General features: G+C 43.6%; 6 protein-coding genes across 18 annotated transcripts; 3 read left to right on the top strand and 3 right to left on the bottom strand.

The window, feature by feature from the left end:
• Nucleotides 1-6,186: 6,186 nt before the first annotated feature.
• On the bottom strand, nucleotides 6,187-11,195 carry LOC139569787 (glucose-6-phosphatase catalytic subunit 1-like). The gene is made up of 4 exons (XM_071391149.1): nucleotides 10,897-11,195; nucleotides 10,078-10,150; nucleotides 8,422-8,578; nucleotides 6,187-8,169 (listed from the first exon to the last, which is right to left on the bottom strand). The coding sequence occupies exons 1-4, from the start codon at nucleotides 11,193-11,195 to the stop codon at nucleotides 7,682-7,684; spliced, it is 1,017 nt and encodes a 338-aa protein (XP_071247250.1). The 3' UTR covers nucleotides 6,187-7,681.
• A 1,415-nt stretch (nucleotides 11,196-12,610) lies between these two features.
• Nucleotides 12,611-15,223, top strand: LOC139570218 (glucose-6-phosphatase catalytic subunit 1-like). Its single transcript, XM_071391901.1, has 5 exons — nucleotides 12,611-12,840; nucleotides 13,103-13,212; nucleotides 13,425-13,536; nucleotides 13,942-14,057; nucleotides 14,157-15,223. Exons 1-5 carry the CDS (start codon nucleotides 12,611-12,613, stop codon nucleotides 14,660-14,662), a joined length of 1,074 nt encoding a protein of 357 aa, XP_071248002.1. The 3' UTR covers nucleotides 14,663-15,223.
• A 149-nt stretch (nucleotides 15,224-15,372) lies between these two features.
• aarsd1 (alanyl-tRNA synthetase domain containing 1) lies at nucleotides 15,373-27,828 on the bottom strand. 4 transcript variants are annotated; one of them, XR_011674031.1, is made up of 13 exons: nucleotides 27,650-27,828; nucleotides 23,493-23,621; nucleotides 23,212-23,371; nucleotides 22,987-23,044; nucleotides 22,673-22,829; nucleotides 19,103-19,219; nucleotides 18,754-18,884; nucleotides 18,558-18,624; nucleotides 18,379-18,470; nucleotides 17,975-18,029; nucleotides 17,716-17,810; nucleotides 17,316-17,508; nucleotides 15,373-16,964 (listed from the first exon to the last, which is right to left on the bottom strand). XR_011674031.1 is itself a non-coding variant. In XM_071391899.1 (13 exons), exons 1-12 carry the CDS (start codon nucleotides 27,686-27,688, stop codon nucleotides 17,382-17,384), a joined length of 1,227 nt encoding a protein of 408 aa, XP_071248000.1. In that variant the 5' UTR covers nucleotides 27,689-27,828; the 3' UTR covers nucleotides 15,373-16,964; nucleotides 17,372-17,381. The 4 variants fall into 4 exon arrangements, 3 of the variants coding, with proteins under 3 accessions (XP_071248000.1, XP_071248001.1, XP_071247999.1); XM_071391899.1 differs by having other exon boundaries at nucleotides 17,372-17,508; XM_071391900.1 differs by adding an exon at nucleotides 27,078-27,248 and having other exon boundaries at nucleotides 15,373-17,508; nucleotides 27,650-27,825.
• Nucleotides 27,829-31,450: 3,622 nt separating this feature from the next.
• On the top strand, nucleotides 31,451-34,681 carry LOC139570219 (putative protein PTGES3L). 2 transcript variants are annotated; one of them, XM_071391902.1, is made up of 7 exons: nucleotides 31,451-31,625; nucleotides 31,876-31,989; nucleotides 32,231-32,297; nucleotides 32,462-32,563; nucleotides 32,891-32,980; nucleotides 33,073-33,135; nucleotides 33,280-34,681. In XM_071391902.1, exons 1-7 carry the CDS (start codon nucleotides 31,585-31,587, stop codon nucleotides 33,286-33,288), a joined length of 486 nt encoding a protein of 161 aa, XP_071248003.1. In that variant the 5' UTR covers nucleotides 31,451-31,584; the 3' UTR covers nucleotides 33,289-34,681. The 2 variants fall into 2 exon arrangements, with proteins under 2 accessions (XP_071248003.1, XP_071248004.1); XM_071391903.1 differs by having other exon boundaries at nucleotides 31,454-31,625; nucleotides 32,231-32,285.
• A 5,249-nt stretch (nucleotides 34,682-39,930) lies between these two features.
• LOC139570215 (formin-like protein 1) lies at nucleotides 39,931-84,429 on the top strand. 6 transcript variants are annotated; one of them, XM_071391895.1, is made up of 26 exons: nucleotides 39,931-40,845; nucleotides 65,481-65,564; nucleotides 67,132-67,215; nucleotides 67,436-67,509; nucleotides 68,329-68,412; nucleotides 68,951-69,076; nucleotides 70,951-71,059; nucleotides 71,363-71,439; nucleotides 71,621-71,714; nucleotides 75,320-75,394; nucleotides 75,980-76,090; nucleotides 76,492-76,641; nucleotides 76,990-77,091; nucleotides 77,214-77,466; nucleotides 77,590-77,868; nucleotides 77,978-78,102; nucleotides 78,456-78,658; nucleotides 79,788-80,022; nucleotides 80,182-80,250; nucleotides 80,394-80,474; nucleotides 81,096-81,389; nucleotides 81,603-81,704; nucleotides 81,905-82,015; nucleotides 82,143-82,260; nucleotides 82,670-82,772; nucleotides 83,005-84,429. In XM_071391895.1, the coding sequence occupies exons 1-25, from the start codon at nucleotides 40,687-40,689 to the stop codon at nucleotides 82,759-82,761; spliced, it is 3,291 nt and encodes a 1,096-aa protein (XP_071247996.1). In that variant the 5' UTR covers nucleotides 39,931-40,686; the 3' UTR covers nucleotides 82,762-82,772; nucleotides 83,005-84,429. The 6 variants fall into 6 exon arrangements, with proteins under 6 accessions (XP_071247996.1, XP_071247995.1, XP_071247993.1 ...); XM_071391894.1 differs by having other exon boundaries at nucleotides 82,670-82,780; XM_071391892.1 differs by lacking the exon at nucleotides 82,670-82,772 and having other exon boundaries at nucleotides 82,146-82,260.
• Nucleotides 84,430-94,192: 9,763 nt separating this feature from the next.
• LOC139570214 (SRC kinase signaling inhibitor 1-like) lies at nucleotides 94,193-141,406 on the bottom strand. 4 transcript variants are annotated; one of them, XM_071391887.1, is made up of 19 exons: nucleotides 141,301-141,406; nucleotides 139,378-139,697; nucleotides 130,075-130,101; nucleotides 121,429-121,630; nucleotides 120,841-120,970; nucleotides 120,378-120,549; nucleotides 111,253-112,223; nucleotides 111,020-111,109; nucleotides 110,766-110,806; nucleotides 110,558-110,581; nucleotides 109,371-109,531; nucleotides 108,404-108,579; nucleotides 108,100-108,230; nucleotides 107,142-107,289; nucleotides 106,566-106,890; nucleotides 106,043-106,358; nucleotides 105,814-105,950; nucleotides 104,605-104,760; nucleotides 94,193-97,971 (listed from the first exon to the last, which is right to left on the bottom strand). In XM_071391887.1, the coding sequence occupies exons 2-19, from the start codon at nucleotides 139,672-139,674 to the stop codon at nucleotides 97,813-97,815; spliced, it is 3,663 nt and encodes a 1,220-aa protein (XP_071247988.1). In that variant the 5' UTR covers nucleotides 139,675-139,697; nucleotides 141,301-141,406; the 3' UTR covers nucleotides 94,193-97,812. The 4 variants fall into 4 exon arrangements, with proteins under 4 accessions (XP_071247988.1, XP_071247990.1, XP_071247989.1 ...); XM_071391888.1 differs by having other exon boundaries at nucleotides 94,194-97,971; nucleotides 104,605-104,757; XM_071391889.1 differs by lacking the exon at nucleotides 110,558-110,581.
• Between the last annotated feature and the right edge of the window lie 2,479 nt (nucleotides 141,407-143,885).

Here is a 143,885-nt window from a genome sequence, read left to right as displayed (position 1 = left end):
ATCTCATATGTACATTCTGTATTCTATTCTACTGTATTTTAGTCAATGCCACTCCGACATTTCTCTAACTAATATTTATATATTTCTTAATTCCATTATTTTGCTTTTATATTTGTGTGTATTGTTGTGAATTAGTATATACTACTGCACTGTTGGAGCTAGGAGCACAAGCATTTCGCTACACCCGCAATAACATCTGCTAAATATGTGTATGTGACCAATAAAAAAATGATATTGAGACTGAAAAAAAAAGCTGCAATGCCATTGTCACCCGGTAGATGGAGCTAAATGGTACATGTAAGGCTGATGTTCAAGGAAGGTCAACAGCAGTCACAGTCACAGTCAATCACACATCTGATTCCACTGAACTGCATCTTGATCACTTAACATAATAAGCTATGCAACTGACACATCATTTTCAAGGAAGTAGCCTTGACGTTTTTGAACTTTTGTAGGCTTTTTGAAAGGTATTCAATGGACAAAAACGTCGCGCAATGGTCTTCAGCGCAAAAACCTAATAAAAGGCATTTATCTGGTAGAAGTAAATGAATCCACAAACAAATACAATTTCATATATATTAAATGACCGCATTTTCACGAATTTTATGATATCGTCATGAAGCTCATCAAAAGATTAGGGTACATGATACGGAAGTAAAGCGGAAAGGGCGGCTACTTTCAAAGGGTATGTTATGTTTCACAGACTGTATTTGATTGGAAAACGTCCCTTTGCATCAGCTCGTAGTACAAATGTGCCTCATTAGTTTACATGACAAACATGCATTTGCCAAGATGGGTTTTGCAGACAATACTGTTTTGATTTGTTTGAGATTAAGCAATTGTTCTTTATCACAAACGATTATGTTCATAGATGATAAATTACTGGTCTTAGTCATCCTATTTTAAAAGGGAAGTGCAGTCAAACTAGATTTTCCCGTGTTTTATATATATTTCCACACTATGTTGGAGTAATACTGTGAAATTGTGAAAGTTATGATAATACTCTTTTAGTGTAAGAGCTGTTTGAAAAGACCGCCTGAAATTTCAGTTGTTTGGCTGGGTGGGGTTTTTGGACTGCCTAGTGACATAACCAGGTGGTATTAGTTAATTGACCAATACCAAAGATAATTTGCCCTCCTCACTGCCAATCACAGCTAGTTTCAGATTACACATCCCTCCCATTAGGCTCCTCCAATTAGGGCCCTCTCTCAGACCACTCCCAAATAGTACTAGCAAAATTCTTGCTTGAGAAACTACATTTTACTAAGAAGCTACTTTTGTTTATTTTTGACCATTTTTATTGAAAACAATCACAGTAAGGTACTTAATAATTGACCAGAAATTATTTGATATTGAGCCAAAAAATGTCTGCATTGGACCTTTAACTCTATTTTGAACATCTACAGTATGTTGTAGTCTGTAGTGTGTGTGTTTCCCAACAGGTCCTATCCTGACGTAGTCTGTGGTGTGTGTCCACATGTTTTTGCGTAGGCTCAATGTGCAGACAGGGGCGACCTCTGAATGAGTTGGTGGTGGTGGAGCTGACACACCTTCAGTCACTCTCTGTCCATGCACTGGCAGAATGTAAGTCAGCCCTTCAGGAACACTCCCGCTCTCCTCACAGACTGGTGGCATTCCCTTCCACACATACACACACATGTTAGGTGAACTCAGGGTTGCAAAGGGAGGGAATGTTACCGGTAACTTAAAAAATGTAAGTAAACTACCAACATTTTGGAAACTTAAGGATTTTAGGTAATTTTTATAACATGCAAAATAGGCCTATAGAAAATAATAAAATAAGATGTTTTAAATATGAAAAATATAATGACAAAGCTGTAAAAAATATATACTCAATAGGTCAATAGTAAAAATAAAGAAAAACCCTTGAATGAGTAGGTGTGTCCAAACTTTTGACTCGTTCAGTATATATATATATATTATTTCATATCTACAGGAGTGCAAGTTTCACCATGGCACCGACCGTGCTGGTGCGTTGAAACATGATAATTATTAGAATATGGCAAGTATTAGTCAATTATTGCATTCTATTCATGCTGGCTTTCACGGGCTACCTAAGACATGAAACAGATAGGTGGGAGGGCATAGCCTACAGGCTGTCTGCAATTTCTTTATGCGTAATTTGCCAAAATGGGTAATGGAAACACTTCAACCAGAACATTTTTATCCGACACTAGGTATTTGCAACAATTTTTGTTGTTGTTGGTGTGACTTCATTATGTCCAGCTGTTTTGATCTACACAAGATAATTCAATGGAAGGGTAGAGCTGCCGCTTTCTAGGAGCGGGACTCTAACCCGGAAGCTTATAAGAAATCCCACTATGCCTTCCGACGAACCATCAAACAGGCAAAGCGTCAATACAGGACCAAGACTGATTCGTACTACACCGGCTCCGATACTCGTCGGATGTGGTAGGGCTTGCAAAATATTACAGACTACAAAGGGAAGCACAGCCAAGAGCTGCCCAGTGACACGAGCCTACCAGACGAGCTAAATAACTTCTATGCTCGCTTCGAGGCAAGTAACACTGAAACATGCATGAGAGCATCAGCTGTTCCGGATGACTGTGTGATCACGCTCTCCGCAGCCGATGTGAGTAAGACCTTTAAACAGGTCAACATTCACAAGGCCGCAGGGCCAGACGGATTACCCGGACACCAACTGGCAGGTGTCTTCGCTGACATTTTCAACCTCTCCCTGTCTGAGTCTGTAACACCAACATGTTGCACCCCTTCTGAAAAAACCTACACTCGATCCCTCTGATGTCAACAACTACAGACCAGTATCCCTTCTTTCTTTTCTCTCCAAAACTCTTGAACGTGCCGTCCTTGGCCAGCTCTCCTGCTATCTCTCTCAGAATGACCTTCTTGATCCAAATCAGTCAGGTTTCAAGACTAGTCATTCAACTGAGACTGCTCTTCTCTGTGTCACGGAGGCGCTCCGCACTGCTAAAGCTAACTCTCTCCTCTGCTCTCATCCTTCTAGACCTATCGGCTGCCTTTGATACTGTGAACCATCAGATCCTCCTCTCCACCCTCTCCGAGTTGGGCATCTCCGGCGCGGCCCACGCTTGGATTGCGTCCTACCTGACAGGTCGCTCCTACCAGGTGGCGTGGCGAGAATCTGTCTCCGCACCACGTGCTCTCACCACTGGTGTCCCCCAGGGCTCTGTTCTAGGCCCTCTCCTATTCTCGCTATACACCAAGTCACTTGGCTCTGTCATATCCTCACATGGTCTCTCCTATCATTGCTATGCAGACGACACACAATTAATCTTCTCCTTTCCCCCTTCTGATAACCAGGTGGCGAATCGCATCTCTGCATGTCTGACAGACATATCAGTGTGGATGACGGATCACCACCTCAAGCTGAACCTCGGCAAGACGGAGCTGCTCTTCCTCCCGGGGAAGGACTGCCCGTTCCATGATCTTGCCATCACGCTTGACAACTCCATTGTGTCCTCCTCCCAGAGCGCTAAGAACCTTGGCGTGATCCTGGACAACACCCTGTCGTTCTCAACCAACATCAAGGCGGTGACCCGTTCCTGTAGGTTCATGCTCTACAACATTCGCAGAGTACGACCCTGCCTCACACAGGAAGCGGCGCAGGTCCTAATCCAGGCACTTGTCATCTCCCGTCTGGATTACTGCAACTCGCTGTTGGCTGGGCTCCCTGCCTGTGCGATTAAACCCCTACAACTCATCCAGAACGCCGCAGCCCGTCTGGTGTTCAACCTTCCCAAGTTCTCTCACGTCACCCCGCTCCTCCGCTCTCTCCACTGGCTTCCAGTTGAAGCTCGCATCCGCTACAAGACCATGGTGCTTGCCTACGGAGCTGTGAGGGGAACGGCACCTCCGTACCTTCAGGCTCTGATCAGGCCCTACACCCAAACAAGGGCACTGCGTTCATCCACCTCTGGCCTGCTCGCCTCCCTACCTCTGAGGAAGTACAGCTCCAGCTCTGCCCAGTCAAAACTGTTCGCTGCTCTGGCACCCCAATGGTGGAACAAACTCCCCCACGACGCCAGGTCAGCGGAATCAATCACCACCTTCCGGGGACACCTGAAACCCCACCTCTTTAAGGAATACCTAGGATAGGATAAAGTAATCCTTCTAACCCCCCCCCCCTTAGAGTTAGATGCACTATTGTAAAGTGGTTGTTCCACTGGACATCATAAGGTGAATGCACCAACTTGTAAGTCGCTCTGGATAAGAGCGTCTGCTAAATGACTTAAATGTAAATGTAAAATGTTTCAAGTAGACCACCATAGTCCCTATGCCCAAGAACACTAAGGTAACCTGCCTAAATGACAACCAACCCGTAGCACTCACGTCTATAACCATGAAATGCATTGAAAGGCTGGTAATGGCTCACATCAACATCATTATCCCAGAAACCCTAGACCCACTCCAATTTGCATACCACACCAACAGATCCACAGATGTTGCAATCTCTATTGCACTCCACACTGCCCTTTCCAACCTGGTCAAAAGGAACACCTATGTGAGAATGCTATTCATTGACTACAACTCAGCGTTCAACACCATAGTGCCATCAAAGCTCATCACTAAGCCAAGGACCCTTGGACTAAACACATCCCTCTGCAACTGGATCCTGGACTTCCTGATGGGCCACCCCCAGGTGGTAAAGGTAGGTATAACACATCCGCTACGCTGCTCCTCAACACGGGGGCCCCTCATGGGTGTGTGCTCAGTCCCTGTTCACTCATGACTGCATGGCCGGGCACAACTCCAACACCATCATTAAGTTTGCTGATGATACAACAGTGGTAGGCCTGATCACCAACAACGATGAGACAGCCTATAGGGAGGAGGTCAGAGACCTGGACGGGTGGTGCAAGTACAACAACCTCTCCCTCAACGTGATCAAGACTAAGGAGATGATTGTGGACTACAGGAAAAGGAGGACTGAGCACGCCCCCATTCTCATCGACGGGCCTGTAGTGGAGCTGTTTGAAAGCTTCAAGATCCTTGACGTCCAACTCACCAACAAACTATTGTGGTCCACGCACACCAAGACAGTCGTGAAGAGGGCATGACAAATCCTATTCCCCCTCAGGAGACTGAAAAGATTTGGCATGGGTCCTCAGATCCTCAAAATGTTTTACAGCTGCACCATCGAGAGCATCCTGACGGGTTGCATCACTGCCTGGTATGGCAACTGCTCGGCCTCCGACCGCAAGTCACTACAGAGGGTAGTACGTACTTATACGTATTTTTTATTCTTTCGCCAAATAGCTTCAGCTGACTGGTGTGCGACTATGGTAAGTTGGTTTGACTTTGGATAGCCTATCTCCGGGCTAGAAATGGACCGTCAATCAATTGCACAATGCAAATAAGACAATATTTTCATGTTGCACACCTTTAGATTCCTTTATGAAATGCTTTCAATATTTGTATATGAATTTCGACAATTTATATTAAGTCATTGAAATGTTGAGCTATTGAAATGTTTACATATTGTCCCATGTACATTGTGCAATTTACCGATGGTCCCTAACTAGCCTCATAGGGATGTCCAAAGTAAACCAAAAATGTCTTGTGCAGCTGCACCCAGAATTGATAATTACTTGTGTGCTGCCAGCTGTGGTTATGTGGGCAGGATTGAAACAAACCCAACCTTCATTTACATTGTAAAACAGTCACGACCACAGTTGTGAAAAAAGTTAATAGTTGGAAGAGTTGCAGGGTTAATTGCAAATTATGTCATTGTTCATTAGATGCTTTTTTTCATTGATTAAGCAATTTTCTCTTCAACCATATGGTCTATCCACTATAAGGACAAGAAAATGTATATCTTATGTGTTATGTTATTCTAGTATACATTACCAACGTTTTTTTAATAGATTACCAACATTTCTGAAAATTATGGTAATTTACTGGGAGATTTGCAAATCGAGCTGTACTGTATAGATATACAATATCGTTTTATGAGGTGAGCATAGGAAGAAAACCCACGATGCATTTGGAGATAAGAGCTGAAAGAGGGAAACAACACGAGGTTGGATGGATGTACAATATTATGTCACCATAGGAAATATGCATGTCCGTCACAATACTTGGCAATGATAGGATGGATTGTCACTGACTTGATATCAGGGTCAAGTTAAGTAGACTATTGTACAGTGTGTTGATGTGACAATGTACAGTCAGGTATTTATTGATTATTGCTGGTATGTTTGATTGAAACAGTATACTTGGTAAGTGTCACTAACGCACAGATACACATAGTCATCGTTCTGTACACAAAAAGTGCTGCTCGTTGAACCTCCATGGCCAAAACTCCTAACGTCAGTGGGCATGAGGTAAAGAGTGTTGCTATGTATTGAGCTGAGGGTCGGTCGTCTAGTAGTAAATGTTTAATGTCCCTAGTAATAATTCATTAATCAGTTTTGTCATTTTGGGTCATTTTCTCTGAAAAACTAACTCAAAGTAAAAAAATATCTTTGTGTACACCAAGCAAAAGGGATTTTGCTCATTAATCACGGCATCCGTGTTCACAACATCATCTAGTAAATAAAATGCAAACACTTATTGTACATTATAGTACAACCAGTCTTGATCCTCACCGCTCAAGGTCCGGAGTCCAGAGCCTGATAATCACCCTTTGTCCTCTTGTTGTCATCGAAGGAGCCACACCAGCACAGTGTCATTCACTAACATCAAGTTGAACCCAAGAGACATAACCACCACAAAGAAATAGAGAAACTCCAGCATGAATGCTCTGAGGCAGTGGAATACCTTTTCACAAAGCTGAAGATAGCCTAGTCTTCTAGCATTGCTTACTGTAACAGAGGATTCAGCTCCTCAATGTCCTCCAAACTTTTCTACTGAATCACAAGTTTTCACTTGTCTCCCCATAAATTATATGTTGCTATACACAGGATTGCATATACTGTATGTAACATTTACATTTAATTAGGAACAAACAGAGCAATCTATTTGAAGAAACAGGTCGAGAGCTTGGCTATAAGGTCCTATCTGTATTTTTGTCAACATTTTGTTATTGACATAGCCTTGTTCTGTTCAATGTTCTCTAACTATATAGTACTCCAAATACCCCAATTCATGTTGTTAAGTTCAAAAGGATACAAGATAAAAAATTGCTGACACCATTCAAACCAATGAGGGTTCAAAACTTTAAAGCCAATTATCTTAGAATATTTTTTTGCAGATAGAACCTTATAGTCCCAAGCTCTTGAGGTGCTCTTGCTTCCCATACCCATTCCCACTCTCTGCTCATGAGCTTATTAGCAAGCCAATTAATTTGTCAAATCAAAACAGTTTCTGATAGTCCAACAGATTTACACACCTCCAGGTGACAACTACACTCAACTTCCACCATAGTCCTTGGTTTGTACAATAGTGTTGCCAAAGCAACTGAAATTATTTCAGTGTACATTTTTCTACCTCTGCACCCAATTTTTAAAAATAATGAAACAGTCCTTCTGAATTGTAAAATTGTTTTACTTTCGGTGGCCATTTTGTAAGATGGCTGCCATGTCCCCCATGGGCCAAATATGTCATGGCCTAATATCAAAATATTTTCAGGGTACATAAACCTACCTCTGTGCCAAATGTGGTGCTTTTATCACAAAGTGAACGATTGTTATGAAAATTTCAGCTTAGCCGCCCCACTTTAACCTGGGAAGATCCAGGAGAGTCCTCCGGGAACCAGAGCTGTGGGGATGAAGAGGGCAGCAGCACTCTTATTGACGGACAACATGTAGAACGTTGCCTGGTTCCTGGAGGAGAACATCAAGCCATCCAAGATCTGTAGCAGCAATAAGGAGACAGTGATACATCCCGCCCTGAAGGGGGTGCTGCTGTTCTTCTTGCTCTCGGTGTATCGGTGTAGAGGGGCGAGTGCACGGCCCAGGCCAAACAGGGTGCCCATGTTGCGCAGGAGGCTGGCGAAGGGAGTGGAGTCCATGTGGACCCATTCAGCCCTCACACACCACTTCTGGGCTTTCGCCAGGGTCCACAGCAGGTCCACGCCCAGAGCATTCAGCAGCACGTAGAAGCCCACAGCGAAGGAGAGCAGGAAGACGGTGGTGTAGAAGTACTTCTTCAGACTGGCTCTGTAGATCCACTGCACTCTGGAGAAGAACTCAGCCACCATGATACCTGCCATGGATAGAGACCAGGGAGATTGTCATCAAGCTACAAGATCATTGAAATAAGATACAATAACTTTTACACTACACTACTTGCTAAGCCTGGTTGCACATTTCACCAGAGTTCCTGGAAAGGACGACAACATGAAAAGAAAATAACCACGCCAGCGCAATAGCATTCAGGTTAGCAGGACCTGCTGGGTACAAGGGTACAAGTTTCTTCATCTTGAAATCTAGACATCTAGAGTCCTGGTTCTCTGACCCGTGATGACCCCACTGATGACGTGGTGGGGAAAGTGGGCAGCCATGTAGACTCTGGACATGCACACCAGCAGCTCCACTGTACACAGCAGCATCCACAGGCCCACCTGCAAGAACCTGGAGATGAACAAGACACAAGGCCCTGCTCCAAAACAACCCTAGACCGTACCTACCCCCTTTTGGAATTGAGGGCCACATCAGGATTTTGAAATTCAATGGAGGGCCGCACAGTTTTTTGTTGTTGTACTGATTTGTTTGTCCAAATCTATTTGAAGGCCAGAAAAAAAGGGGAGTTATTTGCAAATATATAGGTCCATGATAGTTTTTCCATACTTTCTATCTAGTTTTAAATGTTTAAGTATGGCCTGTAATGTTTAATTATAATCCCCCAGTAACAATTCGTTACTTGCTGAACATATCGAACTTTCAAATGTCTTTTCTGGGATGTCGAAATCAATTCCGAATGATTTGATAGCTTCACATCACATCATCCATTAAAAGTTAGATTAAAGAAAGAGGTTGATGCAGTGCATTTAGGCATTCCACTTTCCTCCGGTTTTTATTTAGCAAAGATGAAAATACATACTCACTCCGGACAGACACAAGCAAAAAACGCATGATATAAATGTTGCATCAGCCTAGGCTACACCTTAACATTAGAGATCTGGCATGCTGTATGGGATGAAAACGAGACACTTTTTCAGTCTAATCAACTGTAGGCTACTAATAAGAGCATATGCATACAGCCTATGTGCGCTGTCCACTTGGTCAGGGTAAACTAATTGGTAACGTTATGTATTTATAGTCCATTTGTGTGTCAGGAGAAAATGTTAAATGTGATCAAAGTTGGTTTATATTCAAAACTGGGTTGGCTAAGCTGTCAATACGTTTTCAATTCAAAAGGATAAACTGGAATGAATCAAGCAATAGTGATGACAGATGTGAGTACATTTTTTAGAAGGCCTACAGTTGCATAGAACTGTATGATGCAAACATTCATAAAGCAAGCTCAACCCTGTGAGTTCTATTGTCTATCAGTTGTTGTCTGTGTCTAGGTAGAGGAAATCCCCTTCCTAATCTAGTCTAAATATAATGAATATGAACAAGTTTAAAGTTGCTGCAGTTTGACAGGGTTTTCATCCACCTCAGGGCCAGGAGTTTTTTTTCTTCTTTTCTTTAAACCATGTGACTTGATTAGGAAAAACTGTTCCCATCATAGCCCATATAAAATATTTTTACAACTGATTAATCACTGTCATACCTTATAGGGTCCAGAGTTTTCCTGGTTAGGGTAACAGATAAGGAAAAACTCCAGGCCCCAGGGTGTAACAATTTCCCCCCTCTCTGGGACCTATGGTGCCACCAGTCTGCTTGCAGTTGTCAGTTATCGTCAGGTATGTGGATGATCAGGGCGTTATTCAGGAATGTTTCTTGGGCTATTTTGATGTGTCAAGTGGGCAAGATGTGAACTCTCTTTAACTTCAGGGAGAAACTTGTTCAAACCTTCGATGGCGCAGCTGTAATGGAATGTATCTGCTATTTGTATTTCGAGCTAAGTCCCCTCCCTCCTGTTCCCTGATTAAGCTGTGATGACCACTCCACTCCAGTACCATTGTCAACTCTGTCCTGACATGAACTGAAGCCACGTCTCATGTACCCGCTCATCTACTGGCACATTGAATGTTTCCTCTCCAAGCACAGTGAGTACCCCGATCAATTTTCTCTCATTACTGTATTTAGAGTCAATCACATACACAATCACATTATTACACATCAATGATTTTACTCCTTGCTTGGACTAACTCATTCTTCTTTTGTCTAACTGTGTAGTGTGTTGTGTTATTGTTTTTTGTCTTCCCAGACAAATCCTGTCCTGCACTGAAGTCAAGCCTCTGAACACCTCAACTCATGCCTCATACCCTCATTCAATCACTGCTGTGATCCCTTCCAAACACTGTGTAAGTAGCCCTCTCGTTCCCATCCCCTATAATATTGTACTATAAATGTCTTTATTAAATGCTTTAGGTTAAATAAATACTCTTGACAATTTTTGAAACACACTTTGATTTCTACGTGGGTCTCCCATTCTCCTCAATTTTTCACGTCACCAGCCTCCACTGGAATTCACTGTACACTTCCAACTGAATTCCTTTTCCAGATAAGATTATTCTCTATGTATTTACCCTGCTGAATGGGAATCAATACTAAAGTGCAAAGGTTGTTATGGCCCTATGATCATTCATTTATTACATACTAAGACAATAATGCTTCCACTTCCCAATACTACTATATTCTTGAGGTATGTTGAGTGATACGCATTGCTATACTCTGGCACACATTGGTCTATCTATGGCATTGCCGACCTGGTCCAGTTTCAAGACAACGCAAGTTCTCGTTCATGTGTATTTATTCCAAATTTGTAGTAAAAATCCATGACCTACAAAATGACAGAAACCTGATTTAACCCGTTCCTTACCACTTCAGGACCAGGTTGAGCCAGTCCCCAATGGCAGCCACCCAGATGAGTTTGACCCCCACGTCCCTGCGCAGATAGAACCAGCCTGGGAAGAAACAGAAGGTGGTATGCAGGTCTGCCACTGTAGAGGCTAAATCAGCCCTCATAATGCCCATACTTGGTCTGCAGATGGACAGCCACCTCCAACCCCAGCTGTGGAAAAGATCCATGACTGCAGTGTGGATCCAGATCAGCAACCCAGGGAAGGTGCACCAAAGCTGGTAGAGCTCTTCTGGAGCTCCAGGACTGTCTGTTCCCATCAGACTTTATTCAAGGTTAGGGCATTTGTTTGCCTTCAAGTGGACGTTGTAGACAGGCTCCCTGACCTTTAGCCTACACCCCAACATGGAGCTCCTGTTTCCCAAACCGGTAAACAGAAGTTCTCTGCTCTGGAGTGATAAGCTAGCCCCTGAAACAGGATGTCTGTGTGATAGTGGGTGAATGTTTTTCCACTCCAGGACTGTACGTCTCTTGGCAAAGATTGTAGCAAGAACACGTTAAGCAGGCCAATATAAATTGATTGACCTATTGATTGACCTTTTCATGTCATTACCACTTCAACCACATCCATCATTATCATGCGAAACGAATGGCACGAAATCAATCAAAAATGCACCGACCTTATGACCTGCTGTAATGATAAGTTAATTTACTATTTCTTTCCAATAAGCTAAAGCCTGAGGTAAGTCCTGGCTTGGGGGTTGTCTAATCAGACTTGTTTACAGCATGGTAAGTACCATATCCAAGACCTAGTTTTATTGGTCAGTTATCTTTTCAGCATCTCTGCAGTAAGTCCCACACTATTTAATGATTGATTCCCTTATGTAACTGACAGGTGGGCTAGCCACAGGACGCTGACCACAATTTTCACAAAATCATCAGAAATTCATTATATAACTGACAGATTATCTACAGGTCGTTGAAGAATGGGATGATTTTGCATATCGTCAACATTTATTTAGCCTTTCATAATATAAAATAAATGTCTTTATTTTGCATTCAAGCCTCAGTTTTGGATTTACTCCTTTTTTCGACAGTGTGCTGGTCTCAATCTCTTCCAGCCTTTCATATGATTTTTTTTTAAACTTCTTTTTTTAAATGTGTTTTTTGAAACTGGCCAAAAAGTGGGCTTAGTAAGTTGGTACACGTGACTCTTTTAGTTCCTATCTTATCCATTTCATGGTCTTACAATGACAACTTACTGTATTACAAGTAAAACATTGGATTTTGCATTTCAATAGAGAAAAGCAAAAGCAATATGGTTGTCCACACATCCCCCTGGTTGGCTTGTTTTGCCACAAACTATAGTGTAGGCTATTTGTTAGGTTTTAATGTGAATTCCACTGGTCAATCGTAAATTTTGCATTTTTGTCTCCATGCTGTTTCAGGGTGAGCGACACAGAGACACTGATTGACTTTTGTTTTTACCCCTCCTTTGTACTTGTTTGTATGGTCTCTCCTGTTAGTACTGTACAACCCTCCCAAACTCCCCTGTCCTGTTGTGTTTTATTACACATGTGCAAGGTTCAAAGATCAGGTTGTGCATGCCTTTGGGTGGTGGGTCCCTCTGGTATAAAAACAACCAGCAGACTCTTACATAGCTACAGTGCGCTCCTTCTGCAACACATCTCACATTGGCTTCCTAGACGGACAGTTCACTCGGGACAGTTGGAAAATGGAGGCAGTTACGGATGCCTTTCAGGGCTATGGGGTGAGCACCACTAATTACCTCCAGACCAACTATAAGGACTCCCAGGGTTTGTTCCTGTGGGTGTCCTGGGCTGCTGACCTCAGGAACACCTTCTTCATCTTCTTCCCCCTCTGGTTCCACCTGCGGGAGTCGGTGGGTATCAAACTCATCTGGGTGGCAGTGATCGGAGACTGGCTCAACCTGGTCTTCAAGTGGTGAGTCCAGCTGAGCTTATATACTGCTGTTATGTACGGTTTGAGTGTGTTATGAAGTCATTATATAGGTACCCTTCAAATAAATGCTTACTGGGATACCAATTTAGAACTTGATCAAATGTGTCCCTTCGACTACATCTGGACACATTGAAATGTAGGTGTGAATGTCTGTGTGTGTGCACTGTCCCTGTCAATTTAATAAAATAAAATGTGATAATTAAATTCCCTGCATCAGTCTAAGTGGCTTGTGCTTTCCTTCCAGGATTCTGTTTGGCGAGAGGCCGTATTGGTGGGTTCATGAAACACCTTACTACAGCAATACCACTGCACCTCACATTGAACAATACCCCATGACCTGTGAGACTGGCCCAGGTAAGAAGCATCACTTTACTTCCATTAATTTTTTCCCATAATGCCTTATATGAAATATATATGCTGCGATTCAGTGAATATAGCAAACACTTTATAATTTTCATGATGTTGATAATATTCATGTTTTAGAATCCTGTACCGTATTGTTGGGTTTTCATTTTACTTGAATAAAGTGCTATGACCATAGACTGAAGTATGCCTTTCTCTGGTAGGCAGTCCCTCTGGCCACGCTATGGGAGCCGCAAGCGTCTACTACACGCTGGTCACCTCCATCCTAGCCATCATGCTGACCAAGAAGAAGACGAGATCTTCCACCAAGGGCATGTAAGTTCCAGAGCATTCAACCCCTCCTTCTCTTGTCCTCAATTATCTTATCCTTGTTTACTATTTTTAGTTCAGTTCTTATCAATTTTCTCTGCTGCACCGTAGCTGATGATTTACCATGAAAACTAACTTTAGTTGTCGAAGGGAAGGGGATGTACCAGAGTGCATTCGAGTTGTTTTGTTGTGAAACCGTATCCAAATTGATATGGGAAATTGACAAAGAAAGCAACAGTCTATTTAAACTGATTACATGTGCAGTGGTAGAAGCCTACTCACCTGTAGTGTCACACACATTTAGTGGTATTTGAGGTTTCTTGTACACTATTGTAGCAGCCAGACAGATTTCAAAACGCCTATAGAAGTATTTGCTGACGGTTCCTCGCCCTCTCCCCCTTGTCTGGGCAGGTATCTGCGGGGCACTCTGTGGGCATTCTTCTGGGCAGTCCAGGTGTGTGTCTGTCTCTCCAGAGTCTTCATTGCTGCCCACTTCCCCCACCAAGTCGTCTGTGGAGTCATCACAGGTCAGTATAAAGCCCTTATAACAACCCCCATAACTATGACACAAGATGTGCAGATTGTTCAACTACACGATGCTAATATGACGTCTATTTGATTTCCAGGTATGGCTGTGGCCGAGGCCTTCAACAGAACCCAGTGGATCTACGGAGCCAGTCTGAAGAAGTACTTCTACACCACCGTCTTCCTGCTCTCCTTCGCTGTGGGCTTCTACGTGCTGCTGAAGGCTCTGGGCGTGGACCTGCTGTGGACCCTGGCGAAAGCCCAGAAGTGGTGTGTGAGGGCTGAATGGGTCCACATGGACTCCACTCCCTTCGCCAGCCTCCTGCGCAACATGGGCACCCTGTTTGGCCTGGGCCTGGGCGTGCACTCGCCCCTCTACACCGAGAGCAAGAAGAACAGCAGCACCCCCTTCAGGGTGGGATGTATCATTACCTCGCTGCTCCTGCTGCACCTCTTTGACTCCTTCAAGCCCCCCACACACACCGCCGCCCTCTTCTACCTTCTGTCTTTCTGTAAGAGTGCCACTGTCCCCCTGGCAACCGTGAGCATCATCCCCTATTGCATGTCAGGAGCGTTGAGCAGCGTACAGAGCAAGAAGCATCTGTGAGGTCGTTGACATCTGACGCACTTGGACTTATGTATACGGAGCTCACTCCAGAATTGAACAGTGTTCACTGGTGCTTCAATCCTTATTCATTCCATATATTGACGTTCTTTCCAAATAGATGAACAATCTATTGTGGTCTTTGTCTACCATACATACGTTCATCCAGTCACTCACTGTAAAGGTCTTATTTTCCTATATACGCATAGTGTGGACACTGAAATGAAAGAACTATCCAGCCTATTACTCAGAGGCAATTAAGACACTGATTTAATTGTATAAAAAAATGATAATTTAGAAGTAGTTCAGTGCGAACTCAGGAGCCCAGAAAGTGAATATTTCCTTGCAGTTGCTTTGACTTTTTTTTAATTTTTTTTTTTTAAATGAGGTTAAAGCAAACTAAAGTCCAGGAGAACATGAGCCCAAAACTTTAGTGGCCTGCTTTACAGTGTGTTCTAAGAAAGTAATATATAACAATGTTCATATTTGTTTTGTAACTGTGTTTTTCCTGTTAAATATTTTTGGAAATTGTCAGATATTTATAATAAAAATCTTTCAAATACATCACTGACCATGTGCTATTTATCTAACACTACTAAACATACTGTTAGGTATCAGTTCAGACACATTCAACATTGTTTCCTATCATTAATGACACAAATAACTGATAAACCATAAGCAAGTCCACAAAAAATTAGAAAATGCAGCAGTGGTAAAATGACCAATTTTATTTAACTAGGCAAGTCAGTTAAGAACAAATTCTTATTTTCAATGACAGCCTAGGAACAGTGGGTTAACTGCCTTGATCAGGGGCAGAATAACAGATTTTTACCTTGTCAGCTTGGGGACTCGAGCTAGCAACCTTTCAGTTACTGGCCCAACACTAACCACTAGGCTACCCTGCTGCACAATCATGACATGGTTTTCAAACCCCAAAATCAGCAGCTAACAATATGAGCCAAACCAATTGTCATCAACCATACAGATCCTTCAGCAACAGAAAATGTGAAATACGTTTGTAGGGGTTGATACATTTTTTTTTTTTAAGAGCAAATCAATTCTGACAGGTTTAGAAGCCTTTGTAAAGCTCAAATACACTAAGTGTGCATTCCTGCAACAGGGTGATCAAATGAAGATCCTACATCTGTATATGGAACCCTGGACTTTGGCCTCACGCTCACTGATTACTGGTTCACACGTCACACAGCCGTCACTCCCTGCAAATACGTAGAACTGACAGCCTTGGCTGAACCATCAATATTTGACTGGCAAGTTAATTGACAAGGTCGGTCCTTCTTTTGGTTATGCAACTGCAGACCAAATGAAAATGACTGTCCAAATGTATATACTTTCCTTTGATTTATTGAAGGTGAAATATACAAAATAATTTTAAAAAATAGACTGATAAACACATTCAAAATTAATGCAATGTTAAATCATTAATTACATGGGTGTGCTTCCTTAGTCCAACATGTTAAACATGTTAATTTTGCCATTTTCCCTAACTTATATTCATGAATATATCTAGTATTCTTATTCATAATATATACAACTCCTTGATTTAGACTGTACACTGTGGTCATCTCTGAGGTCAGAAGTATCGTTACTTAGCAAAGCACAGGTAGACTTTTACTGAAATGAATCTGGTCCTGGATGCAGCTCTGCAGTTGTCACTAGCTGGCACTGCCAAAGTCATAAAATATGATTTTAACCTTAATGCCTAACCCTTGCCTTAAATTAAGACCATTTAGACAATTTTTGTTTTCATTAAATGATACGATATAGCCAAAAAAGTAAAAATGTACACCGAGTGTACAAAACATTAGGAACGCATGCTCTTCCCATGACAGACTGACCAGGTGAATCAAATACTGCAAAGTTGCCTAAGAGCTAGAAGCACGGCAGCCCCATCTGTCGGCGCCATTTTCAGGTGAACGCTATGATGCCTTATTGATTTCTCCTGTTAAATCCACTTCAATCAGTGTAGATGAAGAGCAGGAGACACGTTTAAGAAGTATTTTTCAGCCTTGAGACATGGATTGTGTATGTGTGCCATTCAGAGGGTGAATTGACAGGACAAAAGATTTAAGTGTCTTTGAACGGGGGATATGGTAGTAGGTCCCAATGCAGAGCCCCTTCAGTGGGCCAAGAACGGCAATGCTGCTGGGTTTTTCACACGCAACAGTTTCCTGTGTGCATCCACCACCCAAAGGACATCCAGACAACTTGACAACTGTGGGAAGCATTGGAGTCAACATGGGCAGGCATCTCTGTGAAACGCGTTCGACACCTTGTAGAGGCTATTCTGAGGGAAAAAGGGGGGGTGCAACTGAATATTAGGAAGGTATTCTACAGTTCCTTGATTTAGACTGTACACCGAGGTCAGAAGTATCATTACTTAGCAAAGCACAGGTTGGAATTTATTGTGATGTATTTGGCAGAGTTCTGCAGTGGTCACTAGCAGGCACAGCCACAAAGTCATCAAATCTGATTTTAAAACCTAACCACACTGCTAACCCGAACCTTAAATTAAGACCAAAATGCTCATTTTTGTTTTCATTAATTTTACAATATAGCCTATTTTGACTATGTGGCCTATCTAGCGGAATAAATGTCAACCTGCTAGCAAAGCTGGTCGAGAACGGCAGTGAGTCACCTATGTTGCGGTCATCATGTGCTTGAGTTTCTGGCGGGGGGGGGGTATATACACACCAGTCATCCATTACTGCTCGTTCTTGCATTGTTCCTGTATTAGGGTCTCCACCTCCCCTCGGCGTGCCATGCTGTTTACTTTGCCCTGGAAGCGCCCGTTCTTCCCAGCCCCTTTGCCCTGGAGCATCTCCAGCACTCTGCAATACAGACACAGCACCAAGTTGTTATACATTTCAGACAAAGTCTTTGTCTGAGTTTGAAATAATGACTATTTAGGGACATTGCCTAGTTTATTCTGCAGAATAAGAACCCACTTTACATTTAGTCGAAACACAAAACATCCAAGCGCCTGAACAGGAGCTAATCAAATGGATTTCCTAATGCCGAGCCCATTCAGTTCTTACCGTGGTCCCAGTTCAGACACTTTCCCACTGGGTCCTGCCAGCAGGAACAGCCCTGGTCCTTTCTCCTCTCCAACAGTCAGGAAAACCAAAGTCTCCTACGAGACAAAAAAAGCAGGAGGGATAATGGTATATTAGGTATTCATAACACAACACCTCTTAATTTCCAATGTAGTCAATGGTACAACGCTACTTACAGTAAACCTTAGATGCATTTCACTAAAGAATATTAGACACGGAACATAAAGAGTAATAATCTTACCTCAGTGCCTATTTCATTGGCTATGATACTCATGAACTCGTTGTCACCCTCCTTCCTAAACAGAGAAAAAATGATCTTGACTATTTTAATAAACTGATGAAAACTTTCAATGACAGATTATCAGCCAAGTCATATCATCTGTCCATCAAAAAATAGAAGTAAAGAAAAATATGTTTTTACTGTTACATACACTGGATAGGTGCAGTGAAATGACTTGTTATTGCAGTCAGCCATAGAAGCACAGCGACCCTGAAGCAAATGAGTGGCAAGTGCCTTGCTCCAGGGCACATCCACAGATTTTTCACCTTGTTGGCTAGGGTATTCGAACCAGCGAACTTTCGGTTACTGGCCCAATGCTCTAACTGCTAGGCTACCTGCCGTACTCTATGTGGAGAGACCCTCACTTGTGTAAGGTAAAGAAGTTGCCCCTCTCTGGGTTGCACTTGAAGTTCTGGGCTATTAGAACAGCCATGTCTCTCAGTAGGCCCAGGTTACTCTGTCAAATGAAAACAGTTTGTTTAATGATTAAATTGAAGGCAGAATAGGGGAATTTCAGAGCAACAGAAGGTTTTCAATAGCTCACTTTCTGTAGCCCCTTAACAGTCTTCTGGATCTTGTCCACTGTATCAACATGATCATCTGGTCCCGTTCTGTCAAACACAGTCCAATCAAGTGTTACAAACTTTATTTCTTAACATCGATTGCATTTTAAAATCACTATATATAATTTAGAGCACATTAGGTTCTTGCCACATTCACCATTGCCTCACAGAACTCACTTGAGGAGGGATACCAGTGAGCGTTCTGTGCTGTAGCTTTTCTCAGCATACTTCAGGACCCGGTTTCCCACTAGAAATAACAGATTAGTTTTGTTCTTCTTTCCTTTCTCAGTCCCCAGGAGTTTTATGACCTAAAACACAGATTCAAATCTGTCAAAAAGTGAGAGAAGCGTTACATCCATAAAGCCATATTAAGCCACATTAAAAATACAAGAGGTGAGCTACATAGCATCACATATTAAACCCATCAGCAAAGTAGGAGGGGAGGCGGTGTGGTTAGGACATAAACATAACCCCATACTGTAAAGGTGACAGTGTTTGACAGTTGTGTAAGGTCTGGAGGTTCCACCTGTAAGTGACTGAGGTTGGACACGTGGGTCCCACAGCACATGTTGACGTCAATGCCCTCGATGTCGATGATCCGGATAGGCCCCGCTGCGTCGTCCGGGAGACCGCGACTCCTCACCTAGTAGATATACAACACGACGACTTAAAATATACAGTAGTCATTTCGCACAGCTCATGGGTAAATACGTCACAAGGGAAGTCAACACAGCTTTGGCAAGACTGGAAACCTTGGGACAATCAGGCCTTTTATGTTAGGGTTGCCAGGCGGAAGGCACTCCTCAGTAAAAGGCACATGACAGCCCGCTTGGAGTTTGCCAAGAGGCACCTAAAGGACTCTGACCATGAGAAACAAGATTCTCTGGTCTGAAACCAAGGTTGAACTCTTAGGCCAGAATGCCAAGTGTCACGTCTGGAGGAAACCTGGCATCATCCCTACGGTGAAGCGTGGTGGCAGCATCATGCTGAGGGGATGTTTTTCAGAGGCAGGGACTGGGAGACTAGTCAGGGGTGAGGGAAAGATGAACGGAGCAAAGTACAGCGAGATCCTTAATGAAAACCTGCTCCAGAGCGCTCAGGACTGGGGGCGAAGATGCACCTTCCAACAGGACAGCGACCCTAAGCACACAGCCAAGACAATGCAGGAGTGGCTTGCTGATCGAACATCTCTAGAGAAACCTGAAAATAGCTGTGCAGTGACGCTCCCCATTCAACCTGACTGAGCTTGGGGAGAAAGTCCCCAAATAAAGGTGTGCCTGTAGTGTCATACCATGTAATCGCTGCCAAAGGTGCTTCAACAAAGTACTGAGTAAAGGGTCTGTGTTCTTTTTTTCTCTTTGTCATTATGGGGTAGTGTGTGTGGGGTGAGTGGGAAAAACTATTTCATCCATTTTAGAGTAAGACTAATGTAACAAAGTGGAAAGTCAAGGGGTCTGAATACTTTCTGAATGGACTGTACATTTTGCAGATTTAAACATGTAGTCCTAAGTCCTTTATTCATATCATAGGTTCTGGTCCTCTTTTTCTGTTACTTAGATTTTGTTCCACCACTTTTTGGGAAGAAGATCTATGGTAAAAACAAATACAGGTGCCTTAAACACGCTTAAGGCCCTTGGGAGAGGCATTGCTGTTTTTGTCTTGTTCTATGACAATATGAAAACCTCCATGGAAGGGGTATTTCACTAAATTTACAAACTTACCACATTTTATTGATAACTAGCAAGTATAGTTTACTTCTGGTGTCAGAGACCAGAAAATGTATATATGTTTACTCATCCCTAGCTAAGCTTTAGCAATGTTGCTAGTTATCCGTTGGATATAGTGTATTTGTCATTTTAGGTAACTATCACTTCAACAAATGTGTGATGAACATGAATTCATATATTTGATGTTTTTAGAAAGATGGAAAGGTATTCTCATTATTTAATCATTAAATGTCTAGTTTTTATTGAAATAATTTAAACATTCTGTGACTTTATGGTTGAACCCAGATTGACATTTGAGAGCCATAACGTTCTATCTGCGATTGAACCCCCCTAAAAAAATTTTTGGGGGATTTCTACACTCTTTCTGGTACTTTTTTTTTTTTTTTTTTTAGGTGAGGACCTTAATGGGTAATGAAAGAATTCACTACAAAACAGTTCTGGGATGTGAGAACATCGATGCTCAATATCTCAGAACTATGCTTTGCGCCGATAGAACCTTATTGGTGGAGTGCTGCAGAGATGGTTGTCCTTCTGGAAGGTTCTTCCATCTCCACAGAGGAACTCTAGAGCTCTGTCAGAGTGACCATCAGGTTCTTGATCACCTCACTAACCAAGCTCCTTCTCCCCCGATTACTCAGTTTTGCAGGGCGGCCAGCTCTAGGAAGAGTCTTGGTGGTTCCAAACTTCTTCCATTTAAGAATGATGGAGGCCACTGTTCTTGGGGACCTTCAATGTTGCAAAAAAAATTTGGTACCCTTCCACAGATCTGTGGCAACACAATCCTGTCTTGGCGCTCCACGGACAATTCCTTCAACCTCATTGCTTGGTTTTTGCTCTGATATCAAATCAAACTTTATTTATCACAGGTGCCGAATACAACAACCTTATCGTGAAATAATAACAATAACGAGGCTATATACAGGGGGTATCGGAACCGAGTCAGTGAGCAGGTGCCATACCAGGTGGTGATGCAACCAGTTGAATCCAAGTTGTAGAAACATCAAGGATGATCAATGAAAACAGGATGCACCTGAATTTAGAGTCTCATAGCAAAGGGTCTGAATACTTATATAAAAGGTATCCGTTTTTTCTTTTTAATACATTTGCAAACATTTCTAAAAACCTGTAGATTGATGAGGGGGGAAAAAGTATTTCATCCATTTTAGAATAAGGCTGTAACGTAACAAAATGTGGGAGAAGTCAAGGGGTCTGAATACTTTCCGAATGCACTGTATAGTTTTGAAATAAGTATTTTTCAAGTCCCAGATCTCAGAACTGTTTTGTGATGTCTTGGTCTTTCATGATTCAATTAGTATATCACCTTACATACATTATTTTGATTGACAACCCAGCATTGTGTGATTGGAACAGATAGAACCTCATAGCACCAAGTTAAAAGGTGTTTGCGCAGATAGAACTTTTATGTTTCTTTCATCGTAATTCCCCCCCCCCCCCCCCAAAAAAAAAGAATCTGACATGCACTACATGACCAAAAGTATGTAGACACCTGCTCGTCGAACATCTCATTCCAAAATCACGGGCATTAATATTGAGTTGGTCCCCCTTTGCTGCTGTAACAGCCTCCACTCTTCTGGGAAGGCTTTCTACTAGATGTTGAAACATTGCTGTGGGGACTTGCTTCCATTAAGCCACAAAAGCATTTGTGAGGTCGGGTACTGATGTTGGGCGATTAGGCCTGGATCGCAGTCGGCGTTCCAATTCATCCCAAAGGTGTTCAGTGGAGTTGAGGTCAGGGCTCTGTGCAGGCCAGTCAAGTTCTTCCACACCAATCTTGACAAACCATTTCTGTATGTACCTCGCTTTGTGGACGGGGGCATTGTCATTAGGATTCCACCTTTCCCAAACTGTTGCCACAAAGTTGGAAGCACATAATTGTCTAGAATGTCATTGTATGCTGTAGTGTTAAGATTTCCCTCCACTAAAGGGCCAGCTCTAGCAGGGCAGAAATTTGAGGAACTGACTTGTTAGAAAGGTGGAATCCTATGACGGTGCCACGCTGAGCTCTTCAATAAGGCCATTCTACTGCCAATTTTTGTCTATGGAAATTGCATGACTGTGTGCTCTATTTTTACATGTCAACAACGGGTGTGGCTGAAATAGAAGAATCCACTAATTTGAAGGGGTGTCCACATACTTTTGTATATATAGTGTACCTCACATGTAAAGGACCACCTATAGAGCAACTACGCAATAACACATTTTTACCAAAATGTCAGATAGAAACGTATAGTCCCAAAAGCGACGTGAAATATGGAGAAATAGTGCATAGTGACATACTCATTCTGACATACTGACAATCTTTTCTCTGGTGCATTTTTTTGTGTTTACTCGATATGAATGATGCCCACCTGTTCCAATGCAGGGTCATTTAAGGAGAGGACCTGAACAGCGACGGGAACATGAGCACGTATCTTCTCATTGACTGCTGCCTCGAGGGCCTCCATCTGGGCAGGCTTCATGGAGGGAGTGTCCAGCTCTATGGTGCTGCGCTGACGCCCCAACTCCCTAGAACATGCCAATTAAAGAGAAAGATTGATGCAAAAAAATGCTAACTTCACTTAATGGTCATGTTAAAAAGGAAATTATGTAGCTAGTAACCAAAGCATTACTTTTTTTTGTACAAGTGCAGGCACTGAAATCAATGTGCTTTCTGCATGCTTACCAGGATGTGGTCTTGTACCCAAACATGGATTCTGCAATAGCTGTGATTAGATGTTGCCCTAAGGACCAGGTAAAAACAAGTCAGGATTTATGCAACGGTACCTTCAAGTAGGCTATACTGAACGCACCGCTTAATCGTACTGCATAAATACATGTCATTGTTTCTGAGAAGCTGAATTGTACAGTTTTGCACTGCACATACGGTAAATCCTGTCTGTGCTCTTACCTGAGTGTTGCTGCATGTGGTCAAACCTCCGCTCCCAGTCCACCTTCAGCTGCACCTCCTGGCCCACCTCTAGAGCTGAACTCACAAAGTGCACAGCCTCAGCTCCCTGCCTCGTCACCCGCAGCACCGGCACATCTCCAATCAGCCCGTGGTCATCTGGCTGGTGATCGAAGATACTCGGTGTAAGCCTGCGTCCTACCACTTACAGCACACCACCCCATCCTTTTCTCACCAGAAAGAGAGGGGTAGTTCAGTGAACATTTTGGCTTTCCTGTACTTACCTGACCACCTCCCTCAGGAAACAATATGGTGTCTTGGAGCTTGACATTGAAGCCTTTAACGGTTTCTTTCTTCCCATTGATTTCTTGTTTCATTTCACCAGGTGAGCAAGCCACCACTGAGGTGACAAACTGCAGAGAGAAAGACAATTTGCAACATTATGATGACAGTCAGTTGAAAACACCTAATTTATGCCAAGGAAAAATGTACCCAGCCAGTGACTCTGGCATTTGGAAACACATTTAGCTCGAACAACAGCTGGTAGTAGCACAGACAGGAGCTTGTTACCAGTATATTTGGTAGCACAGATATCTTGGTTTAATTCAGTTTCTTTGGTAGTAGCTATTTCATAAATCAAGAGATCTATGAAAGAAACAGTGACCATGGCTGTTCGGGCTTGAAAACAGGACTACATTAAATTTCATGAAGCAGAAAAACTTGCATTAGGATCATAAACAAACAGACCCATGTCAGTTAAATCCGGTCTATGCCAGCTAGCTAGCTGTTAGCTAGCTTGATTTCAAATCAAAATCAGTCACACGCGCCAAAAACAACAGGTGTAGACCTTACAGTGAAACGCTTACTAACAGGTCCTTAACCAACAATGCAGTTCATGAAATAGAGTTAAGAAAATATTTACTAAATAAACTAAAGTAAAAAACAAAACAAGTAACAATACATTTACATAACAATAACGAGGCTATATACAGGTGTTACCGGTACCGAGTGAATGTGCGGGGTACAGGTTAGTCGAGGTAATTTGTAGAGCGACTATGCATAGATAATAAACAGCAAGTCGCGGCAGTGTAAAAACAAAGGGGGGGGGGGGTCACTGTAAATAGTCCGGGTGACCCTTTAGTTGTTTAGCAGTCTTATGGCTTGGGGGCAGAAGCTGTTAAGGAGCCTTTTGTTCCTAGACTTGGCGCTCAGGCACCACTTGCCGTGTGGTAGCAGAGAGAACAGTCTATGGCTTGGGTGACTGGAGTATTTGGCCATTTTTTGGGCCTTCCTCTGACACCACCAAGGACATAGGTCATGGATATCAGGAAGCTTGGCCCCAGTGATCTACTGTGCCGTATGCACGACCCTCTGTAGCGCCTTACAGTCAGATGCCAAGCAGTTGCTCTCAATTGTGCAGCTGTAGAACCTTTTGACGATTTGGGGACACATGCCAAATCTTTTCAGTCTCCTGAGGCGGAAAGGTGTTGTCGTTCCCTCTTCACAACTGTCTTGGTGTGTTTGGACCATGATAGTTTGTTGGTGATGTTGACACCAAGGAACTTGAAACTCTCAACCCGCTCCACTTCAGTCCTGTCAATGGGGGCCTGTTCGGCCCTCCTTTCCTGTATTCCACGATGAGCTCCTTTATCTTGCTCACATTAAGAGAGAGGTTGTTGTCCTGGCACCACACTGCCAGGTCTCTGACCACCTCCCTATAGGCTGTCTCATCATTGTCGATGATCAGGCCTACCACTGTTGTGTCATCAGCAAACTTAATGATGAAGTTGGAGTCGTGCTTGGCCACACAGCCTTGGGTGAACAAGGAGTACAGGAGGGGACTAAGCACGCACCCCTAAGGGGCCCCAGTGTTGAGGATCAGCGTGGCAGATGTGTTGTTGCCTACCCTTACCACCGGGGGCGGCCCGTCAGGATGTCCAGGATCAAGATGCAGAGGGGGGGGGGGGGGGTTTAGTCCCAGGATCCTTAGCTTAGTGATGAGCTTGGTGGGCACCATGGTGTTGAACACTGAACTGTAGTAAATGAACAGCATTCTCCCATAGGTGTTCCTTTTGTCCAGGTGGGAAAGGGCAGTGTGGAGTGCAATTGAGATTGCGTTATCTGTGGCTCTGTTGGGGCGGTATGCGAATTGGAGTGGGTCTATGTCCTAGTAATTCGTCTGGCCCCGCGGGTTTGTGTATGTTGACCTGTTTAAAAGGTCTTGCTTACATCGGCTACGGAGAGCGTGATCACACAGTCGTCCGGAAAAGCTGGTGCTCTCATGCATGCTTCAGTGTTGGTTGCCTCTAAGCGAGCATAAAAAAAAGGCATTTAGCTCGTCTGGTAGGTTCACGTCACTGGGAAGCTCGGTTTCTCTTTGTACTAATAGTAATAGTTTTCAAGCCCTGCCACATCCGACGAGCGTCAGAGCCAGTGTAGAATGATTCAATCTTAGTCCTCTATTGACGCTTTGCCTATTTGATTGGTTCGTCTGAGGGTATAGTGGGACTTCTTATAAGTGTCCGGATTAGTGTCCCAATCCTTGAAAGCGGAAGCTCTAGCCTTTAGCTCGGTGCGGATGTTGCCTGTAATCCATTGCTTCTGGTTGGGAAATGTATGTACTTCTACTGTGGGGACGATGTCGTCAATGCACTTATTGATGAAGCCGGTGACTGAGGTGGTATACTCCTCGATGCCATTGGATGAATCCCGGAACATATTCCAGTCTGTGATAGCAAAGCAGTCCTGTAGCGTAGCATCCGCGTCACCACTTACGTATTGAGCGAGTCACTGGTACTTCCTACTTTAGTTTTTGCTTTTATGCAGGAATCAAGGGGATAGAATTACAGTCAGATTTGTTTTCCTCTGCTTGCACATCCTGGTAGAAATGAGGTAAAACAGATTTAAGTTAGCCTGCATTAAAGTGCCCGGTCACTAGGCGCAACGCTTCTGGATGAGCATTTTATTGTTTGCTTAAGGCCTTATGGCAAGCATCAGTTTATGGTGGTAAATAGACAGCTATGAATATTTTTTAAAATATTTATTTAACTAGGCAAGTCAGTTAAGAACAAATTCTTATTTAAACTCGGACAACACTGGGCCAATTGTGCGCCACCCTATGGGACTTCCAATCACGGCCGGTTATGATACAGCCTTGAATCGAACCAGGGTCTGTAGTGCCACCTCTAGCGCTGAGAAGCAGTGCCTTAGACCACTGCGCCACTCGGGAGCCTGAGTAGATGAGAACTCTCTTGGTTGATAGTGTGGTCTACAGCTTATCATGAGGTATTCTACCTCAGGCGAGCAAAACCTCGAGACTTCTTTAATATTGGACATCACGCACCAGCACTTATTGACAAATAGACACACACCCCTGCCCCTTATCTTACCATTAGTAGCTGCTCTGTCCTGCCGAAACACAAGAGAAACAAGCCAGCTCTATATTATCCATGTCGTCGTTTAGCCAAGTGTTGGTGAAACATAAGGTATTTAAGCAGTAAGGCCCGAGGGGGTGGTGTACCACGGCAAAGGGATGTTCTTAAGCACGATGCAACATGGAGTGCTGGACAGAGCCCTTAGCAGTGGTATATTGGTCATATATCACTAACCCCAGGGGTGCCCTATTGCTATTATAAACTGGTTAACAACGTAATTAGAGCAGTAAAAATACATGTTTTGTCATACCCTTGGTATACGGTCTGATATACCACGGCTGTCAGCCAATGAGCAATCAGGGCTCGAACCACCCAGTTTAAATAATACAGTTATTAATGTCCGCTGGTAGGGCAGTCTTAAATCGTAGATCGTAGTTTGTTTTCCAATGATTGCACGTTGGCCAATAATACCGAGGGTAGTGGTGGTTTACCTACTTGTCGGGGGAATTTTTACAAGGCACCCCGCCCTCCTCTCCCTTTCTTCAAACTGATGATGGGGATTTGGGCCTTGTCTCGACAAATCAGTATATCCTTCGCGACTCATTAAAGAAAACAAATATTCGGCCAGTTCGTGGTGAGTAATCGCTGTTCTGATGTCCAGGGGCTCTTTTCAGTCATAAGAGACGGTAACAGCAACATTACGTACAAAATTAGTCACAAACAATGCGGGGGAAAAAACAATAGCAGAGTTGGTTAGGAGCCCGTAAACCGGCAGCCATCCCTTATTATTGTGTGACTAACGTGCTTTTTGATTGACATTTCATCATGGCATTGGAAGACTAGATATCGTGTAAACAATATTTCACTCTGCCTGTCAACTACTAACGTCATCTAACTAAAGTAGGTTACACACACAAAGAGATTACAATTTGTTGTAACAACGTTAACTAGCTAGCTGTCGTGTCGGCTCGGATCCTTTCAGCTAACAGTAAGTAGCAAGCTCCTGATTGTACCTGCTCTTAAAAAAAAGCACAAGGTAGACAAATGTTACTCTCTCTCCCTCATACCTCTTGCATGTAACAGTCCCTTTGACACTGAAACGCCATTGAAATCAATTTAAATAAATATAATGTAATAAATCCACAGTACAACTATGCAGACGCTCACTAGCCCAGAACTTGTTGAAATCACTTCAAGTTGAAAGGTGCAGCCCAATATGGAGACCGAACTGGAGTATGTGCAGAGATATTAGAGAAACGAAGAGATAGGAATCCCTTTAGGCTATCAATGGAGGACCTTATAAGGCCCCAAACAGCAGAATGTCTACAAAAAGCGTTCACGTTGTCATGCTGCGTCACGCGGTTGCTATTTGGTGTTACTGACAAATTAGTCAACTTGCATCTCGGAAAATAGTGAGAGTTGTAATTTGTAAAAAGATGTGTAATTAATGCTAATGTTGTTTTTTTGAGCTGGCGCCCAATTGACTCCCATTCACTCCTTGAAGGAGAGCCCTCCTTGTCTCAATATACCAGAATGCACCGCGAGGCCCTTTGACGACGCATAGTCAACGTCCACAATGGGTGTTAATACGATCTCAATGGAGTTTCCTATCTCCTCAAAGGTGTCTCTAGTATCAGTGAGTGGGTGTGTTGAAAGGAGTGGATCAGCTAATTGGGTAGATTTTTTTGTCACTCAATATCATTTTGCGTCGCTGATTGGGCTACACCACGAGACGATACATCTGCGACCAGTGCACTGGTGTTGTATCGATGTGTCTGAAAGTAGGCGTTGCAAAATAAGTGGGTGGCTCACAAGCGATGGGTTTAAAACTTCCGTGGGTGGATGAACAGCGACGGGTGTAACATCAGCGGTCTATTATTGGTTGGCCCGGCCATAGCTAGGTGCACAGCGGGTCAGTTTAATGTTTACATAGCAGTTTAAGAGAGATAACGTGGCAGGTAAGGATAATTCATGTAGAAGGTTAGGATAATTAACGTGGCAAGTTAGGAGAATGGCTTAGCGAAAATGCGACAGTTGTCAACAATATCTGGGTGACAGTCACAGTAAACACGCACATACAACTCATGAGGCAACAGTATACCCATTATCAATAATTTTAATAAAAAATAAACAACCGTCAGTTTACAACTGTAAATGTACAATTACAAAAACAAAAGTCCAAACTCTCGCTGGAATTTAGCATGAGGTAGTTGCTTGGTAAGAAACCCACAAGCCCCAATAGTAAACACCCACAAGCCCCAATAGTAAACAACTGCATCTTGCAAATCGGGGCGTTCCTCCCTCTAGCGTTCCATTAGTTATTTAATGAACACCCCCTCCCCTCGAGCGCCATATCATGCTTGTGTGACACTTTGGAATGTGGGTCAAAAGGGAAATAAAAGTATTTGAGTGTTTTCGCCCCTGCCTACAGAAGACCTCCTTGCTAGCTACCAGGAGTGACACCGGTAGACAGTGTCCTTCACTCCTGCCTGCCCTCACCGTTATTAAAAAAACTGCAGGTAAAAAGTGAATGAAAGGTGTGAATGAAGGACTACGGTCGCCCCCACCTCACTCATGCTAGGTAGCTAACTATCTAGCTTGCTAGTTAGTGTCACTGTGTGCTAGTTAGCTAGCACACAGGGTTGCCCCCGCCTCCCGCCTGCTGCATACCGGAGAAAACCATTGCCGACAGGCACGGCCGAAGGACACTCTAGCGATAGTCCCGCCTCCCGCTAGCACAGCAGGCGGGAGGCTGGGACGACACTGTGTACTTGTTAGTGTAACAGTATAGCTTCCGTCCCTCTCCTCACCCCTACCTAGGCTCGAACCAGGGATCCTCTGCACACATAGACAACAGTCACCCTTGAAGCATCGTTACCCATCACTCCACAAAAGCTACAGCCCTTGCAGAGCAAGGGAAACGACTACTTCAAGGTCTCAGAGCGAGTGATGTCACTGATTGACACACCATAAGCACGCACCCCGCTAACTAGCTAGCCATTTCACACCAGTTACATTCACTCCCCTTTTGACTTCCTCCTTTTCTGCAGCAACCAGTGATACGGGTCAACAGCATCAATGTAACAGTTTTGCTTCCGTCCCTCTCCTCACCCCTACCTGGCCTCGAACCAGGGACCCTCTGTACACATCGACAACAGTCACCCTTGAAGCATCGTTACCTATCGCTCCACAAAATCTGCAAGGGAAACAACTACTTCAAGGTCTCAGAGCGAGTGACGTCACTGATTGAAATGCTATTAGCGCACACCCCGCTAACAAGCTAGCCATTTCACACCGGTTACACTAGCTTGATAGTTAGTGACACCATGTGCTAGCTAGCACACAGTGTCGCCCCCGTCTGCTGTGTACCGGAGTCCTCCTTAGGACTAGCTGGCTAAGCTAGCACACAGTGTCCTTCACTCCTGCCTGCCGAACACCTGCCCTTAGCATCATTAACAGAAAACAGTTTCCGACAGGCCACAGTCTAACGGTGTATGGCTAGCTATCATTGTGGCCCCGCCCATTAACGTCCCCTACTGTACTGGACTGTCCCCGCTTCCCGCTTGTCCTATCTTATAAATTTACCAAAATAAGTATGAAGAGAGGTTGCTGCAGATTGCCCACCGAACAGAGCAGACATCACTCAAAGTCTGTTCGAAAGAATGTACAAGAACATTTTGGGGAAACGTGATGTTCAGTAAAAGCCGTTTCACAACATAGCAAACGTTCAAGCGAAATGAACGCACTCCAGTAGCTAGCTAGCTTGTCAAATTAATGTGATGGAAAATGTTGTCTGAAGAGAAAACCTTGAATTGTACATCTTGTCTCATACAATCATTGATTCCTGTAGGTGCTGGGTAGAGATGATCATGACCCCCTCCTCAAACCTTTTGGTTGAACGCCCAGAATATGTTCTATAAGTTAAGATAGGAGACGGTGCCAGTCACATGCAGGAACCAAACGCTAATTATTAATTAATTATGAATAATGAATAAGCTAAATCATGCAAATATAACTTGTCTGTGAAAGAAGTATATAAGAGAACTAACGGGACTGCCCCGGGAGAGCTCCAGACTGACGTGTACTATGGTGCATTAAGTTTGTTGGAACCTCTCCAGTTTGCTGAAAATAAAGAATGATTCATTTAATATTGACTTCAGGTGTCCCTGATGGTAATTTCCATGACATTAACATAAATTGTTGCATTTTAGATAACCCTAACCATTTTCCTAACCTTAACCTAATTCTCCTAACCTGCTACGTTAATGCTCCTAACCTGCTGCTTAAGTTCTACTAACCTGCTACGAAAAGTTAATTCTGACGATTCTGACCAACTAAGTTAGCAACTGTGGTATTTCCAATTTTCAGCTTCTGCATTCAAAATAAAAGCTGCTGAAATACTTTTCCCACGAGAATGGGTTCTTGCATTTATTGAGACAACTTATGGAAATGCACTGAAATTAAAAGTATCCAGGTAATACTATTTTCATCCACTTTAGCTATTTAAATAATATGAATATGTAGCAATGTCCCACATTTTGTAGGCCAGGTGTGTGACTGTTGTGTGACTTTCTTCCACAACTTTGAGTCTATTTGTATTCCAATTTTGACCAATAATAAGCATATTGACAATAAGTTCTTCAACCCTATTTAAAAATGTCAAATGAGGCAGCTATCAGTTTCTGTCTGTCTTCTGGCAAGCTTTTCATTTCCCTCCCCCATCTTCTTGAGTCACAGAAGGTGGGGTGGTCCTGGAGTGAAAACTGAAAATGCCCCTTCTTTCCAGAGAGTTCCACTACAGCCTATAGGGATAGGGAAGTGGAGGGGGGAGGGGATATGTACCCCTAGCAGCTGATACCAGCTGATCTAAAAATAGTGCAGGTCCTAGTAGATATACTGCTAACTATTCTGAGTAGGCTACTTGCTTTCTCAGTCAACTTCAAAAGAACCATAAACGTCCAGGAGCATATTATCTCCCTAGAATCAACAAAGTACCAACAAGATGGCCATGTTACCAAAAAACCTTCCCAGACCAGAGGAGTGGTATGTATTGCTAAGAAGCAGTTTTCTAATTTGACAGACTAGGTTTATACACTAGCGCTGTAAAATGAAGTTTCCAGGTCTCTTATCCCATGTGCTTTTAGCCAGTTGGTAGATCCCTTGTAAATTGGGCATATAATGCAAATGAAAATACATTTTGTTACATTATAATAAAATTGTATTTAGTGATTAGTCTGTTAACATATGCAATATAACAATATTTTAATGATGATTTGTTTGTTTTTATCGATAGTCAAGGAGCACAGACTCTATGGTATGACAAGAAGAAATATTTGGCCATTAACTTCATGGTGCAAAACCCCAAGGATGTTGAGGTTGATATTCAGGATACCTATATAGTTTTAAGGTGAGTTTGATCAATTTGTAACCCTAAAGTGTGTGATCTAGCAAGTTGTATTAGTCGAAATAGTGTGTGTGTCTATGTGTGTGTGTGTAAGTGTGTGTGATTTCACAAACAGGCCTGTGTTATCACTCTATAATGACTGTACATTGCGCTTATAAATAGTATATGTTATTATTGCAAAGTGTTGCGTTATAGCCTACGTTTAATGACATTGTATGTCTCTGTGGATTTGTGTCTATGACAGTTGCAAAGACGTTGACGACAACAACATGTACAATCACATTTACTTCTACGACAAAGTAATTAAATTCGTAAGGATCCACTTTTTTTTCTCATATCAAAGTTCATTTGCTCCTCACAACTAACATAGAAAACACTATGCTTCAGTATTCAGCACTGTAATGTATTAAAAACCAGATACAAGTTACAGAGAATTATGGATACTGTAGTACATCACTGTGTATTTCTCTAACAGGACTCTCAAGTGAAAATCTATGATCGCAGTATCCACATCTTGATCAGGAAGGTTAAAGAAAATGTAGCATGGCCTCGTCTTCAGAAAGATGCCAATCTCAAGGTACTGGAACATTTGGTCTTCCGCTGAGAATAGTTAAGAGCAATGTAAGGGTGGACAAATGCTTCATGTGTTAAAGGTAGACTCAGCAATATGACATCATCATAAACAGTGGGGCGACAAAGACGATTTGTGCCCTCCCTTGGGGCATGCTCACACTGGAAAGAGACAATTGTCTTGGCTGATTCAAATGATGTTATTGCTGACTTCTGAAAACAGAAAGTCACCATGCGATGCTATGAAGCCGTCATATTATAGAGTCTATCTTCAACCAGAAAGAATGTCTATCAACATGTTCCCTCTCTTCCATCATTATTATGTCCCTTGTAGCCAAATTGGTTGGCTGTAGACTTCGAAAACTGGAGAGACTGGGCGAACGAAGAGGATGAGGGAATGGCGGAGTACGAACAATATGCGGAAGTAAGTGTAACTCTGCCAAATAGGCTTATGTCTATGTTTGAAGGTTTGCCATCTTACGGAGTGTGACTTTAATTCATGGTTTTCCATTTCAGATGATTCAGGATTTAGGGAGCAAGAAAGGAGAGCCACCTGCGATGGATGATCTTGATGATCTGGTTAGTACAGCAAGAATATACCTCCAACTCACCTAAAAGCATTTTCCAACAGTCCTTATTATTGGCATATTTATTAGCCTACTTCACACTTGTCTTTGTCAGCAAGTAAAGCGAGTTGATAAAATGAGTTTCATCTTTTCACAGAGTGATTGAACATTTCTGAAGAGAGCCTTTCTCTGCATTGGACGTGGTGGACGTGGATTGAGTCATCAAAGCCATGTCGATGGACTTTGTGTATTTCGTGATGATGGTTTGCTATGAATGTGATGTGAATGAATGCTGTGTATTGCTAAATGTGTTTTCACTGGTGATGTTTTCTGTGTAATTTAAAATGTTTTATTGAATGTGTTATTTATTAAATCAACTGAAGCAGGGGCATCATGCACCCCAAAAATCTGAGGTGGTACAAAGAACAGGATGGCTGGGGGGTGGTGGCCATAAGTTGGAAAATTGTGCATATTTCAAACATCTGAAATAGATTTCCCCTGCTATCTAGAGCCATATTCATTGTTCTTAATTATTTGTAAAAAATATGTCTTATTTTCCCTGCATATCTAAGCTAAAATCTGGGTAAAAGATTGAAAGGAATGAGAGTCTTATTCAGTACATTTACAGTTATTGCTTATTTTTATAGTCTACCAACTTTTCCTGCAGGCATGCCTATAGGCATGCAGATAGTTGGACAAGCTAGCTACTTGATTGATAGCCTGAAATGGCCTCTTGGTAGCTAGTTGGGAGATTGGGAACCTATCTGGGCTAGCTAAAGCCAACTCTATAAAATTGCTTTGTGACTAGTAGTATTACCTTTTACTGCAGTGGGCTAAATCAAGGTCACATAGAGTATTTCTTGGTAGTCTTAAACAAATCTACTTTGAAATAGAAGTATACACCTCACACACATGGTTTTGAGCTTTAAAAAAAGAAGACACCTGTTCCATGTTAGATATTGAGTTGACATTTATAACATTTTGAGTTTGCATCCCAATATTGCACTTTATATACATCACAGAAGACTGAAATATAACAAAATGGTTTGACATAGAAACACCAGATTTTTTGTATTATTAATTTTTTAAAAGTTTAGTAATTTTGAAATTCAAAAAAATATGAACGTTCCACCCATGTGGCCACTAGAGGGCGCTTTGGTCATTCAACTGCAGAAAAGGGTCTACAAACAGGGCAGATCTAAGAGGGCACGTGCCCCTGTGCCCCCTATGGGCATGACGCCTCTGAACTGAAGTCTTGTTTATACTTAACTGTTATGTAATAATCTAGTATATTGAAGCTTGAAATGTAACAGCCACATCACACCCTATAGGCCAAACAGGACATTGATTAATTGACTTAATCAATGAAAACTATATTTGAAAGGCAAACCTTTTGGATAAAAGCTGTGCGCTATAAACTTTTGTATACTGCTAATACTGCTTTTAATTTAATTTTGTTGCTCAAAACAACTTTTGTCTGTACATAAGTTACAAAATAATTCTCTAAAGAGGGTGAATTCTCATTGCAGAAACAATAAATATTGGGGCGAGCACATCAATCTGGTCCACACTGATTTTTTTCGGTGTGCAAAAAAAAATACAGGTCACCAAATAATTTGGCCAGGGAAAACATTTTTGAACACACATTTCATGATCTGACATAATGGTATCCTACCATTTGGGCTTTACATTGGAGATTTGTCATTTATTTCACGATTCTAGTTCGATTTTTAAGCATTTTCAACGAAGAGCCATTTGGGAGCCAAATGAGCCTCTCTTTTATGCGAATGGAGCCAAAACAGCCGGCTCACCGAAAATACTCGGAATTCCCATCACACCTAATACCAGTAGGGGGCATTATGGCACCCATATGGTGTGCACTCTGAAAATGTTATTTTATGGACATGGCCTGTGTGTACAACATATCAAGGGCTGATAACACATCCAATGCTAATTGTATTAATAGCCAGACATTGTTGGGTAAGTCATCTGTTTTACATATTGTAACACTATATGGGCCACCGTGTTTGAGTGGATATACACTTTTAAACTAAAGACTCTCGACAAGCAAGAACAAATCAATCATTCTTGTGATTGAAAAGCAGCCCATTCCATAAGAGACATTTAGATTGCTGTTTGAATTTTTATTCATTTTTGATACATTCAGAGCCTTGTTTTGAAAGAGTTCAATCCGTTTAATCTGTGTCTCATTAGGACACAATCTAAACTGATTGCAGTCCCCTATTGCATAGCTTTGAGTGGGATCAAAAACAACTATTAGTGAGGTACTCAAATCAAACTTTATTTGTTATTTGTCACAATACAACAGGTGTAGAATACAACCTTATCGTGAAATGCTTACTTGCAAGCCCTTAACCAACAATGCAGCTGGAGGGTTTAGAATATATTTACCAAATAAACTACAGTAATAAATAAAAAGTAACACAATAAAATAACAATAACGAGGCTATATACATTGTGTACCGAGTCAATGTGAGGGGGTACAGGTTAGTCAAGGAAATTTGTACATGTAGGTAGGGGTAAAGTGACTAATTGTAGATAATAAACAATGAGTAGCAGCATACTTTGAAAAAGTGACAACACTTTCGGAGTCTCTCTTTTCCCAATTAGCCGACAACGACTGTTCAGAATCCATGGCTACATTGCACTAATCTTATGGACATACAGGTCATTCATTGTGGCTGTTAAGGAATGTTAATTCTACGTTCAGATAGCTGTGTTCAGTGGCGTGTATTCATGGATGCCAAGGGAAGCCAGGCTTCCCCCAAAAAAGGACCAAAACAAAAAACATACTAAATAATGTATCTTTTGTCTCTCTGTGTTTTATAAATTTCTTTCAATTCACAAGAGGCTGAATGTAACTCACCAGAGAAAATGTCCAAGCGAACAAACAGTGACCCTCTGTCTATGTATTTTACCTTTATTTAACTAGGCAAGTCAGTTAAGAACAAATTCTTATTTTCAATGACGGCCTAGTGGGTTAACTGCCTTGTTCAGGGGCAAAACGACAGATTTTTACCTTGTCAGCTCAGGGATTCAATCTTGCAACCTTTCGGTTACTAATCCAACGCTCGAACCACTAGGCTACCCTGCCGCCCCTCCTATGCTGTTTGGTCAAAAAGAGTATGACATTGTTGCCGCCCGGAGCATTGAATGTATGGGAAGCCAGCCAGCATTTGGCGTCCCTTGATATATATATATTTTTTAATAATAGCCAATCAGCGTTGAGCTAAACTAAGCGAGCTCAGCTGTGAATGGTCCTGACGCACCAAAAAAAAAGTGTAAAGGAAAGTCAGTTTGAATTTGGCTTCACACCAATCACACTACCTACTCCACCACTACTAGCCACCTACTTACTCCCTCCTCCCCCCTGCTACTCCCCCTATGAACATTCCCTCCAGTCTTTTCTCTGCCTCCACCCTAATGGACATGTATTTATTCATCACTGCTACAGTTGTTATGGTGTATATAGTGCTATTTCTATAGCTGTCTTTTATTACCATTTTCATTATTTTATTTCACTTTGTCCTGCATGTTGGAGCTCAGAGCCTGCAACCGTGTACATGTGACTATTAAACACTCTGAATCCCTGAATTGACAGAAAACTAGAATTGTTGCATCTTGTTGTGCTGTTTTCCTCCGTTGGCTAGCTTGTAAAATCGTCCCTTTCCTAAATTAGCCATGGATGGAGGTAGGGATTTGGACTTGTAGTTTTACTTAATTCTCAGTACTGGCCAATGATTATAACGGCAATTCTGATCCAACCATAAATGCATACACTGTGCTCCTTGCCTGAGAAGATGGAAGTTCGATATGTAGCTAGATGTAGTAGGCTAATGTTAAGTAGCTGGCTTATAGTTGCCCATGAAAGGAAGTTAGGCTAGCGAGCAAGTATTTTAGCCAGGTATCCTAGGAAAACAAAAACTAAAAGTGTGTACTGTATGACAGAGTCATAGACTGTTTAAGCAACATGAAGGAGGCGGATGGCATTGGCGTTTCTCTACAAGTAGGGTGAGTGAACATATTTTTTCTGCACCTACGGACGCACACACACACACACACACAGAAATCAGTACCATGGACAGCCATGGACAATCATATTTAGCTTACATTGATTGGACTAAATCGTTTTTGTTATATTTTAGTTGTCACTGTATTAGACTACGCATAGGTGATTAAAACAACGCAATTGTCACTACACATAGGTTGTAATTTGGCTTTTTTCCCTGGCTTTGCTTCCCTGGTGATTTTACCAACACACCGCTACAGGCTGTGTTCCCCAAAATGTTATTCAGTTGCCCAAAATTATACTATGATTTGCTATCCACGTTATCCACTGTTTCCTCAAATACTGGGTGTAGTACTACATTATATATCCTCTGTTTTATGTCATTTTTGTGTGCTGTGTGCTGACCAGGTGTGGTCAGACCTACCCCACTGGGCACAGACGTCAGTTCAACGTCTAGTTTTGATTTACATTTACATTTGGTTGAGTTGTCAGCTAAGGGTAGCCTAGTGGTTAGAGCGTTGGACTAGTAACCGAAAGGTTGCAAGTTCAAATCCCCGAGCTGACAAGGTACAAATCTGTCGTTCTGCCCCTGAACAGGCAGTTAACCCACTGTTCCTAGGCCGTCATTGAAAATAAGAATTTGTTCTTAACTGACTTGCCTAGTTAAATAAAGAAAAAAAAAAAAAAACATGAATTTAATGTGAAATAAACCAAAAATGTCACCATGTCATTGGATTTAGGTTAAAGGTTTTTTTATTTTTATAAATCCAATTAGTTTTCCACTGTGATTAAACGTCATCGCATAGATTTGTTTTTTAAATAACGCAGAAAGAATGTTGATTCATCCAGTTTTTGCCCAGTGGGACAGGCATCAACATAACACTCAATACTCATTAAAGCTTTACTACTACTTTACATTACTATTACTTTACATTACTATTACTTTACATTACAGGCATCAATATAACACTCAATACTCATTACAGCTTTACTACTACTTTACATTACTATTACTTTACAATACTTTTACTTATTATTACAGGCATCAACATAACACTCAATACTCATTACAGCTTTACTACTACTTTACATTACTATTACTTATTATTACAGGCATCAACATAACACTCAATACTCATTAAGCTTTACTATTACTTTACATTACTATTACTTATTATTACAGGCATCAACATAACACTCAATACTCATTACAGCTTTACTATTACTTTACATTACTATTACTTTACATTACTATTACTTATTATTACAGGCATCAACATAACACTCAATACTCATTACAGCTTTACTACTACTTTACATTACTATTACTTATTATTACAGGCATCAACATAACACTCAATACTCATTAAGCTTTACTATTACTTTACATTACTACTACTTTACATTACTATTACTTATTATTACAGGCATCAACATAACACTCAATACTCATTAAGCTTTACTATTACTTTACATTACTACTACTTTACATTACTATTACTTATTATTACAGGCATCAACATAACACTCAATACTCATTAAAGCTTTACTACTACTTTACATTACTATTACTTTACATTACTATTACTTATTATTACAGGCATCAACATAACACTCAATACTCATTAAAGCTTTACTACTACTTTACATTACTATTACTTATTATTACAGGCATCAACATAACACTCAATACTCATTACAGCTTTACTACTGCTTTACATTACTATTACTTTACATTACTATTACTTATTATTACAGGTATCAATATAACACCCATTAAAGCTTTACTACTACTTTACTTTGACTTATTATTACAGGTATCAATATAACACTCATTAAAGCTTTACTACGACTTATTATTACAGGTATCAATATAGCATTTATTAAATCGTTGCTTCCAGGTAATAAGCCTTTCAGTAACACACCAGTCACTATAGTGGTAAGCCTGGATCATTAGCTGCCCTATCCCTACCAGGACCAACACCTAGTACAGGTATCAAGAGTTATGTCACTGCTATAGAACTCTGATTACTCTGACTCTGATTAAACCTTGATCCTGTTTCGAGTTATGCATTAGCTAACCTCACGGGGCTGTTTTTATAGACTTTGTGCATTATGAGATTTCCAATGATGTAATACGCTAGTCCAAATAAGGCTTTGATCCGCATTAGATCATGTTCAACAAGCTTACATTTGAGTCATTTAGCAGATGCACTTATCCAGAGCGACTTACAGTGAGTGCATACTTTTGCATACTGGTCCCCCGTGGGAATCAAACCCACAACCCTGGCGTTGCAAACACTATGATCTACCAGCTGAGCCACACGGGACCTGTAGAAGCTGTAGAAGTTATGCAGTACCTCCACTGTACCTCTGGCAAGGCAGGCTTCGACTTATTACTGCAACAGAACATTCCCTTGTTGTTATTTTATTCAGCTCACACGTAGGATAAAAATCTCAAAAGAAATTGAATAGAAGTTGTGTACAGGACTGTAACCTTTTGGTGATGTTAAAGAGTCAATGCTGGACTTGTAACACCCACTGTAAGACATTTGCATTGAAGACAACTGTTTGTCATCTAAGGGAATGATGTTCTCTCCATCTCATTATGTCCTTCTTCCCTCGGTCTCTGTAATAAAACACACCACAGAGTCTCTGGTTTTGAGAAGTCCCCTGTAACTGTACATGGAGGCACTAGGACCAAGGAAACACCAACACTCTCCTTTTCCTCCCTCTCTCTCTCTCTCTCTGGAAGAGCTGCCTGTGCTGCTGTTGCCTCCCCTCTCTGTCTGTCCCTGCTTCGGATGGTAGAGTAGTTGGCTGTGGACCTCTGCCTCCTTGTCCTCTTCTCTCCTTCTCCGTTATGACTACCAGGAGACCAGTTAGCCCCAGCGTCGTGTGTGGGCACCAGTCAGAAGAGAGTGGCCCCCACCTCCTACCTATAAGTCCCCCAAGGTCTCTTTGCCAGCTACTGCTGCCACTCAGGAACTAGGGTACTCTGCATAGGAGTTTTTGCACCTCTCCTTCACAGGACGACACAGGAGCTCTACCTTTTTTTATTCATGTTTTTTCCTCACTTTTCATCCTTTCTTTTTCTGTTCAAGGCTTCTCTGCAGCTGTGGTAGGACTAGGAGTGTCACGCTCAAACTCTCCTGTGTCCTTCCTCTTTCTCTTTTGCTCTCCCTCTATCTCTCAATCTCTTGAAGGTTGTTCATGGCGCACAGGGACATTACTGACAGGTCTGAGTCATTTTGCATCATCACTTCCCCTGTCTGAGAGAATGAAGGAGTAGGAACATTGGAGAAGATGATTCTTTGGGCTGGCCTGCTTCTCCTGGGTTCATGGAAATTCTCAACGGTCGCCAGTCAATGCCACATGGAGTCTCATCTCAACAGGAAAAGTAGTGGAAGGATACGTTTTGTTCAGCACAGATTTTGAGTTCCAGTGCTGTGGAGTCGGACTGGACTCCTGTTTGGATTACTAGGGTTCGTGTCTGTGTGGAAGTAGCTGTAGAGTACCTGGCTCTGTGTAATCATGGGCAATGCGGCTGGGAGTATGGAGTTTCCAACGGGGAAGGAGGGGAAGACAGTGTCGTTCCCCCCAGGCTCAGAAACCCCCCAGAAACAGGCGGCGGGGCCCAAAATTCCCATGCCGGCCGAAGAGGAGTTAGAGGAGCGCTTCAATGTGGTGCTGGTAAGTCCCACACACACACACACGCACACGCACACACACACACACACACACACACACACACACACACACACACACACACACACACACACACACACACACACACACACACACGGCCCAGTATATGGAGCCTGTGAGGGCACACATTCTCTTTTACACAGTCCCATACAGAAACTACAAACAACACAATACAAAGAAACAAAGACTGCTGAACATTTTGAAAATGTGCACATCCCCAGGACAGGCTTATCAACAAGCAGGGTACATCAAGTGACTGTGGAAAGATAAATAAGAATTCCTTTATTTTCTGGTTTACAGAAGTATTGAGTTCATTGTAAGGTCAGTTGGGAATGGATAAAGAGGAAGTTCTAATCCACATTTGCAGTGGAAACTGTATAATAAAAGGTTGCCATAAACAAATATTACACCACATTATCAGTGAGCCTGTGACATACGGTTTCTTTGTTCATTCAAGTTTGCAGTGCAAAGATATTTGTGAATCCCAATTTCACGTTCATAACTTTAGTTTTGGTTTGTTATATCTACTACTGCAGTATTACATGGTTAGACGATCCACTTTTTAAAAGATGGGGTTCATCAATATCACTGCAGTAATATTAACAGTAAATCCAGCCATTCACCTCCTAACCATCTAACACTAACATTCCCTATTACTCGATGATAATTCCGTAACCGAATTGATGACAGCTTGGACATTCTTCGACTCCATAACTTGATTTTCGTGTTACTCCCTTCACTGGGCCTATTGGTCCTTGTCTGCAAAAATATCTAATAGGGCCAGGCTGTGACTGAACAACTGGTGTTGACAGCCAAAAACCAATTGGGTCAACATATTTCTCCCTGATATCTCAGCTATGCTTGATATGTTGCTCAGTGTAATCACTGCCGTGATAGGCCCACAACATTTCATGCATTCTGGTTTTTAGTCTCTCACACATCTATTTCCTTTACAGGTGCATTAGAGTGCGATGAGTTATAGAATGACGATGACTGCTGCATCCTCATTCCAGACCTACAGTACCAGTCAAAGGTTTTTCTTTATTTTTTACTATTATCTTCATTGTAGAAAAGTACTGAAGACATCAAAACTATGGAATAACACATATGGAATCATGTAGTAACCAAAAAAGTGTTCAAGGCCACCCTTTGCCTTGATGACAGCTTACTACATTATTCCATATGTGTTATTTCATAGTTTTGATGTCTTCACTATTATTCTACAATGTAGAAAATAGTCAAATTAAAGAAAAACCTTTGAATGAGTAGGTGTATTCGTCCTGTAGATTTGCATCACAGATATAGTAACAAATAGATGGTGAAAGAGAAGACAGCTGCCTAACTTTGTGTCCTTAGAAAACTTACCCACAATGTCAGTTTAACATTCTGATATAGGCTAACTTGGTTAAGTAGACTTATTCAACGGCCTCCCGAGTGGCGCAGTGGTCTAAGGCACTGCATCGCAGTGCTAGCTGTGCCACTAGAGATTCTGGGTTCGAGTCCAGGCTCTGTCGCAGTCGGCCGTGACCGGGAGACCCTTGGGGTGATGCACAATTGGCCCAGTGTCGTCCGGGATAGGGGAGGGTTTGGCCGGCAGGGATATCCTAGTCCCATAGCGCACAAGCGACTCCTGTGGCGGGCCGGACGCAGTGCATGCTGACACGGTCGCCAGCTGTATGGTGTTTCCTCCAACCCATTGGTGCGGCTGGCTTCCGGGTTAAGTGGGCATTGTGTCAAGAAGCAGTGCGGCTTGGTTGGGTTGTGTTTCAGAGGACGCACGGCTATTGACCTTTGCCTCTCCCGAGTCTGTATGGGAGTTGCAGCGATGAGACAAGACTGTAACTACCAATTGGGGAGAAAAAGTGATAAAAAAGTAGACTTATTCATAGAAATTACATCAGTGATCAATTACTAGTAGCACAGTAGTTGATTTGTGCACATGGCAATCAATGTCCAATTGCAGCTAATCATACTATAATATTGATACGTCAGCCTGATGGTTAGTGTTACTCGGTCAAAATTGATGTCTGGCCCTGTAATTCAAAGCAGTCTAGAATGCGATTAACTGACTGGACAGAAATTATATCTGAAAATGGTGTTGCTGAGAGGAATGTGTGTGTCATTCAGGTCACAGTCAGGAACATGTCTCTATTACCTGAGTCACACATGAGGATGAGATGTGGCCTTTAACTTATTAACCAAGTGACTCACTCACTTTTCAGGAAAATAACACTTTTTTTTTGCCTTTTTTGGATTGTTGAGAGAAAGTATTCACAATATTGCTTAGCCTACTTCTATAGAATTCTCTCAGAACTCCACAAGTATAATGGCTATAATGGCTAGGTTCAATTTGGGTCGTTCCACGAAATGAGTGCCTTTTTGTGTCCCTTTGATACTGTATTTTAAGTAGAAATTGTGCACCAATATTGCATTTTAAAAGCCTGTTATATTAAATGAAGGCCCCTTTAATATAGACCACATGGAGAATTCAATCAATGTGATTTTTTAAATGAATAAAGACTTGCTTAAGTGCCAGAATTCAGCATTTTGACATGTTTCTGCATGCACCCTCTGTTACTTTTAGGACTATTTTAACCCACTTAACCTCAACATTTCTCCACGTTTTCACCATTATTGTAAAGCCCTAGTTATTTTGTTGCTTTGACAAAGTCATTCCTGAAGATTCATATTTACTTCATGTAATTAGTGATTCATTCACATCTGTCCCTCATTTTAAGGTCAACCCTGTTACGTGAACTGATCTCTCGTTTTATTATGTTGAAACTATTCCTTTTAAAATATTTTCAAAAGGAACATTGATCGTCTGTCTAATAGTCAAATCATAGTGAAAAAGCAGGTAAGTTGATTGTACTCTTTTTGGCCATTTCCTGGTGTTTTGTTGTAGAAAACTGTATCGAGCATAACGCATTCACCCTGTTACCCATAGATAAATAGGCTGGAAATGTTTTAGCAATTTCAGTTTTTTTGTGAAGCTTGTATTCAATTGCCACTCCCCGTTGCTTCTATTCCCAAGCTTCTATTCCCCCTTCATGGCTGATTTAAGATGAAATCATGAACCCTGTTACGGTCAACCGTGTTATGATCAACCCTGTTACTTTATTTGGCACTTGATAGGCACTTACTGTAGTCCTTTTTTATTTTTTTTATTTTGCCTCTTTAAATGGGAAAACACGTTTTTTACGAAGTTGAACGTGCTCTTTATGACAGAATGATAAAATCATTTTTTTGATCAAGTTACATCTATCAAAAGGCACCGAGTTGATGACACAACCCAGCTATTTGATTGTTCATGGGCAATTCCATGGTAACGGAATTGTGCTGAGACTCAGATTTTTCACTTAAAATGTATGCCAAACAAAACCCCTTCATTTATAAGTTCAACAAACCATACAACTCTATGCAAAATTACTACTTTTAACAATTTACACTGAACATTTTTACAAAACCTCATTTACTGGAAGAACTGTGCAGATGCAAAGTTTGGTAACACAATTTCAGTAAAATCTCCTTCAGATTTTTGTGTTCACGTTTTTCAAACACTCTTAAATACCTGCTCCGAATTAAGATTCAATGATATCTGCAGAAAGAATGGGGTGTCAACTATGGCATGACACATCTATTTTGGTTATTGAACTACAGTAAGTGAAGTGGATTTACACCCGGTAACGAAATTGAGGTAACGGAATTTCATCATGGGTCCCTGATCTGTACTGCACAGAAATACATAATTATGTATATGAATGTCATTGTCTTCATGGTGAAGTATCCTAAATGGGTACACAAAGGTATACATATGAAATATCCTTTGTTGCATATTTGGGTATTATTCTAGACACTGGCTACTATTTTAATGAGTTCTGCCCCCAAACAAGACCACATTTAGTTTGTTTGGACCGGAAAAAATCTGAACCAATCAAATGTTTCACAAGTTCGGACATCAACGTACAGCACAGTAGAGCTCAGTACAGTACAGAGTAGAGTTCAGTACAGTACAGAGTAGAGTTCAGTACAGTGCAGTACAGTACAGTACAGAGTTCAGTTCAGTACAGTACAGTACAGTACAGTACAGAGTAGAGTTCAGTACAGTACAGTACAGTACAGTACAGTACAGTACAGTACAGTACAGCACAGTACAGTGCAGTACAGTACAGAGTAGAGTACAGTACAGTACAGTACAGTACAGTACAGTACAGTACAGTACAGAGTAGAGTACAGTACAGTACAGTACAGTACAGTACAGTACAGTACAGAGTAGAGTAGAGTTCAGTACAGTACAGTACAGCACAGTACAGAGTAGAGTTCAGTACAGTACAGTACAGTACAGTACAGTACAGTACAGTACAGTAGATAGAGTACAGTACATTATAGTGTACTCAACTCTAGTGTGCTTACAGTGTACTGTGCTGAACTCTACTCTAGGGTACATTTTTTTACTGTACTCTACAGTGCTGTACTGTACTATGCCGTACTGAACTGTACTGTACTGTGCTGTAGAAACTTGTGAACCCAACTGTGGTTTGTGACTACTATTATTTCCCATTGTAGCCAATTCAATTTCAGAAATTCTGTTACCGGGTGAGGGGGGGGGGGGGGGGGGGGGCATTATGGGGGGCCAGCTAGGAATAAACGTCTAGAAACCAGAGTTGTTAATGTAATGAATCAACTTGGCAGGTGTCGAGGCTCAAGAGCTTTGCATACAGCCAGTGCCAGCTGATGTGCTGTCCAACCAGGGTGGACTTCCCTGTGTGTGTGTGTGTGTGTGTGTGTGTGTGCGTGTGTGCGTGTGTGTGTGTGCGTGCGTGCGCATGTGCGTGCGTCCAATGTGTTATAACATACGTATCAGCATGTCCGTGTGTGTTACATCTGCTGTACGATCCAACATCGTCTTAGTACGCATAAGCACACATGTTCCTCTGTACGAGAATGTGCCTTTTTTTTTGCTACATCACTCTATTGCGGAGAGAACACTAAAGACAGATCATCCCCTACATCACACCCCCCCTCCCCTCCACACACACCCTTACCCGATGCCCACGGATCCACCCCCTCTTCATCTAATGCTGAGTGTGCATAGCAAATCTCTGCTGTGCCAAACGTCCTACTCTGGCTGCATTCTGAGCAGGCTGGTTGGGGTGCAGCAAAACCTGTACGTCTAGATCTACAGATGAAGATGTGAAGTGCGGCTGTAGAACCATCACGGCCCGCCTGTCCCAGTGTTAATAGATTAGAGACTATTAAACTATTCCAGAGTGTCAGATGTCAATCACCTACAAGGGTGGCACTGCGGGTATGTGTGTGTGTGTGTGTGTGTGTGTGTGTGTGTGTGTGTGTGTGTGTGTGTGTGTGTGTGTGTGTGTGTGTGTGTGTGTGTGTGTGTGTGTGTGTGTGTGTGTGTGTGTGTGTGTGTGTGTGTGTGTGTGTGTGTGTGTGTGTGTGTGTGTGTGTGTGTGTGTGTGTGTGTTCCTGTGTGTGTGTTCCTGTGTGCGCCTGCATGCGTGTGCTCGCTCGGGATTAATATTCCATGAACAACCTATATGTTACATAATGGTCGGGTTAAGTGCTGAAACTGAAGCAGTTTACAATCTTAACTGCAGACATCAGGATGATGTCCTGTAAGTGGTTCCAATAACAAGGTGCTTAAAGGGAAGCCTTGGCTCAACTCTGCTCACTCTCCCTATTCAAATTTACATTGAGCAGCTCTCCTCTGCACTTTGTATACTCCTTTGCATATTTCCCAGTGGCCAATGCGGTAGTGGGTGGATGTGTAAATGTGGATCTGTGGATTTGTGTTCTGTAGATGAGCGTGTGTAAGTGTGTGTGCCTGCGTATTCATGCCAGTCTGTAAATGAGTGCATGAAAACATGTATTCCTTATTAGGATGCAGCCTACCTGTGTGTTTGGAGTTTCTCACAAGTGTGTGAATTTACTTTGAGCATGTTTGTGTACACATGCGTGTATGAAAATATGAAATGATAGGGTACCTCTGAGAAACTGACGCCGATTTTCTTTTCTGCTCCACTGAGGAGACAGGTGATAGGCTATCAGATAGCCAAGATGGCTCCCTAGACTGCACATTGATGGGAACCAACTCAGGTTTCCATTACAGAACCTCATACAAAGGACCTTTGTCAATAAAGACCCCTAAAGGCAGTTTGGTTGCCAGGTACAGCACATCAAAACTGAGTAGAGACAGTAATGATCACAAAGTCTCAGCTCCTCCACCTGAATTCAAGGCTGGAATTTGACAGGATATTAATTTCCATGGTTACTATAGACACTGTACATACTGTATGTAAATGCAATTTGCAATTTGCTATTAGTTTTATTAGGTCTAGTTTAACAAATAGCATGCAATGCAGTTTCTCATTCTCACCTTTGACCTCCCTTTCTCTAGTACACTCTTAGAACCTCTTCACACTTACTACACTTTTGGTAAAAATACCATCGTCTACACATATTACTCAAATATCCGCTATCAGCGGAGGTACCGCTCGACACTTGTCTGACAGTTACATCCCTTGAAGCAGGGTTGTATGAACAGTATTGTCTCATTGAGCCAACACTCCTACCAGTATTCAGTATTCCAGTATTCCAGTATTCAGACCCCAGTATTCAGACATTTTACTCGGTATTTAGTTGAAGCACATATGGCAGCAATTACATCCTCAAGTCTTCTTGGGTATGACGCTACAAGCTTGGCACACCTGTATTTGGGGAGTTTCTCCCATTATTATCTGCAGATCCTCTCAAGCTCTGTCAGGTTGGATGAGGAGCGTTGCTGCACAGCTATTTTCTGGTCTCTCCAGAGATGTTCGATCGGGTACAAGTCCAGGCTCTGGCTGGGCCACTCAAGGACATTCAGAGACTTGTCCCGAAGCCACTCCTGTGTTGTCTTGGCTGTGTGCATAGGGTCGTTGTTCTGTTGGAAGGTGAACCTTCGCTCCATTCTGAGGGCCTGAGCATTCTGGAGCAGGTTTTCATCAAGGATCTCTGTACTTTGCTGTGTTCATCTTTGCCTCGATCCTGACTAGTCTCCCAGTCCCTGCCGCTGAAAAATATCCCCACAGCATGAAGCTGCCACCACCATGTGTCACCGTAGGGATAGTGCCAGGTTTCCTGCAGAAGTGACGCTTGGCATTCAGGCCAGTTCAATCTTGGTTTCACCAGACCAGAGAATCTAGTTTCTCATGGTCTGAGAGTCTTTAGGTGCCTTTTGGCAAGGGGCTGTCATGTGCCTTTTACTGAGGAGTGGTGTCCGTCTGGCCTCTCCACCAAACAGGCCTGACTGGTGAAGTGCTGCAGAGATTGTTGTCCTTCTGGAAGGTTCTATCATCTCCACATAGGAACTCTAGAACTCTGTGACCATCGGGTTCTTGGTCACCTCCCAGACCAAGGCCCTTCTCCCCCGATTGCTCAGTTTGGCCGGGCGGACAGCTCTAGGAGTCTTGGTGGTTCCAAATTTCTTCCATTTAAGAATGATGGAGGCCACGGTGTTCTTGGGGACCTTCAATGCTGCATACATTTTTTGGTACCCTTCCCCAGATCTGTGCCTTGATACAATCCTGTCTCGGAGCTCTAAGGACAATTCCTTCGACCTCATGGCTTGGTTTTTGCTGTGACATGCACTGTCAACTGTGGGACCTCATATAGACAGATGTGTGCCTTTCCAAATCATGGCCAATCAATTGAATTTACTACAGGTGGACTCCAATCAAGTTGTAGAAACCTCAAGGATGATCAATGGAAACAGGATGCACCTGAGCTCAATTTCGAGTCTCATAGTAAAGGATCTGAATACTTATGTAAATAAGGTATTTTTGTTTTTTATTTTTAATACATTTGCAAAAATGTCTAAAAACCTGTTTTCACTTTGTCATTATTGGGTATTTTTACTTCATCCATTTTAGAATAAGGCTGTAACATAACAAAATGTAGAAAAAGTCAAGGGGTCTGAATACTTTCCAAAGGCACTGTAAATGGTAATAGCAGAGCAATGTTTTTGAAACAGGTGAAATGTATAAACCTTTTACTCATATTTTATACTTTTTTTATTGAATTTTTACCAGAAATTGCGGGAAACAACCTGTTACACTCTGAAATCGTCGCTGTAGCTGCCGGCTGTACTGAGCCATGTAAAACTATGGAAGCCCATCCCCACCACCCAAATTTTTTTGTTCATACAAATAGGAGATGTTTTTTCATTTGTAGGTGGCACCATAGGTCCCATAGTGCTGCGGGGGGGATTTTTTTCCTGGGGCCCAGAGTTTTTCCTGATCTGGTAGTAGACTAACCTAACCAACTCTGGACACTAGTAGTAATTTATCAGATGTAAAAAACGGTTTTATATGGGCTATGATGGGACCAGATTATTTTTCTAATCAAGTCATATGGTAAAAAACACCTGGAAAAACTCTTGTCCCTAGGGAGGATGAAAACATTAAAATCCTTTACACAGACAAAGAGACAACAACTCCGATTGGACAAAAACTAAGCTCGCTGTATGAAGGGTTGCAGACAAATCCGTAGCCGATGTGAGCAAGACCTTTAAACAGGTCAACATTCACAAAGCCGCAGGGCAAGATGGATTACCATGACGTGTACTCAAAGCATGCCCGGACCAACTGGCAAGTGTCTTCACTGACATTTTCAATCTCTCCCTAACGAAGTCAGTAATACCTACAACTTTAAAATAGACCACCATAGTCCCTGTGCCCAAGAAAGCCAAGGTAATCTGCTTTAATGATTACCACCCCCTAGCACTCACGTCGGTAGCCATGAAGTGCTTTGAAAGGCTGGTCAATGGCTCTCATCAACACCATCATACTGGAAACCCTAGACCCACTCAAATTTGCATACCGCCCCAACAGATCCACAGATGACTCAATCTCAATCGCACTCTACACTTCTCTTTCCCACCTCGACCAAAGGAACACCTATGTGAGAATGCTGTTCATTGACTACAGCTCAGCATTCAACACCATAGTGCCCACAAAGCTCATCACTAAGCTAAGGACAATGGGACTGGGCTCCTCCATCTGCAACTGGATCCTGGACTTCTTGATGGGCCGCTCCAGGTGGTAAAGATAGGCAACAACACATCTGTCACGCTGATCCTCAACACTGGGGTCCCTCAGGGGTGCGTGCTTAGTCCCCTCCTGTACTCCTTGTTCACCCACGACTGTGTGGCCAAGCACGACTCCAACACCATCATTAAGTTTGCTGACGACACAACAGTGGTAGGCCTGATCACCGACAACGATGAGACAGCCTATAGGGAGGAGGTCAGAGATCTGGCAGTGTGGTGCCAGGAGTACAACCTATCCCTCAATGTGAGCAAGACATAGGAGCTGATTGTGTACTATAGGAAAAGGAGGGCCGAACAGGCCCCCATTAACATCGACAGGTCTGAAGTAAAGCGGGTTGAGAGTTTCAAGTTCCTTGGTGTCCACATCGCCAACGAACTATCATGGTCCGAACACACCAAGACAGTTGTGAAGAGGGCATGACAACACCCTTTCCCCTTCAGGAGACTGAAAAGATCCTCCAAAAGAGACTGACCAGATCCTCCAAAAGTTATACAGCTGCACAATTGAGAGCATCCTGACCGGTTGCATCACTGCCTGTTTTGGAAACTGCTCGACATCTGACCGCAAGGCGCTACAGAGGGTTGTGTGTACGGCCCAGTACATCACTGGGGCCAAGCTTCCTGACATCCAGGACCTCTATACCAGGCGGTGTCAGAGGAAGGCCCAAATAAAATTGTCAGGGACTCCTGTCACCCAAGTCATAGACTGTTCTCTCTGCTACCGCACGGCAAGTGGTAGGAGCGCCAAGTCTAGGACCAAAAGGCTTCTCAACAGCTTTTACCCCCAAGCCATAAGACTCCTGAACAGGTAATCAAATGGCTACCCGGACTATTTGCATTGTGTGTGTCCCCCAACCCCTCTTTTACGCTGCTGCTACTCTCTGTTTATCATATATGCATAGTCACTTTAACCATACCTACATGTACATACTACCTCAATTAGCCCGACTAACCGGGGCCTCTATATAGCCTCGCTACTGTTATAGCCTCGCTACTGTTATATTTCACTTTCTTTTTACTGTTGTTTTTATTTCTTTACTTATCTATTGTTCACCTAATACCATTTTTTACTTAAAAATTGCACTGTTGGTTAGTAAGCATTTCACTGTAAGGTCTACACCTGTTGTATTCGGCGCACGTGACAAATAAACTTTGATTGATTTGATTTGATGGAACTATTATTTCTTATTTTAAGTTCAGCATTGTGCACATGGCGGTAGGCCTATGTGCAAATGTTCCAGAATACAATTTACGGGAAAACATGTTTTAAAATCTGCACCGCCCATGCAACCAGTTTAATGGACAGAGATGGAAATATCCATTTGAAAATGGCAAAGTGGGGAGATCTAAAGATGCAACAACTATCATGGATTATTAATATGACTTCCCACTGGGCACACACTGGTTGAATCAACATTGTTTACATGCCATTTCAATTAAATAACATTGAACCAACTTGCAACAAACGTTGAATTGATGTCTGTGTCCAGTGGGTAAGATAATGCCTTTGGCTGCTAGATAATGAATGAAGGTTGATTTGAAAACCAATAGAACAGTCAGGAGAGTGCATATGAGGAAGTGTTTATAAAATATTTCCCTCAACATTTCTATGGTCGGATTTTGGCTCCGCATGCCTCATAATATGAAGCAAAACATCCAGGTTTCAAGCAATTAAGGAACAGGAAAAATATAGCTCGATGTTGATAGGCCAAACCGTCTTGTGGTAGCTGGAAAGGCTTTCCCAAAAACCTAACTGTTATGTTAACTAGCTACAAAGTAGCCTATGTAGGCAGAAGGATATCATAATTATTTGTATCAATCCAGTAGCCATTTGTTTTGCAAACTCCATTTCATGTGTGCTACAAAAACACTGATAACCAAACAACAGTGCTAGGTGCCTGCACACTTGACTGACATTTTCTTCGATCTTTCCCAGACCTCAAAGGTGGTCTCATGATGTGGTTTAAGCATTGTTGTGGACATAGAACATCCAGTTGACAGACTCATTTATCTGTGTCAATAGTAGGCCTACTATTAGTCTACTTGCACAGTACAGCTTGGGTTGGCCTGACTGTGAAAGACCAATATGGGATTTATCATTTTAGGTCATTCCGAGTACAGAGTACATTTCAGCCAAATCTGAGTATACCCTCTTCTCCAGGTATGGGCTTACATATAAATCAGCTTGTTGCGGTGCATTCACTTATACCCAGATTTTCAGTCACAATTTGCTTTTACCACAATAATTTGCATGATATTGATCAAAATGAAGCCTGGCTTGTTGTAATGTTGTAAGGTAGGCCTGCTGTACTTTTATATTCGTATGAGAGGGTTAATCGCTCATTTTTGATAGGCTAATGTTACTTGTTGAAGACATGCTGTTATAGCAACGAACTCTGGGCTTTTGCCTTGAAGCTAAAATGTCATCAGTGTAGCCCACAGATGAGAAAATAAACCTTTTAATTGTCTGCATATACATGCTTGTGAATTGCTTTTTAAATTCAAGAGTGTAATATGGTTTGGTTGAATTATTCAATAGTGTAACATGTTTTAGAAGAAAAGTGTTTCATTGTTGAATAGTTTGTGCTTACTCTACTGGCTACTCTGATGTTTCATTTGAACTGCAGACTAAAAATGTTACATCACCAGCCACAACATTTTTTAAAACCGTTAACTAGGCAAGTCAGTAAAGAACAAATTCTTATTTACAATGACGGCCTACCCAAACCGGGACGACGTTGGGCCAATTGTGCACCGCCATATGGGACTCCCAATCACGGCCGGATGTGATACAGCCTGGATTTGAACCACGGGCTGTAGTGACGCATCTTCTCAGACAGAGTTCAGTGTGTCAAATCGGAGGGCCTGTTGTCCGGACCTCTGGCAGTCTCTATGGGGGTGCCACAGGGTTCAATTCTCGGGCCGACTCTTTTCTCTGTATACATCAATGATGTCGCTCTTGCTGCTGGTGATTCTCTGATCCATCTCTACACAGACGACACCATTCTGTATACATCTGGCCCTTCTTTGGACACTGTGTTAACTAACCTCCAGACGAGCTTCAATGCCATACAACTCTCCTTCCATGGCCTCCAACTGCTCTTAAATGCAAGTAAAACTAAATGCATGCTCTTCAAACGATCGCTGCCCGCACCTGCCCGCAAGTCCAGCATCACTACTCTGGACGGTTCTGACTTAGAATATGTGGACAATTACAAATACCTGGGTGTCTGGTTAGACTGTAAACTCTCCTTCCAGACTCACATTAAGCATCTCCAATCCAAAATTAAATCTAGAATTGGCTTCCTATTTTGCACAAAGCATCCTTCACTCATGCTGCCAAACATACCCTCGTAACACTGACTATCTTACCGATCCTTGACTTCGGCGATGTAATTTACAAAAATAGCCTCCAACACTCTACTCAGCAAATTGGATGCAGTCTATCACAGTGCCATCCGTTTTGTCACCAAAGCCCCATATACTATCCACCACTGCGACCTGTATGCTCTCGTTGGCTGGTCCTCGCTTCATATTCGTCGCCAAACCCACTGGCTCCAGGTCATCTATAAGTCTTTGCTAGGTAAAGCCCCACCTTATCTCAGCTCACTCATCACCATATCAGCACCAACCCGTAGCAGCGCTCCAGCAGGTATATTTCACTGGTCACCCCCAAAGCCAATTCCTCCTTTGGCCGCCTTTCCTTAAAGTTCTCTAACAGCTGCCAATGACTGGAACGAACTGCAAAAATCACTGAAGCTGGAGACTCATATCTCCCTCACTAACTTTAAGCATCAGTTGTCAGAGCAGCTCACAGATCATTGCACCTGTACATAGCTCATCTGTAAATAGCCCATCCAACTACCTCATCCCCATATTTATATATATATTTTCTCCTTTGCACCCAAGTATCTATACTTGCACATTCATCTTCTGCACATCTATCTCTCTAGTGTTTAATTGCTAAATTGTAATTACTTCGCCACTACGGCCTATTTATTGCCTTACCTCCCTAACCTTACCTCATTTGCACACACTGTATATAGATTTTTTCTATTGTGTTATTGACTGTACATTTGTTTATTCCATGTGTAACTCTGTGTTGTTGTTTGTGTCACACTGCTTTGAGTTATCTTGGCCAGGTCGCAGTTGTAAATGAGAACTTGTTCTCAACTGGCCTACCTGGTTAAATAAAGGTTAAATAAAAAACATGTAAAATCTTGCCCTGAGATGTAGTACCTTAGACCGCTGCACCCCTCGGGAGCAAAGTAATGCAAGGATGTAATGTGAATTGAAAAGTACAATTCTCTTTCGCCACCCCGTTCCTCAGACTCTCCTTTGTATCTCGTAGTGGGAATAGGGCCTAGGAAAAAACAGTGCTATCTGGACCCTAAAAGGGTTCTTCGGCTGTCCACATAGGATAACCCTTTGAAGATCCATTTTTAGTTCCTGGTAGAAACCTTTTGGTTCCAGGTAGAACAATTTTGGGTTCAATATTACAAATAGAACGCTTTCAGCATAGGGGACATCCGAAGAACCCTTTCCACATATGGGGACATCCAAATAACCCTTTTGGAACCCTTTTTTCTACGAGTGTATATCCCGAAGTGGAGGAAAAGGTTGTCACTTGAGTAAAAGTAAAGACACCTTAATAGAAAATGACTCAAGTAAAAGTGAAAGTCACCCAGTAAAATATTACTTGAGTAAAAGTCCAAAAGTATTTGGTTTTAAATATTCGTAAGTATCAAAAGTAAATGTAGTTGCTAAAATATACTTAAATATCAAAAGTAAAAGTACAAATAATATATTTATATATATATATACAGTTGAAGTCAGAAGTTTACATACACCTTAGCCAAATACATTTAAACTCAGTTTTTCACAATTCCTGACATTTAATCCTAGTAAAAATTCCCTGTCTTAGGTCAGTTAGCATCACCACTTTATTTTACGAATGTGAAATGTCAGAATAATAGTAGAGAGAATTATTTATTTCAACTTTTATTTCTTTCATCACATTCCCAGTGGGTCAAAAGTTTACATACACTCAATTAGTATTTGGTAGCATTGCCTTTAAATTGTTTAACTTGGGTCAAACGTTTCGGGTAGCCTTCCACAAGCTTCCCAAAATAAGTTGGGTGAATCTTGGCCCATTCCTCCTGACAGAGCTGGTGTAACTGAGTCAGGTTTGTAGGCCTCCTTGCTCGCACACGCTTTTTCAGTTCTGCCCACAAATTTTCTATGGGATTGAGGTCAGGGCTTTGTGATGGCCACTCCAATACCTTGACTTTGTTGTCCTTAAGCCATTTTGCAACATCTTTGGAAGTATGCTTGGGGTCATTGTCCATTTGGAAGACCCATTTGCAACCAAGCTTTAACTTCCTGACTGCTGTCTTGAGATGTTGCTTCAATATATCCACATCATTTTCCATCCTCATGATTACATCTATTTTGTGAAGGGCACCAGTCCCTCCTGCAGCAAAGCACCCCCACAACATGATGCTGCAACCCCCGTGCTTCACGGTTAGGATGATGTTCTTCGGCTTGCAAGCCTCCCCCTTTTTCCTCCAAACATAACAATGGTCATTACGGCCAAACAGTTCTATTTTTGTTTCATCAGACCAGATGACATTTCTCCAAAAAGTACGATCTTTGTCCCCATGTGCAGTTGCAAACCGTAGTCTGTTTTTTTATGGCGGTTTTGGAGCAGTGGCTTCTTCCTTGCTGAGTGGCATTTCAGGTTTTGTTGATATAGGACTTGTTTTACTGTGGATATAGATACTTTGTACCTGTTTCCTCCAGCATCTTCACAAGGTCCTTTGCTGTTGTTCTGGGATTGATTTTCACTTTTTGCACCAAATACGTTCATCTCTAGGAGATAGAACTCGTCTCCTTCCTGAGCTGTGTGATGGCTGTGTGGTCCAATGGTGTTTATACTTGCGTACTATTGTTTGTACAGATGAACGTGGTACATTCAGGCATTTGGAAACTGCTCCCAAGGTTGAACCAGACTTGTGGAGGTCTACAATTGATTTATTTTGATTTTCCCATGATGTCAAGCAAAGAGGCACTGAGTTTGAAGGTAGGCCTTGAAATACATCCACAGGTACACCTACAATTGACTCAAATGATGTCAATTAGCCTATCAGAAGCTTCTAAAGACATGACTTCATTTTCTGGAATTTTCCAAGCTGTTTAAAGGCACAGTCAACTCAGTGTATGTAAACTTCTGACCCACTGGAATTGCAATACAGTGAATTATAAGTGAAATAATCTGTCTGTAAACAATTGTTGGAAAAATTACTTGTGTCGTGCACAAAGTAGATGTCCTAACTGACTTGCCAAAACTATACTTTGTTAACAAGAAATTTGTGGAGTGGTTGAAAAACGAGTTTTAATGACTCCAACCTAAGTGTATGTAAACTTCCTACTTCAACTGTATATATATATATATATATATGTATTTTTTTGTATTTTTTTTTTTTTACAGATAGCCAGGGTCACACTCAAACACTCAGACATAATTTAAAAACAAAGCATTTGTGTTTAGTGAGTCCACCATATCAGAGGCAGTAGGGATGACCAGGGATGTTCTCTTGATAAGTGTGCGAGTTGGACCATTTTCAGTCCTGCTAAGCATTCAAAATGTAATGAGTACTTTTGAGTATCAGGGAAAATGTAAAAAGTGCATACATTTCTTTAGGAATGTAGGGAAGTAAAAGTAAAAGTAGTCAAAAATAGTAAATTAAAGTACAGATACCCCAATAAAGTACTTAAGTAGTACATTAAAGTATTTTTACTGAAGTACTTTACACCACTGTATATCCCTTTGGGGGAATTTCACCTCTCACACACTGTTCCCCTTTCCCCAACTGCCAAACTGACATATGTAGATCAGAGACAGATAAGAGCTAACGGCCCTGACTGATCCTGAGTGGGCCTCTGTTAAACATAGCAGCTTACAATAATTAAACAGAAGGACGCGACATGCTCCCAGGCTACTTGACATGGCAGCCTGGACCACACTTCTTGAGGCCTCCTGATAGCCGAGATAGACAGTGTCCTTAGAGAGTTACGGATCTAGAGCTGATAAGTCTATTTAAAGGGAATGATACAATTGGAAGTGTAGCCTAATGTCTGAGTGCCCCATTTACTTGGTTATGAAAATGAGAGCAATTTGATGCTATATGCAATCACACCAGTGAAACAAGAGGGTGTTTCAATGGCAGGGGTACTTTATGGGGCATGGCTGTGCATGTTTTTGTCCCTGAGTAGGAGTGTGTACTGTATGTGAGGGAGGAGAGTAGGGTGGTCTAATCGATAGAATCTAATTAGAGATTAGTGCAGTTTGTCCCATCACTACTGTCTTTGAAGATAGATCTCGTAAAGTGACAGGTGGCCCAATCAATGTAACGGTAACAAATTGGTCTACAGTACTGTACTAAGCACATGTATGCATATATATTTTATTTTATTTTTTTTCCAGATAATTACTTAGTGTATTTTCTAGATTTTGACCACATACACAGATGCACATCTCTCATATGTAAATTTAGCTTCATGAGGTCAATGAGAAAAAAATAACATGTGACTTTGACATCATAAGGCCCCTACGGTACAGATAAACTACAGTAAAACTCTAGTAGGTTATTCCTCTGCATGCCCCTGTACAGGACTAGCCACCAGGCAACTCTAATCCCAGTTAATTGATCCAACATAATTTATCAAGCCTGATTTATCAGTGCGCTGGCTGTACCATTGATTTAGGATGTTGTTCGCTATTAATTGTGCATCCATTCCCCCCCATCCCCCTGTGTGTGACACAAATTACTTTTAACTGACTGAGCTGATGTGTAGATAGTGGTTACAAAACTCGGGCCCGCTTCAGGACACCAAGTAGCTACCTAGAAACAATTTTAAAAATGTATTAATCAAAACCAAAAGGCAAATATCTTTCAGCATTAGCTCATGTCTGACTTCTTATGTGAGTTGTACCCCTGAGACCACAGGCTTTCATGACCACTGTCTGGGCTTGTCCAGGAAGTTATTGTATGTAAAGGAAACAAGTAGCAATTCTGAGAGAAACATGTATTGATTTGGAGGCTACCAAAAAGTTAACTGTGAGTGACCTACAAAATGTCTCTAGTGGTGTGGACCGACGTTTGTACAGAGTTACAGAAACGTACAGAGACAACAGGAGGAGGAGGAGAAGAGGGGGAGGAGGAAGAGGAGAACGAGGAGGAGGAGTGCGTTGGCGAGGTAAAGATATAGATATGTGAGTCTCTTGTCGGCTAGCCCAGTTTGCCTGGGTGGCAGGGCTGTGTTGGGCTATAATTAGTAGTGCAGGATGTGCGTGTGTGTGCGTGATTAGGGAGGTGTTTTGGTTGGGGCGGGCAGCTGAAGCCAGAGGCCCAACAATAATATATGATAGTGTGGGTGCGTTAATGAACATGGAGTCTAAGGGGAGGCGTGCGTGTGTCTCGGGGTGAAGGATCCCATCTGCCTCGCCTCTCATTCATAACTCTCGCTGTCACCAGAGGTAAAGTTGGGAGTTGGAAAGAGTCCGCAAGAGACTGTGGCCTGTCAGCTGACAGTCCCACCGTCTGCAATTCACTATCATGCGCATAACTTGACTTGTCATGGCAGATGCCAACCTCACGCTGACGAAGGCAACCGCCAAAACGTTGTTGGTTCTGACCTCTGCTGTTGAAAAAAATACATTAAAACATAATGAATATGTCAGTGAATGCAAGTTCTTCCTTTCTCCAAGTAGATGCCAACCTCACCAACAACAATCGCTTGACTCTGCTCAGAGAAGGATAAAGTATGGTCCCAGATCAGTTTGGTCACTCTATGGTCATTGTGACTAACAGCATAAACTGATCTGGGACCAGGCTAGAAGTAATGGTAGTGGTATTCCTGGTCACCTGCTATTGTGACTGCAAAGTAAAGGCTTAGTCTGGGTAGCGTGAAATAGGATGATTGTGCAAGAGTAGAGGTAATGTGTTGGAGATGGAGAACCAGTTTACAGTAAGTACTGTTTAGTAATGCATATGACATAGTTAAACACCTATGTAACCGCAATGAACAATGATTCCTTTATGAATGGGTACTATGTTAAGTCTTTCACCTTGTCTAACCACTTAAAGTAAAGCTTTGTGTTGACACTGTTTTGTACCGTAGGCAGTAAAGCAACAAGACAGTAAGTCATGGCTTTTGAGGTTCGATATCAGTGTGAATGGGGACTGTTTCACGTCTGACTTCATTCTAACAGTTGACTTACAATCTGTTTATAAACACCTATAATGTAAACAGTTTTTACGTTTAAATGCACTATGTTCATCCTTTTACATGAGTGAATACAGACAGTAAACCATATGCCTTGTTCATGTAGTATACGTCATGGTGAACAATGTAATAATGTTTACATGCAGACCGTGTCTGTAGCTCTGTAGCTACATGATTATCCAGCAGCTTTAAAAAAAATGTGTTTGAGTGAAAGTACTGATTATGACGTCAGAAGGATGTAACCTATTGTCAGTGTCTGATGAAAACCTCGTAACTCCATTTTTGCCATTTTTATTGAAATTAGTAACTTCCCTCAATGTACTCTGAAAATGTCATGGCTCTAGGACCAAGATTTTTTTTCAAAATAGCTTCTAAAGTTTCTTAAATTAATGTTTGTTAATAGGAAGATATGAATTTTTTTTTACATTTCCTGAAAAGTTTCTGTTTTGGAGATGAGAGGTTTTCATCAGTGATGAACACTCTCTCTAACTATTCCACACTTCCGCGGTCTCTCCATACCTCCCTCTTAAAAAATCCAGTTAAACTTATAACCAAGTCTGTTTAGCAATACACACTCTCCCATGTTGTGGCAACAGCACCAGGCCCCCAGGTGAAACAGGAACACACTATCTGGCAGCAGTTAGGGTCGCCTGTCGGTAGTGAAATGTACCTCTGAGTCACAGGGGCCGTGACAGGGGCGGGTTGTCCCGGCTGAGTGATGCTTAATGAAATCATTCAGGTGCTTCTGCGTTGTTGACGAGCTTGTCATAGCAACCCGGCTGCACTGTGCATTCAAGGGACATTGTGTGCCTGTCTATTCACATGGCCTATTCATATGGTCAGGAGTTTCAGGTGACTCATACCGTCTATGATTTGCAGTGTTCACAAATGCATACAGGTAACTGCCAAAATAATGGAAACACTTGAGTAAATGAGGGATACAAAGTATATTGAAAGCAGGTGCTTCCACACAGGTGTGGTTCCTGAGTTAGTTAAGCAGTAAACATCCCATCATGCTTAGGGTCATGTATAAAAATGCTGGGTAGGTCATTATTTTTGCCATTATTTTGGCTACCATGGCTATGCCCTCATAGGATGACAATGCCCCCATCCACAGGGCATGAGTGGTCACTGAATGTTTTGATGAGCATGAAAACGATGTAAACCATATGCCATGGCTGTTTCAGTCACATTGAACATTTACATAATTTAGTAGATGCTCTTATTCAGAGTAACTTACAGTTAGTGCATTCATCTCAATATACCTAGGTGGGACAACCACATATGAAAGGTATAGTACAGTGTTACTCACAATGTTTTGTAAGGGGGCCACTTTGGGTTGAGACAATCATTCAGAGGGCTCCACAGATCTTTAATTTTTTGTACTTTTTCTTCCAATATTATCAATTATCAATTGAGAGCAAATGCAGAGCAGTAGAGCACATGCAATTGATTTGATGTACAGAAAATCACAAATATATATACATACATAATTGGCCCAGCGTCATCCGGGTTTGGCCGGGGTAGGCCATCATTGTAAATAAGAATTTGTTCTTAACTGACTTGCCTAGTTAAATAAACGTGAAATAAAATACAATAAAAAAAGTGGCTTTGAAATAGCTTGTTTGTGAAATCAGCATACGATATTTCGGCTGAGGCCAAAAAACATTACTTTACAATCTCCGTGTCTGTGAAGGCCTTCTTGTTTCTCGCGAGTATCCAAGCAATCTCATATGTTGCCTCTGTCGTTTTCTCTGCAACAGTGCTAGATCTATCTATCATTTGTTGTTGTCCTTTGAGCTGTCCTGTTTTAAGTTGCGCTATTTTGTTGTTTCTGAGGTTGCTTTGTGGTGGATATGTTTTGTTTTGTTGGGCATGGTGTGACTGGAAATGTCGCTCACAATTTGCTCATTTAAAACAATTGACTACCTTGTATAATAAGACAAAGTGAGCTAGTCCCATTATGCAGTACAAAAAAATACTTGTCTGTCCATTTCTCGTGGAACTTTCTGTGTTCTTCTTGAATCGACCGTATCCTTCTCTTAGCCACTGGAGCCACGTTAGCCACGTTAGCTCTGTTAGCTAGATGCATTTCCCCGCCGCCATCTTCCTGATTTTCCTGGTTCTCCGGAGGTTGTTCGTTCATAGCTGTCACGTTGTTCTCCAGCTCTTCCCCCTAATTTTCATTGTCAATAGATTTAAGTTTCTTTTTTACATTAAATCGATCCATGTCTACCAGACTGCAAAATTTGTCGGTCGCTGTAGCTGAGCAGTTGCGTTCTATTTCGGGAAACGTTCTATTTCTGACTTTCTGTTCAACATCTGCACTATACTTCCATCTATCTGCCATCCAGGGAACAATATATATTCAAAGAAGTGATTCAGGCCTGCATTAAACACATTGAATTGAATCATTGTTATGTAAGAATGGAAAATAGGAAAATCACAGCGAGCCGCAAAATACACTTTTCCTCAATAAAGTAATTATCAGCAAGGTCAGAGCTGGGGGTGGGGGGGGGGTCAAGTGCAAGTGTTGGTTCAGGAAGGGGATTATTTAAGACACTCTTGGAAGAGGTAGGGCTTCAGGTGCTTTCAGAAGGTGGGCAGTGGCTCTGCTGTCCTAGCTGGTTCCACCATTGGGGTGCTAGGACAGAGAAGAGCTTTGACTTGGCTGAGCAAGAGCGGCCCTCCTCTAGAAGTAGGAGGGCCAAGAGACCAGAAGTGGCAGAACGGAGTGCTCAGGTTGGGGTGTAGGGTTTGAGCATAGTCTGAAGATAGGGTAGTGTAGTGGATGGGAGCTTCGACTGGAAGCCTGTGGAGTTTGCAGACGAGCAGGGTGACATGTGAGAACTTGGGAAGGCTGAAAACCAGGTGAGCTGCAGCCTTCTGGATAAGTTGCAGGGGTTTGATGGCACAAGCGGGGAGCCCAGCCAACATCGAGTACAGTAGTCCAGACGGGAGATGACAAATGCCTGGATTAGGACGTGCGCCGCTTCCTCTGTGAGGTAAGGTCGTACTCTATGGATGTTGTAGAGAATAAACCTGCAGGAGCGAGTCACTGCTTTGATGTTTGCAAAGAATGACAGGGTGTTGTCCAGGGTTACATCAAGATTCTTTGCTCTCTGGGAGGGTGACACTGGAGTTGTCAACCGTGATGGAGATGTCTTTGAGCGGACAGGTCTTCCCTGGGAGGAAGAGCAGCTCTGTCTTGTTAAGCTTGAGGTGGTGAGCCGACATCCAAATTGAGATATCTGCCAGGCACGCAGAGATGCGTGTCGCCACTAGGGGAAGGAGAACAATTGTTGAGTGTCATTCGCTTGGCAATGATAGGAGACTGTGTGAGGATATGGCAGAGCCAAGTGACTTGGTGTATAGAGAGAAGAGGAGAGGGCCTAGAACAGAGCCCTGGGGGACACCAGTAGTGAGAGTATATGGTGCAGACACAGATCCTCTCCACGTCACCTGGTAGGAGCGGCCTGCCAGGTAGGATGCAATCCAAGAGTGTGCAGAGCCTGAGACGCCTAGCCCTGAGAGGGTGGAGAGGAGGATCTGATGGTTCACGGTGTCAAAGGCAGCAGATAAATCTAGGAGGATGAGAACAGAGGAGAGAGAGTCAGCCTTAGCAGTGTGGAGTGCCTCCGTGACACAAAGAAGAGCAGTCTCGGTTAAATTACCCATCTTGAAGCCTGACTGGTTAGTGTCAAGAAGATTGTTTAACTGGTTAGTGTCAAGAAGAGAGATAACAAGAGAGTTGATCAGAGACAGCATGCTTAAGTGTTTTGGAATGAAAAGAAAGAAGGGATACAGGTCTTTAGTCTGACGTCAGATGAGTCGAGTGTTAGTTTCTTGAGGAGGGGAGCAACTCGGGCCATTTTGAAGTCAGAGGGGACACAACGAGTGATCAGGGATGAGTTGATGATGGAAAGGGAGAAGGTCTCCAGAGATGGTCTGGAGAAGGGAGGAGGGGATGGGGTCGAATGGGCAGGTTGTCGAGCGGCCAGACCTCACTAGACCTCACTAGTTACATTTTATCTAGAGAGAGACGGAAGAAAGAGGTCAAGGCGTAGGGTAGTTCTGTATGAGTGGGACCAGTGAACTCAATATGCTGAGTGAATGTAGTCAAAGTCCTCCACAGAGAGGGAGGAGGAGTGAAGGATTAAGGAGGGAAGAGAAGGTGGAAAATAGTTTCCTAGGGTTTGAGGCAGAAGCTTGAAATTTAGAGAGATAGAACGTTGCTTTAGCAGCAGATACAGAGGAAGATAAGGTAGAGATGAGGGAGTGAAAGGATGATAGGTCATCTGGAAGTTTTATTTTCATCTATTTTTTCTCAGCTCCCCACAGCCCTGTTCTGTTAGCTCGCCATGGAGCAGGAGAGGAGGGCGACCCGGCCAGGAGGAAAGGGGACAGTGCAAGTCATAAAATATGGAAAGAGAGCAGAGTATGGTCGAAGAGGCAGAATCAGGAGACGAGTGAGAAGGATTTAGCAGAATGGAGAGATGATAGGATAGAAGAGGAGAGAGCAGTAGGAGAGAGAGTGAAGACTGCGACAGCATATAACCATATGGGTAGGGGCTGAGTGGCCACGGTTGGAGGAAAGGGAGACAGAAAAGGAAACAAAGTAGTGATCAGAAACCATGAGGGGGGTTGCAGTGAGATTAGTAGGCAAACAGCCTCTAGTAAAGATGAGGTCAAGCGTATTGACTGCCTTGTGAGTTGGAGGGGACTGGGAAAGGGTGAGGTCAAAAGAGGCAAGGAGGGGAAAGGCAAACGTTGAGAGGTTGAAGTCGCCAAGTACGAAAAGCGGTGAGCCATCGTCAGGAACTGAGTTTATCAAGGTGTTAAGCTCATTGAGGAACTCTCCAAGGGCACTTGGTGGGCGATCGATGACAACAATGCAAAGCTTGAGTGGACAAGTGACAGTGACAGCATGGAATTCAAATGAGGAAATGGACAGGTGAGAGAGGGAGAAAAGAGAACATTTCCAGTTAGGAGAAACGAGTAGCCCTGTGCCACCACTGTGACGGCCAGATGCTCTTGGACTATGAGAGAAAACGTAGTCAGATGAAGAGAGCAGCTAGGGTAGCAGCGTTCTCTATGGAAATCCGTGTCTCCATCAGGGCCTAAAAGTTAAGGTCCTGAAATGAACTCAGCGTTCTTGACCGCAAATCGGCACTTCCAAACGTTGCCAGAGACCCGAAATTCCACATTGGTTGTGTGAGCCGGGTACACTAAATTAGAAGGGTTGCAGCCAATGGGTGGGGAGCGTCTGTAAAGCCTACAGAGAGAGGAGCAAACGGGTATAGAAAACACACATGGTTGCCAAAGCTACAAAAGAGCAAAATGAGAGTCATTAAATAACTAGGCAAGATACTCAAGTGAGAGAGTGGTGTGGAGCCTTCCTCTCTTTCTTTCCTCGAACAACTCCACAGAACAACTCGGCAGAACCGTCTTTGTTTCGGCTACAGTCTTAGTTTTGCCGACGAGGCCGCCACTGGCACGAAGTACTAACATGAATTGCCTAGCAGAGGTGAAGAAACCCCTCCCCCTCCAATACAGCCACAAAACAAGTTACAAAATGCCCTGCCCCTTGATTATGGTTGATATGTCAACAATCATTTCCATGTTATGAGCAATCAGCAGTTCATATATCAACTAGGCTACTGGGAAGACAGGCAGCACTTGGCCCCAGTAGATGGCCCCAGTAGATGGCCCCAGCTACTAAAAACACAGTAGTAGGCAACAGATAAAGACAAAAATGATACTTATCACTCCTGGAGATATCAGGAGCCCTCTAGCTATAGAATGAAGTCACCAGATCTCCACCCAATTGAACACCCATGGGAGATTCTGAAGCTGCGCCTGAGACTTTTATTTTGGCGATCAGTTACCTGTATATCTGCAGCACATCTGCAGGCTAAATGTCACCCAGTAATTTGTTTCTAGTTTTCCGTCGCAACAAGAGAAGGTGATAAGATAAGCTCATCACATGATGTTTTGAAGCACATCAAGTCAACTCATCATAATTGCTCCGATAGAACCTGTTGCGACAAAACATAATTTGCCATCATTGCTTCTCAAAGTTCATCTTTTGATCGACACCATATATAGTACAACTTTGTTTCTGACATATGAATCATCTCTCTCTCTCTCTCTCTTTCTCGTGCTCTCACTCTCTCTCTCTCTCTCTCTCTCTCTCTTTCTCTCTCTTTGTTTTTTTTCTCCGTAGAACTCCATGAATCTGCCTCCAGACAAGGTGAAGATCCTGTGTCAGTATGACAACGAGAAGAAGTGGGAACTGGTCTGTGATCAGGTGGGACCTCAACTCCACTGCACCATACAACACTACTGCACTGTGTCAATAACATTACAGTAACAGGATGTAATCATAGTTCCTACAGGAACTTCAGAGCAGTGGTTTGTCATTTTTTATTGAAAATGACTCAACTAAAAAGTCATCCAGTCAAATATTACTTGAGGAGAAGTCTGAAAGTATTTGATTTTAAATATACTTATGTATCATAAGTAAATGTAATTGTTAAAATATACTTTTAAGTATCAAATGTATAAATGTATTTTCAAATTCCTTATATTTAGCAAACCAGATGGCACTGTTTTTTAATTTATGAATATCCAGGGGCACAATCCAACACTTAGACATAATTTACAAACAAAGCATTTGTGTTTAGCGAGTCCACCAGATCAGAGGCAGCAGGGATGACCAGGGATGTTCTCTTGATAAATGCGTGAATTTGACACTTTTCCTGTCCAGCTAAGCATTTAAAATGTAATAAGTACCTTTGGGTGTCAGGGAAAATATGTGGAGTGAAATGTACAGTACATTATTTTCTTTAGGAATGTAGTGAAGTAAAAGTAAAAGTAGTCAAAAATATAAATAGTAAAGTAAAGTACAGATAACCCAAAAAACTACTTAAGTAGTACTTAAATGTATTTTTACTTAAGTACTTTACACCACTGCTTCGGAGTGAGGTTACATGATAACCATGACATTTCTTTAGAGAATACTACATTGTAATGATTGAATCCCTGATTTGCAGACCTTCGTATAGTAGAATTTAGTTTTTCATGTTTGTTTTTGGCAGTGTGTCCTTGTTTCTAGGAAAGCTCCTCATTGACACACTAACACAATGAGAGTGGTCGTTCACACACACATACATACACACACACACAATGTGTCCTGCTGGCGACCTCATCAATATTGTAGGTTGCTGTGGAAACCGTGAGGAGGCAGATAACTTCCTGAGGCTCGGAGGGGAGTGACATACAGGACACCTGTCACTGTTACCATCACCGCAGCACAGACCTGCAATGGTTCAATGTTGTCCCTTCTCTTATTTTAGCAGAGTTAAAGCCATTGTTATCAAAGGCCCTCTGCCTCAACTCTGACTTGGCATCGATTGATAGATTGGCATCCCGACATGCATATGTACATGTCCCAACATTGGTTCAGCCTCATCAACGGATATATCATTGGTTATGTTTGCATAAATTAAGCAGTGTCATCATTAAGGCTGTGAAGACTGTTGAGTTTTGCCCTCTGGTCCCTTTCTCGCACAGTGCACCCATGCAATCAACATAATTAGATATACTCTACCATCTCTCTCTCTCTCTCTCTCTCTCTCTCTCTCTCTCTCTCTCTCTCTCTCTCTCTCTCTCTCTCTCTCTCTCTCTCTCTCTCTCTCTCCCTCTCCCTCTCTCTCTCTCTGTCTCTCTGTCTTTCTTTCTCTCTCTCTCTCTCTCTCTCTCTCTCTCTCTCTCTCTCTCTCTCTCTCTCTCTCTCTCTCTCTCTCTCTCTCTCTCTCTCTCTCTCTCTCTCTCTCTCACTCACTCTGTCTGTCTGTCTGCTCTTCTTCCTACAGGAACGGTTCCAAGTGAAGAATCCACCCTCTGCTTACTTGCTGAAGCTCAGAAGTTATCTTGACCAGGGAGGGGTTAGTCGTAAGGTACTGTACCATTACAGTCCTGTACCAGAACCATCTGGGCTATCGCTATTTTCAAAAACATAATTCCTTGAATTAATCACTGGTACCCAATGAATTTGCAAAAGCTACGTTTAAAAAAATGATAACTGGTTTCATCCATAGCTACGTAGGTCACTGCTTGTTTAGTTCACTATACACTGTCAAACATTTCTCCACAACCATAACGACCTTGTTGTGACAGTTCAAGAGGCGTGTCCAGGAGTCCACACAGGTCTTGAGAGAGCTGGAAATTTCCCTGAGGACCAATCATATTGGGTGAGATCTGCCCCCCTTACCCAACCTTTCCACTTACTCAAATCTATTGGTGTTTTTTATATATTTTTTACCCTTATTTTACCAGGTAATTTGACTGTGAACACATTGTCATCTACAGCAATGACCTGGGAAATAGTTACAGGGGAGAGGAGGTGGGATGAATTAGCTCATTGATAATTATAAAACCGCTATAAAGGAATCCTGTAAAAGAGCATTGGGCGAGAGCACTGAAATATGATACAATGATTTGATATTCATATGCAAACCATAAGATGCTGGATTTAGGCTCGCAGGGTCTAGCGTCAGGGTTAGATGCTATTTGGCAGCTCCAGTCAGATGTAAGTGCTTTTGTAAACTATGCACCACAATTGCTTGTTGTAAAGTGTGGGAATGAAGTGTGGGAATGAAGTCGTAGTGCTTGTGAGATTCTTTCAGCGTTTCGTCGAGTGAGATTGATGTTTTAATGCTGTGGTTACTGTCACTTGGATAAACCAAAATTCCAGTTGTGTACATATTTATTTTGTGTGATATTTCGTGTTTTTTTTCACACAGCACAAAAAAATTACAATGACAAACACAACGAACACAGTCAACACCACACAATGTAACACAGTATGTTGCAGCCCATGATGAATCAAATTAATCAGTTGTGAACTTGTGAATACTGTTGTTATGTTTGATTGTTGTAAATTGATGTTGTGTTCAAGTGTCACAGTACAGTATGTACTTAATTGTTCATTGTTTTAAGGTGTGCCAATTGGGTCTTATTATCCTTTCCCCCTCCTGTTTCCCATCCTATCCTGTTCCCCTTCGCTCCAGCTGGGCTCAGGAGTTCCTCAGTGAGGAGAACCGGGGCCTGGACTTCCTGGTTGACTATATGTCCTTCGCCCAATGTGCCGTCACGTGAGTACCAGTCCTTCACGTCTATGTATGGATAAGACAATCTGAGAGGAAAAGGCAAGGTTTTGACCTTGAGTGTCCATCCTGATGTGGTTCTTTATGGGATCTCTGGGTCTTTCCTTCTTTTTTGGGGGGACACTTTAGTAGTGAAAAATATCAGAGGGCTTTAGATTGAACATTTAACATAACTTGAATATTCCATATTGATAGTATTGTTTCCCCTAAACCATTCATGTCCAAATCCCTTCTACAGATATAGGATCTTAATTTGACCTATATTGTCACAGCAAAATAATCCTGCAGCAACAGAATTTGAATGTTTAGTCCATAATGTTGCTTGAACGGTGGTAAAGCTATTGCATTGCCAAATGTAGGCTACATTAAAAGTGCAATACTGCTAATATAACTGTGTGTTAGTGTGGGTTTTCAGTGAATGTATGTAAATCACAAAGTTAATCTGCATTTCCTGCTGTGCAGGAAAATTCTCAGCAACAAAAAAGTTATCAAACTAAGATCCTACATCTGTACTTTGGACCCTCAGCTATGACATGGACAGTTTGGACAATGGGACAGCCACACCGGACAAATCTGTGGAGGACTTGACGAGGAGTGCCGGTAACTCTCCAATCCATAGTGCTTCTAAAGCTGCTCGTTCCCTTACTGTGAGGTGAGTGTCACCAGGAACTGGAGAGAAGTACGGTGCCGCAATGAACGCATAAAAGTCTGTCTGTTGGATGGGACTGAGGTTGGACTACACTTGTAGTTCTTGCACCCTAGATTCATGGGCGTTACTTGTAAGGAAAGAACCATGACTCCCAGTCCTCCGGTACCCATACACAGACACGCACTGTGACACACACACACACAACGTGCACACTGCCCCTAACCCCCATGGGAGTTGATGTGTCTGTAGATTGATCTCTGTGGATGTCTGTGATTGACGTTACTGCATGGTTGGATCAACGCAGCGGGTGTCAGGGTGACACACACACACACACACACACACACACACACACACACACACACACACACACACACACACACACACACACACACACACACACACACACACACACACACACACACACACACACACACACACACACACACACACACCTTTATAACAACATTACAGTATCATGGGATACAGAGGCAGGCCAACACTGTGATATTAAACAGGTCTGACAGATTCATTGGATCAGATTCAGGGGTTATGGTCCACTCTCTGTATATCTATGTTTCTCTGTCCCACCATCCATTTCACGCTACTGTGGACTGTGTTGTAATCATCCTATAGATAGATTACATCTCATTCAAATTATAGGGTGGTGTCCCTGTTGAAATGTTTAATAAAAACACGTGGTCCATGGGCATTGACAACCTGATACACTTTGATGTAAATTACATTATAGCACGGTTCAATGGCATTCCTTGCCATGGAACAAATCAAACCTGGGACAATGTTCCTTCTTATGTAATATAAATCCTTTGCACTGTGTTTTGAATACCCGGAACAAGTGTGATCTCCTTGAAATGTTCTCAAAACGTCTCGGAACGTTTCTGGTTGGCCGTACCCTTGTGAGAATATTGGTACAGCTGGTATTGCTAACCACATACTGTAGCTTAACCTGTAGCGTCAAGGTGGACTAGTCTGTCCCAAGCTTTCATACACACACATACACATGTACACACACATGTAAACAGACAGACAGGCAGACAGATGCGCACACACACACACACACACCTCTATCCTCTGTACTCTTTTTCATCTGGAGGAGCCACATTCCTGTCACACCAACTGTTTCGTAGGGTAAACGTTGGAAGCAGCCTTCCTCCCTCTCTGCATTCTCATCTATGTTGTAAATATGGCGTAGACGGGAATGTGAGAAATGTCTGCCTAGGGCAAAACCCTCAGACATTCCACCTACCAACAGACATCTGAGAGGGTTCATGTTGGGGCCCTGCCTGCCTGTCATTAATGCATCCAAGAGGGGTGTGTGAGAACGTATGTCGTTCATCGCCTCTGTACTCTTCTCTTTCTACCTGCTTTCTCTCTGTTTCTCTCAAAACATTCTGTCCCGCGTTCGCTGGTGTCTACTATATTTGTTTTCCCCTCCTTTCCATCACTCAGATGTCATTTAACCAAAATATTTCAAAGTGAATGTTAACATGACTATTGACATGTGGATGTGGCAATGAAAGCTTTGTTGCCTCATTCTTTGACCGCATCATCTTAGACAAAAATGAGTCTCATTCAGCCTTAAAACACATGACGTTGTGGGGCACAGAGCTAATTTGACCTCTTCTGAGTTTTGAAATATATGCACGTTATAAACGTGAACAAATTATACATAGGGTTGGGATTTCATAGTTTTTCTAAACTGCGAGGGCTTTGATGGAGGCGTGTCACTACAACCATGATGTTCTGTAATAACCTCTTTATGTAATAACCTCTTTATGTAATAACCTCTTGTTATTACTAATGCAGCGTTATGCATTAGTAATAACATGTCCATAACAGCTACGTTTCTCACCGGGCAGATTCAACGCTCTCCACAGCAGGAAAGCGATGAGGAACTCACGCCTCGTCAGTCAGAAAGACGACGTTCACCTCTGCATCATGTGCCTCCGTGCAATCATGAACTACCAGGTACAATTCAACCTATAACACTTAGCCAGGCAGGCCTATCCACCTTCATCGCTACTGTTAAAACAGAGTGACTCAATAGCATTAGCTAGGAGAAGTAACATTTATTTCAGCGTCATGACTTGCTTGTTTTACACACCAATAACTTCATGTCTCCCTCCTCCTACGCTGTAAATTCACTGTCCATCAAAAAAAAAGCGACAGTTGACAGGCTTTGCGTCAGTATGGATCAAGTCCACACTGCACTGTATGAAATATGACTGAAGATGGCGATGACTGACAACTGTGTGTACGTGTGTGATTTAGTCTGGGTTTAACCTGGTGATGACCCACCCGTGTTGTGTGAACGAGATCACCCTCAGCCTCAACAACAGGAACCCCAGGTGAGGACCAGTGTTATGTGTGTTATGTGTGTTATGTGTGTTATGTGTGTTATGTGTGTGTGTGTGTGTGTGTGTGTGTGTGTGTGTGTGTGTGTGTGTGTGTGTGTGTGTGTGTGTGTGTGTGTGTGTGTGTGTGTGTGTGTGTGTGTGTGTGTGTAAAATGTACACTTGTACCCCTCAGGACCAAAGCTCTAGTGCTGGAGCTGCTGGCTGCTGTATGTCTAGTGAGGGGCGGTCATGACATCATCCTCTCCGCTTTTGACAACTTCAAAGAGGTAAGAGGGGTATCCATGAAGACAGTCTTTTCACCAACACTTCCTGTCAAGCCCCACACCCCTCTGAAGTCTCCCATCATCATATTGCACGTCATGCAGCAGAAGTATTCAACTCTTACCCTACGAGGTCCGGAGCCTGCTGGTTTTTGGTTCTACCTGATAATTAATTCCACCCACCTGTCTAAATCAGTCCCTGATTAGAGGGGAACAATGAAAAAATGCAGTGGAACTGCCTTTGAGGTCCAGAGTTGAGTTTGCAGGGTCATATAGGCTCCCAGTTTCCCAAATCTCCCATTGACAACAACACACAATTTACGCAAAGCTTACATGACTTACATGCAGAGATCTGAAAAAAGTCAGGATGTGGCCATCAGTCGTCTTGATTTCCTTGTGAACACTGCACATGCCAAATCAACCTATTCAACCCCCATCCAAAGATATCACCCAATGACCCCCCTGGCAGCTGTCATGACAGTTGTCCACTATAAGCAGGAGGGGGTAAAGGTGCCGGAGGGGGTGGGGGCTCAAAAATTCTTAACAGTTGTTGGCGACGTGACAGCTAAACCTTTCCTTGGATTTCTCCCCACTGTCTGTCAAGGGAGCAACTGTTGCCAACAGAGAAAGACCCCTGTGGATAGGGCTAGCCAGACATTGTGATGTAGACCTGGGTATTATTAGCAATGGGGAAGGACGGAGAAGCTAGGTCTTAGCATTAGATGCCCTACTGCAACCTGTGGTATTTAGGGATCGTTGACCCTGAGCACTGATCTGTGGTCAGTTTTTGTCTTTGAAGTCCTGATTGGTATAATTATCCCAGTCCAGTAGTTATGAGAAACCTCTCCCTAGAGCGATTAATTACATGGACATTGACCAGAGCAGACACATTTTTCAGTAGCAAAAGGTGTTTGGCGGCATGAGGAAGTAGCAGAACACATGATATATCACCATTGGTTATTTACAGTCAGTGGCGATTTTAGCATGTAAATCTTGGTTGGACAAATTCAAAAAATTGTTTTTAGATGCATGGCAGCAAAGCCACTACACAACACAACATAACACAACACTAAACAATACATTAATTGCACTGTAATGGTAACAACCTGTTAGAGCCTACATAAAGCTGTCCCAACAGCGGAGCTTTCTTTTCAGCACCATGGAGTGAATCCTTACCACTGCTACACCTGTCTATCAGCGGATCCTTGTCTGGCAGCGAAACAATTCATTCAGCCTTGTTTACTGACTTTTTAAAAACAATAGCTGACAGCTGACTTGCTTAAACAAATGTGGTTACTACTGACTCCTTGTGGATTTGTGTAAGTCGATAACAACCGCATTCTCCTTCAATGATAACCAACGGCAAAATGACTTTGACTTTTAAAACATACACGCACATTATTACATTTATGTTCAGTAAATTCATAATGTTTATTCTTATATCATTAACACTAAGCTCTAAGTATTAGCAAGTGCAAGCAAACGAGCTGCGACGAGGTAGGCCTATTCGTTCATCACTTTGAAAATGGACACCGACAGAAATTCTGATAAATGTTACAGTAGTTCAGATAAACTCAGTACGATGTTGAGGCCTTAACTTTACTCTTCTTTAAGTCACCACACAGAGTGAGAGAGAGCGAGAGGTTAACCTACAATTTGAAGTATTTTATTAGACCTATGGGGAAACAAACAAACAAACAAAACAACCCTCGCAATATCAACTGGAATTACATGGGTCTATTACTGAACTTTTTGTTGAAAACAAATATTTGAATGGGAAGCATGGTTACAGACCCAACAACATTATATAATATCCCCTCCTCGTGAAGGAAAACACATGAGCTAATTATAATACACAAAGTAAGCAAAACAATGAAATCATTCCAACATTGCCTAAAATGATGAATAAGATACTAATAAGGTAGACCAATATAAGCAATAGGCCTATAATAATTGAGCTGTACAAACTATGGCATAAGGGATGGATGAGCGGATAAGAGGCCATCCGTAATTTCGATTAAGACATTAATGAGCGAGCTAAGATGGACGTAGTCAATATAACTATTTGTTCAGCACTTTTGAAAAGGAAAGCGACAGAATTCAGAACATTAGCCGTTCTTACAGTTTTCTCCCTGTATACCAAGTCAGAACCGTAGGATAAATAAAGGGGGCATATAAGCAGACAAAGAAAGGTCTTACAATATTCAATGATTACATTTCTCTAAAACAGGCTATAGGCTACATGTGCACCAGCAAGTCAGAACAGTAGGCTGAGGGGGAAAGGTACCAAATTATTAAGGTGAGGCACATGGGCTAGGAACAGCTTACTACACAATATAGTATTACTTTCTTAGCTACAGTATGAGCCTTCTTGGATGAGCCTTCTTGGATGGGCACTTCCAATGTAAATTGAGTTGCCTAGCTCGCCCTGTAGATTCTGCGGTGATGTAGTTTCCCCATGAGTGACAGAACACCGAGCCAATCACGGCGCAACAAGAGAAGATTACCAACGCACATGCTCTGTATTTCCCGCTGGCTGCCCCACCACCACAGAAAGCACTGAGCTAGGCTGAAACACCTGCATTTTGGAGCTGCCTTACTCAAGAAAGAGACAATGTTTGTATGTGGCTTTATTCACTCAATAAATGTGTTTTTACATTGCTTGCAAACGGATATGTGACACGAATGAATGCCAAAATAACATTCAAAACAGGCAACAGCTACTGTAAACAGGCTCTACTCCACCTCCCCTGAATGATGGGTCGCCACTGCGTACAGTCCGTCATTTTAAAGCCCTATAATGTGCCACTCAGCGATAGGCATCGCTTAAACAATGCTCACAAAGTTGTGAAATATTGATTGACCTTTCAACACTTTCAAATGAGCTTGATAAAAGTCCATAACTGTAGTATCCAGAGCTCTCGCCTTCTCATATCCTAATAACACACACTGCTTAAGCAATACCTTAGAGTAGTGACCTTGCGTCAGTTGCAGTTCTGGCATCAAAAGTGACAGTCGTTTTGGTATAGCACGGACAAACTGTGTGGGTGAGAGATAGATGGAGGGAGGGAGCGAGAGACGATAGATAGCACATGGTGGAGGAGTGCAGAAGTGGAGGCGGAAAGACCAGGCTGGCTCCTGTTGCCCACAGTGGCAGAGCGTGGGCATTGTTTGGGTACAGGCTGGCAGGTTGAAGAGCAGGCTTGTATTATTTAGTGGACATGAGTGGGCTGGGGGGAGGCGAGTTAACCCTTAAAGACATATCACTGCATGTTCTAAACAGCTATTGGATATCACAGGATAGAACAGTCTAATTGATGCGTTTTACAGCTTATGAGAGTGTTCTGAACCCACCTTTGTATGGCCGGGTGATGCTGCCATTCTAGCTTTCATTATTGAAGTCAGTTAACTGCCATTTTAGAAGTCATTTGCGTTAGCCTAGGGGTAGAGAGGGCGGGAGAGAAGCATACAAAGTGAAATACCGGTTGCGTGGGGTACAGGAAGCTGTATTTAAGGATACACTGCCACCCTATGCATATTTGTGGCGCTGCAATGCAGAATTATGTGCATAGTCGAAAACCTTTTCCCCTTCAATCCATGTCGTTCATAAGGTATGTGGAGAGAGGAGCCGATTCGAGAAGCTCATGGAGTATTTCTCCAATGAAGACAGCAACATTGACTTCATGGTGAGTCTGACTCCAAATTGCACAATTCATGTTTATTAGGTCCATCTCCTTCTCTGATGCACAGAAGAAAAAATGCTCAGACTTGATTACAGTTGATGTAAACCTGACGCCATTGATGTAAACCAGGGATTGGCAATGTTGATGGGGGTGGGGGCCACAAAAAATGTAAATTCATCATGAGGGGCCGCAGTGGATCACGGGTCTGCTCTGTGTATTTTGCCATTGGGTGGAGAGAAAAATGTGCAGTTTTACAACAAATTTCTTGCCCTTCTACATATTTTGCTGTAGGATGGAGGAAAATGTTTGCCATTTTTAATATGATAATTCATGATCAATGGGCCCCACCCCGGTCGGTAATTTGACCATGCTTATAAGTATGGATAGCTGGCCGCTAGACTAACTTACCAATCTAAAAACATTTAGCTGACATTTTGAAATTCTATTCTATATTCTAATATTATCAACAGTAAGTTGAGACCCCGTCTGAGTTAGTCATTTATATATATATATTTGTTGTGAAATTGGTCTGCGGGCCTACAAGAAGGGGGGTGTACCACGCCGTCTCCTACTGTTTATGTCCACCAGGTGGCGTGCATGCAGTTCATCAACATCGTGGTCCACTCCGTTGAGAACATGAACTTCAGGGTTCATCTGCAGTATGAGTTTAGCCACCATGGCCTGGATGACTACCTCCAGGTGAGTGATACTGAATCACAGAGAGAAGTTGCCCCTTACCACTGATACATCGAATCAAATTGTATTTGTCACATGCGCTGGCTGAATACAACAGGTGTATGCTTTGGCCGTGAGTTATGGTCAGATGTTTTCAGAAAATATCCAAATATACTCACTGATTTGTGAATAATGTGTCTTATAAAGACCTCATGAGATTGCATTAGTACAACTGTCTTTCCTTATCATAACTAAAAACCCAAAGACACATCATTCTGTTGTTTTATGTTTCTGTTGTCATGGGAGACTAGATTTGAAGGTTAACAAATGATGCATGTGAGAGCACATAATTACATAGAAAAATAGTAATGTATCTCTATGTTTGTCTATGTATATGCGTGTCTGTGTTCCTCTGTCATGTGCAGAGGTTAAAGTTCACGGAGAGTGACAGGCTGCTGGTGCAGATCCAGGCCTACCTGGACAACGTGTTTGATGTGGGGGCTCTGCTGGAGGATGCGGAGACCAAGAACGCCCTGTTGGAGCACATGGAGGAGCTGCAGGACCACAATGCACAGGTGATCATGCGTCCATTGTGTACAAACAAGAATGTGTACAAGAACACACATCCGCTATGTCAACTTTGTTTTGATGTGTTGCACCTGGGTCAACTTGTTCATACTTTTGTTGTGTTTGAAGGACATTGTGTTTGAAGGTTTATAATAAGTAGATTGTATGTACTGTGCTTTTTTTACGTGTCTGTACGACTGTATATAAATGTGTGTGTGTGTGTGTGTGTGTGTGTGTGTGTGTGTGTGTGTGTGTGTGTGTGTGTGTGTGTGTGTGTGTGTGTGTGTGTGTGTGTGTGTGTGTGTGTGTGTGTGTGTGTGTGTGTGTGTGTGCGTGTGCGTGTGTGTGTGTTATAGATAAGCAGCAGATTGCAAGAGAGTGAGAGGGAGGCGTTGGAGACAGTGTCAGAGTTGGAGAAACATCTCATCCAGACAACCAAAGAGGTGGAGCTGCTAAAGGTAGTCCTATCATCTAACTACAATCCATGAAATTCACAAAGAAGTCTTGCGTTAGTTCCTGAGCTAATGCCTAGGCTGGAGCTCAGAGGGCTAACACATGGACATGTGTGTCTGTGTAACAGGAGAGTCTGCGTGAGTCCTGTGCCCAGGTGACCATTCTACAACAGAGGGAGATAGAGAGAGAGATAGAACGAGAGAGGGAAAGAGAGAGGCAGAGGGATAGAGATCGTTCGGCCCAGGCCTTGGCGGAGCTGGAGGAGAAAGTTCAGGGGCTTGTGGACCAGCAGCTGATTCGAATGGAGCGCTCGTCCTCGGGACACCTGGACCTCCATGTCATCCCTTTCATCCTTCCTGTTTCCATCCATGCTGAAACAGGTGGGCTGCAAGCCACACACATGGGCTCAGAAACCATGTCAAAAATATACATTTATTTTGGTTTATGGAATCAAATTCATCACCAAAAACCTTACCTTTTTTCATATTTCCCTGCTTCCACAGAACAAATCACGACTGTCGATGGACCTGTGGCCCCTCCCACATCTGTAGTCCCGCCCCCACCTCCTGCTCCTCCATTACCTGGTGCAACAGAGGTCACGGCACAAGCTCCTCCTCCTCCTCCTCCTCCTCCTCCACCACCTCCTCCTCCTCCCCCTCCATGCCCGACGGCACCACCACCTCTGCCCCCCCCTCTTCCAGGGGGTGGTATAGCTCTCCCGCCACCACCTCCAAGCATTGGAATGGCCCCACCATTTGGGGGCATGCATGATGGACACACTGGTAAGCTAACACGCGATAGGTCAAGATAGTTCTGTCAGTCGTGGTTCTAAAGACGAAACGTTCACTTCATTGATCCCCACCAAAACGAATGTGTCCCTCTTCTGGACAGGTAACAGAAACAAGAAGCCCATTCAGACTAAGTACCGTATGCCTTCATTCAACTGGCAGGCCCTCAAACCCAACCAGGTGGCTGGAACCATCTTCAATGAGCTGGATGATGAGAACGTTTTGGGGGTGAGACCACAGTACCCTGCTAGCTATCTGCCTACAATCTGTATTCTTGTCCATCTCAACATGTCCTCATGTGTCTACGGCTGCTGTTTCTGTTCCTACTCCTTCCAGTCTTCCAATCCCTCTTCCTCTCTGTTTCATCCGCTCTCTGGTTTCTCTTTCTTCTGTAATCCTGAAATCCTATGTAGTTCTCTCGCTCTCTCTCGCTATCTGATCTGTCTTCCGCCATATGACAAAATAGCCTGCGGGATCAACGGCCAGTCTTGCTGATGTTTAACTGTAGATCGTTCTCACTGAGTTTGGCCATTACCAAAAGCTCATGAATTAGTTATCCACCTCTCCCCTCCATGTCCTAGGAGTTGAACATGGACGCCTTTGAGGAGCAGTTTAAGACCAAGGCCCAGACAGCCCCGGCTGACGTGGGGACTCTGAGAGCGAAGGTGGCCCAGAAGATCCCCAGCAAAGTGTCCCTACTGGAGTCCAACAGGGCCAAGAACCTGGCCATCACCCTGCGCAAGGGAGGCATGGCCACCTCGGACATCTGCACCGCTATAGAGACGTATGTGTCTGTTATCAAGTTGTTATAAGAAAAATACCACATGTCATTTGTGCATAAGATCAGATATAGTAAGACTACATGTGGTTGAATGCACTGACTGTAAGTCGCTCTGGATGAGAGCGTCTGCTGAATGACCAAATGTGATATGTAGTACTTTTTGTATTGTGACTGTGTATAGACAAAGAGAGAAACATATGGTTGTCTATGGTTTTACTAAGCATTTGGTAGTAACTGATCAACTTATAACCAATGTGAAACGTGTGAAGACTCATTACACTCGTAACTCACTTCGGTTGTCGGTATACAGTCATCTCAGAATATGAACAGTGTCTGTAGTAAGTAGTAGTTGTACATCAGTGGTGGTCAGTGCCGTTTAAGATGAGGGAGGGCAGTTTTTATTTTCTTCATGAGCATGGCCTTATTTCTATTACAGCATATTGGATGACTGTCATTCATATTCCGTTCACCCAGTTCAATGTAACAGCGATAGGTTTAGGCTATTACACGATACTCACATTTTCCCTACACCCATCATGAGGTTGCTACAACCTAGCCTATGAATGAAAGTTTACAGCGTAGATGCACAGAGGAAAATTTGAGGAGACAGACAGTGACACATGGACAGACAGTGATACATTCAATACCGTCTTGCACACTCTTGTCTGCATTTAGCTGATTTAGGATGTAGTCATTAGTCCAACAGTTGCAAACAAACGTTTCTATTGGACAAATTCAGATATGTTTATCCCCGTTTTGTTCCGTTTAAGAAACATTTTGAACATAAATCGGCGGAATGAATACACCCCTGATCACGCATAAACAGAATCATAAGCCTCCTAGGTTTTGTATTGAAGTCAATGTACCCAGAGGAGGACGGACGCTAGCTCCGGCTACACCATGGTGCTACCCTACTGAGTGCTGTTGAGGCTACTGTAGACCTTCACTGCTAAACAATGTGTTTTAATCAATTATTTGGTGACGTGATTATATTTAGTTTAGTCTTATCTATTTTTTTACGTTTTACAAAAAATGTTCCTTCTGAAAATCAATGAGGTGGATGATCCTCCCCTTCCTTCTCTGAGAAGCCTCCACTGTTGTACATAACCCTTGACCCCCCACACACACACAGGTATAACCAGGAAGCTCTGAGCCTGGACTTCCTGGAGCTGCTGGAGCGTTTCATCCCCTCAGAGTACGAAGTCAAGCTCATCCAGAACTACGAGCGAGATGGGAGGCCCCTGGACGAGCTCCCCGAGGAGGACCGCTTCATGGTGCGCTTTGGCAAGATCCCACGGCTAGCCCAGCGCATCAGCACACTCACCTTCATGGGCAACTTCCCCGAGAGCATCCAGCTCATCCAGCCAGTCAGTAGAACACACTAAAAACAATGTTATTTCAATGTTATTTCAAAATGGTTTCAATGTTATTTCAATGTTTTTGTCATGGACAGTAGTTGGGTGCGCAAAGCTTCACCATAATATCATAATTCACCATAATAATGTATGTTCCCATCTCTCCAATAGCAACTCAACGCAATCATCGCTGCCTCAATGTCAATCAAGTCCTCTAGCAAGCTGAAGAAGATCCTTGAGGTACTGTAGGAGACAGCTCTTTACTATACTGCATGTACTATACTGATATACTGCATGGATGGTTTGTGTTCAATTGGTTAGTTAGTTTTGTATGGTTACACAGCATTGGTGTGTCACTTTGGTATGCCTCTTCTGTTCCTAAGATCATCCTAGCCTTTGGAAACTACATGAACAGCAGCAAGAGAGGAGCAGCCTATGGGTTCCGCCTGCAGAGTCTCGACTTGGTGAGAAAGACTTCAAGCAGACAGACTGTATTTATTTATTTATCAACCAAATCTTAGAGGCTCATTTTGTGTTCCTTTTCCCGACGACAAGGCACATTGCTCTTGTACTCCAACCCAAGTCCATAAAATTCACTTGGGTTAGCAGAATGTCGTTTTAGCACAGCATTATTATCTACAGTAATTATTCAAATGAGACTCCACCTCAGTGAGAGATCCAGAGATAACCGATTCTGACAGGCCTTCTCTGAATCAGCCACAGTGACTGAATGACTAGAACACTGAGGTGGAGCTGGGGAGTATGCCTCTTAACTCAAATTATTGCTGAAGATAATTAATGACAGGCAGAGTTACCCAAATCATCAATTAACTTCTAAATTGATTCCATTGGAGACGAGTAACAACTGCATCATCCGGATGGGTCACAGCTTATTTAAACATTTTATGGAGTACTCTATCCCTTGATTTTCATTATCTGATCCCAGATCTGTATGTGCTTTCGCCAACTACCTCTGACTACCACTGTCATAAAGCAAATACAGGTCTGGGATCAGGCTAACCTTTTCACATTGTATCCTTTTCTCCATTGGTTGCCTCTAAATATATGGCTCTGGTTCAATCTAGCTCTTAGACACTAAGTCCACAGACCGGAAACAGACTCTGCTGCACTTCATAGTGAGCATCATCCAGGAGAAATACCCTGAGCTCCAAGCCTTCCACAGCGAGCTGCACTTCATGGACAAGGCTGCTCTGGTGTCCCTGGATAGTATTCTGCAGGACGTGTGTGCCCTGGAGAGGGGCATGGAGGTGACCAGGAAAGAGTTTGCCGTACAGGAAGACAACCCTGTGCTGCAAGATTTCCTCACCAGCAACAATGACCTGCTGGACTCTGTAGTAGAAGATGGCAAGACTGCCCAGGTCAATTCTCCCTACTAAATATAGTATATTGTAGACTGAAAAAATGTCAAAATGTATAGCCTACTAAATGGGGCTAAATTAGTAAAGGTTTAATGACACTAGAATAAATGAATTTAGGAGAGGGTGATAATATTTGTATAACATGAGTACCACTGCTACAGAAAACAATGATGTACAGTATAATGAAGGTCTGATCATTTTTTCTCCTGTTAGGATGTGTATGAATCAACAGTGGAGTACTTTGGAGAGAACCCTAAAACCACACCTCCCTCCATGTTCTTCCCTGTCTTCGTGAGGTTCATCAAGGCCTATAAGGTTAGCCACCACATTGATTAATTACATTTATTGATTGATTAAATGTATTCATATAGCCCGACTTTTAAAAAAAAAGCGTAAGTACGTTATTGTATCGACATAGTAGACGGTGCTGAGCTCTTTACTACACATCAAACAGTAACTGTTGTACTAATGTGACAGTGTACCATACATAACTGTTCTTCTTTTGGTCCCGGCAGCAAGCAGAGCAGGAGAATGAGCAGAGGAAAAAGCAGGATGCGTTGCCCAGAGAAGGGAGGACAGGGCCACCGTCGACATCGACATCAGCTAAGACTGAAATGCCACAGAAGGTAGTCGGTGACACATTAGCAACCATGCAATGAGACACAAAGAGAGTTGACCTACTCTGTTCACCCTCAAAACATGTATCATTTTGATTTTGACCCCCAACTCTTTTTGGCTGCCCTTTGACCCCAGCAGGTACCTATGATGCCCAAGCTGCCCCAGATGGACCTGATAGCGGAGCTGAAGAGGCGGCAGGTGATCCCCCTGGTCCGGGAGGGCAAGGATGGAGCCATCGAGGACATCATCACAGGTGGGCCTTGTGGGGTCAGGGGTCAAGGTCTCCCGTACAGTGTATGTCTGCTGTGTATGTCTAATATAATGAATATACAATTCTGAAATTAAACTAAAGCGGTAGCTGGGATATATTCTTGTAGAAATGTACAGTATTATAATGCTTGTTTTTCTGCACCATTTTTTCTGCAATTTTTCGCCATCCTCTATTTTCACAAATACATTATAACTATCATCATGCAATGTCCACTACCACGTCTACTCATACCCTTTCATCTTATCCGTTCATTCCCCTTTTCACTCCTTTTTTCATGTCATTCCCACTCATTCCCCTGGGCGTATATCTCTCCTCACCCTTGGTTATGTCTCTCCTTCACCCTCTTCTCTCTTTCTTTCTTTATCTCTCTCTCTCTCTCTGGGGTTTTCAGCTCTAAAGGCTGTGCCCTTCACGGCTCGCTCTGGCAAGCGCTCCTCTCGCCTCTTCTGCGACTCTGGCTTCAGTGATGAGAGCCCCACATAATCCCCTCGGAAGTGTGTAGGTCTGTCTTTCGCTGGCTCTGGAGGTGCCTATGACTCCTGTGCAGCACTTTCTCTGTCTGTGGATATCTCTGTGTTTCTCTCAGTCTCTTGGTGCAGTTGTCGGTCTGTGTTGGTCTGTCTGTGTCGGTCTGTTTGGAGTTGTGGGCAGGTGTCAGTACCAAAGCATGCTTGTTCCTGGTTGTGGTGTCACAGTGTTGTTGCTATCCATCATCTCTCATGCTAGACCTGAGGAACCAGCCGTACAGACGGACAGACGGGTCCCGAGTCAGCGCCAAGTGGAAGCCCGGGCAAAAGCTCCAAGTCTCTTCTGATATTTCCCTGTGAAAGCACACACACTCGCGCTCCATTCAAACAATCACTCTCATTTCATTTCATGGATATAGAGTGCACACAAACTTGAAATATCTCCCCTAGACTTAACCCAGCATGGCAGGTGATTGGTTCTAGCTGTGGTTCAGCCCACAACAAACCTCACTGTTGACTGCCTGTTCTCTAAGTACAGCTTCAGGTATATTAGACAGTGAGGTGCTGTTTCCTAATACTTCTCTGATCCCCAACAAACACCTACAGTAAATACACTCTATTTCTCTGTAAACACTTCCTGTTTCTACATACTGCTAAAGGAGAAAGGGCTTGGCCATGGATGGACTACAGTTCAACGGCATGATTTAAATGAGAATCACCCTCATTCTCTACAATCTTCATTAGAGCTTTTGGACATGTTTAAAGCAGATTGAACACTGGGACTGTGTATATAACCATTAGTAGAAGCTAGACAAGACCCTACATTTGTTTGTCATATTAATAGCTTATTCTATTTGTGGTACTCAGACGGCTGCAAACTGTCAATCCCAATAACTGCCGTACCTGGTGTAAAAGCATGATGACCTGTCCTTCTGTCCTAGCGCTAGTAGGATTACAACAGCTCAGGACGGAGCTTAGAACAAGATTTGTACTATATTTAAATTATTTTTTAATATAGAAGTGTAAGGATAACCTTTTCTTTGTTTCACTATTTTGGGTTTGAACTAATAAATCTTTTATACTGTGATTGTCTGCTACTTTAGTTATAACATCAGAAGTCATGAGACACGAAATTGGTTTAGAGTTCTTCAGACTGAATGAATTTGAATCGAGTCCGTTCGTGTACAAGAGGATCACTTTTATTCTCACAAAAACACAACAGGAAGGTACAAAAGCAGCGGTCTGTTCAGTACCATAATTGATTTTCTCACAAAAAGCAGCAACAGTTCTTTCAATACATAGAATTGGCATAGCATTTGCACTGTTAGTTGGTCTTTAACATTCATACTATGTTACTTCACCATTCTTCTTCAGTACTCACAAACAACACTTATCTCACACAGCAAGCATCACTCTCAGAATAACAGTAGTTGCTCTTCAATATTTTAATCTCTTTTTCTTTACATTAACGTTGACAGTAAAATGGGTCTTGACCGACCTTGTTGCACATGATACAAAATCTATTGTCCTGTACCGTGTTTGATCTAACATACACTGAGAGTTATACAGTAGAGTTATTCACAGAAGTAACAGAACCTTTCGTCATCCCAGCGTGCAAATTCCAGGAATGTACAGTATGTGCATGCTGTTTGGATTACATTCCTCTCAAAAAAAAAAAAAGAAATTCACATACAAATCCATAGAAGTAACATATTTTCTGTCTATGTACATGATTTATAACCCCCACAGACGACCTCCAACAACCATACATTCATCATGAAACCATATTGGACATCGTATATTTTTTTTTACTTTTAAGTACAATAGAAGAAGAGAGTTGTGGGTAGTCGTCAGTGAGTACTTGTAAAGAGGGATGAGGAAATGTGCTCTCTCTATTTCTTTCTTCCCCTCTCCCTCTATCCGTGCCAGTTGGCTGAAATACTACTGTAAGTAGTTGACAACCCGTCCTCATTTATTTCTATTGGGAGAGTCTGTCGTTTCCCAAACAACTGCATGTCTTCTTTGTAATCCTGCCATGAATCAAATGAATCTATGACAAGAAATTATAGTAACAATGTGTTCAATGGTCTAAGTAGTTAGTCAGGAACCAAAACAATGACAAGAAAAAACTAAACACACATTCAGAAACTAATTTACAGAATACATGTATCTAAAATGTGGTTATGAAGCCTCTTTTCAAGTATAAAAATACAAAAATTCTTGATTATATAAAACATAGACGAAGATTTGATTTTGTACATGATATGATCTCTGCAAACAATAATTATCAGGTAGTGTACTATTTTCTCACAGTATACTGTATATCTGATGTGATTTAGATTATTCTGAGGTTAATTACATGGACTTCATTTTCATTAGCTCTCATTTCTATATTTAAGATAAATAATACATTATATTAATGTCTATGATTTCACATTGTATCATGTCCAGTAATGTATATGTTTTGTGCCAGTGCTATATATTAGTGCACAGAGTCTTTCCGTGGCAAAACGTTGACACTTTCCTCAAGCAATATGTCAGACAGCAGAAAACGCTTCATTGTTTTTGTGTAAATCTTCATAATGCAGTGGCAATGATGACAAGCTGGCTAGTGTATAAAACTGTGCTAATGTTTACTGTGAGATTCCAGGATCAATATGTATTCAATTTACAACATTTGGGTGTCAGAAGTGAGATCCTGTGCTGAATCTTGTTGTCACCCATATTAGCTTCAGTGTTTATCCCAGTGCTTAAACTGACCATGATAGCAAAGGATAAAAGCAGTTCCCCTCGGAACTGGAAAAATACACATTTTCACTCAAATGCTCTCCATCTCAGCTCCAGACCTAGCCTAATGCAATAGGGAGGCTGTGAAAAGGCAGTCGGCAGGATATTCCTCTGTTTTCTCGTATTTTTTAAGGGTTCTAACAGTGTTTTAAGATCACATTTGGTTTCCCAGTTCTTTGCCCTTATCTGGTGACCCCTTCCAGATACAGACAGACGAGTCAAGAGCTACTGTCTTAGTCATTGATTATCTTCCAGCTTCCATATGCATCTAATTGGCCACATGGGGTACTATGCTACAGCCAGTGCTGCAGCCCTCTGTATTTCCCCCGATTGGCCACAGGGGGCGCTGTGTTCAGCGCATCAGTCGTCAGGCTGGTGTTGAGATCAGAGCATTGTGGCTGTCACTAAGCTGAGCGTAGGCAGAGCTGGAGAAGTGATGCTGTGATCAGTACGGCACTGCTGTCAGGGCTTGAGGACGGGCAATCTGTCTTGATTTAGCTTCCTCACAGTGGGGAGGAGAGGAAGGTGAGTTGGGAGGGGAGAGGAAAGGAAAGGAAGGGGTGAAGTGAGAAGAGGAAAGGAAATAAGGATTGAGAGATGAGAAGAAGAAAGGAAGACGTGGAGGAGGATAGGAATATGGACTAGGCGAGCTATAATGGAGAACTATGTAATAGAGTGCATGCTATACCTAGAACATTTTTAGCAGAGGATAATAGGCATTCCAATATTACAGTGAGGGAAAAAAGTATTTGATCCCCTGCTGATTTTGTACGTTTGCCCACTGACAAATAAATTATCAGTCTATAATTTTAATGGTAGGTTTATTTGAACAGTGAGAGACAGAATAACAACAAAAATATCCAGAAAAATGCATGTCAAAAATGTTATAAATTGATTTGCATTTTAATGAGGGAAATAAGTATTTGACCCCTTCTCAATCAAAAAGATTTCTGGCTCCCAGGTGTCTTTCATACAGGTAACGAACGGAGATTAGGAGCACACTCTTAAAGGGAGTGCTCCTAATCTCAGTTTCTTACCTGTATAAAAGATACCTGTCCACAGAAGCAATCAATCAATCAGATTCCAAACTCTCCACCATGGCCAAGACCAAAGAGCTCTCCAAGGATGTCAGGGACAAGATTGTAGACCTACACAAGGTTGGAATAGGCTACAAGACCATCGCCAAGCAGCTTGGTGAGAAGGTGACAACAGTTTCTGTGATTATTCGCAAATGGAAGAAACACAAAAGAACTGTCAATCTCCCTCAGCCTGGGGCTCCATGCAAGATCTCACCTCGTGGAGTTGCAATGATCATGAGAACGGTGAGGAATCAGCCCAGAAGTACACAGGAGGATCTTGTCAATGATCTCAAGGCAGCTGGGACCATAGTCATCAAGAAAACAATTGGTAACACACTATGCCGTGAAGGACTGAAATCCTGCAGCGCCCGCAAGGTCCCCCTGCTCAAGAAAGCACATATACATGCCCGTCTGAAGTTTGCCAATGAACATCTGAATGATTCAGAGGACAACTGGGTGAACGTGTTGTGGTCAGATGAGACCAACATGGAGTTCTTTGGCATCAACCCAACTTGCCGTGTTTGGAGGAGGAGGAATGCTGCCTATGACCCCAAGAAACCATCCCCACCGTCAAACATGGAGGTGGAAACATTATGCTTTGGGGGTGTTTTTCTGCTAAAGGGACAGGACAACTTCACCGCATCAAAGGGACGATGGACGGGGCCATGTACCGTCAAATCTTGGGTGAAAACCTCCTTCCCTCGGCCAGGGTATTGAAAATGGGTCGTGGATGGGTATTCCAGCATGACAATGACCCAAAACACACGACCAAGGCAACAAAGGAGTGGCTCAAGAAGAAGCACATTAAGGTCCTGGAGTGGCCTAGCCAGTCTCCAGACCTTAATCCCATAGAAAATCTGTGGAGGGAGCTGAAGGTTCGAGTTGCCAAACGTCAGCCTCGAAACCTTAATGACTTGAAGAAGATCTGCAAAGAGGAGTGGGACAAAATCCCTCCTGAGATGTGTGCAAACCTGGTGGCCAACTACAAGAAACGTCTGACCTCTGTGATTGCCAACAAGGGTTTTGCCACCAAGTACTAAGTCATGTTTTGCAGAGGGGTCAAATACTTATTTCCCTCATTAAAATGCAAATCAATTCATAACATTTTTGACATGCGTTTTTCTGGATTTTTTTGTTGATATTCTGTCTCTCACTGTTCAAATAAACCTACCATTAAAATTATAGACTGATCATTTCTTTGTCAGTGGGCAAACGTACAAAATCAGCAGGGGATCAAATACTTTTTTCCCTCACTGTATATGATCTTTATAAGTGAAGGTTGAACTCTACTTTCACCCTGGTTAACCCTAGGCATACTTTCTTGCTCTGCGATTGGTCGATTACGTTTTTGTTTGAACTTCTACTCTCGGCTGCTGGCTAGTCTGGATACATTTAGGGGGCTAAAATCAAAAGCTACGATTGGCCGTTAGCATCAACCAAACAATGCTCACTCTGAAACAACACACATTTTCAATGAATTCGTCCTGTCTGAAACAGTTAAGATGCTTTCTTTGTCCAGACAGTGGGCTGCCTGCCAGACTAAATGGACTGATCTGAATGGCACCTACAGGGGCTTCTCCATAGAGCCATGGAGACCCAGGAGAAGAAAGATGGCGCTGAGCCTGTCTCGCTGACTCATCAAGCTTGATTTGATGCCAACGCTAATGAATTACCATTACCTTTAGCGAACAAGAGATTTCCCCCTCCGGTTAGATGTCTATGGGCCCCCACACAGCTGCCACATTCGTTTACACGTCCAACCATTCAACGGGGCAAAGGGATTAGGGGGACAAATAAGACAAACACCCAAGATTAACAACGCAGACCTCCTATTAAGCCGAGACCATGTACAAAGGGAGGTAGGAGAGGAGAGGAGAGGGGAGGCGTGCCTTTAAGGATGCCAAGAGAGCTGGTTGCGTTGATGTAGATTTAGATCAATGTCAGCCCTGTCTGGCTATGTTTTCCTCATGTGTCCTTGGGAGGCCCACTGCTCACAGTGAGATAGACTGGGTGGGATGAAGAGCAGTGGAAGACTACACCAGCTTTGGTCTACATGGGGGATGGAATTTCATAGATACAGTCTGTACATTCAGGTGGGGAAAGGGAGGGGCAATTGGTAATTGTGAAAGGAGGGATAGAGACAAAAATTGGTACCGCAATTTTGACAATCTTTGTAGTCTGAAAAAGGTATGGGAAAGTATCATTGACATCAGCTTGTGTCAAATCGATAGGGACATGATCCGCATCTTTGCCTCAAGGGACACCAGGACATCTGTGGCTCTTGGGGCCTGTAGCACGAAAATCCTGTACAAGGACAGGAAGAGACAGGTGTGCTATCGCTCGCAGGAGATTGAGGGAATCTCCCACGAGAGCCTCCATTCCCCAGATAATGCGCATTAACGCCAAAATCATCCATTCAGGGACACACAAAAAGTCCACCTGTACAAGCTAGATAAAGAGGTTAGGCATTGCCTGTTGGCAGTCTTTCTGGACAGCTATTGGAACAGTGAATGTAGCTAGCGCTGTGTAGTGTGCATGTCCACACAATGTCCTCAGGTATCAAATAGTATAATGCCAACTAAGCCTTTTTGATCAGATAACCCCTAGGCATTCATATGTTTGTGCACACACAAACTTCACTCCTGTTGATTTTAACATTGCCGATTTTTCAGCTTGTGCATATTTTCCCCTCAGGATAAAATGAAGGGGGAAAAACATGTTTACGTTGTGGTACGGTCTTGGTTAAATCCTATTGGTTCAAAATGACCTCGTTGGTTCATGTCTGAAGCAGTCATGTATTGTTGAAAGAATGAGCCTAACATGATGCATTACAGTACACAAAATAGCCTACGCATGTGGTTTTATTTTACCCACACTGTACATACAGGTCACATACAGTAGATGCATGTTTGTCCAATATATTCAGCTGACTCCAACATAAATTCATTCATATTATTTGCATATGTTAAACATACAGTTGAACAGGTCTTTTGTTTGTTTGATCACAGACAGTTCACTACATTTCACTGACCTAGTTGCCTATTTATTTATATATATATATATATATATATACTAAAGTTCAAAAGTTTGGGGTCACTTAGAAATGTCCTTGTTTTTGAAAGAAAATCACAGTTTTTGTCCATTAAAATAACATCAAATTGATCAGAAATACAGTGTAGACATTGTTAATGTTGTAAATGACTATTGTAGCTGGAAACGGCTGTTTTTTATGGAATATCTACATAGGCGTACAGAGGCCCATTATCAGCAACCATTACTCCTGTGTTCCAATGGCACGTTGTGTTAGCTAATCCAAGTTTATCATTTTAAAAGGCTAATTGATCATTAGAACTCCCTTTTGCAGTTATGTTAACACAGCTGAAAACTGTTGTTCTGATAAAGAAGCAATAAAACTGGCCTTTAGACTAGTTGAGTATCTGGAGCATCTGCATTTGTGGGTTCAATTACAGGCTCCAAATGGCCAGAAACAAAGAACTTTCTTCTGAAACTCGTCAGTCTATTCTTGTTCTGAGAAATGAAGGCTATTCCATGCGAGAAATTGCCAAGAAACTGAAGATCTCGTACAACGCTGTGTACTACTCCCTTCAAAGAACAGCGGAAACTGTCTCTTACCAGAATATAAAGAGGAGTGGGAGGCCTCGTTGCACAACTGAGCAAGAGGACAAGTACATTAGAGTGTCTAGTTTGAGAAACAGATGCCTCACAAGTCCTCAACTGGCAGCTTAATTAAATAGTACCCGCAAAACACCAATCTCAATGTCAACGGTGAAGAGGCAACTCTGGGATGCTGGCCTTCTATGCAGAGCTCCTCTGTCCAATCTCTGTGTCCTTTTGCCCATCTTAATTTTTTATTTTTATTGGTCAGTCTGAGATATGGCTTTTTCTTTACAACTCAGAGTCCCGGAGTCGCCTCTTCACTGTTGACGTTGAGACTGATGTTTTGCGGGTACAATTTAATGAAGCTGCCAGTTGAGGACTTGTGAGGCGTCTGTTTCTCAAACTAGACACTTCAGTTTCTTGGCAATTTCTCGCATGGAATAGCCTTCATTTCTCAGAACAAGAATAGACTGATGAGTTTCAGAAGAAAGTTATTTGTTTCTGGCCATTTGGAGGCTGTAATCGAACCCAAAAATGCTGATGCTCTAGATACTCAACTAGTCTAAAGAAGGCCAGTTTTATTGCTTCTTTAATAAGAACCACAGTTTTCAGCTGTGCTAACATAATTGCTAAATGGTTTTCTAATGATGAATTAGCCTTTTAAAATGATAAACTTGGATTAGCTAACACAACATGCCATTGGAACACAGGATTGATGGTTGCTGATAATGGGCCTCTGTAAACCTATGAAGATATTCCATTTAAAAAATCTGCCGTTTCCAGCTACAATAGTAATTTACATCATTAACAATGTCTACACTGTATTTCTGATCAATTTGATGTTATTTAAATGGACAAAAAATGTGCTTTTCTTTCAAAAACAAGAACATTTCTAAGTGACCCCAAACTTTTGAATGGTAGTGTATATATAGAGCGAGAGAGCGAAAGAGAGAGAGAGAGTACCAGTTAAAAGTTTGGACACACCCACTAATTCAAGGGTTTTTCTATATTTTTACCATTGTGATTGTGGATTGTGGAAACCAGGTCATCTGATGCAGCACCATCACTCTCCTTCTTGGTCAAATAGCCCTTACAAAGCCTGGAGGTGTGTTTTGGGTCATTGTCCTGTTGAAAAACAAATGATAGTCCCACTAAGTGCAAACTAGATGGGATGGCATATCGCTGCAGAATGCTGTGGAAGCCATGCAGTTTAAGTGTGCCTTGAATTCTAAATAAATCACTGACAGTGTCACCAGCAAAGCACCCCCACACCATCACACCTCCTCCTCCATGCTTCACAGTGGGAATCACACATGCAGAGATCATCCATTCACCTACTCTGCGTCTCACAAAGACACGGCGGTTGGAACCAAAAATCTCAAATTTGGACTCATCAGACCAAAGGACAGATTTCCACCAGTCTAATGTCTATTGCTCGTGTTTCTTGGCTCAAGCAAGTCTCTTCTTATTATTGGTGTCCTTTAGTAGTGGTTTCTTTGCAGCAATTCAACCATGAAGGCCTGATTCACACAGTCTCCTCTGAACAGTTGATGTTAAGATGTGTCTGTTACTTGAACTCTGTGAGGCCTTTATTTGGGCTTCAATCTGAGGCTGGTAACTCTAATGAACGTATCCTCTGCAGCAGAGGTAACTCTGGGTCTTCCTTACCTGTGGTGTTCTTCATGAGACCCAGTTCCATCATAGCGCTGGATGGTTTTTGCGACTGCACTTGAAGAAACTTTCAAAGTTCTTGACATTTTCCGTATTGACTGACCTTCATGTCTTAAAGTAATGATGGACTGTTGTTTCTCTTTGCTTGTTTGAGCTGTTCTTGTCATAATTTGGACTTTGTTTTTTACCAAATAGGGCTATCTTCTGTATACCAACCCTACCTTGTCACAACAAAACTGATTGGCTAAAATGCATTTAGAAAGAAAGAAATTACACAAATAAACTTTTAACAAGGCACACCTGTTAATTGAAATGCATCACAGTTGACTAACTCATGAAGCAGATTGACAGAATGCCAAGAGTGTGCGAAGCTTTCATCAAGGCAAAGGGTGGCTACTTTGAAGAATCTCAAATTTAAAATATATTTTGATTTGTTTAACACTTTTTTGGTTACTACATGATTCCATATGTGTTATTTAATAGTTTTGATGTCTTTACTATTATTCTACAAGGTAGTAAAAATGTAAATTAAGGAAAACCCTTGATTGAGTAGGTGTGTCCAAACTTTTGACTGGTACTGTAAATATATCTATTTTTTACTGTATGCTACGAACCCCATACATTTAATTAAATGTCAGGTCAGACATTTAATATAATACATCATCAGCACCATGAGAGGACTCACTCTTCTAATGAGCGTAAATCTGTAAAAAAATATATCATAAAGTTAACTGTGAGGATTTGAATGCACAGTGTAATGATACTGATGAAACGGCATCTGCAGACTCAGAGGGCGTATCTGGTCATGACAAAAGGGAGATGGGGGAAGGAAGGCACACTAGGAGGCATACACAATCTCACACAATTGAGTGGTTTCCAGCAAACAGCAGAACTAGACATGAATACTTGGGGTGTATTTCTCGAGGAAGTACCATACACTGCCCAGACTGCTCCACTGTGTCAAATAGAGGTTGACATTAGAGTGACCACATGTCCCAGATTGTGCGGGACCGTCCCGCATTTTGGCGATTTGCTCATTCAACATATTTGCTGCGATTCCACTCAATCTCGTTTTAAAAGTCTCCCATTCTAACTGTTTTACATTCCCTGAGACCAACCAGAAATGTTTCCATGGACAAATATTTTCAGATTTTGTGGTCTCTCGTTTCTGCATCACACAATTTTGCGTAGGCAATTGAGTAGGTTAGGTACGTTTCAATTGCTCATTCGGCGAGGACTGCAGGGGTGTAGTGTTACTGCCACTTCTCACATTAGTGCCTGTTTAGTTAAGTGATAATGCCAGAGAAGCCGATGTCTGGAGGATATATTGGCACAGATGTTGTAACCCGTGCCAATATAACCTCCAAACACGGGCTTTGAGGGTATTGTCACTTTTATACAACCGGATTACCAACATATTCAATTAATGATTCACATATATTCATTAAAAACTTTATTTTGATTAACTTATTCATACTATTTCATCCTTCCACGAGATATAGTCCCGACACAAATCTAGGATTTGTACCCAAGCCAGCTGGTTGTTCATTCTATCAGTTGGGTTGCCAGTCGACCTAGTTAAATCTTTTTGTTCTAGATCTATGGACGCGACCCAGTCGTTCGTTCTAAATGTTCTGTTGCCATGATGGCTACCAATGTTCTTATCCCTTGCTTGCTAGCTAGTCAACTTTGGCTAACACAGTCACGTCAAACAGTGCAGCCAGAATAACAGCAAAGTAGCTGCATTTGCATTTGTTTAAGCTTTTTTCTAGTGATTTTTTTGTGGGGATACATCCATAACAATGAACTCTCCGACATTTGTCACATTGTTTCAATATTGAAATTCGATCTCCAGCTGTCCTATGGTAATGAACATATCGGGAGATGGGACAAGACAGACAGGCTAGCAGCTTTTCTCAGCCAGTCAAAATCATGAATCAGCATAATTTTTATGGATATATACAAAGAAATGTCAATAGAAAACATGAAATAAAGCTAGTTTGCTGTCATTCCAGCTTCGGGTTTAAAGTGAGTGTGTTAGCTGTGTAATTGGCTATCTCTTCTGAACAGTGGCCTGGCGAGAGAGCAAATGTTCTATGCCAGGCGAAATTGCACATCATTCGCTCATTGTAATGGATGTTTTTTTTTATCACAAGAAACCGTTTAAACAAACGCAAATGCAGCTACTTTGCTGTTATTCTGGCTGCACTGTTTGACGTGACTGTGTTAGCCAAAGATGGCTAGCTTGCAAGCAAGGGATAAGAACGTATCCAGCATCATGGCAACATAACATTTAGAACGAATGACTGGGTCGTGTCCATAGATTTAGAACAAAAAGACTTAACGACTAGGTCGGGTGTCTCTTGCAACCGAACCGATAGAACGAACAACCATCCGGTTTTCGTAGCAACCCTGGATTTGTGTTGGGACAATATCTCATGGAAGGATGAAATAGTATGAATAAATAACGTTTTTAATGAAAATATGTCAATCATTATTTGAATATGTTGGTAACCTGTTATATAAAAGTGATAATGCTCTCGAAGCCGGTGTTTGGAGTACATATCACTTTAATAATGTTTACATACTGCTTTACTAATTTCCTATGTATATACTGTATTCTATTCTACGGTATTTTAGTCAATGCCACTCCGACATTGCTCGTCCTAATATCTAAATATTTCTTAATTCCATAATGTTACATTTAGATTTGTGTGTATTGTTGTGAATTGTTAGATATTATTAGATATAACATCTGCTAAATATGTGTATGTGACCAATACAATTTGATTTGATATTGACACGGTTTGCCGGCCCTCGACAACACCAGTGCCAATATATCCTCCAAACATCGGCTTCTCGGGCATTATGACTTAAGTATAACGTTACTGTTACACCAAAAACACCACCTCATTTCTTATGAGATTTTAGGATGGTTAGCTAAATAGCAAAACAAATGTTATCATGCGGCCAAAACTCAATAGCGATCGCCACTAGGCGTGCTTTGATTGAAACAAAATACAGGAAGTCTATATACTTTGTTAACACCATCTGCTCTAATTTGCTCACGAAACAGTCATTCAAGAAGATCGAAATGCATATTCCCATGAAGCTGATTGAGATCAAATGATTGGCATGCAGACACAGTTTGGACATTTCACTAGTAAAACGTGAAGAATTATCATTCATGATTGACAGTGATGATGCCATGGCCTATTATGAAATTAGGCATGTCTAAATTAGGTATGCCTAACTTAGTGTTTGAGGGTTTTAAAAATATCAAATATTCTTGTGACAATATTTATAAAAAATGTGAACTACACCATGAGCGGGAAGGGGATTTCTGTGGGGGGAGGGTGGGGCTACACTGTCCCGCAAATGTCCCACAAAATAGTCTTGTTGTCCCACATTTGGGTATTTTAAATGTGGTCACCCCTGTTAGCTGTGTGCTAACTACTCTATTCGCTAATGGGCCTTGTTGTGAAGAGCACTGACCTCTCTGGGATGTTATCTTCTGTACTTGTATGATAACCAAATGTTTTCTGACTCCTTTCGCCTTCACCCCAAAGAGTGAGGTATGGTTTGTGCTCTGGTGAAAACATTGTGCTTCACCAAAATGGATGCGGTTACAGCTTTGGTGGTGGATGAGATGCATTTTCCCCACATAAGGTAAACACCTTCAAGATCTGATCAAAGATGCATGTACAGGTGCATCAATCCAGCCCAGTTGAACCATGGCAAAATGTGGGTGTTTTTCACTCTGAAAGTCAGCCTTTTGAACTTCAATAACCTGTGAATAGACCCCCTAAGGCCTAAAGAGCACCAAATGAAGGGCCCTGTTTCTTAGAGTTAATGAAGTGGCCTCTATCTTGGAGTTAGCTAATGGAGTGTGGATTATCACCGTTAGGGTAATGAGAGGATTGGGGTGACTGGCTCAGGACGGGTGCAGGCTGGGACGAAGTGGCTGGCTGTGTTATCTCTACCTGACTTTGAGAGCTGCCAGAAGGTCCTTTGAGAGGGACAGTGTGGGCTGAGGTGGGACAGGGCCACTCAGCTTAGCCTACTGGGTTGGAGTGCCTGCTGAACCAGATAGGACTGGGGCTTCAGAAAGGAGGGCTTCAGTCTTATTTGCTCCAGAGAAGCATTGGCGGTGTGCTCGACTTTGCTTCTTCGTTCTGTCTGTCTTTCTCTTTCCATTCGTCTTTCTTTCTCTCTGTCTTTCTTTCTTTTCTTATCCTACCTTTTCCACATTCTCATCTCCACTGAGAAACAAGGGCAAATATTCTGACAATAAAAACTTTTTCACCTCCTCCTTTTTCACCTCTCGCTTTTGGACTGTGGTTTTAAATGACTCAGCTGGAGACAGAATGATTCAGTGATTTGAGGAAAGGAAGCAGCGCTAGAGAACAGTGGTACTGTAGGATCATAATGTGCTCGGAGAAAAGTCAGGGGTTCGACGTCAGGGTTAACTTCATCAGCAATAAATAACTATGACAAAAAATGTTAGTCAACAACCTATTTTTCCGGACGAAAAGCCAATGACGATAACGAAAGGATATGTCCTGAAAAACCCAGATAACCGTCACAAATTACTTTTCATTTTCGTTGAAGATAATGTAACGAGATGAGCATTCCACATCAGACTAATGGACTTTCGATTTGACATGAAGGCTTCTTTTGACCTCCCTTTAATCTGCTTTGTCCAATAATAAGCATGCATGTCTTTGCATAATTGAATGCAATCCTCTCATTGATCTTTCAGTTTTGCTGGCTGATTGAGTTGATCTGCCCTGCTCTCCCACACAGCTACCAGGCGGTCACTTCAGTCACGCGTCTTTCTATTGAACTGGTGCATAGCCAGAACACTTCAACTGCACCAATAATGTTCACTCTCTCTTACTTTCATATAGGATACGTTTGCTTTGATCACATCAGAAGCTCTAGTACCATGTGATCTGTTATTCATCTATGTCGCCGCTCTGGCGATCGGCAAATGCCGTTGCTTTTCCCCAACTGGAACTACTAATGCTATTTTCTGAATATTAGGAGTACAGTAATAATTCTGGCGTTGTCGGAAAGATCAGATTCCTGTTTTAAGAGAATCACTGTTGTTTCCCCATCACAACATTATGACGGGGAGAAAATTAGAGTTGTAGGTCTAAATTGTTTGACCTGAAGCCAAGGCCTATATGGTAAACCATGGCTTGGTTAGAATCTGCCACAATAGCAATGTTGCCAGCAATATGAGGGGATAGTAGGCCTAGTTGGACAAGGCTATCTTAATGTGGACATGAATGTTGGAGGTAAATATGAATGATTTAATGGAGAAAAAAAAAGCACAGATTAAAATGTGACTAAAATGACAGTGACTAAAACTAGACAAAACATTTCCAGAGTTTTTGTCGACTGTTAATAACTAAAACTACGAAGGATGAAATAACTAAAATGGGACTAAGACTAAAAGGTATTTTAGTCAAAAGACTAAGTAAGATGAAAACTACATCTAAAATAGCTGAGAAAATTAACACTGTTCAACATTGAGATGTAAAACTATTCCGTGGCATTGTCAAGGAGTACAGTTTAAGGTGTCACTCAGCTCATTTAGGGTACAACATCCCCACCACCTTAGTCTCCTCAAAAACATCAATGTCAGCCAAAGGGAAAGAGCACACTCTGTACACAATCCACTTAGAATCCAACCACTTGGCACAGCTCAAAGTCAAAACATTTCAGATGAGCCCACCCCTTTTTTCGTCACCTTATAGTGTCCACTAATAACATATTGTATCCCAGTATAGTCTTGAAATAGCCCAGTAGTTGCCCCAGACAGCTGTGAGAGGGGGTAGTTGTCAATGTCACAGGAGGCCACCAGAGCTGTTCTGAGGAGGAAAACTCCTCTGAGGAGGGGCCATCTAGAAGTGGAATACCTGCTGTTGGCCCTGGATCTTGGGGAAGTCCTCTCTCTGCTTCCTGGTCTTGGGCCTCTCCAGGCTGCCCTGCTGGAGGTGCTTCAGTCTGGCCGCTACAGTCGACTGAGGTCCCTTGGACGCCCCTGGTGAGTTGCTGGCATTCTGTGGGAGTACAAAAGCATGAAGTCTTATTTGCGCCATGGTAAATTCAGAGATGACACGCAATTCCCAATATAGTGCAGTTATTTTTGGTTAGAGCCTTAAGCAGTGCACAATATAGGAAATAGGATGGGCATTTTGGGTGCAGACAGTCTCACTAGAGCTGTCCCTACGTCCTGATCAGTTTGGTCATTTCTGCCAGTAGTGCAGAGTTGTTAACCTGAAACTGACTCTACCACGGCTCTTTTGACAGCTTCCCTAGTGAGCTGAGACTTGTTCTGATTCGGGAGCAATAAAACAAGACCTTTGACAGAGCTAAATGTGTCACTTGAGCAGTAAGAGTGTTCTGACATGTTTCTTCGTCTGTCAGCGAACCTTGAATTGAAGAACAGATGTCGGATCTTAATTTGACCCGTTTTGTCACAGGATGAACATAATCCTGCAGCAGGAGGATTTGTTTGTATACAATGCAGTACTGTGCCTACATTGTACCTTAGACTGCAGCCTATGTAGGCTACGTGCAGGCTGCATTGCGTCTCGTGTGAATTCTTATTTGGATTATAATAAATGGACGTAAGTGTCGGGTATTGCCATTTATTATCAAGATCAGGGGTAAAATATCCCTGGACTGTCCATATTTGAAATGTGTAACTAAATCAAGTCAATTGGGGATTTAGTTATTTGTGCCACAAGGGCTTGGGCCAGAATCGAACCCACAATGACACGGTAGGCCTATATGTGCACGCAGAAGTCAACTTCCCTAACCGCTAGACCACCCCAAGCCACGATTCAACTCAATTTTGACAGTTGATTCTTAACCTCAGGTTTGCTAGAAACCTTCAGATGCCATCTTATTTGATAATATACACTGTAGATAAAAAAAATAATGGGCTGGTTTTCTACCTCACTATTCTCAATGTCACCTTGTCTTTACATCTGATATTATAGGCCTATATGTGATTAGTTTTGATAGGCTACACGTTTAGAAAAAGGGGTTCCAAAAGGGTTCTTCGACACAAACAACAACACAGAGTTACACATGGAATAAACAAGCATACAGTCAATAGCACAATATAAAAAAATCTATTTACGGTGTGTGCAAATGAGGTAAGATTAGGGAGGTAAAAAAAAGAACAATATGGGGATGAGGTAGTTGGATGGGCTATTTACAGATGGGCTATGTACAGGTGCAATGATCTGTGAGCTGCTCTGACAACTGATGCTTAAAGTTAGTGAGGGAGATATATATATATATATATATATATATATATCTCCCTCACTAACTTTAAATATATATATATCTCCCTCACTAACTTTAAGCATCAGTTGTAGCATCAGTTATATATATATATATATATATTTTTTTTTTTACAGCTTTATTTAACTAGGTAGGCCAGTTGAGAACAAGTCCTCATTTACAACTGCGACCTGGCCAAGATAAAGTAAAGCAGTGTGACACAAACAACAACACAGAGTTACACATGGAATAAACAAACGTACAGTCAATAACACAATAGGAAAGTCTATATACTGTGTGCAAATGGCGTAATGAGTCTCCAGCTTCAGTGATTTTTTCAGTTTGTTCCAGATATTGGCAGCAGAGAACTGGAAGGAAAGGTGGCCAAAGGAGGAATTGGCTTTGGGGGTGACCACTGAAATATACCTGCTGGAGCGCATGCTACGGGTGGGTGCTGCTATGGTGACCAGTGAGCTGTGATAAGATGGGGCTTTAACTAGCAAAGACTTATAGATGACCTGGAGCCAGTGGGTTTGGCGGTGAATATGAAGCGAGGACCAGTCAACAAGATCATACAGGTCGCAGTGGTGGGTAGTATATGGGGCTTTGGTGACAATTTTTTAAAATTTATATTTTGTTTTTATTTCACCTTTATTTAACCAGGTAGGCTAGTTGAGAACAAGTTCTCATTTGCAGCTGCGACCTGGCCAAGATAAAGCATAGCAATTCGACACATACAACAACACAAAGTTACACATGGAATAAACAAAACATACAGTCAATAATACAGTAGAAAAATAAGTCTATATACAATGTGAGCAAAGGAGGTGAGATAAGGGAGGTAAAGGCAAAAAAAGACCATGGTGGCGAGGTAAATACAATATAGCAAGTAAAACACTGGAATGGTAGATTTGCAGTGGAAGAATGTGCAAAGCAGAAATAGAAATAATGGGGTGCAAAGGAGCAAAATAAATAAATAAATAAATACAGTAGGGGAAGAGGTAGTTGTTTGGGCTAAATTATATGTACAGGTGCAGTAATCTGTGAGCTGCTCTGACAGCTGGTGCTTAAAGCTAGTGAGGGAGATAAGTGTTTCCAGCTTCAGAGATTTTTGCAGTTCGTTCCAGTCATTGGCAGCAGAGAACTGGAAGGAAAGACGACCAAAGGAGGCATTGGCTTTGGGGGTGACCAGTGAGATATACCTGCTGGAGCGCGTGCTACGAGTGTGTGCTGCTACGGTGACCAGTGAGCTGAGATAAGGCGGGGCTTTACCTAGCAGAGACTTGTAGATAACCTGTAGCCAGTGGGTTTGGCGACGAGTATGAAGCGAGGGCCAACCAACGAGAGCGTACAGGTCGCAGTGGTGGATAGTGTATGGGGCTTTGGTGACAAAACGGATGGCACTGTGATAGACTGCATCCAGTTTGTTGAGTAGAGTGTTGGAGGCTATTTTATAGATGACATCACCGAAGTCGAGGATCGGTAGGATGGTCAGTTTTACGAGGGTATGTTTGGCAGCATGAGTGAAGGATGCTTTGTTGCGATATAGGAAGCCGATTCTAGATTTAATTTTGGATTGGAGATGCTTAATGTGAGTCTGGAAGGAGAGTTTACAGTCTAACCAGACACCTAGGTATTTGTAGTTGTCCACGTATTCTAAGTCAGAGCCGTCCAGAGTAGTGATGCTGGACGGGCGAGCAGGTGCGGGCAGTGATCGGTTGAATAGCATGCATTTAGTTTTACTTGCATTTAAGAGCAGTTGGAGGCCATGGAAGGAGAGTTGTATGGCATTGAAGCTCGTCTGGAGGTTAGTTGACACAGTGTCCAAAGAGGGGCCCGAAGAGATATGAAAGAGAGGTTGAACAGGCTAATAATAGGGGTTGCAACAATTGTGGGGGATAATTTTAGAAAGAGAGGGTCCAGATTGTCTAGCCCAGCTGATTTGTAGGGTCCAGATTTTGCAACTCTTTCAGAACATCAGCTATCTGGGTTTGGGTGAAGGAGAAATGGGGGAGGCTTGGGAAAGTTGCTGTGGGGGGTGCACGGCTGTTGACCGGGGTAGGGGTAGCCAGGTGGAAAGCATGGCCAGCCGTAGAAAAATACTTATTGAAATTCTCAATTGTTGTGGATTTATCGGTGGTGACAGTGTTTCCTATCCTCAGTGCAGTGGGCAGCTGGGAGGAGGTGCTCTTATTCTCTATGGACTTTACAGTGTCCCAGAACTTTTTGGAGTTTGTGCTACAGGATGCAAATTTCTGTTTGAAAAAGCTAGCCTATGCTTTCCTAACTGCCTGTGTATTCTGGTTCCTAACTTCCCTTAAAAGTTGCATATCGCGGGGGCTAGTCGATGCTAATGCAGTACGCCACAGGATGTTTTTGTGCTGGTCAAGGGCAGTCAGGTCTGGAGTGAACAAAGGGCTATATCTGTTCCTGGTTCTACATTTTTTGAATGGGGCATGCTTTTTTAAGATGGTGAGAAAAGCACTTTTAAAGAATAACCAGGCATCCTCTACAGACGGAATGAGGTCAATATCCTTCCAGGATACCCGGGCCAGGTCGATTAGAAAGGCCTGCTCGCTGAAGTGTTTTAGGAAGCGTTTGACAGTGATGAGGAGTGGTCGTTTGACCGCAGACCCATTACGGACGCAGGCAATGAGGCAGTGCTCGGTGAGATCCTGGTTGAAGACAGCAGAGGTGTATTTAGAGGGCAGGTTGGTCAGGATGATATCTATGAGGGTGCCCGTGTTTACGGATTTGGGGTTGTACCTGGTAGGTTCATTGATAATTTATGTGCGATTGAGGGCATCTAGCTTAGATTGTAGGACGGCATGTCCCAGTTTAAGTCACCTAACAGTACGAGCTCTGAAGATAGATGGGGGGCAATCAATTCACATATGGTGTCCAGGGCACAGCTGGGGGCTGAAGGTGGTCTATAACAAGCGGCAACGGTGAGAGACTTGTTTCTGTAAAGGTGGATTCTTAGAAGCTCGAATTGTTTTGGTACAGACCTGGATAATATGACAGAACTCTGCAGGCTATCTCTGCAGTAGATTGCAACTCCGCCCCCTTTGGCAGTTCTATCTTGACGGAAAATGTTACAGTTAGGGATGGAAATATCAGGATTTTTGGTGGCCTTCCTAAGCCAGGATTCAGACACGGCTAGGACATCTGGATTGGAAGAGTGTGCTAAAACAGTGAATAAAACAAACTTAGGGAGGAGGCTTCTAATGTTAACATGCATGAAACCAAGGCTTTTAAGGTTACAGAAGTCAACAAATGAGAGCGCCTGGGGAATGGGAGTGGAGCTAGGCACTGCAGGGCCTGGATTAACCTCTACATCACCAGAGGAACAGAGGAGGAGTAGGATAAGGGTACGGCTAAAGGCTATAAGAACTGGTCGGTCGTCTAGTGTGTTCGGAACAGAGAGTAAAAGGAGCAGGTTTCTGGGCGCGTAAGAATAGATTCAAGGCATAATGTACAGACAAGGGTATGGTAGGATGTGAATACAGTGGAGGTAAACCTAGGCATTGAGTGACGATGAGAGAGGTTTTGTCTCTAGAGACACCATTTAAATCAGGTGATGTCACCGCATGTGTGGGAGGTGGAACAAAAAAGCTAGCTAAGGCATATTTAGCAGGGCTGGAGGCTAGACAGTGAAATAAGACAATAATCACTAACCAAAACAGCAATGGACAAGGCATATTGACATTAGGGAGAAGCATGAGTAGCCAAGTGATCATAGGGACCAGTGAGTAGCTAGGCGAGCTGGAGACATGGCGATTCAGACAGCTAGCGGGCCAGGGCTAGCAGGCTAGCAGAAGGGCCTTAGGGGGACGTCGCGACGGAAGAGTCTGTTGTAGCCCCCTCGGACGGTTACGTTGGCAGACCAGTCTTGATGGATCGGCAGGGCTCTGTGTAGGCAGTAAAGGGTCCAGGTCAATTGGCAAAATAGGTATGTAGCCCAAGAAAATGGCTGATGGACCTCTTCAGCTAACAGTCCGATATGCTCTAGACAGCTAGCGGGCCACGGCTAGCAGGCTAGTGGATGGGCCTTCAGGGGACGTCGCGACGGAGGAGCGTGTTGAAACCCCCTCGGGCGGACTACGTCGGTAGACCAGTCGTGAAGGATCGGCAGGGCTCCGTATCGGCAGTAAAAGGGGTCCAGGCCAATTGGCAAAATAGGTATTGTAGCCCAAGGAGTGTCTGATGGACCTCTTCAGCTAGCCGGGAGATGGGCCTAGCACGAGGCTAGTCCCAGGCTAACTGGTGCTTGCATTGGGACAGAGATGTTAGCCAGGAGTAGCCACTCGGATAGCAGCTAGCTAGCTGCGATGATCCAGGTGGAAAGGTTCAGAGCTTACGATAGGAATCTGGGGATTTGGTGGAGAAAAAGCAGTCCGGTATGCTCTGGGTTGAATCACGCTGTGCAGACTGGCAGGAGTTGACCGGGCAAAAGTTAGCTGATGACCGCTAGCAGTGGCTAACTGAATACTAGCTAGTTGCTAGTTAGCTGGCTAGCTTCTGTTGGGGGTTCCGGTTCTAAAGTATAGAAAATAGCAGATCCATACCACATTGGGAGAGGCGGGTTGCAGGAGAGTATGTTGAAATTGAGGTTAAAAATCCCCCCAAAATATATTAAATATATACAAAGAAAAAAAAGATATATACACGGGACACGACAAGACGAAGACAAAGACATCTGAACTGCTGTGCAATCTTGGATTTACGGGATTCAGATCAGAGTGTAGAATGCAGTCAGTGGAATTAGCAAGGGAAGAAGTAATTAGCTAAGTCAGACAGGGGAGTTAGATTGAATGGTATTAGACATTACTGTAGATGGTTGATGGTTGAATTCGACAAGAGAAGCACTACGTTCTGTCATGTTTTCAGCTCAGAGAATTGCTGTATCAAGCAGAATTAGAGGGGACTCTCCATGATGAACAGGGATGTTAGTGGCCCTCTAGGAAACAGCAGTGACTGAAGGAGGGGGACCGGACAGGAGGCAGACTTAGAAGGGTCGCAGACACTGCAAAATGAGAGGGCCTTATGGGGGGCTTAAGGTTTCCCTTTCTTCCCAAGGAGCCTGAGGTGCAAGGAAGGGTACGGGCTGCAGGGGTTGGCCTCGCTAGTGTGCTGGGCAGTAAGTGGGAAGGGGACACTTTGACAGGGGTTCGCTGAAATATCTGTCAGGTGATGTGTGGTGGAAGGCGGGTGGTGAGGGGTGCGGTGTGGTAGAGTGTCGCAGAGACAATGTTATCATATTGCTAAGGCACACCGAACATCGATTGCAATGAACACAATAAATACGGTATGTCATATTCTCATTTCGTACGTATGCAGCTGCTCAAGGTAAACCATTTTGCAGCAGTGTAACACACTGCAAATGAAAGGACTACTACCTCTAGTTCAGCAGTGATCCGCTCGTCGTGGTCGTCATCTTTAATCGCTGAGGCGGCGATGACGGGGGGAGTGGAGGCGGGGCGAGGGGTGTCAGACGGTGTCCTTCTCAGCTTGACCAGAGTCTTCGGGGCCTCTCCGTCTTCTGGCTCCAGCTTCTTAGAAAAACAAACATGGTTGGCGTCTATGTAACGCATCTTCACAACATCCTTACAGTACCTCCAATAGCCTAACTCAAAGTATCTTCATAACATCCGTACAGTACATCCAATAGCCTAACTCAAAGTATCTTCATAACATCCGTACAGTACATCCAATAGCCTAACTCAATGTATCTTCACAACATCCTTACAGTACATCCAATAGCCTAACTCAAAGTATCTTCATAACATCCGTACAGTACATCCAATAGCCTAACTCAAAGTATCTTCATAACATCCGTACAGTACATCCAATAGCCTAACTCAATGTATCTTCACAACATCCTTACAGTACATCCAATAGCCTAACTCAAAGTATCTTCATAACATCCGTACAGTACATCCAATAGCCTAACTCAATGCATCTTCACAACATCCGTACAGTACATCCAATAGCCTAACTCAAAGTATCTTCATAACATCCGTACAGTACATCCAATAGCCTAACTCAATGTATCTTCATAACATCCGTACAGTACATCCAATAGCCTAACTCAATGTATCTTCATAACATCCGTACAGTACATCCAATAGCCTAACTCAATGTATCTTCATAACATCCGTACAGTACATCCAATAGCCTAACTCAATGTATCTTCATAACATCCGTACAGTACATCCAATAGCCTAACTCAAAGTATCTTCATAACATCCGTACAGTACATCCAATAGCCTAACTCAATGTATCTTCATAACATCCGTACAGTACTTCCAATAGCCTAACTCAATGTATCTTCATAACATCCGTACAGTACATCCAACAGCCTAACTCAAAGTATCTTCAGAAACATTCAGAATGTGCATTTTCATACTTTGAACCACAGGTGGCCGGTGACACCTTAATTGGGGAGGACGGGCTCATAGTAATGGCTGGAACAGAATACATGGAATGTATGTGCTTGATAAAATTCCATTCACTCCATTCCAGCCATTATCATGAGCCGTCTTCCACTCAGCAGCCTCCTGTGGTTTGCAGGTATATCTTTCCCAGCCATCTCTCTCTTACTGTACCTTCTTGGTGGTGACGGTCCCTTCTCCAGTGCGATTGGTGGTGAGCCCATGGGCTGATGGGTAGCTGCGGCGAGGAGGGGGTGGAGGCGGCGACTTAGAGGGTTTCTCAGTGCGATACCTGGTTACGGTCATCTCCGCTACAACACACAATGGCATCATATCTTTATAGGACAGTTCAGTCGTAACTCAAACACAAATATAACAATGTGGATGTGGTATTCAGTCTCACCAGATCCGCGACGTGATCCCCCTTCCAGCTTCAGGGCAGTGATCTGGACCTTGTTGGGCTGGTGCTCAGTACTGGTAGTAGTGAGGATACTAGAGGTGGTGAAGGCGCTGGTAGAGGTAGTGACAGGGGTGGTAAACTGAGGCTTGGGGTGGGGTTTGGGGGGCACCACGGGCTTGTTGATCTGCCTGGCAGCGAAGTCCAGGTCTGGGATGGCCTTCATCAGTTCTGCTTGCGTCTCCTCCAGCAGACGATTGATGTCCTGGGCACTGAACTGGGTCAGACTGGCCCGCTTCTCCTCCCAGTCCCGCTCTGCAGCCTATGCCAACACACATATTTGTCAACCCAAATATTATTGTATATTGGAAATATATTGCGGCTTTCATGTACACAGATATACTATACATCTATACATTTTCCAGAAAATGGTCACACTGGTAAATGTACAGATTCCCCTGTAAATGTGTACATTTAGCGGTGGGAGGAGGAGTTTATATGAATAAACACCAGGAGGAATGTTCCTCACCAGTCTGACCTCCACGGACACTGATTTGTCAGCACCGCGGCGGCTCGGCAGCTCATCCAGGACCCGGCTTCTGTAGCTGGCTGTAGGGTGGGGATCCTGCTCAGGTCCCGAGGTGTCTGGGTCACTGCTTGATATGGGCATCCAGTTGGCAAGGCTGGCACTGCCACCCAGGTCATTGAGGCTGAGCGGTGGACTGGTCAGGATGTCGAGGTCCGAGTTCTTTCCTGTGTCCTCAGTTCGCTTGGCTGACTGGCTGCAGATGTCGTCCTGGCCCTTCCACAGGCCCTCGGTCACTTTTCTGTACGTACAGGTGGTATACAATACACTAACAACACACACAGCATTGTCAGGGCCCTATTGCATCAAACCTAGTGACCAGCTTTCTGGGATCAGTCCAAAATATATATTTTTCATCTGCTCCAAAAAGTTTTTGTTATGAACTGTGCTTTCTCCTTGTACTGAAAGAGTATCATTTTCACTTATCTTGAAAACCGAGTCACCAGTTGAATGGAACCCTCGTAACAACGATGTTATAACAACATGTTTGTATGACATAGTTGTTGTGTTGAACCATACCTTCGTAGTGTGGTCAGTGTATCGGTCATAGTGTTACAGCGTTTCAGCAGTGTGTCCAGTCTGTGTGGTTCCTCCTTCAGAAACTTGACAGCCTCCACCTCTACCCTCAACACCACCCGCATCTTACTCTGCAGACTGGGGAACTGGTCTGGATGGAGGGAGGGAGGGAGGGAGGGAGGGAGGGAGGGAGGGAGGGAGGGAGGGAGGGAGGGAGGGAGGGAGGGAGGGAGGGAGGGAGGGAGGGAGGGAAAGAGAGACAGAGAAAGACAGATACAGAGACAGAAGCACCATTAACTCAATGAGAGAGGGAAGGTGTATATTGCATATCCATGCTTGTGTGTAAAACATGCATGTAGTGTCTTTGTGTCTCCTGTCATGCTCCCTGCCGGGGCTTCCTGTACTTTCTGTCCCCTGTGGTTCTGCTACCACATGGAGAAAGATTTCAGGGTATTTAGATGCATAACCAGTCTGGTATCCCAAGTTGGTAAACAAGCCTCTCGTTCCACTGTGTGATTTTGTGCTATGATGCCAGACGTGACAACATCTGCATAATTAGCACCTCTTCCTTAATGATTTCTTATTAGATTTTTTATTTAACCTTTATTTAACTAGGCAAGTCAGTTAAGAACAAGTTCTTATTTACAATGACGGCCTACCGGGGAACAGTGGATTAACTGCCTTGTTCAGAGGCAGAACGACAGATTTTACCTTGTCAGCTCGGGGATTCGATTCAGCAACCTTTCAGTTACTGGCCCAACGCTCTAACCACTAGGCTACCTGCTGCGATACACACTCATATTAGGCACGTACACCTGCCTAATCACTGTCAATGCAACAGATTTGGTCCTTGTGGCAATTATCTAGTAAGGTAATTATATGAGGGGTTAATTTTATTCCATCCAATCATTGCCTTACTGTTGTATCTTCCTGTATCATTATCCCCTATTGATATCCTTACTCTTGAGCTCTGTGAGGGTCTCTCCCAAAGACCTGAGCTCCATGCTCTTCTGCTCCACATCCTGCTCTGTCACCAGGCCATGGTTGACTGACGAGTTCCTCTGGAGTTCCTCCACTGACTTCTCCAGATCACTGTGAAGACCAAAATCAGTTGCCACGTGTCTTGCAGCCATGTTATGCAGGCACTGCATGGTTCCAGATCAACACTAAATATACCATTCAGCTTTTTACTATCTGAATCAGTTTGCATTATTTCTCCATTCACACTGACCCTAGCTTGAGCCTGACTTAAAGGCTGAACTCACTGCAGCTGCTGGATGAGCAGCTCTTCCTGGTTGAGGTACTTGAGTCTCTCCTCCTCCACTAAGAGACGCTGCCTCTGCAGAGGGTCCTCCTGGGTCCGCATGGCATCCAGCATCATCAGGCTCAGCTCCGACTCTGTCTGCCTCAGCAGGGACTGCACCGAGTCCTGGTTCTCCAACTGAGAGGGGAGGCATGGACAGATACAAAGACATGTTATTTGGACGCACACACAATACGTCAAACAAGCATAAGTCAAACATGCACAACGACAAGTCAACACACACAAAACGACAAGTCTACACACACAAAACATGAGACACACACACAGACCAAAAGACAGGCCAAATCCAAAATTACACACACACACAGTTTTGTATTGCTATCCTTGTGGGGACCAAAGAATTGATTCCCATCCAAAATCCTATTTTCCCTAACCCCTAACCCTAAATCTGACCCTAACCCTAACCTTAACCCTTAACCATAACCCTAACCTTAACCCTAAACCTAACCTTAACCCGAAACCCCTAACCTTAACCTTAACCCTAAATTTAACCTTAACCCCAAACCCCTAACCCTAACCCTAAACCTAACCTTAACCTTAACCCCAAACCCCTAACCTTAACCCTAACCCTAAACCTAACCTTAACCCTAAACCTAACCTTAACCCCAAACCCTTAACCTTAACCCTAAAACTATACCTACCCCTAACTCCTAACCCTAAACCTAACCTAACCCTTAAGCCAAATATAGCATTTTTCCTTGATGCGATCGGCAAAATGTCCCCACTTGTCCAAATAGTCCTTGTTTTACAATCCTCGTGAGGAAATCTGGTACCCACAAGGATAGATAAACAAAAACACAAAAACACACACAATCTACACATTGATATGTAAAAACATCTGAAAACAACTAGAGCCTTGAGGAATGTGTGTGTGTGTGTGTACGGCCATACCGTTCTCTGGAGCTCACCTGGATGTCTCGCAGCTGGGACAGCTGTATGCGCAGCTTGCTGGTGTTCTGCTGCAGGCCATGCAGGTGGTTCTGCATCTGCAGCCGCGACACCGTCAGTGACTGGGCGGACCCTGTGGGCGGTGGCGGCATCAGGGCCAACGGAGCCGATGGCGTCAGAGCTGGCCAATCAGAAAACAGGATTAGGGTCTCGTGAATGTGCATTCTGCTGTCACGGAAGCAAATTATATCATCCATCGTAAAAGGGGGGAGGATTTACATGATTATACATAGGTGTAATGATGATTGACAGAGTGGGGAAGGTTTTAAGGACACACAAAGCTGTATTTCTTTACATACATCTAGATTTCAGGGGTAACAACAGCAAGCCCGGAGCAAGCAAGTCTTTGACGCTTAAGTTGAAATGACACAAGGGGCCATTGAAATGACAGTGAATAAACGGCTTTGTTTATATGGCATTTTCTCAGGCATATTTTCTCATGCATAACAAAACAAAGGGACTGGTTTGATAAGACTAAGGTACACACAAACTTGGAGTTCACCCAAACTACAAAATCACATATTGCTTTACATTGAAAATAATCAAATTGCTTTGAAAATAATCCAAATAAGACCATTAGCATTGATAACTTCCCAGGCAAATAGATTTTGTAATTTAGGTGAACTAGCTTGGCACAACTAATTCTTGAAGAACGCCTTGTTTTGGGGGAGGGCTTGTCACAGTTCCAGTGTGTGTCCAAGTGCATTGTCTAACTAAAAGCTTGCCTTTTAATACCTGTCTGGATGAAAAAGGTAAAGGCCTACTTTCATCCGACAACATAAAATCCCCTTTACACAGACGACTTCCAGCAATTAAACATATTTTTGCAGGTCTGTGTGAATGGTATCAGGAGTAGGAATACATATTGATCGACTCAAAGCACCAACTATGCATACAAAGAAACCTAACCGCACCACTACTGATGATAACAAGTCAATCTAAATGACACTCCAGCAGGAACAGTAGGGAGTTTTGAGCCCAGTCCTGAATCCAGACACTGAACACAGACATAAAGAATAAGAGAATCAAAACAGAATCCTCACAAGACTCAAAGTGCATCACACGAGAGACATCAACTGTAAGGGAAGGAATTTGTCCTAGAGACACAGAGGGAGGGAAAAGACGAGGACTTTGGACAAGAATATACCTTTCTTTTTTTTTAACCGTCCAGCTAAAATAAGGCACAAGAAGCATGGCACACATTACTAACAAAAGCGAATACACACTTTAGTCACATGAGCAGTTCAGCTACAGAACATTTACGATGCTCTGCAAGCCTTACCCTTTATATTGCCACGTCAATGGGACACAGGGAAAGTGAATGTATATTTGTTCTGTTTTCAGTTGATACTTACTGTCTGTTCCTGAGCAGTCACTGGACGTCTCAATCTTATCCCTGAAAAAGACTAAATAAGTTAAAGGTCCCCACTCTGTGTGTGTGTGTGTGTGTGTGTGTGTGTGTGTGTGTGTGTGTGTGTGTGTGTGTGTGTGTGTGTGTGTGTGTGTGTGTGTGTGTGTGTGTGTGTGTGTGTGTGTGTGTGTGTGTGTGTGTGTGTGTGTGTGTGTGTGTGTGTGTGTGTTGTGTGTGTGTTGTGTGTGTGTGCCTTACGGGCTATCTGCCTCTGGTCCCCTGGTCAGAACAGTCTGCAGTAGACCAGTCAGACTGGCTATCTGTTTCTCCATGACCTCCATGCGCCCCCTTAGCAGTGAAACACATAGGGTATGAGTAAGTTCAGAAACACACAAAATACCCATCACACACACACACACACACACACACACACACACACACACACACACACACACACACACACACACACACACACACACTGGCACTCTCACCTGGTCTCGGTCTCGTTGCCTGGTAGAGGTGAACTTAAACCTGGTGCTGTACTGAAACCACCGCCCTCCCCTCCAGGTCCAGCCATCAGACACAGCTGATCTGACCCCAACCCTGACCCCTGAACCCTAGCTTTGGCACTTTCCCCAAACACGGAGGAGGACACCGAGTCCCTCCGCAGGGTCTGCCTCCCAGGGGAGCTCCGGCCGGGCATGGTGCCCGAATACGAGTCCCTCATGTCAGGGATCTTCTGCGGGGACGAGGGGGGTGGCACCCGGAAACCCATGGCCAACATGGATGCGGCGTAGGCAGCATCATTATACAGCGGGCCTCCAGGCCTGTATAGGATGCCGCTGTCCATCAGCTCTCCCTGCAGAGCCGCCGCCGAGTAGGAAGTGAGGGAGCGCACGGAGCCGGGTCCCAACCCTCCACCACCACCTCCTCCTCGCCGGTAGAGAGAGCCATAAGGATCCCCCCTCGGGGGTAGGGGGGAGTGGGGGCCAGCCAGACTAAGCCGACCCCCTTCCTGGCCTAGGGAATAGGGGTCGGCATAGATTCCCCCTCCATCGCCCCGCAGGAGCACCATGCTTCTGGAGCCACTACCGTGGACCTCCTCATCGGGCTTCACGTCCCTCCGCTCCAGGATGGCACTGGGGGAGAAGCTAGCCTGGGCATGGTGCTGGAGATGGTGGTGCTGGGGATGGAGCTGCTGGGGGTGATGCTGCTGCGGGTGGTGGTGGGCCGCAATCTGGCCCCCGGGCGAGAGGTGGTGGGGGTGGGGGAGGGAGTGGGTGTGGGGGTGATGCTGGAGGTGAGGTTGCCCGGCATAGGAGGATGGACGGCCACCGCCACTGTAGAGGAGACGGACGCGGGACGGGGAGCTGGAGGGGGTCGATGCGGAGGAAGAGGCGGGGGCATTGCTGAGGCGACGGTTGGACGGAGAATCCTGCTGGGGCGTGTACACCATCTCCCTCTGTCATTGGAGGAAGAGAGGAACGATAGATATACTCAGAATAGAATAGAGTGAAGTTGAATAGAATACCTTACAATACTATACAATACAATATTACTGGTGATTCAAAAGAAAATTGCACATAATTGGATGCAGCTTGAAAACCAACCTGAGTTAATGACCCCCTGGGCTCTTAAAGTATAAGAGCCTCCCTGACAAGACAATAGCAGCCCCCCATGGATGCTACACCACAGGAGGTTGGTGGCACCTTAGAGCCCCCTGTGCTCTACACACACTGGAGAAATGACTGGAGCACCTTTGTTCATAACTGACTTGCCAAGTTAAATAAACATATACATTTTTTAATCTCCACCATCTACAGTACATCCTGTAGATGCAACTGCCTCCATACGTACAGAAAAATAATCCCACTAGACGTGACTGACTAGCGAGGGGCGAACCACGACATCTCGGACTGGATCCCCGAGCCCCACTGTCACACAATCCCCGTCATAGATCACAGCTTCACTGCATCTCCTCACACTACTCGAACCCCTCTCCTCAGCGCCAACCAACCTGCCAATCAATCTCCGCTAAGCCCTGTCGTCCCTCCATTTTGTCCCTCTATCCTCCCTGTCCCTGTGCAGCGCTACTCGGTGGTACCGTCATGGTTTACAGTCTGTAATCTGCTCTGCTGGCTCATGTACGGCCCACTTCACCTTGGGTTTTATTTGCTGGGGGATAAGAGGGATCCTATGTAATATCCTATGTTTCACAGAGTTGTGGCTGAACGAGGACATAAATATACATCCTGCTAGTTTTTCTATGCGCCGTCAAGACCGGATGGCAGACTCGGGTAAGACGAGGGGAGGAGGGGTGTGTCTCGTTGTTAACAACAGCTGGTGCGTGAGCTCTAATGTTAAGGACGTTTCAAGTTTTTGCTCTCCTGAGAATACCTCATGATAAGCTGCAGACCATACTATTTACCAAGAGAGTTTTCATCTATATTTTTCGTAGCTGTCTATTTACCACCACAAACTGATACTGGCACTAAGGCCGCACTCAACGAGCTGTATAGGGCCATACGCAATCAAGAAAATGCACAATTCAGAGGGAAACTGAAATCCATTTTACCTCATTTTTTCCATCATGTCACCTGTGCAACTAGAGGAAACAAAACTCTATATCACATTTACTCCACACAGAGAAATACATTCAAGGTCCTCCCTCGCTCTCCCTTTGGCACATCAGACCATAAGTCTATCCTCCTGCTTACAAGCAGAAATTCAAACAGGAAGTACCAGTGACACGCTCAATACGGAAGTGGTCTAATGAAGCGGATGCTAAGCTACAGGACTGTTTCTGTCATGTTTTGTCTTTGATCATGTCTTGTCCCTGTGCTTCCCTCTGCTGGTCTTATTAGGTTATTTCTCTTTCTCTCTCTCTATCGTTCCGTTCATGCTCCCAGCTGTTTCTCATTCTCCCTACGACCTCATTTACTCTTTCACACCTGTCCCCTATTTTGCCCTCTGATTAGAGTCCCTATTTCTCCCTCTGTTTTCCGCTCCTGTCCTTGTCGGATTCTTGTTTGATGTTTGCTGTTCCTGTGTCCTTGTTTCGCCCTGTCGTGTTCTTTGCCTTCTTCAGATGCTGCGTGTGAGCAGGTGTCAATGTCAGCTACGGCCAGTGCCTTCCCGAAGCGACCTGCAGTCTGTGGTCGCGTCTCCAGGCGTTCCTCTCTATTGACGAGAGGATTTCAGTTTCCTGTTTTGGATTACCATTGATTATATCCAGGAGAATCATTATTTGTTTAATACTGGAATAAAGACTCTGTTACTATTACGTCGCTTTTGGGTCCTCATTCATCAGCATAACAGAAGAATCCGACCAAGATGGACCCAGCGACTATGGATTCTCTCAACACTGCCGTCGAGTTCCAGGGAGCAATGCTCGGCAGACACGAGCAGGAATTGTTTGCTGCTCGTCATGCCGTTGAGACCCTGGCCGCTCAGGTCTCCGATCTCTCTGGACAGTTTCAGAGTCTTCGTCTCGTGCCACCAGCTACTTCCTGGTCTTCCGAGTCTCCGGAACCTAGGGTTAATAACCCACCATGTTACTCTGGGCAGCCCACTGAGTGTCGCTCCTTTCTCACCCAGTGTGATATTGTGTTCTCTCTCCAGCCCAACACGTACTCAAGAGAGAGAGCTCGGATCGCTTACGTCATATCACTCCTTACTGGTCGGGCTCGGGAGTGGGGCACAGCTATCTGGGAGGCAAGGGCTGAGTGTTCTAACGATTATCAGAACTTTAAAGAGGAGATGATACGGGTTTTTGATCGTTCAGTTTTTGGGAAGGAGGCTTCCAGGGTCCTGGCTTCCCTATGTCAAGGTGATCGATCCATAACGGATTACTCTATAGAGTTTCGCACTCTTGCTGCCTCCAGTGACTGGAACGAGCCGGCGTTGCTCGCTCGTTTTCTGGAGGGACTTCACGCTGAGGTTAAGGATGAGATTCTCTCCCGGGAGGTTCCTTCCAGCGTGGACTCTTTGATTGCACTCGCCATCCGCATAGAACGACGGATAGATCTTCGTCATCGAGCTCGTGGAGGAGAGCTCGCGTTAACGGTGCTTCCCCTCTCCGCATCTCAACCATCTCCTCCCACCGGCTCAGAGACTGAGCCCATGCAGCTGGGAGGTATTCGCATCTCGACTAAGGAGAGGGAACGGAGAATCACCAACCGCCTTTGCCTCTATTGCGGTTCTGCTGGACATTTTGTCATGTCATGTCCAGTAAAAGCCAGAGCTCATCAGTAAGCGGAGGGCTACTGGTGAGCGCTACTACTCAGGTCTCTCCATCAAGATCCTGTACTACCTTGTCGGTCCATCTACGCTGGACCGGTTCGGCTGCTTCCTGCAGTGCCTTGATAGACTCAGGGGCTGAGGGTTGTTTTATGGACGAAGCATGGGCTCGGAAACATGACATTCCTCTCAGACAGTTAGGGAAGCCCACGCCCATGTTCGCCTTAGATGGTAGTCTTCTCCCCAGTATCAGATGTGAGACACTACCTTTAACCCTCACAGTATCTGGTAACCACAGTGAGACCATTTCCTTTTTGATTTTTCGTTCACCTTTTACACCTGTTGTTTTGGGTCATCCCTGGCTAGTATGTCATAATCCTTCTATTAATTGGTCAAGTAATTCTATCCTATCTTGGAACGTTTCTTGTCATGTGAAGTGTTTAATGTCTGCTATCCCTCCTGTGTCTTCTGTCCCCTCTACTCAGGAGGAACCTGGTGATTTGACAGGAGTGCCGGAGGAATATCATGATCTGCGCACGGTCTTCAGTCGGTCCAGAGCCAGCTCCCTTCCTCCTCACCGGTCGTATGATTGTTGTATTGATCTCCTTCCGGGGACCACTCCCCCTCGGGGTAGACTATACTCTCTGTCGGCTCCCGAACGTAAGGCTCTCGAGGATTATCTGTCTGTTTCTCTCGACGCCGGTACCGTGGTGCCTTCTTCCTCTCCCGCCGGAGCGGGATTTTTCTTTGTTAAGAAGAAGGACGGTACTCTGCGCCCCTGCGTGGATTATCGAGGGCTGAATGACATAACGGTTAAGAATCGTTATCCGCTTCCCCTTATGTCGTCAGCCTTCGAGATTTTGCAGGGAGCCAGGTGCTTTACTAAGTTGGACCTTCGTAACGCTTACCATCTCGTACGCATCAGAGAGGGGGACGAGTGGAAAACGGCGTTTAACACTCCGTTAGGGCATTTTGAATACCGGGTTCTGCCGTTCGGTCTCGCTAATGCTCCAGCTGTCTTTCAGGCATTAGTTAATGATGTACTGAGAGACATGCTGAACATTTTTGTTTTCGTTTACCTTGACGATATCCTGATTTTTTCACCGTCACTCGAGATTCATGTTCAGCACGTTCGACGTGTACTCCAGCGCCTTTTAGAGAATTGTCTCTACGTGAAGGCTGAGAAGTGCGCCTTTCATGTCTCCTCTGTCACTTTTCTCGGTTCTGTTGTTTCCGCTGAAGGCATTCAGATGGATCCCGCTAAGGTCCAGGCGGTCAGCGATTGGTCCGTCCCTAAGTCACGTGTCGAGTTGCAGCGCTTTCTCGGTTTCGCTAATTTCTATCGGCGTTTCATTCGTAATTTCGGTCAAGTGGCTGCCCCTCTCACAGCTCTGACTTCTGTCAAGACTTGCTTTAAGTGGTCCGGTTCCGCCCAGGGAGCTTTTGATCTCCTCAAGAAGCGTTTTACATCCGCCCCTATCCTTGTTACTCCTGACGTCACTAAACAATTCATTGTCAAGGTTGACGCTTCAGAGGTGGGCGTGGGAGCCATTCTGTCTCAGCGCTTCCAGTCTGACGATAAGGTCCATCCTTGCGCTTACTTTTCTCATCGCCTGTCGCCATCGGAACGCAACTATGATGTGGGTAACCGCGAACTGCTCGCCATCCGCTTAGCCATAGGCGAATGGCGACAGTGGTTGGAGGGGGCGACCGTCCCTTTTGTCGTTTGGACTGACCATAAGAACCTTGAGTACATCCGTTCGGCCGAACGACTTAATGCACGTCAAGCTCGTTGGGCGTTGTTTTTCGCTCGTTTCGAGTTCGTGATTTCCTATCGTCCGGGAAATAAGAACACCAAGCCTGATGCCTTATCCCGTCTCTTTAGTTCTTCTGTGGCTTCTACCGACCCCGAGGGGATTCTCCCTGAAGGGCGTGTTGTCGGGTTGACTGTCTGGGGAATTGAGAGACAGGTAAAGCAAGCACTCACTCACACTGCGTCGCCGCGCGCTTGTCCTAGTAACCTTCTGTTCGTTCCTGTCTCTACTCGTCTGGCTGTTCTTCAGTGGGCTCACTCTGCCAAGTTAGCTGGCCACCCCGGCGTTCGGGGTACGCTTGCTTCTATTCGCCAGCGGTTTTGGTGGCCTACTCAGGAGCGGGACACGCGTCGTTTCGTGGCTGCTTGTTCGGACTGCGCGCAGACTAAGTCAGGTAACTCTCCTCCTGCCGGTCGTCTCAGACCGCTTCCCATTCCTTCTCGACCATGGTCTCACATCGCCTTAGACTTTATTACCGGTCTGCCTTCGTCTGCGGGGAAGACTGTGATTCTTACGGTTATCGATAGGTTCTCTAAGGCGGCACATTTCATTCCCCTCGCTAAGCTTCCTTCCGCTAAGGAGACGGCACAAATCATCATTGAGAATGTGTTCAGAATTCATGGCCTCCCGTTAGACGCCGTTTCAGACAGAGGTCCGCAATTCACGTCACAGTTTTGGAGGGAGTTCTGTCGTTTGATTGGTGCTTCCGTCAGTCTCTCTTCCGGGTTTCATCCCCAGTCTAACGGTCAAGCAGAAAGGGCCAATCAGTCGATTGGTCGCATTTTACGCAGCCTTTCGTTTCGAAACCCTGCGTCTTGGGCAGAACAGCTCCCCTGGGCTGAGTACGCTCACAACTCGCTTCCTTCGTCTGCTACCGGGCTGTCCCCGTTTCAGAGTAGTCTTGGCTACCAGCCTCCTCTGTTTTCGTCCCAGCTCGCCGAGTCCAGCGTTCCCTCCGCTCAGGCTTTTGTCCAACGTTGTGAGCGCACCTGGAGGAGGGTCAGGTCTGCACTTTGCCGTTACAGGGCGCAGACTGTGAGAGCCGCCAATAAACGTAGGATTAAGAGTCCTAGGTATTGTCGCGGTCAGAGAGTGTGGCTTTCCACTCGTAACCTTCCCCTTACGACAGCTTCTCGCAAGTTGACTCCGCGGTTCATTGGTCCGTTCCGTGTCTCTCAGGTCGTCAATCCTGTCGCTGTGCGACTGCTTCTTCCGCAACATCTTCGTCGCGTCCACCCTGTCTTCCATGTCTCCTGTGTCAAGCCTTTTCTTCGCGCCCCCGTTCGTCTTCCCTCCCCCCCCCCCCGTCCTTGTCGAGGGCGCTCCTATTTACAAGGTACGGAAGATCATGGACATGCGTTCTCGGGGACGTGGTCACCAGTACTTAGTGGATTGGGAGGGTTACGGTCCTGAGGAGAGGAGTTGGGTTCCATCTCGGGACGTGCTGGACCGTTCGTTGATTGATGATTTCCTTCGTTGCCGCCAGGGTTCCTCCTCGAGTGCGCCAGGAGGCGCTCGGTGAGTGGGGGGGTACTGTCATGTTTTGTCTTTGATCATGTCTTGTCCCTGTGCTTCCCTCTGCTGGTCTTATTAGGTTATTTCTCTTTCTCTCTCTCTATCGTTCCGTTCATGCTCCCAGCTGTTTCTCATTCTCCCTACGACCTCATTTACTCTTTCACACCTGTCCCCTATTTTGCCCTCTGATTAGAGTCCCTATTTCTCCCTCTGTTTTCCGCTCCTGTCCTTGTCGGATTCTTGTTTGATGTTTGCTGTTCCTGTGTCCTTGTTTCGCCCTGTCGTGTTCTTTGCCTTCTTCAGATGCTGCGTGTGAGCAGGTGTCAATGTCAGCTACGGCCAGTGCCTTCCCGAAGCGACCTGCAGTCTGTGGTCGCGTCTCCAGGCGTTCCTCTCTATTGACGAGAGGATTTCAGTTTCCTGTTTTGGATTACCATTGATTATATCCAGGAGAATCATTATTTGTTTAATACTGGAATAAAGACTCTGTTACTATTACGTCGCTTTTGGGTCCTCATTCATCAGCATAACAGTTTCGATTCATCCGATAACATTGAGGAGTTTACCACATCAGTCACCAGCTTAATTAATAAGTGCATCGACGACGCCGTCCCCACAGTGACCATACATACCCCAACCAGAAGCCATGGACCCGGTCTATAATACCAACTTGTTTTAAGCATACCACCATAGTCCTCGTGCTGAATAACACCAAGGTAACCTGTCTAAATGACTATTGTCCCATAGCACTCACATCTATAGCCATGAAATGATTTGAGAGGCTGCTCATGGCTCACATCAACAGCATCATCACAGACACCCTGGACCCACTCCAATTCGCATACCACCTCAACAGATCCACAGATGATGCAATATCTATTGCACTCAACACTGCCCTCACCCACCTGGACAAAATAAATACCTATGTAAGAATGCTGTTTATACATTACAGCTCAGCATTCAACACCATAGTCCTCTCTAAGCCCATGACTAAGCTCGGGACCCTGGGACTGAACACCTCCTTCTGCAACTGGATCCTGGACTTCCTGACGGGCCGCTTCCAGGTGGTGAGGGTAGGCAACAACACATCCTGGGTGTTTTGCTTAGTCCCCTCCTGTACTCCCTGTTCACCCACGACCGTGTGGCCACACACGACTCCGACACCATCATCAAGTTTGCTGACGACACGACGGTGGTGGGACTGATCACCGACGATGATGAGGCAGCCTAGGGGAGGAGGTCAGAGACCTGGCAGTGTGGTGCCAGGACAACAACCTCTCCCTCAACATCAGCGAGACAAAGGAGCTGATCGTGGACTACAGGAAACAGAGGTGTGAGCACGCCCCCATACACATCAAAGGGGCTGTAGTGGAGCGGGTCAATGTCTAGAGTGATGTCTAGAGTGACAACGCCAATTCTCCACGGTGTGTGCCAGCGTTTCCCAAACTGTTTGAGTTGTCGTCTAAATCACTTTTTAGTGTCCGATTAAATACACAAAGCCATGTCTTTAGCCGACACACCATTTGAGAACAACTGTGTATGTACAATATTATACTACATTATCAGTCAGCAAAAAGCTTTTTTTTGCCTTGGAGGGAAACAGGTCTGTGTGGATTCAAAAACAGTCCTACTGTTGAAGCATCATATCACTCATTCAGGCAGACTTATTTAATAGAGACTGGCTGAGTTTCATTTGTGCTCCAGTAGGTTGATTAATAGCTACTCATTTTTCCATTACTAAACAACATAATATCACTGTCAGAACAGCATGAGTAGCTGCAAATATGTTATTTGGGGTGAAGGAGTACTTGGGCTCAGTATTTGCTCTCAATTCTGTAGAGAGCTTACTGAGGTCCGTTAAACCTTGGCGAGCAAGGCCCACACATACAGATGGACAGAGAGAGAGAGACAGACAGAGAGAGAGAGAGAGAAAGGGGGAGAGGGAGAGAGAGAGAGAGAGAGAGAGAGAGAGAGAGAGAGAGAGAGAGAGAGAGAGAGAGAGACAGATACAGAGACAAACACACACACACCTCCCCCTTTACACTCACCCGGAGGTCTCCGTTGGCCAGATGTGGGTTGTGGTGTCCGGGGTAGGTGCCGTAGACAGGCTCCTTACAGTAGATCTTGATGACACAGCGGTCCTGGACGTCTCGTGGGTCCTCCAGCTCATAGAATACGTTACGGGCCTCGTCCTTAATCAGCAGGGCCGTGCTGGGGCACCTGAACATGGGCATTGACACCCGAGCATTTACAATTCAACAGGCCACTTAATGTTTGGTAATTACCTAATAACGATTGTTTTTGTTTCCTTTCATGGAATTAATCTGTAGCTTGTCAGCTAATCAATCAGATGTTATCTTAGCTAAATGTCAGCTATCATAAGGTGACACCAGTTGTCTTGACTGTTTATTACACCGTCCATGTCATTGTTATGTCATTGTTATGTCACTCTTATGACAGCGTTATGTAGCCTTTATAACAAAGCGTTCTACTAAAGTGTGATAAAGCCACCTTAGCATTGCCATGGTGAGCCTCTGGGGAAACATGTGGACAATGAGGGCTCTCAGGGTCTCCAGGCTGGTCAGCTCGTGGGTCAGGTGCACCCGCCTCGTCTCCTCGCCCAGCTGGAGGAAGAGAATGCCTGAGGGGAAGGAGGAAGGAGGAGAGGAGAGGAGAGGAGAGGAGAGGAGAGGAGAGGAGAGGAGAGGAGAGGAGAGGAGAGGAGAGGAGAGGGGTGAGATTCAGTTGACTGTAATACCTCAACAAACACACACACACAGGACAGAGGGCAGAGGACAGAGGACAGAGGACAGAGGGCAGAGGGCAGAGAGGACACAATCACAATAATCTCATCTGTCTACTGGGGCTTTTTCTAAACTAATTTGTGACAATCAGTGACGAATTCAAAATAGAATCAAGTATAAACTTGAGAAATCTCCTCATGAATGTGATCCTCATTCTCCGTATGAACGTGAACGTGAACAGAACTCCCTTTAGAGTGAACCTGCCTGCAACCCCAAAGATGGTACAGATGACGGTTGTGATGATTGTGGTCAATAAGACCGTGATATGAGCGTGACATGACCATTATGTTCTGACCTGGCGCGTGGAGCTTGGCCTGGCTGGATGAGCGCGCCAGGGGCAGGCTCTGGCGGAGGCGGTTCATGCGGTTGAACCCGAGGGGAACGTCGGCCTCAGACATGGTTTCCAGACTCTCAGCCGAGGCAAAGGACACCCTGCTGGCCTGGTCGGCTAGAGCCGGCTGGTCGGGGTTGCGTCGGATCACACGGGGGGTACGGGCCTATGGGATAGAGGGAGAGACAGATTGTATCAATCAACACTTAAAACAACACGACCACCACAGCAAAGACACACAGCTGCTGTGACAATGAACACAGACAAAACTAGTCAACCACCACAGCAAAAAGACAACCACAAAATCAGACAAAACTAGTCAACCACCACAGCAAAAAGACAACCACAAAATCAGACAAAACTAGTCAACCACCACAGCAAAAAGACAACCACAATAACAGACAAAACAAGAGAATTGCATAAAACAAGAAGACACAACAAAATCAAATCAAAGTTTATTGGTCGCGTACACAGTTTATCTACTACTGCAATGTGCAGTAGTAGATACTGTATATTAGAATGAGCTTAATAAAGAACACACCGTGTGAAAAAAACAGTATAAAATAAACGACCCAGTGTTAAATGTCTCTAAAACAATCCCAGACAAAGATACAACAGCACAGCTGTTTCCTCAGGATGAGACAACTGCATAAAACAAAATGACGACGCAGCCACCAAAACTGTTGTAATAAACATATTTTACAAAGCTTCAAACACATGTGTTTAAGTGTGAGCTGAGGAGTTAAACTTGTTGAATTAATTTTGAGTGCACACTAGCCAAGAAACAATTTACACTAAGAAATGGAGCGATATAAATAGGCCTATCTAATATTAATGCTATGTAAATTATGTGGTCTTAAGTGGTTTTAAGTGCCAGATTCACCAGTATCCACTCTACAGAGAATTAGAGGAACCAACATAACACTAGTTATGCTAATGCTAACAAACGAAGCTAGCAGAACACTAGCTAGACAGACTTCCATTGAAATGCAGGTGACCACTGAGCCTTCAGACTTTACCTAGCCAATTTAAACCACAGAGAGAAGATAAGATGATGAAGATGTGAGGACAAGTGAGGATGAGGAAGAGGACCTCTTGTTACAGCTGTGCGTGGCAGGAGCTGCTAGAGCAGGTTGTTTATAATGAATCCCTACCGACAGATATTTTCCAGCCCAAAGACTACAGTAATGAGCTCCCACAGTGCTCTGTGAACACTGCTCACATTCAGTTATGCATCTGTTGTCTCCCCAACCGCCACCGTTGCTTTGATTTGTTGTTCCTGCAATAGGCACACCCAAACTGCACATGGGGGTATGCTCACACACACACACACACACACACACACACACACACACACACACACACACACACACACACACACACACACACACACACACACACACACACACACACACACACACACACACACACACACACACACACACACACACGCGCACACGCACGCAAAATGTACATACACACACACTCGTCACAAATTGAGCAGGAAGACGGATTGCGAGTGGTGCCCCTCATTTGTGTTGAGATTTACGGTCTGTGTGTCAACCAGAAGCAGTGCACCTTCTGCTTCTAGCATCCCACAAGCATCAAGCTGTTGAGAAGAGAAGTTGGTGGCATGAGGGAATTACAAAGTTTGTGGTTAGTCAGCTGTAGAGAGAGGATGGAGGGAGCGGGAGAGGTGTGTGAGAGAGAAAGAGAGAGAGAGAGATAGCGAGAGAGCGAGAGAGTGAGAGAGTGAGAGAGTGAGAGAGAAAGAGAGAGAGAGAGAGAGAGTGAGAGAGAGAGAGAGAGAGAGAGAGAGAGAGAGAGAGAGAGAGAGAGAGAGAGAGAGAGAGAGAGAGAGAGAGAAAGAAAGAGAGAAAGAGAAAGAAAGAGAAAGAAAGAGAGAAAGCGAGAGGAGAGAGAGAGAGGCAAAAGGAGGAAGACAGATTCCGAGACCAAGCGAGAGATACTTAAGCAGAGAATGAGAGGAAAAGTCGTAAAGTGCAACACGATGGTTGACTTCCTGTCGGCTCTTTCCTAATTAGTTCTCATTTCAGTGTGCAGGCAGCAGCTGTGGAGAGGCTCAGAGGGCAGGGCTCCTCTCCATGCGCTCCTGGGATCCAGAAGACAAGCTTGACTGCGCTCTGTATGCCCACGTTTTATTCCCGCTGTGTCTGTCTACATTACAAGCTGACATTTTCTCTGGGGTAACGCCCAATAAACTCCCCACCTCCATTCTCTTCAATAGCACAATCCAAGGGAGGAGAGGGTGGAATTGGCGAGGAACGAATGGGAATGTCGTTTCTAAAGTGAAAATCTCTGGGGGAATATGAATACATATTTTTTGCAGAATGCCTGGACATTTCACAGGAGTGCATATTTTTCAAATTCCACCCATGCCCTCGATAATCATGACCATGTTTCTGCCTGTGCAATTAAACTTGGATAGATACTGTAATAAACTTCTCCATCCAATGAGGATAATTGGACCCCGCAAAAAAATCTATAACTTCTTCTGAGCCTGTCACGCTGTTATAAGTCCGTTTGGTTGTCGTCAATTCTTATGACCTGTTATAACAGTGTTTTGTCATGATGTCAACAGCCTTGTGAAGGCATTCTTTTCTGCTGCAGAAGAACTCATGACCTCCTTTATGTCTTGGAAGGCCATTCCGTCTCATGGATTCTCTCTTGGTTTATGACAGTGCTTCTCTCACCTGACTCTTGCTAAGGCTGGGTAATCTTTACTGGAGATCTCATGGTCTTTTGCGTAAAACATCAGTCATGGTGCAGTGTTATCTGTGTCAACAAGAGGAACCATGCAGACAGTAGATACAGCTTCCATTCCAAAGAGAAAATACCAAAACTATCAAATGTATGACACTGGACAACCATATAAGCAATATAACTAGAAGTCAATCATTTGTACAATAACAGGCAACACGTTTAGTGATAAGTTTAGAAGCAGTGGGAAAGTGTCACTCATGTGCACAATCATTTCTTACCTCTGTGTCCCTTCTTGGGGGTCTCTGTATGACTACAGGTCTCAAACTGTTAACTGTCTCAAACTATTTCTTCACAATCCTACCTCTCTCTCTCTCTCTCTCTCTCTCTCTCTCTCTCTCTCTCTCTCTCTCTCTCGCTCTGATTGGCTGGCTTCCTCAAAGTGGATTCTCTCAGACCAATAAGTAGAATATGTGATGATTGATAAGGTAGCATTGTATAGCTGTGCCCCGAACCTGTCTCTACCCCCTGCACCCCTTCCTCACTTCCGTCTCCGCCCCCCTGTGGATCTCGGGCAATTTCATGGGCATTGCTACCCTGCAGTCCTGGCATACCTTTCCAGCGAGCTCTGTAATTGGGGGACCTTTGACCCCAAGGATGTGTGTATGAGCACAGGTTTAACCAGCATACTCTAATCATCTAATGTACAATAATAGTCAGTGTATCCCTTGTGGGAATACACAAGTGCTCCACTCGTGGACCATCCCCCTCAAGCTAGTTGTGTCCTTGTATCCAATCCTTGTGAGAGAGTTGTATACATGAAACCGATCCCACCTCATATAACCTTTGTCTAAGTACAATTATATAACGAAGCATTGGGAGAACTTTTCTAAGGATTTTAAGTTTGCTTCTCCAGTTTAAAAGAAAGTCCTTAATAAGTCCTCATTAAATTGTTATTAATTTATGCACCAAACATCCTCTCTCTGTCTTGGCGGATCATAGCGAAGCGTGTCGATAAGTGATTCTGGCCACGTGCCACAGCATACAGATGTAGGATCTTAATTTGAGCCAGTTTGCTACAGCAGGAAAATAATCCTGCAGCAACAGGAAATGTGAATTATTATGTGGATTATAATTCATGGACATTTTTGTAGAGATTTATATATTTTTTGTTTGGGCAAATCAAGTCTGAAATGTAAAAGTGGAAATTACACATTTTAGAAGCCTTTTATGCACCAAATATCCTCTCTCTGTCTTGGCAGATCATAGCGAAGCATGATCAGCCGCGGGCCGATTTTTTTCTTGAGCAGATGGTCGGGGGGCCGAAACATAATTACAAATAATTTGTAGACTGCAAATTGACCGCAAGAAGCACAAACAGATATGTTTGACTAAAACATAATCATACGATCGCATGTTTCTCTCTATTATGCATGGGAACACTTGGGAACAGATTTCTTAAATTAAAATCACTTGGAGCTGATTTCCTGGTGTTTTTACAGCCATTTATGTCCAACAATAAAAAAAATAAAAAATTCTAAAAACAAATTACATTTTTTGTTCAGAAAACATGGGGGACCAAATATAACCATATGCGGGCCATATCGACCCGCGGGCCGCCAGTTGGGGAGCCCTGCACTACACGTTTGCATTTCCTGCAGGTGGTCGCAAGGGGAAACATGGCCGTAGGCATCCTAAGCCTTTTAGGGCTGCAAAACACAGGCCATTCTCAGAGTCAGATCAGGGAATAGTGATTTTCCACCCAAAACCATATCAACACGCAGACAGCCAAGGACAACAATAGCAGCTGTTCAAATGCTTTAGCTACTGAGCCTGCTAGCTGGGACCCCAAGTGTCATGGCTAGTCCAGGAATTCCCTCTATTGTAAACAATGTTGTTGTTTGTGTGTGTGTGTGTGTGTGTGTGTGTGTGTGTGTGTGTGTGTGTGTGTGTGTGTGTGTGTGTGTGTGTGTGTGTGTGTGTGTGTGTGTGTGTGTGTGTGTGTGTGTGTGTGTGTGTGTGTGTGTGTGTGTGTGTGTGTGTGTGTGTGTGTGTGTGTGTGTGTGTGTGTGTGTGTGTGTGTGTGTGTGTGTGTGTTTGCATGAAAATGTATGTACTAACTCCTACTGTGAGCCACTCTGGATAAGAACGTCTGCTAAATGACCAAAATATATGACAGATATTCCCCACTTAGACATCGGGAGTTTCTGAAGCGCGACAATGTCTTGTCAAAATACTATATACTAACTATGCTGCTTCTACATTTCAGTCCTTTGGCAGTAACTCTTACCAGTGCATTCAACCAGGACACTGAACAACAGCATAGTGATTTTAGCTTTGTTTTTTGTAGAATATACTATTTATGGTGCCATTGTCCTCTACAGTATATCGACAGTCTCTGTTACATACAGGTAACTGCCAAAATAAAGGAAACACTTGAGTAGATGAGGGACACAAAGTATAATGAAAGCAGGTGGTGCCACATGTGTGTGGTTCCTGAGTTGATGAAGAAATGAAAACATCCCATCACGCTTAGGGTCATGCCCAGTTGACCAGTATTTTGGCTCCCATGGCTAGAAGAAGAGGTCTCAGTGACTTTGAAAGAGGGATCTCAATGGAGCATAGGGGATTTAACTAGATCTCAACCCAATTTAACACTTTTGGGAGATTCTGGAGCGGTGCGTGAGACATTGTTTTCAAAACACCAAATTATGAATTTCTCATGGAAGAAGATTGTCACATCCCTCCAGACACTTGTATCATTGCCAAGGCACATTGAATGTGTTCCTGGCGACTCTGGCGGCTCGTGGTGCCCCAATGCCCTATTGACACTTTATGTTGGTGCTTCCTTTATTTTAGCAGTTACCTGGATGCCGCCTCTGTTCACCTCCTATCATGTGCAATAATCAATCAAGCACTCAACCTACCAATGAATCATCCAACCAATCAATCAAAGAACATTCAAGCTGCACTTTTTTGCTACGCCACTTACAGAACACCTAACAATAGCCCCTGCATGAAATCCATTTTCTGTTGTGAGTAGCTCTGAATAAAAGGAGTCAAGCCCAAGGAATCCATGCACTGTAGGAGACATGATGATTTCACCTGGATCGGATGAATGAGTCATTGTCCATGTGAATACGGCTAGCGCCTTTACATGGCTCTAAATCTGCTTTCCAAATGGCACCCTATTCCCTTCGTAGTACACTACTTTTGACCGGGGCCCATCGGACTCTGGTTACAAGTAGTGCACTATGTAAGGAATAGGGTGCCATTTGGAACACATATTAACTATAGTATAGACTTTCTGGCCTGATTCAACAGTAAGGCGGGGAAGAGGAGACAATGGACTCTGATTACTTTCCCACTCCAGATAGACAGACAGACCGAGGCCTATGAGGGACAGACAATGGTATTAATGTTTGTATTAGTGGTGCTGGGATCCGCAAAAGGGAGGGAATTATACAGCAGAGGTTCTCGGTTCCTCTGCTGTTGCCTAGCAGTCTTTGCAGTCAGAAAGAGAGAAGAGATAGCACTGCAAGCATATTAATCCATGGTATGGCCTCCCCACGGAGAGTAGTTTAAACAGACAGACAATCCCTCCGTTTTGTTGGAGGATCTGAGAGAATGTGAGAAGGAGGCGAGTCTTCAAAATGATTTTGTGATTTTGCTGGCGCGGATGTGTGTGTGTGTGTTTCTGTATGTGCATAGCTTGTGACTGTGTGCATGCATTTACATTTACGTCAACGGCCTTTCCGTGTAAATGTAGACGTGTTTGTATGCTAATCTACAGTGTGCACGTGTGCATGCACGTGCACTTGTAAAGTGCTCGCAAGCCAATGGAACATCAAAAGAAACTAGCGAGGGGCCGTTACAGACACACACATTGACACAAACACACGCACGCACAGCGAGCGAGCGAGCTAAGAGCACTGCTGAAGGGATTTCTCTTGCATCAGAATAGTGAGAACAGCAGCCTCCCTGAGAGGAAGGGAGGGCGAGTGATAAGCAATCCCGTTAGAACTGGGAGCCAACAGCGAACGGGGGATTCAATAAAGCTAGTGTGTGTGACATTGAACGAGATAAGAGGGAAATGGACTGCTGGCATATGAGGAAACCACCAGTTATGTAATTAGTAGGGAGGTATTATATGACATACAAATCAGGAATGCAGGGATTGGAAATCCAAATAGGAAATGTACATTTGTGACTAAGTTATGAAATATTCTGTATATTTACCGTGGAAATGTAGCAGAGAGACTACTACACTAATGGAATGCTTCTGTGTGTAGAATGCTTCTGTCTAGATGCTACAAAGATACCAAACACTGCCATTCTACACTGTAGACTTTTGTTGGCCATCTATTCATTCTGAAAGCATCAACTCTTCCATAGATGCAAATTTAGAAACTTGGGCTTCAAACACCCTTCCATCCTTTGTTCCTTCCTCTGTTCTCCTCTCCTGCCTTGTTCTTTGGTCAGCAACACACAACAGTCAGATCTCTGTCATAGGGAATTTTTAATATGAAGAGTTGAATTCCAAAACGCTTTATATCCATTTTAATTTCGGGGGGGTAAATTAGCTTATATTGTTTAAAGAAATTATGAAAGAGATTGGTGTGTTTCAGATATATAAGTAGCACTGCTAGGTTTTACACAGTCAAATGTGAAGAAATGTACAAATTCTACATTTGTGACATCAATGTTTAGAAAACAAAATTCCATAGAGTAATATGAGATCTGTATGTGAACATTTAGCAGATTGCCTTATCCAGAGTGACTTACAGTTAGTGCATTCATCTTAAGATAGCTAGGTGATACAAACACATATCACAGACAAATATAAAGGATACAAACATTCCATTCCAGCTAAACAATGCATATATAGCGTTTTGCAAAAAATAAAAAAAATTAAGAAATCAACTGAATCAGTAGCCCTTCCATTCTACATTCTCTGTGTCAACTTTACATAGTGGCATTACAGAATATGTGGGAACCAATATGTAGCGCCCACATGGGGGATGCACAGCAGCCATATTGAGCCAGAATGCTTATTTTGTCCACTAAGAGTACCTAAACCTTGCAGACAGAACTGTTCTACAGTCATGTTGGTTCATGTACACGGAATGTAAACCACAACTGTTGCGAATCAGGCAAATTATTTACATGTTACATATATTTTAAGTCTCTTTGGCCCAAATCCTAACCTGAGATCCAGGCAAAGTACGTTTTCGCACAAATCTCCCATTGACATCAAGGCATAACTGTCACGCCCTGACCTTAGAGAGCTTTTTATGTCTCTATTTTGGGTTTGGTCAGGGTGTGATTTGGGTGGGCATTCTATGTTCTATTTTCTATGTTTTTGTATTTCTTTGTTTTGGCCGGGTATGGTTCTCAATCAGGGACAGGTGTCTATTGTTGTCTCTGATTGGGAACCATACTTAGGTAGCCCTTTTCCCTCCTTTCTGTGTGGGAAGTCATCTTTGTTAGTGGCACTTAGCCTTGTAAGCTTCACGGTTGTTTTCTTCGTTTGTTGTTTTGTTGGCGACATTTTCGCAAATAAAAGGAATATGTACGCTCACCACGCTGCACCTTGGTCCACTTCTTTCAACGGCCGTGACAATAACTTAGGTGATGTCCAATTTCAGCACACAGATCTCAAATTGGGATTTGGCCCCACTATGAGGGACTCAAAATACAGCAGCAGATGCATTCCTACACCAGTAACAAGTCTCAGAGGTGTGTGCCAACACAGCAACACTCACAATGAGGAGTAGAGAAGCACACAGATGCACACACAGACACGATGAATGTTTATCCCATTATAGACAAATCCACAGAGACAGAGACACATATTCACACTAAAACACAAACAGTCTTAGCACTGACCTTGAAACTCCAGTAGTTGGGCTGTTGCTAGGGGGAGAAAGAGAGAGGGAAGAGGGAGAGAGAGAGAGAAAAGGATAGGGAGTTAGATATGTTCCCATCCCTTAAGCCGGACAACTGTCTTCTCTCCCTGACAACCGCTGCTAGTCAGAGAGAGAGATGGATGGAGAGACATGTGGGGAACGGAGAAAAGGGGATGTGAGTGAGAAAGATCCATCTATCCGCTTCCAGTCAGACGTTTGTAAGAAAATGCAGACGTAACGAATACAGTTGGGAAGATTTGAATGTATACTTTATCTGAGGAGAGAGATGGAGAGACAGAGAGAGAGGAGTTGAAGACTTTCTCAAGACAAAAAAAGGAGGGGTATGATACCATCATATTTCTCTCTCCGTCAGATCCAATCGGAAAGTGAGGGGCTAATTATTGTGATGATAGACCAGATTAACTTCCGATGTCCTTCAGTGCCATCATAATAGCCTTTTAATTGCTTGTAATTGCTTCCCAACAATGAATCAAATGTTTACAGACGCTACATCCATAGTAATGACAAACACACACCAGCTAGCTAGCAATCCAACTGAACACCTACTGTTCACACAATTAGCTGGCTCAAATTCAGGAGTGGATTAAAGCAATACACCGACACTGGATTAAAGAAGCTTGGCTTTTTAAGGGAATTTGGGCAGCCTCCAACGGAGAGGACAAAGTTCATTAAACCTATTAGGTTGTGTTAGGCTATTGTGACTGTGTGTAGTGTCCTTGAGTCACAGTGACAATGATGGGCTATAACCAAGACACTGTGACAAGATTATGTAGGACTTGTGCCAGGGGTGTCAAGTGCACAGTTCAATTTTGTTTCCATCTAAATTAGGGATGATACCTGACTATCTTATCACTCATCTAAACATTTACATATGAGTGATTGAACAGACGCTATTATCCAGAGCGACCTACAGGAGAAATTAGGGTAAAGTGCCTTGCTCAAGGGCACATTGACAGATTATTCACAAAGTCGGCTCAGGGATTTTCGAACCAGTGACCTTTTGGTTACTGGCCCAATGCTCTTAACCCCTAGGCTATTTGACGCCTAAACAGCTTGGTCGATCTTGAATTGTGGTGGCATTTGGGCATGGTATTTTGGAGAAAATTAACAAAATGTTCTATATTTTTGGGTACGTCTTCCCATTCTAAATGAACTAATATTGCAGTCTTGAAATCATTTTTAACATTATTATGACATTGTGCCACCAGTAGGAGCAGTAACAACAATGACAAAAAGACCAATGACAAATTGAAGGTATTATTGTTGAAAGAACATTTTATTTTAATAGCCTTCTTTGTTTTTATTGATCGATACAATGTATTAAAAGCTTTGTTTACTTTCTAGTTTTCAAAATCATAGGTAGATATCCCTAAATCCCCAAAACATCATCGCTACTGGGATAGCCCAATTTGCTTGCCCTAAGTACTTTAAACAATGCATAAACATAAAACGGGGTTTGCCAACTGGCAACTCGCGAATTTGGTCCGCGGGTGGTTTTATTTGCCCCCCCCCCCCCCAACAAAAAAATATATACAGTGCCTTCGGAAAGTATTCAGACCCCTTGACTTTTTCCACATTCCGTTAAGTTTCAGCCTTATTCTAAAATTGATGCAATAAAATAATTTTCTCGTCAATCTACAAACAATACTCCATAATGACGAAGTGAAAAGAGGTTTTTAGACATTTTTGCAAATGTATTAAAAATGTCAAACAGAAATACCTTATTTACATAAGTATTCAAAACCTTTGCTATGAGACTCGAAATTGAGCTCAGGTGCAACCTGTTTCCATTGATCATCCTTGAGATGTTTCTACCACTTTATTGGAGTCCATCTGTGGTAAATTCAATTGATTGGACATAATTTGCAAAGGCACACACCTGTCTATATAAGGTCTCACAGTTGACAGTGCATGTCAGAGCAAAAAACCAAGCCATGAGGTCGAAGGAATTGTCCATAGAGCTCCGAGACAGGATTGTGTCGTGGTACAGATCTGGGAAGGGGTACCAAAACAGGGACTGGGAGACTAGTCAGGATCGAGGGAAAGATGAACGAAGCAAAGTACAGAGAAATCCTTGATGAAAACCTGCTCCAGAGCACTCAGGACCTCAGACTGGCGTGAAGATTCACCTTCCAATAGGACAACGACCCTAAGCACACAGCCAAGACAACGCAGGAGTGGCTTTAGGACAAGTCTCTGAATGTCCTTGAGTGGCCCAGCCAGAGCCCAGACTTGAACCCGATCAAACATGTCTGGAGAGAATGTGTAGCAATGCTCCCCATCCAACCTGACAGAGCTTGAGAGGATCTGGAGAGAAGAATGGGAGAAACTCCCCAAATACAAGTGTGCCAAGCTTTTAGCGTCATACCCAAGAAGACTCGAGGCTGTAATCACTGCCAACGGTGTTTCAACTAAATACTGAGTGAAGGGTCTGAATACCTATGTAAATGTGATATTTCCATTTTTCTTTTTTTTAAACACTTACAAAAATGTCTAAAAACCTGCTTTTGCTTTGTCATTATGCAGTATTGTATGCAGATTTATAAGGATATAAAACAATTGAATACATTTTAGAATACGGCTGTAATGTGAAAGAAGTAAAGGGGCCTGAATACTTTGGATATATTATCATTTTTTAAGTTTCACTGTTGGACATAAAAGACAATGAAAACACCAGGAAATCAGCTCCAAATGATTTTGGAAATCTGTTCCCAAGTATTCCCACGCATAATAGAGAGGCATATGATTGTATACAAATGTAAGCAAGGTGTGAAATGATTACGTTTTAGTCAAAAATTATAACTGTTTGGGCTTCTTGCAGTCAATTTTCAGTCTACAAATTATTAGTAATTGTGTTCCGACCATCCGGTTAAGGAAAGAAATCTAGTCTAGTTGATGATCCCTGCCATAAAGTGTTGCAGTATGAAGGACTTACATTATGTTTTGTGATTGATAACCATTTCAGTATAAACAAAAGATTAATATCTATTTTCATTTTGAAGTGTTTTTCATGGTTTGCCATGGCACGGGACGCAAATGCAAGAATGACCCAGCTACATTCAGATATAGTATTCTATTCCATTAGCTCAGAGCTAGACCTTTAACCTCCCTCACTCTTAATTCCTACCCTCTTTTGAGACAGAAGGTTCAGTCCTACCCTCTGTTAAGAAAGAACCTTCCATTCCTACCCTGGTTGTGAAAGGAAATATTCAATGAGTTCCAACCCTCTGTTGAGAGAGTATGTGGAGGAGAGAAGCTGGATGAAGAAAGACAGCAGAGGCAGGAGAAGAAGAGAACAGAGGCCTGTGGGCTCCTGTGACCCAGATACAGAGAGCTTTGTGCGTCCTGCAGGCTGCTGTCCGAGTCAGCGCTAGTGATCATGTGTCTGCCTGCATGGCCATATTACCACCAATCAGACCCCATGCAATATCACCACCAATCAGACCCAATGACATATTACCACCAATCAGACACCATGACATATCACCACCAGTCAGACCCCATGACATATTACCACCAATCAGACCCCATGACATATTACCTCCAATCAGACCCCATTTTACTGGCCAGGCCTCTACACAGTCACAAGACTGTTATTGCTCACTATAACTAGGACTTGACTACTGATACTATGGTTGGTTGGTTGGCCCTGTCCGGGGGTATAGTTGGATGGGGCCACAGTGTCTCCCGACCCCTCCTGTCTCAGTGTCCAGTATTATGCTGCAATAGTTTATGTGTCGGGGGGCTAGGGTCAGTCTGTTATATATGGAGTATTTCTCCTGTCTTATCCGGTGTCCTGTGTGAATTAAAGTATGCTCCCTCTAATTCTCCCCCCCCCCCTCTCTCTCTCTCTCTCTCTCTCTCTCTCTTACTCTTCTCTCGGAGGACCTGAGCACTAGGACCATGCCTCAGGACTACCTGGCCTGATGACTCCTTGCTGTCCCCAGTCCACCTGGTCGTGCTGCTGCTCCAGTTTCAACTGTTCTGCCTGCGGCTATGGAACCCTGACCTGTTCACCGTGCTACCTTGTCCCAGACCTGCTGTTTTTGACTCTCTCTCTTCACCACACCTGCTGTCTCTAACTCTGAATGATCGATGATGAAAAGCCAACTGACATTTACTCCTGATGTGCTGACCTGTTGCACCCTCTACAACCACTGTGATTATTATTAGTTGACCCTGCTGGTCATCTATGAACGTTTGAACACCTTGGCCATGTACTGTTATAATCTCCACCCGGCACAGCCAGAAGAGGACTGGCCACCCCTCAGATCCTGGTTCCTCTCTAGGTTTTTTCCTAGGTTCCTGCCTTTCTAGGGAGTTTTTCCTAGCCATTTATTGCTGTTAGCCTATACCTACAGTGTGTAAAGTGTCTATGAACGCCATATGGGTATAATCAAATGTGCTAACTTTAACTTTAAATTGAAATATGAAGTTGAGAATGGTTGCACATATTATTTGTATTAAATGTCATGTATGTCTTCTACGGTCTATATCGACCCTAATAGAATCTTGAAGCAGATATACACTATCTTGCACACCCATAATCCTATGATGAATACCAAATCAACCCCTACCCCCTCAAGGTTGAGGCTTGCTTAAATATATTCAGTTATTTAAGATACAAAGAAGTGCCTAGGAGAAGTTGCTAGGGTCGGATTTGGAATTCAGCAAACGTGCCTATGTCAACTCAACATATTAGTATTTGGTATTTATTGGTATTTATTCGAATCCCTAAAAAAGGATCAGCTACTCTTCCAGGGGTCCACATGAAATATGACATAGTACATAGTACAGAACATTAAAAGTCAAGCACTGAAATACATACACTTTTAAAATGTCACACATAGTCTACATATCAGTACATACTGTACACACAATATCTAGATCTAATACCGTACCAGTCAAAACTTTGGACACACCTACTCATTCAAGGGTTTTTCTTTGTTTTTACTATTTTCTACATTGTAGAATAATAGTGAAGACATCAAAACTATGAAATAACACAATAACACAAAAAAGTGTTAAACAAAAAGTGTCAAAGTAGACACCCTTTAACTTGACAGCTTTGCACACTCTTGGCAATCTCTCAACCAGCTTCATGAGGTAGTCATCTGGAATGCATTGAGACTGTGCCTTGATGAAAGTTCATTTGTGCAATTTCTGTCCTTCTTAATGCCAATCAGTTGTGTAGTGACATGGTAGGGGTGGTATACAGAAGATAGCCCTATTTGGTAGAAGACCAAGTCTATATTATGTCAAGAACAACTCAAAAAAGCAAAGAGAAACGACAGTCTATCATTACTTTAAGACATGAAGGTCAGTCAATACGCACATTTCAAGACCTTTGAAAGTTTCTTCAAGTCCAGTCGCAAAAACCATCAAGCGCTATGATGAAACTGGCTCTCATGAGGACCGCCACAGGAAAGGAAGACCCAGAGTTATCTCTGCTGCAGAGGATACGTTCATTAGAGTTACCATCCTCAGAAATTGCAGCCCAAATAAATGGTTCACAGAGTTCAAGTAACAGACACATCTCAACATCAACTGTTCAGAGGAGACTGTGTGAATCAGGCCTTCATGGTCAAATTGCTGCAAAGAAACCACTACTAAAGGACACCAATAATAAGAAGAGACTTGCTTGGGCCAGAAACACAAGCAATGGACATTAGACTGGTGGAAATCTGTCCTTTGGTCTGATGAGTCCAAATTTGAGATTTTTGGTTCCAACCGCCGTGTCTTTGTGAGATGCAGAGTAGGTGAACGGAGGATCTCTGCATATGTGGTTCCCACCGTGAAGCATGGAGGAGGAGGTGTGATGGTGTGGGGGTGCTTTGCTGGTGACACTGTCAGTGATTTATTTAGAATTCAAGGAACACTTAAACAGCATGGTTACCACAGCATTCTGCAGCAATACGCCATCCCACCTGGTTTGCGCTTAGTGGGACTATCATTTGTTTTTCAACAGGACAATGACCCAACACATCTCCAGGCTGTGTAAGGGCTATTTGACCAAGAAGGAGAGTGATGGAGTGTTGCATCAGATGACCTGGCCTCCACAATCACCCAACGTCAACCCAATTGAGATGGTTTGGGATGAGTTGCACCGCAGAGAGAAGGAAAAGCAGCCAACAAGTGCTCATCATATGTGGGAACTCCTTCAAGACTGTTGGAAAAGCATTCCAGGTGAAGCTGGCTGAGAGAATGCCAAGAGTGTGCAAAGCTGTCATCAAGGCAAAGGGTGGCTACTTTGAAGAATCTAAAATATATGTAACGATGTGCGCTGAGAGTCGGGAAGCAAGTTCAGGGAGCAGAGTGTTTTCATAAATAAACGGAACATAATACAAAACAAGAAACTCAAACAGCACACAGACAAGAAACAGAAACAATGACTCCTAGGGAAGCAACCAAAGGGAGTGACATATATAAGGAAGGTAATCAGGGAAGTGATGAAGTCCAGGTGAGTCTGACGACTCGCAGGTGCACGTAACGAAGGTGACAGGTGTGCGCCATATTGAGCAGCCTGGTGACTTAGAGGCCGGAGAGGGAGCACACGTGACAATATAAAATATATTTTGTTTAACAGTTTTTTGGTTCCTTCATGATTCCATATGTGTTATTTCATAGTTGTGATGTCTTCACTATTATTCTACAATGTAGAAAATAGTAAAAATAAAGAAAAACCCTTGAACCGCTGTAGGTGTGTCCAAACTTTTGACTGGTACTGTACATAGCGCAGTTGAAATGACAATACAAGATATATAAAATGGCTGTGTCTCTTCACAGTTCCCGTTGTGCAGTAAGGTGATCTTTTATCTGTTTTTTAAAACTGGTTTTATTCCTAGCCTGAGTTACCTGGGGTGGTGTTTAATACAGTGTGTTTCCCAGCCTCTGTTCTGTTCTGGACCTGGGGACTGTGAAGAGACCTCTGGTTGCATGTCTTGTGTTGTACCAATGAGTGTCCGAAACTGTGTGCCAACTACTTAAATATAAAGGTCGGTACCTTCAACACATCAACACCTCGCACAAAGAGCAATAGTGATGCAGTCAATCTCTCCTCAACTTTGTACTCGCATAACTCCACCCACTAACATACCAGTAGACTTATGCATATGCATATGCATTAAACACATTTTCCCACGTCCCCCCCGCTCTCTATTCATGTATTCATCCACCTTTCCCTCTTCATTCCGCTTACTTCAGTTTCCCCTGCCCACCTCTCCTCCAATGTGCACTAACAAGAGGGCGTTTCAGAACATAAAATCTGCCCCACACTAAATAAACCGTCCCCCTATGCACCATGAAGGAATTCAATGCCCTGCCATATATCTCAATTACACAAGCTGAAAATCCCACGGTGGACCTATGTGTACAGAGAGAGAGAGAGAGAGAAAGAGAGAGAGAGAGAGAGAGAGAGAGAGAGAGAGAGAGAGAGAGAGAGAGAGAGAGAGAGAGAGAGAGAGAGAGAGAGAGAGAGAGAGAGAGAGAGAGAGAGAGAGAGAGAGAGAGAGAGAGAGAGAGAGAGAGAGAGAGAGAGATATGAGTGGAGCAACGGATGCCTGACCTGCATGCCAAGTAGTCATCCCTGTACCCACCCACCCTCTCTCTCTCTCTCTCTCTCTCTCTCTCTCTCTCTCTCTCTCTCTCTCTCTCTCTCTCTCTCTCTCTCTCTCTCTCTCTCTCTCTCTCTCTCTCTCTCTCTCTCTCACACACACACACACACTCACTCACTCACTCACTCACCAGCCCCCTCCTGTTCTTTCAGACACTGCGGCACCACAACCACACCTGGCCAACACCTGCACACTGGTAAAACCTGGCATGAGCCAGCCCAGACACACAGATCATACACACATACACTCACACACCCCTCCTCTTATGCCTGCAGAAAGGAGGGAGTAGAGGAGAGGCATACCCATTGCATCTTGTCTTACCTGCACTGGTCTCAGCTACACACTCACACACACTCACACAAACGAGCACACACTGGCTGGTCATAGTCACATGCACACACGCAGTCAGGTACAGAAACAGCTCTCTTCCATACATGCATACATCACTCTCTTTCTCGCTCTCCCTTTCTCCTCTCTCTCTGCCCCACATGCAGCGGCAGAGACACATCTATTCTAACACCAGAACACACAGGATTCTGCACGTCTCCATTGATGAATGAATGAAAGGGAGAACTGGTACCGTTGCTGCTACTCAACGAGCCTGCTGCTGCCGCTGGCTGACTGGTGGTGGTGTGCTGGTTCACATGATGCTCCACATGCCTCCCTCCCCTTCCTCCTCCCCCCTCTCCATTTTCTGACTGCGGCGGCTCTGTCCTCTTGCTCTCCCGCGAGCCCAGAGGAATCACAAAATCCCAGGCGGTGTTGGTCTGGATATCTGAAGTAGAACCAGTGGAACTTCCTTTCTCTCTCTCTCTCTCTCTCTCTGTCCCTAAACCGTTACAGCCCAATCGCAGTTTCAGTCATTCTCTCACTCCTCATCTCTCCCTCTTTGTTTCTCTCTCTCGCTGCTGCTACTGCTGCCATCCGCCCTCTCCACTCTCTCTCTTTGCCTAGGCATTGCCAGCCATATGATATCATTGACTGCCTTATATGGGAATGGGGGGGGGGGGGCGCAGGGGTTGCCGTGGCAACCGTGGACTCCACCTGTTTCTCCCTCTATCTGCCCCTCCGTCTCTCCCTCTTTTTCTCTCTCTCGCACACTTGTGTGCAGAAATAGATGGCTGCGCCAGGGTAAATACACTGAGCAAATAAAAGCAAAAGGGAGGAAACAGAGGAGGGGATGGAGTGATACTTGGCCGATGGAGGAGAGAGTGTGGAGAGACGGGAGTCTATGATGAATGGTGGTATTCACAGGCAGGTGATTGGGGTAGAGGGACGGAGGGATCAGGATAGAGGGATGAGGGTAGGGGAGAATAAACAGTCTACACAGCAAAGTCATGGTGCTTTGCATCTCTAACAGCTTTGGCATGCAGGCATTGACTGCAAAGCACGTGGGGGATGAGAGGGAAAAGAGAGAGATAGAGAGGGGGATTTGATGGGTGGAAGAGGCCAACCTTTCATGTATGGATCAATGTGTCTATTTCCTTCCTATCTCAAATCTCTGTTTCCATCTTCCTCTAACACCTTCTGATTATTATCAGCCAACGATGTCATAATAAACTGATTCATTGACATGTAGCCTGGATACTCCTGTGGTTCTCAACTGTTTTTCTACCAGGGATGGGTACTTGAGGGTATTAAGATGTTACCTGCTGTTGGCGTCCAAAGTTAGGTGATCTCTGGCCCTGAGACATACAGGGGCTGGCCGGGTACTTCTGATTTTTCTGGAGGTCCATAAAGGCTTCGTGCTGGCGCTTTATGTCAGCCTTGTGAAGGTTCGTAAGGGCCTCCAGACTCTTGGCAGCGATGGCGTTGTGGCGTTGGCGGCTCCCAGAGGTTGGCGCCAGCCCGCCGTTGTTGTTGTTGTTGTGAGGGAAACGGCGCGTGCCGCCGTGGCCCAGGGTGTGGTACTCACACGGGAACTCTGCATCCCCAGTAGAGATCATGTGACCCTTTCTTCTCTCCCGACCTGGAGGGGTCAAAGATGAGGGAACGTGGGGTCAGGGGTCAAGCAGAGAGAGGAAGGGAAAGATAAGAAAATGTGCTGTGATGGTTATACAGGGGAATTAATAAAAAATGTTATACAGGGGAATTAATAAAAAATGTTATACAGGGGAATTAATAAAAAATGTTATACAGGGGAATTAATAAAAAAAATTATACAGGGGAATTAATAAAAAATGTTATATCTCAGACTTAATATTAGATTTCCCTAAAGTTAAATGGCATCCTGACAATATTGGTGTATGTTACAGTATGTGTTCATGGGAGGAGATGGTGAAACAGGAATATCTTAATACTATGACCTGAGTACATGATCCTGCTCTATATAATGACATTCCAGAGTCAAGTAAATCTCACTCTCCTTAAGGTATGCGCGCGCACACACACACACACACACACACACAAGCCATCCCTCCACACACACACACACACACACACACACACACACACACACACACACACACACACACACACACACACACACACACACACACACACACACACACACACACACACACACACACACACACACACACACACACACACACACACACACACACACACACACACTTAACCCCATCCCTCCACACACACACCCATCAATTTATATCCATGGCCTCAAACAGCTGCAGCATTTGCTAAATCCCACAACAGTCAAGGCGACACTACTGTCACAGGGTGAAGTCCCAAATCTTGGAGATGACAGCACTCATGAATGTCAGGACCATTCTGTGTCAGAAGCCATGATTGGATGTGAGCTGTTCCTCCTTTAGGGAGTATGTCATAGCACAAGCTTGTGGCCATGGAGATAACTTGAATAAATTGACCAAGGACTGACACTAAGGAGCTAAATGAGCTCCCTAGGAAAAACCCAGCGAATGCCCCTTTTCAGAAAGTCAATAGTGACTAGATCTGCTGGCTAGGCATTACCAGACTGGCAGATCATGAGAGAGAGAAAGAGAGAGAGAGAGAGAGAGAGAGAGAGAGAGAGAGAGAGAGAGAGAGAGAGAGAGAGAGAGAGAGAGAGAGAGAGAGACCGAGAGAGAGACAGAGACAGAGAGAGAGACAGAGAGAGAGAGAGAGAGAGAGAGAGAGAGAGAGAGAGAGAGAGAGAGAGAGAGAGAGAGAGAGAGAGAGAGAGAGAGAGAGAGAGAGAGAGAGAGAGAGAGAGAGAGAGAGAGAGAGAGAGAGAGAGAGAGAGAGGGAAAGGAGCCTGTGTATCACGTTTCAGGGAAGACCCAGATGCAGACAGTGTCGAAGTAACAAAAGTTTATTACTAGAACAGGGGGCCGGCAAAACGACAGGTCAAGGGCAGGCAGAGGTCAATAATCCAGGGTGGTGTGACAAGGTACAGAACGGCAGGCAGGCTCAGGGTCAGGGCAGGCAGAATGGTCAAAACCGGGAAAACTAGAAAACAGGAACTTTAGAAAAGACAGGCGCAAGCGGGAAAATGCTGGTAGGCTTGACGAACAAAACGAACTGGCAACAGACGAACAGAGAACACAAGTGTGACAGAACCCCCCCCCCCCCCCTAGGGGCGCCACCTGGCGTCCTACCTGGGCGCATACCTGGTTGACCTGGGTGCCGGCGTTGGAACTCAGCGATGAGGCCTAGGTCCAGGAAGTCCCTAGCGGGAACCCAGCACCTCTCCTCCGGGCCATAACCCTCCCAGTCAACCAGGTATTGGAATCCCCTGCCCGAGGTCGAACCTTCAGGAGACGCCTCACCGTGTATGACGGTTGTCCGTCGATGAGACGGGGGAGAGAGGTGGGCCTGGAAACAGGAGACAAAGGGCTGTGAGACATGGGTTTGATTCTAGACACATGAAAAAGGGGATGTATACGGAGGGTACAGGGCGACAGAAGACGAACATCAGAGGGGCTAATGATTTTAAAGATGGGGAAAGGGCTGATAAACCGGGGGGACCGGTCAGGATGAATCTAAGATGGGAGCAGTGGTGAAATGGTGTTTGAGGTCCCGGAACGCCCGGTCAGCAGCTGGGGACCATGTGAACGGAACCTTGGGAGAGGTGAGTGCAGACAGGGGGGAAGCCAGGGTGCTGTAACTCCGGATAAAGCGGCGATAAAAGTTGGCGAAAGGGTGAGGTCAAAAGAGACAAGGAGGGGAAAGAGAGAGTTGGAAAGAAATGAATCGAAGGCAAACGTCGGGAGGTTGAAGTCGCCAAGTACAGTCCAACAGCAAACTAATAAATAAAGGAGAGAATGGTCAGCATCATATACGATAGTGAACCATAACCGTGCAAGCATCAATGCATTATTTAATAATGTAATGCTTACATTACGCCTAATGCAACATCAGCCGTTGACCATTCACTGTTGCACTCCTTTCTGTTTCCGTAAGTAGGTCTTACAGAAGTTAAACAGCTGACGGTATTGAATCCATACAGTAAATCACGTCTTATGGCTGCACTGATAGAGGGATCCATATTGATTTTCTGCAGTTTAGGTCCATTACTTGTGGATGGGCAGCTCTATGTGTGATTATCTCGAGGTTAGAAAGCCACAGCAACACAGTTGTTAAAGCTCTCCGACACAGATATTCTCCGGGTAATACAGTCACTGTTACTGCATTGCCTGGGCTGAATTAGTGTCCTGCACCCAGTTTAAAGGGATAGTTCACTTAAAAACGCTATTTTAGTATTTTCTTCATTAATCCACAAAACCACAAAAATCGTGCATGTCAGAGGTCAAATTTTACAGATTGAGCTCTTTCAGTACAGAGCAAAAACGGTGATAATGCGTTTCACAGGGTTTGATATCACTTGGTTTCAGAGTAGGGGAGGGATGCAGGGATTCCATGATGCAGCCATGACAGCAGAGATCTGTTAGAGGAGACAGGGAAAATCTATTCGGGGGCTGAAGGTTTTATAATGGAACATTTGTGAAGCCAAAGGCGTGTTTACACATCGATTGGACAATATAGTACGTTATATTCTAAAGTGATGACGTCATGTAAATAGATGACGTATCACTTGAATTTTATATTCAATGATATCACTATAACAATGACATTTTCAATGAAACCAGTTGAATCCATCTATACACAAGGAACCCTGTATCTCCCAATGCTTTTCTACCCTGGGAGTATAACTCACAGCAGTAGGATTCTTAATGACCTGTCACCTCTAACACAGGTCCCATCATTAGAAACGTTATGGGAGAGTTAATTACACTATTAATGCTGGTGACAAACATCCTTTAAATTTGTCCTTTTTACACTGCAGTCTTTTATGTCAACTTTGTCACTGTAGGAAGAGGCCATTTCTCACCCTCATCCCTCCCTCCCTCCCTCCCTCCCTCCCTCCCTCCCTCCCTCCCTCCCTCCCTCCCTCCTGCCCTCCTGCCCTCCCGCCCTCCCTTACTGAACCATGGACAAACTAGCCTGGTCCCAGATCTGTCTGCGCTGTCTTGTCAACTCCTACAGTATGATCACTGTCATCCCAGACGTTTGCAAGACAGCACAAACAGATCTTGGACCGGGCTAAGGAAACACTGCTTCCTTACACCCAACAGTTAGCTCTTCTCATCCGGTTTGTGAAGAGCTTGGCTACTGGCCGATGGAAGAGCATGAGAGACAGCTCTGTTAAGCACCGGAACACAAAGTGACTTGAACTCTACTCTCTCCATTGGTTAATTCTAGTCAATGGGAATGAAGGGTTTGACATGCTAACCATTAGATGATAAATGTTTTGGGTGCTGGGATATTGCACAGGATATTGAAACAAATCTGTCATTAATTGCAGACAGTCGTGTTTGTGTGCATGTATTATTCAGCATAATGAAGATGACAAAATATTGAAATATATTGGTGCTTTAACATAAATATATTATTTGAGTGTGTCCCTGTGCTCCAAGCAGGGGGGAATTGGTTCTGCCAGAGATAAACATCTCACCATGAAAACCCAATGTCCTCCACACACACATACACGCGCACACGTCAAACGCATGCACACACAGATATATGCCCGCACACACACACACAAACATACACATACACAAACACACACTACTGATTCTCATTACTGTGCTCTCTCCTCCTCTCTATTCCTTCTCTCCACACAATCTCTTACCACCCAGCTCCCTACCATTCCCCTCTATTGTCTTCTCTCACACGCTAAGCCACCATCCACTCA

Source organism: Salvelinus alpinus, chromosome 3 (assembly GCF_045679555.1).
Source record: "Salvelinus alpinus chromosome 3, SLU_Salpinus.1, whole genome shotgun sequence".
NCBI classification, from domain to species: Eukaryota; Metazoa; Chordata; class Actinopteri; order Salmoniformes; family Salmonidae; genus Salvelinus; species Salvelinus alpinus.
Note: the sequence above shows the minus strand (reverse complement) of the source record. Positions and strands in the feature narration are given on the sequence as shown.

Bases quoted from the DNA above. Each gene is read 5' to 3' on its own strand.
- LOC139570218 (XM_071391901.1), top strand. From the start codon at position 12,611: ATGGAGGCAGTTACGGATGCCTTTCAGGGCTATGGGGTGAGCACCACT. The intron at 13,213-13,424 runs GTAAGAAGCATC...TTTCTCTGGTAG, and splicing joins GACCTGTGAGACTGGCCCAG to GCAGTCCCTCTGGCCACGCT. The intron at 14,058-14,156 runs GTCAGTATAAAG...TTTGATTTCCAG, and splicing joins CGTCTGTGGAGTCATCACAG to GTATGGCTGTGGCCGAGGCC.
- LOC139569787 (XM_071391149.1), bottom strand. From the start codon at position 11,195: ATGGGAACAGACAGTCCTGGAGCTCCAGAAGAGCTCTACCAGCTTTGG. The intron at 8,579-10,077 runs GTACATGAGACG...GGTACGGTCTAG, and splicing joins ATGTGCCAGTAGATGAGCGG to GGTTGTTTTGGAGCAGGGCC. The intron at 8,170-8,421 runs GTCAGAGAACCA...TATCCATGGCAG, and splicing joins CATCAGTGGGGTCATCACGG to GTATCATGGTGGCTGAGTTC.
- LOC139570219 (XM_071391902.1), top strand. From the start codon at position 31,585: ATGGCCATGTTACCAAAAAACCTTCCCAGACCAGAGGAGTG. The intron at 32,564-32,890 runs GTACTGGAACAT...TGTCCCTTGTAG, and splicing joins AGAAAGATGCCAATCTCAAG to CCAAATTGGTTGGCTGTAGA. The intron at 32,981-33,072 runs GTAAGTGTAACT...TTTCCATTTCAG, and splicing joins AGTACGAACAATATGCGGAA to ATGATTCAGGATTTAGGGAG.
- aarsd1 (XM_071391898.1), bottom strand. From the start codon at position 27,688: ATGGCGTTTCAGTGTCAAAGGGACTGTTACATGCAAGAG. The intron at 19,220-22,672 runs GTGGGCATCATT...TATATCTACTAG, and splicing joins ATGACCCTGCATTGGAACAG to GTGAGGAGTCGCGGTCTCCC. The intron at 18,625-18,753 runs GTGAGTTCTGTG...TGTGTTTGACAG, and splicing joins TCACTGGTATCCCTCCTCAA to AACGGGACCAGATGATCATG.
- LOC139570215 (XM_071391891.1), top strand. From the start codon at position 40,687: ATGGGCAATGCGGCTGGGAGTATGGAGTTTCCAACGGGGAAGGAGGGG. The intron at 40,846-65,480 runs GTAAGTCCCACA...TTTTCTCCGTAG, and splicing joins AGCGCTTCAATGTGGTGCTG to AACTCCATGAATCTGCCTCC. The intron at 80,023-80,181 runs GTCAGTAGAACA...TCTCTCCAATAG, and splicing joins GCATCCAGCTCATCCAGCCA to CAACTCAACGCAATCATCGC.
- LOC139570214 (XM_071391887.1), bottom strand. From the start codon at position 139,674: ATGATCTCTACTGGGGATGCAGAGTTCCCGTGTGAGTACCACACCCTG. The intron at 120,550-120,840 runs GTGGCTTTATCA...GCCCATGTTCAG, and splicing joins CTCACCATGGCAATGCTAAG to GTGCCCCAGCACGGCCCTGC. The intron at 110,582-110,765 runs GTAAGTATCAAC...GCCTTATTTTAG, and splicing joins TGACTGCTCAGGAACAGACA to CTGGACGGTTAAAAAAAAAG.